Source organism: Corvus cornix, chromosome 3, assembly GCF_000738735.6.
Source record: "Corvus cornix cornix isolate S_Up_H32 chromosome 3, ASM73873v5, whole genome shotgun sequence".
In the NCBI taxonomy this organism is placed as follows: domain Eukaryota; kingdom Metazoa; phylum Chordata; class Aves; order Passeriformes; family Corvidae; genus Corvus; species Corvus cornix.
Genome location: NC_047056.1, coordinates 58,732,925 through 58,855,720, shown reverse-complemented (window position 1 = coordinate 58,855,720; position 122,796 = coordinate 58,732,925). Strand labels below are relative to the sequence as shown.

At 40.1% G+C, this 122,796-nt stretch overlaps 1 long non-coding RNA gene across 1 annotated transcript; it reads left to right on the top strand.

Annotated features, from left to right (window-relative positions):
• Positions 1–3,640: 3,640 nt before the first annotated feature.
• On the top strand, positions 3,641–60,667 carry LOC104690558. Its single transcript, XR_752010.4, has 5 exons — positions 3,641–6,282; positions 24,407–25,039; positions 26,362–26,508; positions 54,743–54,913; positions 60,078–60,667. It is a non-coding gene; the product is annotated as an uncharacterized LOC104690558 (long non-coding RNA).
• Positions 60,668–122,796: the final 62,129 nt, after the last annotated feature.

Below are 122,796 nucleotides of genomic sequence, written 5' to 3'. Positions count from 1 at the left end.
ATGCCAGTGGAATGGCAATGTTCCTCTGAATTACTATGAAGTATGACCAGTTAACTCCTAGGAACTTTTCAAGTAGGGTTCAAGTAGGGAGAGCTGTAGTTTGCAAGCAAGTTTGTTAGGCAGTGTTTCTTTTGCTGCAGTGGAATGATACCTCATTAAATGTGCAGTAAATGTTCAGGAATGTTTCTTGTGTTTAAATGTCACCTTACCATTTTACATAGCAATGAATATTAATACTAGGGAATGACATCTTTTCATGCAAAGTTATTTTCATTGGAATAGAATCAACACTTCCTAAACATTTTTTGTCAGAAGGAATTAGGTTGAAATCTAAATTTTCTTATCAAAATGCTTAAGTATCAAGTTAGGGCTTTTCCAGGAAATGAAACATTACAGGAAGTGACCGTGGAACCTCTGCAGGGTAAGCATTGGAGAACTGATTAAATTTGCATTAGGCTTTTTACTTAAGATTATCCCAAGTGTTTGATTTATTTTCAAAAACTTCCTGAGAACCAAATTCCACCCAAGCCTCGATTCACCTTGGTATTTGGTAAAAGTTTATTTTATTTTTAAATTGGCTGAGGCAAAGGAGTGATTGCTGGTGGTTCTTCATACTGCATCACTCAGCGAATGCTTCTCTGAGGCCTCTGATTTGTAGACTAAAGAGATCCAGTACCTCCATGCTTTCTTGATCAAGGATGTTTAACTGTAGAAGACTTACTGATTTTGATATGTCCTGCAGGATTTTAGATAAGATTTTGGAGATGTAGGCTTTGGGATTCTGCTTGAGGTTGCAGCCCCCCTGCCTAAAAGATACATTACTGATCTCCTGAGTTGGTGTGGTTAGACAGCATTAACATGGGAATGGAAATTAGAGACTTTGGAGTTAGTGGTGCAGGACTGACCCTGACTTTTCCTCTGCTGTTGATCATATTTAATGTCACTTGCATGTTTTCCTTTTGAAAGTGGGATAATACAGAATGGTTTGCTCAATGATGTATGTTTTGTGGCTTTTGGTTGGCAGAAGCATCAGAATTAGGGGTTTTTTTGAACTAAAATAGCGGGCTTGGGTGGTTTTGTATGGAAGGGTAGTTGTTTTCAGACCTAAATTATGTTTCACCATGAAGTAGAATGCAAATGAAGGCTTTTGAAGAAATTCTGGGAAGTCAATTGTGAAGGTGTCAAGTAGAGACTTCCAGAGAGCATTGGAGAACATCCTATGTGATAATTTAAAAAAGTCTTGAAAACATTTAAGCTCATTTTGTTTTAGAACCACCTGTGTGTCACCTGGGCCACTGCTGGTTTTCTGTCTGTTACGGATTTTGCTGTGGGTCACAAAGCTTGAGTATCTGAACAGCAGCAGCACCACCACATTTGCACAGCTCCTACTTTGATGGAGTCATGGGCCTGACTGTGGCTCCTGTAGGGGAGTTGGTTATACCTGACCCCCCCTCTTTCCCATGACAGTGCATATTTTACTGTGTCAGCCCCTTGGAGTCTGCTCTGTGCTGGTTCTGGTTAAAAGAGGGTGTGTTTCTGATGTGTGAGCCTGAGAGCTCACTTGAAGGTCATTTCATTTTAGGACAGCTCGCTCACAGTGGGGTCCTGTTGTAACATGCTGGTGTGTTTTGCAGTAGCACAAGTGTTGGGCGATCAGGGCTTGTCAGCAGCAAATCTCCACGCTGCACAAGCACTCTTGTGGGCTTCAGCCATTAATTTGGAGACCATTGTTTACTTTGCCTGCTTTGCTAAGAGAAGAGTGTATCTTCCTGTTTTATTCAATGCATTAAGTACTTTATGAAGGGTGAGAACTAATCCCACATATAGAAAAAATACATTTAATATTAAACCACACAATATCCTGTAAAAAGTTAGGCATAGGCCCCAATATTTTCTGTTTAATAATGTTTCTGGTTTAGGATTGCCTCTACCTGTCTGGTTTTGTTCCTTGTTTGTTTTGGAAAACCTGGCTATGTCAGCTGCACCCCAGTGTTCCTCATGTGTCTGTGTTCCTGAAGCTGGTGCAAGCATTATCCCTGAAACCTGCTCCCTTTCCTGGAGACTTTGAAAAGGTCTCTCATCCAGTGATGTGAAGGAACTGAACATACATCAGTTTGTCAGCCTTGAAGACCTCTTTTGGAGATGATGTGTTTGGAATGTGAAGCCTTAGTAGGATTTGTAATTTCTGTTAGACTGTTGTCTGGAAAATAGAACTGATCTTTCTAAACGGTGTTAGAGTGATAATATAAAAGTGAACTTTTACTTGAAAGCTTTCATGTACACAGTATGGTGAAAACCGCACATAGAACAGTAATTCTACAATTTTTATAAGGTTAGTTGATTAGTATACCTATCATATTATCCAATTAAAAGGTTAGTTGGTTGGGTAATAATTCCTGGGGTCCTGCCCCACTGGAAGCAGCCGGGGGGCTTCTTTTTCCCACTTTTGTTATGTCTAGTGCAGATTCTGGTTGGAAAACAGAACATCCTTGTAGTTGGTTCTCTTCTTGGAGTAAGACTAAACAATATTTTAGGAATGTGTTTAGAAGGTTAGCTTACTGTTCCTAAATGTAGGGAAAGAAGATAGGAAAAGTACTAGGAGCTACAGCCATGCATTAGTAATCTACAAAGTTATAAATATATGAAAAATATAAAAAGCTAAAAATCTTAGGCATCAAGACCATTGAACCAGATAGCGGATGTTAGGTGAGCACAGATGTGGTTTGTTTTTTTTAACCTTAAGGAAAGCAGAAGTAATGGCAAATTATTTTTTCAATGGTGTAGACATTTAAGTAAATAGAAATGTTTTTAGCCATTGGTCAGCAAGCAAATGTTTGTTTTGAGATTCTCTTTAATAAATTGAGCAGATGGAGTGGTTAGTATGTGTTGTATGTAATGATCCCACATACCTTCATAATTTTTTGGTGCACTGGCATTATTTTTGTATGAAAGTCCACTACAAAAATCTCTAAGTGCACATCAACTGCTTCATGTACCTGATCTAATCTAAATTATGATACAATCTTTTATGGATGTAAATCACTATACAAATATCTGATACACCTATCAGCCATTGGTTACCATGCTTCCTCTTTTTCATTCTGAAAGTGTCCAAGTTGTGTTATATTATATGAACTAATGGAAACTAATCTGAAAATCACTTTGTCTTGAGGAGCTTTTCCCCTCTTCCAATTCAGAAGCAATTGGGGGTACTTTTTATAGTACCTAAGCAGAAGTATTTAAAATATTTTCACTGAGACCTCTGAGCAACACAATTTCCCTCCTACAAGGGGGAAAATGTTTAGGTACAAATCAACCTAGCTTGTCCTCTAGCTCAGTCAGTGTCAGGAATCTGTCTTTGCTGTAGTCTGACTAAGGCTAGTGTCTAAGATAAGCTAAGTTTTACTCTTTAAAGCAGAACGGTAGAGTTTGTATGTTGATGTTCTAAAATATACTAATGTGTAAGCAGACAGATACTATTTTTCAAAAGTGCTGAAATAGGCATTTATGTCACTGCCTGGCATGCCAGGTTCCTGCCCTATAAAATTTTACAATCAAGTTGTGAAACTGAAAAAATGTATTTTATGTAGATGCGCAGAAAAATGTTTATTAAATTACCTTTTTTCATACTAAAAAAAAAAAATCGTAATTCCAGTATGCTTTTTTTTTCTTCTCACCTGAGTGGTTTGAAGACATTTTCTTCAGTGAAAAAGTTCAAATCCCTGTTAAAATAAGCTTTGTATTTCAAGGACAGAAAAAAAGCTGTGACCCCTAAATAACCTTTTGTATTGATTGTATTGTTAGCAGCCAGAGTGTTGGATAACATAATACAGATGCTTAGGACAGGTTTAGGAAGGCAAATGGGGTGGAGGGGGGGTACAAAACGGTTTCTAGTTTTAAGACTATGTGTTTAAGGGAATTGAGGTCATGTTTTGTAGAACCTCTCCACAAAAAAATGAAACACCCTCAGATACCCATATATATAGAAGTGTACATATGTCACTAGAGCTATGGTATATATTCTTTTTCATCCATTTATTTGAATGGACAAAATTCAAGTAACACCCTTTATCTTTGCTGTTTTCAGAGCAGCAAAATAGAATGTTTGTCAGCACGTGTACAAGAACTGCCTTTACATGCATGGAACTTAGCAAGCTACTGTACTTGAAAAAAACATGTAAATTCAAATCCTGTTTCTGCAGAGACTGACTTCCACTGCTCTAAATAAAAATCTCAGCTGGTTCTGACTCTTCCCTCATGGTTATCTACCCCCTTGTTTTAAACTTGGCATGACAGCTTTTAACATTTTCTGTTAAAAACAGCATGTCTTGATCCTTTTTTGATCATTGTGAACAGCACTATCATTCTATCTGACCCTCAAGCCCATATACATGTCCTTTTCAGATAAAAGCTATTGGCAATATGTGTGCCTCATCTACCTGTAATTGTGTGGAAACACCCTTAAAACTATTGTTTGGACATGAACTTTGAGTGATTTTTCCTCTATTAAGAAGAGAAGAAAAACTTTTAGTCAAACTAGCCTACAACCAAGGAACAGGGCTGAAATTGCAATGCCCTCTGGATGTCATTATGATGAATCCCATCATGCCATTGATGACTGAGCTGGTATGGTTGTGAGTGTAGATACTGTTAGCCAGCCCTTCCCATAAGATCCCAATTACATTGTTGAGAAGTTTGCTAAGCTTTTTTTCCATGTCCTGAAATTGTTCCTTGTAGAGTGTCCATCTCAATTTTTTTTAAACTTTAGCTAAAGCAACGTAATTATTTCTGAGACTTGTTGAGGTGTTTGATGGGGGTTTATTTACTACTTTTCTTTTTTTTAAACCTTAGCCAACTTCTTATAGTATTTTCATTGGGATGTTTGTGTGTTTCCATTCATGGACTTGTGATATAATAGGAAAGTGTTGGAAGAGAAAAAGGAGCACTTCCAGATGAGGGTGAAAGGAGAGGATTGGTTGTGTGGGAAAGTAGAGGCAGACTGGTCACCATGGTTAATAGCAGGTAGAGGGAGAGAAACAATTGCAAGAGGCTGAGTCAGTGACACAGAGACAATCTGGTAGTGAGCCTCGAGATGACCCTCTCTCACCCTTGATTTCTTGCCAATAATAATCCATAAAATGAGTGGCAAAGTACAGGTACAACAACTGTCAAGGGACAAGAGTGGAAGAAAGAAGATACATGCACTCATACACATCCACGTGCCATTTTAAAGGTAGATTACAAAGCTCAAGATAGTATTAGGGGGAAAAGAAAGTTGTGTAGGCCATCCTATTCAAGTCTCTTGGCAAGTGTGTTTGATTTTAAGCATGCAGTCATGTGCTGTTGTTTCTACAGTTGTCTGAGGAAATTCAAAGGCAAACCAGCAGAACCTAAGAATATCTACAGAATGTTCTACTGGGCTGAAGCTTGCTGTGTATAAAACAAACCAAACAACCAACCCACCCTCCCCCTCAAAACAAACCCCAATAAACCAAGAGGAAGACTGTGGCTTTATAGTTAAAAATGGTGACGAAGATTTGTCTGTGCCACCAAGTTCCTGTGTGGAGGTTGGTAAGTTCCTTGGAAATGTTCACTGATGATTTGTTTTCAGTCCCTGGATGCACCACCTTGCTAGTGCTTTGTTCTTTGGGAATGATTAATGCTCTCACACATACCGACGTTTTGGTTTAGGTGTACAAAGCTACCAAGCGTGCTGTCGTCCTGAAAAATACAGTTTAGAAGGGTCTCAGATTGGCAGGACTTCATGGGTGCCTGTAGTTTATGAGCTGTAATTTCCAGAAGTGTAGAATGGGGAAATAGTCCCGTTTGGGAGTTCGGGGACCCCAAACTCCCTTCTGCTTGTCTCGGGTACCGTGCTGGGGCTGGCTGGCGTGCCGGTGTCGGGCGCATTCCCAGGGAGCCGGCGGCGCTTCCCCGGCGAGGCAGGAGGTGGCAGCCGAGCCCCAGCCGGGAGCCCACGCCGGCGGCAGCAGGTGCCGCGCTGATCCCGGCGGGCTCGCAGCGCCGGAAGCAAATGTGGAATTGACTCTTTAATGCCTTTGAATGCTTTCGGTTTCTATGCCCACTTTCCAGCGTTGCAGCCTTGTAAAACCCCAGCACGTCAGATGTTGGGGCTTTTACGGCGTGTAGAAATGTGTTTGCTAAACCCATGGACTTTGTTGTACAGCTGCGACACCTTTAATCTGTTTTTTTCTGGGAGCTGTATCGCACAGGGCAAGCACTCTCGTCTGCTTTCCTTCACGGAGATACTTAATGAACAAGGTAACGGGTTTGGGGATGTGGTCAAGGATCCAGTTGTTTGGAAGTTCACTTTATATGTTGTAAGTAGCGCCATCCATCAGACCAAAGAACATCGTTGTCAAACATATAAAGGATAGCACAGACTTGAGATAAGAGCTAAGATAGGTGAAGGCTTTTTTTTTTTCCCTCGCTGACTCAAGTGTCTGATGTATTACAGCGTTCAAAGCATTTCAGTATGCTTGTATTGTATTCACACATATGCAATGTATTTGAAACATTCCTACCAAGGAGATTGTGGTAAAAACTGTAATGTGCAGCTTGCTGGGTTTCATTGTAAAGTAATATAATCTCCACATGTGTGAAGGCCAATGCAATATTTTATTTTTTGCTTACCCCAGGGAATGTGATATTAAATTTATCAGCTGAAGTATTTGAATGAGAACTCATAAATATTTTCTGGGGTACATCAGTGGCATACACAGGGAGGGAGAAGACGTGTGGCACTGGGCGAAGAGGAAGTAGTTCATACTTTCCATCCTCTGCTGTCACATAACAGCTATGCCTTCCCCTTCAGACAGGACACTGGTAAATTTTCTTGGTGACTGAAAACAAGTCTTAAATTGTGGAGAATTTGTTAGTCACTTATTTTTTCTGGTAATTATTAGCTCTGTAGTACATGGGCTGCAGATGTTGTTCACATCGGATACAGAGCTTGGGGAGAGAGGACAGGGCTCCCAAAAAGAGAGGTGCTGTTCTGAAGACATTTCAAATGCACAGGAAGGCTGTTGGCCTGCCTTCTTTATCTGATGCACCATGATTGTAGGCATCCTAGATAGACAAGCTGCTGCCAAATCTAGGAGGAGTTTGCACACTGCCTTCATGTAGTTATAAATCCTCCAGGGCTTAAGCAAGCATCTCTGCATGGCATTATCCTGTGTTGTTGTGTGATCTAGCTTCTTGTTTGGAGTTAATTTAAGCATCTCCAAAACCATTCTGTGGTGCTTTAGAATAGCCCAATCCATGCTGAGTTACCAGTTCTTTATCAGCACCGATTCCATGTGTACCTGCAGCTAAAATTGCCCATATGAGGAACCAAAGATGATATTTTGCCACTGTAGAAAAATCTTTGTGCCTCCACACCTTGAGTATCACATACAATTGGTCTCCGCATCTCAGGAAGAGCATATTTTTTTCTAAAAAAACCCATAAAATTATGGAAAAGGACATGTAAATTTGCTAAAAGAAGGTAAGAGTAGGCTTATGGTTTCACTTCAGTTTGGAGAGAAAGCTGAAGAGGGATGAAGCTGATTTATGGCATCAAGAAGGCAGTGCAGAAGATGAGTGCTAAACTTGTTTACCAAATCCTACAGTACTAGATCAGAGAACATGTATTGAAACTGATCAGATGTAATTTAAAACAGGTTTTTAAAAGTGCCTTTCTTCAAAGCCTGTAATAAACTCCTACAACTGGCTGTTGCAAGAAAGTGTGAAGTCAGAACACATCAAGAGTTTCAAAATGGATTAGACAAATTAATGGGTAAAAGGTGCGAACCAGATCCTATTGGGAAAGCAGTTGTATTCCCTCCAACATCTGAAATCTAACAGCAGGATGCAGGAGGAGCATGAGGATTAGATTTCAGATAGTGGCTTGTTTCATGTGTTCTCCCTAAGCCACTTCTGCAACAGCCACTGTGGGAGACAGAAGCTTGGGGGATGGACATTGGTCTCGCCACATGGGGCATTTCTGATAGACAAAGATTAGATGGGCATGCTCTCAGGAGTGCTAAACGAGCTCAAATTGCTGCCTAAAACCTCTTGCTCAAGGTCACAGACTTAAAAAGGTATGAAAGAAATCAGCACTTCAAGAGAAAGCAAGTCAAGAGAAGGTAGCTGCTTCAATCCTTTGGAAGTCAGGAAGTTAGACTTTTTTAGGAATCTGGTTGATTAGCAGCCAGCTCAAAGGTGAAGACTAGCAGAGACTGAAGATGGCTCAGAAGTGAAAGAAGCAAAAAAGCTTTTTTTATTATCATTTGAGTTTAGAATATGAGAACCATGAAGATACTTATCCAGTTAGCTTTCTGGGTACTTGTAGGAAATTGTATTAAAATGTTCTTGAGGCTCTTTCTTTCTGAGGTTGCTCTGTTTTTGCAGTGGACGTACCTTCTGTGCCATTGTCGTCCTGGGAATTACGTTGCTCTTCACTTGGATCTACCTATCTACTACTGGCTGAAGTCGGTCCAGGGCTGAAGCTGGCACATGAAGCTATTGCCCTGCAAGTATATCACCTTTGTGTGCCAGGATGGGCTATTTCCAAAGGGAGCTGAAAGTTGTGTTTGTCCAGTCCATAATGTCTTTAATCACCCAGCTCTGCCCTTATTAGACACACCCTCTCTCCATAATATTTAATCCATCTGAAAAGATGAGCTGGCACTTTTTTGATATAGGAGTGAGGAAGCTCTTGGCACTTCAGAAGGCATTTCTCCTTTTGATCTAAAATAGCCTGTGTGCACTGACTTCTCTGGCACACTGCAGTGTTCACCAGTTCTCTCAAGTTTTTCTGAGAGGAACAGAATTTTGAAGGTGGTGAAAGGGTGAATGGGGCAAGGATTTATTTGTTTGTTTTTTTTTTTTCTTTTAGATGTTGTTGGCTTGAGATCTGAGGAGTGAAGCTAAATTTGTAAGGACCGTATTTTAAAATATTTGCCAGTTGTCCCAGATAATAAAATAGGGATTTTTCTCCAGAGGAGAAGAAATGAAAATAAATAAACATGGATCTTTTTCACCTAATTTATGACCTGCAAATAGGGTTCCTCCTCAACCTGCATGATTAAATCTCTCCAGTCAAAAGGGACCATTTTGTTTACATCTTCTATCAATAAAAAGTCATGAAAACTCACTTTCTTTTATAAGAGAAAAGAAATCCAACAATATCAGGTGACTGTGGTTTAGATTGTTTTGCCATTTCTTCCAGGCATTTGCCCATATTACAGGTAATGTATAAATTATAGTTCCTCACCTTTAACATAGCTGTCAAATTTAGTTTAATGGACATTGCCTTTACTCATACCAACTTTAAACATGGTCGAGCTGGAAAGCTTTTTTGTATGGGCTGGATGTTACTTGTTCCAACAGATGCTGGTTATGGCACAGCCTTGGTTTTTGACCATTTAGATGTGTCAAGAGGGGTTAGAAAGATTTGTTTAGAAGTTTGTATTTGATTAACATTTTTGAAGTCCAATCTTCTTTTCAAAATAGTTTGTGACATAAGTGCTTTTGGAGGATAGTTGATTCCCAAAGGAAAAGGTGCAGCAGTTCTGTGTTAAGATCTCTGTTCAAACTTATTGTCCCAGCCTCAGAAATGTGTTTTCACTAACCTAAGAGCGTGATAAGCTGAAGGAGAAGGTGCACAGCTTAGGCATTTGGCAGTGCTTCCACTGTAGGTGCTGTGTAGGGGTAGTAATGGAGGATCGTGCAGTGAGGTGATCTTTCAAGTCTTATCATGTCTCAGCTACTTCACAATCCCTGGAGGGTCCCAGGCAGAGTTTCTACAAGCTGCGCCTTAGTGTTCACCAAATAGTACATGTACTGCAGATGTTTTAGGCTACCACCTGAAGTTTGTGATAACTACAACACATGCTGTTTTGGATGATCTCAACAGGGCATCTAGTATCTTATTTCTGAAGCATTTTTACTGCAAGAAGCAATAAATTCAGTTCTGTCATCATTAGGCAGGTGTTTATAAGTACTGCAAGATTTTAATCTCTCTCCAGGGAGAAAAATACTTCAGGGGCCCATTCTACAGCTTGGCATTTGCTTTGCATCTCTGGCATGTTCCCATTTCTCTCTATGTCAGGAGAGCAAGCATGGTTTTATGGCTAGGACACAGGTCTTGAATAGTTTCCCAGCTTTGCCAGTGACTGCTGCGAAGTGTAGAGCAAATCTGTTCCTCAAATTGCCAGCTACAAAGAGTGAGGGTAGTGTGGCTTTTTATTTCTCTGGTGTGTTTCTTCTACACAACTTAAGGACGCAGACTACATTGTGTTAGATTTATCTATCATGGATCCAAAATTTGTACACAAACTCACCATCTACTGGTAATAATAGAGCAGAAGTTTAATCTATTTTAATCAGAATATTTGATAAAGCAACCTCCAAATGACTTTGCCATCATCCTCTACTTTGAGAGTCATATGATTTACCAACAGAGATTCATGGTTTTGATGTGACTACTGCAATTTTTGGGTTTGGGAGTGTCAGTGTGTACCAACTCTGGTTTCCTAAAACGGGTTTATGTAGAAGGTGAGCTAATTTATAACTGGATCATGAATTAATTTTCTTCAGACCTACCAAGGTTTATCCATGCAATGTCTCCCTGCTCCCTGTAGGAAGCCTTGTGGTCTTGCACATTCTCCATCTCCAAGGAGCCAGCTTTTTCTTGCTGCAGTGGTTGCTGGATCTGAAGGCAGTTTGCAGCATCTGAGAGGCCTGGAAAACCTGGAGTCCACTCACTGATAGTTGTTGAGCAACCACTAGTGAAACTTTGTGCTGAAACTTGTTGAAAATTATTTGGGTGGCTATGAAAAAACTCATAAAGAACACAGTGAAAGAAAATGCCTTGAAGAAGCTTTGCGTAGATTGCATAGAAGCCCAGTAGCTCTCATTGCTGGAAAATTACCTCAGGGAAGAAAAGAACAGCATTTTTAAAGTTTTGGGTCCTGGGAGAAAAGTCACCAAAAAATTCAGCAGGTTCTCTCAAGATAATTTTGATGTGCCACGTTGACTTGGAACAGCCCACCCACAAAGACAATGTTAAAACAATTATCTCAAGGAATTGTGCTAAACTGAAAAAAATAAATAGAAGTTCCCAAGTAAACTTCCCATATTTAGAAGACAATATGGTAGGATAACATTAGGGCAAACAGGAAGACTATGAGAAATATGAACAAATCCTCAAAGCTTTAAATATGAGCTAATTTGCTGCATGCGTAAAGTCAAGACAACAGCTGCCATTTTCATCTAGCAATTAATGTTTGCTTTTAGCTGTATTTAAAAAGAAATTGCATTAGATTAAGATAATATTCTTTGTTTTAGTCATGAAAACATTTACAAATTCATCATATTATAAAATATATTATAGCCTATCACTTCAGAAATCTGCGCTGATACAAAGAAGAAATTTCTACATTGTTATTTTGCAACTTTTAATTTGTTTATTTCAGGAAAAATACGCCATGACCTATTTTTCTTTTTTCCTGGTGAGTTTAAGAAAATAAAATTATTTCCTTTTCCAATTCCTCCACTGCATGTTTTTGCACACATATAAGTGCACATGTGTATACACAAGAAGGTAATGTACTTGCAAACATTCAGGTTATCTCTACCCATTTGTTTTTTGACTTTAATAATAATGATGTCAGAGTTTCTCACTCCCTTGTGCTTAAAAATCTGAAGTCCTTAAGAACTTTTAAATGTGGAGTGCCTTAATTTGGTATATTTTTATTCTGGCAAAGAAATATCCATACTATTAGTTTTTTCCTGTGTTAGGAAGTTTCTGTAATAGTGATTTTAACCTGATTTATCTTCTGAACTAATCCAGCCTTTTCTGTTCATCTGTGTAGGCAGTGTCTCCCCAGTCCTACTGAAATTGGACCAGTGCAGCGTAAATATTGAAATCTTGAAGCAAGAAGGAGGGGAGGCAAGAAGATCTGTAGTTCAGTGTGTACAATCCTGAACTGGCAATGGGGAGAAAGAAATTTGGTCCTTTATGTCCAAGTAATTTCTTGAGACTTTGTTTGCATTTTTTTTCAATGACTCTCTAAAGTAAAATGCAGAAGCAGTCCATGGGACAAAATACTAGGAAGGCTGTTGAGTTTTTTCTGATAAGGACCCTCATCTCTCCCTTGCTGTCTCTGTTTATGACTTCAGGACTGATTTATCAAATCTATTTGTCTACAAGGTACAGTAAGCACTCCTGACTCTCCTTATGGTCAATAGAAAACACAAATGGGATCACTTAATCTCATCATAAAGCAGATATTTAAATGATGAGTGAAATGAAGCACCTATTCCTCCAGAACTGGAAGGGGAGCCTTTGATGACTGGTCCAGGGGCCAGCATAGACCCTCATGGTACTGTGAACAAAGACACCTCAGGCCAGTGCTAAGTCAGGGTACCCCAGTTAAGTAGGCCTGACTTAACATTTTACAGGAAAAGCCTGAGTTGAACAACCTTTTGTTTCCTTGCTCCGTGGTTTTGTCTGCTGGAATCTAACTAGAAGCCACTAGTATTTGTCTGTTCTCCAAATTTGGTAAGAATAGGGAGAATCTCCCTTCCAAAAAACCTCCAAAAATCCAACAAACCAACAACAAAACCTCTGGAACTGCCACATAGAAAGAAGTGGATTGTGCTTGGTTTGTGAGCTGTATGTGGGGGAAGGCATTGGAAGGAAATCAAAGGCAAGGTCAGTGCTTAAAAATAGTGTGTACGCAGTACCAAATGGCTGCTTTAGCCTTAGCACAGACACCTAAAAACTGTCCAAAGCTGCAGTTTTGCTCTCAGTGTGCAAGCTGAATATATCCCAAAGCTCACATTGCAATCCATGAGACTGCTGTTCCACATGGCCAGTAGGTAATGCTGAAAGTCAGTTAAATAAATGTCATTAAGAGTGAGCACACTGTAGCTGCCCCTACTTTTAAAGAAAGAACTAGCAAGTAGATGTACACAGTTGGGCCCTTCATTCTTATTGGCTTCAGTGGAAGGTGATATGGAAACTCTTAAATCAGGCCTGGACATTATTTAGTCCTAGAAATAAAATTATTTGGAATGAAAGCATCTAATACAACAAAATATCCTTGCCATCTCTTCCACAGCATGTCTATTCAGAATAGTACATTTTAAAAAAGTTATTGTTTAGGTGTTTCCTTCCCTCTGAATAACTCTGAAAGACATAGAGACACACTTCTTCCCTCCTTCATAAAAAGGAATCAGAATCATATAACCAGCATTTGTAAAAACTAGCTGCTAGGAATTGGCATTGTATCCAGCCATAGCAATCTATAATATGGGCAAACACACCAATGTGTCTAACCCAAAGAAAGATGCACAATTTTGTTTTCACTAAATGTAGGTAACAAAGCGATTCTATAAAATGTCTAACAGATAAGGCCTAAACTCTTTTCACTCCAGATCAGTGCCAAGATCAGCACGGTATGGGGAAGATGCAGCTCTGATCATGAGGGAAAGGAGGAAGGAGCTAAAGGGGGTTTGCTGTACCTCTTCCAGAACACCACCTTCTAGTTGTTCTTGGCAGCTCCAGCTGCAAATTGCTCAGCAGTTCTGGTAGATGTGCTGTACTGTGCCTGCCCTGCCATCTGAATTACCCAGTCTTAACTTTCTGCCTCCTGATTAATTTTTTCTGAATTATTTAATTTGTGACTCCTGAAGTAAAGAAATTATTAGTAGCTTCATTACCCATAGTGATGCTACCAATAAAGTTTGGAGCATTCCTGGTTCAGCTATTGTAAAAATGCTTAGGCTTCCTCATCCTAGGATAAAACTAAGCTTCAAAAACAAATACCAAAACTCTTCTCTATGGCCTTTTCTCTAAACCCACTGAAATTAACTGCAGGGCTGTGTTTCCCCTTAGAGCAGGAAATCACTCAGCTGGCAGTATTATGAAACATTACATAGTTATTAAGTGTTTTTCCAGGAACTTTTCAGTACTCATCAGAAAATAGTGTAATAACTTATATACACTAATTTTCACTATTTTATGTGTGTATGTAGTGTAACTTCCATTAATGTGTGTCGTGGTTTAACCCCAGCTGGCAACTAAGTGCCCCAATGCCACTTGCTGCTCTCTGACTTAGAGTGAGCACTGCTCAGCAACAACTAAAACATCAGTGTGTTACCAACATTTTTCTCATCCTAAATCCAAAACACAGCACTGCATCAGCCACCGAGAAGAAAATTAACTCTATCCCATCCTAACCCAAGGCAAAGTGCCATTACATTTACAAAAGGGATTCTGTGAAAATGACCTGGTGGTCTCCCAAATTTCTTCTTTCAATGGCTTCAGATCAAATTTGCCTACTTTAAACATTATTTTAAAAAATTGATGGTGTTGTCCACTGATTCCACCTTGAATCACATTGTGTTCTTTCTCTGTTGCATTTATAATGAGGATGACTTCATTATTTCACTGACAGTGTTATTAATGATGTGCAAGAGGGAAGAGAGATTGGCCCTTCAAGCCTTCTTCCCTTTCTGTCTTGCCCTCACAGGAATTGTTGTAATTGTAGAGTGTTAACAGAGGAAAAACCTGTATTGTTTAGTCAAATGAGAAGGTATACATGGATGAGAAAGACAGAATCTGGTGGGAAGGTACCATATACTGAAGCTTTTTTGATCATTAAAGTGTTTTAAGGCTAATGAGAATTTAGTACACATGTTGAGTGAAAGGATTTAGGCATCTTAAATCACTGCAAAACTAGATTCATTAGTGACTGTCTTCTGTTTCCTTCCACCTTGGCTCCAGAGAACTTCTGTAGGAGCAACCTGCAACCCTAAATCCCACCCCAGATACTTGTATGTTGCTGTTGGATGTTGCCCAGGATCCATGAGAATGGATCAGCATGTCATGGCTGTATTGCTTCAGCCCCCTCCACTCCCCCATCAATGCTGCAACCATTTGCTGGCCATTGTGTGGCTTCCCGAGAAGTAGTAGATTTGTCTGCATTCAGACATTTTGCATGTGCAGCTTTGTCAGCTACGAGCACCAGAAGAGAAGAAAGGAAATGTGCCACTAATTAAACCATCAGTTCTGGTCAATGTCCTCATAGCAGCAAAAAGCTGTGTTGAGAGGTATAACTTCTATAATGTGGGTAGCTGGTATAAACACTGCTAGCAAACACCTCTTGCCAGTATGCACCACATCTCCACTTGGAGAGTTTGTTGTGAATGCTGTGCCTGCAAAGATTTTGTACTACGGAGAAGGTCCTAGCCACAGGGTGGGAGTGCCATTATGTTGAATGCGAAATTTCAGTTTTCCTAGTCTATAGTGGAGTCTGAAACTGCATGAAATGGGGATAAGCAGGCAAATGCACCCCAGTATCTCCTAATACTTTAAATGGTAGCTTGGCCTTTAGAGCAGTTGCTTTGTGAATATTGCCTCTGCTTGGAAGCTTCTCATCACCTGTGGAGCCTCCAGACAATGATCCAGTGTGTAGGCTTCAGCAGAATAACTTCCACTGACTCTTTGGGCAGCTTTATCCTCTAGTTTCTTTCCCTAATTTTGCTGCCTGGAGATGGTGTGAGTGCCCCTGCTCTCTCACAGTGTTCAAGAGTTCCTGTGTGTGAACAGAGCAAACACCTGGGAGCAGCAGAGAGGCACCTGAGACTGATGTTTGGGTGCTGGGTGAGCAGCAGCTCTCTAAAGCCAGCAGTGGGAAGGGAAAGAATTATAGAATAGTTTGTGTTGGAAGGGACTTTTAAAGTTCCCCATGTCCAATAAATGTAGCTGCATTGCATCCGATGAGCCCTGTGCCTGTGGGTTACTGTGATCCATTGTACTAGTTTGAAAGCAAACCAGTGGGAGGCACCAAGTCAGAAAAACGATTTAATAGGGAAATTAAAAAAAAGGTAGAAAACACTGGTTTAAACTGGTGGAGTCAGGATACAACCTGACACCCCAATAAAATGGTGGCTGCAGTCCTCCTGAAGTGGTGGATGTGGTTCTGTTGAAGCACTGATCCTGTAGAAAGGGTCTGCTCTTCCTTGGAAGGTCCAGTGGTGGCTATGTACCTCCTGCCCTCTGGGAATCCAGTGGAAAGGGCATTGGTGGTGTTTGGAATCTCAGATTATATCCAGGATGGAATGCTTGGTTCCTCCTTCTGGGTGGAGCATCTCACAATGGGATGATGAGTCATGAGGCCAGGCGCTGATCAGGCTCATTAACAGAAGATAGTCTGGAGGGAAGAGGCAAGGAAACACTGCCCCACCTGGTTCCAATAGCTCATGAGGATGGCAATAGAATACAGTGCAACCCAGGACACCCATCTCTGTGATTTTCCTGCTGCTGGTGCTTGGTGTAAAAAGCAAAATCTGAAAATCCAGTACAGCAGGTGTTACACATGCTGTTACACATTTCCACAGAGAACAGTGGGCAGAGCCACACAGCAGGACATCAGATGTAACAGTGCCTCCAGTTATCTGTCAGGCAGTGTTGCCCATTCCAGTGGTTTGTGTAAGTGGAAGAGTTCATATCAGAAATATTTCCCTTCCATCCAACCTAGAACATCTGGGCTTTGCTGAATTCATTAAGTGCAGTTATTATAACTAAATGCAATTAGCAGAGTGCTGAATTCATTAAGTGCAGTTATTATAACTAAATGCAATTAGCAGAGTGAAGCCATGCTAGAAACAGGCTGCATGACTGAAATTTTTAAAACCCATGGTGATCTAGACAAACTGGGAGTAAAGTGCAGAAGAATGAAAGCTCTTGTTCACACAGGTTTCACACATTTAGTTGTGGACAAGAGGGAAATGTGTCTTAACATAAGCTTCATTTTCAGGCAAATGCATACATGGATTGGCCGATCTATTAATTATAATCGAATTGGAGGAAAATGTTACTACAGATTTTAAACCACCCTTAGCACTGCCACTGCTATCACTGCTAGTGACTGAAAAATGTAGAAAAAAGTAATCCTGCAGTTTTCTCTATTTGTATCTGTTTGACTCGGTTTAAACTATGAAATTACTAGACTTGTCTGGTTCACTTTTCTTCATGGGCAGTGCAGTGTTCTGGCTTTCATATCCTAAGAAACTAGTGATGCCACAGAATTGCAAGGGAAATGCTTTGGTCCCGCAGCATAGATATAATTAAATCCAAATAAAGTATTTTCATTGCCTGAGATGAAGAATCTTAGAAAAAAAAAACTAAACCAGCCACTCAGGTAATAACATGAATATAATTTTTAATGCCATATTATCAGACCATTGATGGGAATTTTCAATTGCATTTTTAAATTCTTTCTTTAATAAAACATATAATCATTATCATATGGTATAATGCCTATAACCAGCTATATCTAACAGGATTGTAATCCTGTTGAGCTGCTGTAATGGCATGAACCACAAAAGCAAAACCCAAGTGGTTTATCAATGTCAACAAACTCCCAGATGGAATTACAGTCTTATACGCACCATTTAGCTGTATGCTATTCATTACAACATATGACAAAAATTATGCTTCTATTAAAAATGCACAGATGAGAATATGTGTTGTTGAAGAGGGATTGTTTAAAGAGCAGAAGGCATCTTTTGCTGAAAAGCAGTCTCATTTTCCGTGCACTGCCTTTTCAGGCATATTTGCAGAATGATGGGGAATTAGGTTCAAATCCTGAAAGAAATACAGTGCCTTGGGGTCAGCAGAATATTTCTGGTTTTGTCTTTTCATATGCACTTTTCTTGTGCTGTCCACATTTGGGGAAATGTGGCCACCTTCAGAGAAAGCATGAGCTGGATGGAGCATGGCAATGAGAATCTTTGAGAAATAAACCACGAGGTTCTGGCCTTGGAAGTCCTTTGGAACCCACTGGGACTTTGTAACAGAGAGGGGGCAGTCCCTGGACGTTATTTTGTAAAAGTTCAAAACTAGTCAAACAGTACAGATTCCAAAGTTCAATGTGCGGTTTTGTGCAGTGATGTTTGTCATTTTTTTAGAAAAGCCTCAGTATAAAAAAAAAATTCCCATCTTAAAATGAAATTGCAACTGGAAAGCAGTGCAATGAGACAAAAATGAAGCTAAATTATACCAAGTAAAAGTGTTTTCTGACTTGGAGCTAGCTTGGAAACCCCCAAAGTATTTGAAGAGATCCTCAGTGCTTCAAGCAACACAAGGTTCTCTCATCTACAATTGAAGTAGATGGACTCTCCAGTATTTACCACTATAATGGCTGTGTGGGCAAAGAGGAGAGGTAAAAGCAGAAAAGGCTGAACTGAAGCAGTGGTTTGCTATGTCCCAGGACCCTCCAGAGAGATGCTAACACTGTGGTTGACCAATCCCCCAAGAGAGATGGCAGCTCTGGGGCTGACCAGGAGAGTTCAGTGGGTCACTCCTGGGAAGCAAGAAGGCAGGCTCTGTGAGAACAATGGGCTCTTGTGGGTTTAATTCCCTGCTGCAATACCAGAAGTAGGATGATAGCATTGTAGGATGGTGCCTTCTGTAGCTCTGAGTTATTTAATTCCCCCATCCTAGGGAACTGAGACACTTATGCCTGCATGGAGCTGGCTTCTCCAGGTGTGCTTTGTGCAGGAACAACAATGGTGAAAAAACAGGATACATGTGTAGGCTGGAGAAGGAGAACACATCTGCTAGCTGAGGCATGGAAAAAATTCCATGCCTCAGCTAGCAGATGCTCAGTGCAGATTTCTGCAGCATGCTTAGTGTGGAAGACGTGTGTCTGGGGACATAAATCCTGTCCCCATGGCCCATGTGACACATGCATGGTGTGGTTTAAACCCAGATGGCAACTAGACACCACCCAGCTTCTCACTCGATCCCCTGCCAGTGGAATAGGGGAAAGTAAAAGTGAGAAAACTTGTGGGTTGAGATAAAGACAGTTTAAGAAGAGAAAAAAGGAAGAATGTAATAACAATAACAGTAGTAAAAAATACAAAGCAAGTGATGCACAATGCAATAGATGCTCAGCCAGTTCCTAAGCAGCAGCCCCTGCCCAGTTTCCCCCCAGTTTATGTACCAAGCTTGATGCCATATGGTATGGAATATCCCTTTGTCCAGTTGGGGTCAGCTGTCCTGTTTGTATCCCCTCACACCTTCTTGTGCCCCTCCAGCATTATTGCTGGCAGAGCATAGGAAGCTGGAAAGTCCTTGATTTAGCATAAACAGTACTTAGAAACAAGTAAAAATATTAGTTTATTATCAACATTATTCTCATGCTAAATCCAAAACACATCTCTGTACCAGCTACTAGGAAAAGAATAACTCCATCCCAGCCCAAACCAGGATAATGCACATTTCCAGCTTGCCATGAATGTATGTCCACAAATGCAAGGAGTTGCCGTCATTGGCCAGGGCAGCTTCTCTGAATTGTTGACAGAGCATCAGCCTCATAATTTACTTTTCTTCTGAGCTGGGCATGCATGGAGGTTTCTTTCAAACATACTGAACCTGGCTTAGCAGAGGGAAAGCAGTGAATGCCTTGGGTTGCCACTTACGGGTGACAGCAGCTGGGTAGCATCAGCCACATCAAGGACAAGCTCCAGATGCCTACAAATCGACAGGGTGGAAATTAAGTTTGTTTGCAAGATAGCAAGAGATTTTAAGGGCAAAGACTAGGAAATTAGCTTGAGCTGGGCAGAAATATTTTCTTTAGTTTAATCTTGGGTTTTCTTTGTTTTAGTAAAGCAGATTTCATCCCAGTGTCTCCTCAGGGCTACACCCCTGCATCATTCATGTTTTCCTCATGTACAAATCCAAATTTAAAGCTTTGTTTTCAGAAAAAAAAATTAGAAATGGGAAAGTTTTCCTGTAAGGTTTATATTTTGTATTTTTCATTGTTGTTTGTATTCTGTAATTCCATGAGGTGTCAGTAGAAACATGTTTCAAGATAGTTGAAATACCACCATAACATGTAATCGTTGAAATATTTCACATTCTGTTTTCATAATAGAAAGAGCCTGCTTTGTACTGACTGTCGTATCAAATCTGCTTTTCCATAACAAAATGCCTCTTCATCTTCTAATGAAACCATTCTATACCCTTTCATAACAGGCATGCTTATGGCTAAGAGGAACAAGCACAAAAATATAAAACCACAAATGAAATTTAGAATGAAATCTCAATTTGCTGAACAACATTACCTGTTTTTCAAGACAAATGCCAGAAAAGCTGAGAATTTTTAGAGAATTGTTGTTACTAAATTCGGAAACCAATTGGTGGAAAAGAGAGAACTTTAAAATCTTTGTGCAGACTTCATTTTGCTGTCCTTAACAATTTTCACAAGGGGACTAAAAGCAAGAAAAAACAGGCATGACACAACCCCTGACGCCTTCCCAAATCTCTTGATGCTGCAACTCCTGCAATCTCCTCTCTGTCTGCAATGGGGTGGTGGGGATTCCTGAGTGAGCTAGAAGTAGCAGGTGAGAGGGTTAAATAAGCTCCTTAAACAACTTCCATCCTGCCAATGCCCTGTCTTAAAATCCCTGAATTACTCACCAGCACAACTGTTTATTTCATTATTAAAATGAGGCTACAGGGCTCTCCCTTCTCCCACCCACACATGATGTTCACGGAAGGAGAACTACTCCCACACGATTACAAGGTCTACTATTAAGTGTGAACTTCATATTTAATTGTAATTGCTAGCAAAATATAATTTAACAGCAAAATATGCTGAATTTGTAACAAAGTAACCCTTTTATTTGAGCAGGAATATGGATGCTGCCCAAATGTGTCCGCATGGTTCCAATTAAGTTGGGGAATGTTTAATGTAAAACTCAACTTGATGAAAATAACCAAAGTTTCTGACAAACCAATAAATTTGAGTCTAGAAAGCCCTGTATATACAGTACAGTCAGGGAGGGGCAACACCCACTGGGTCATCAATTTTGGTGCAGTCTTCCTGTTCGTTTATGCTAAAATAATACTATGTAGTTAATTCAATTTCTTCCCAGCTGTAAACATAGAGAGGAATGCTGGATGCAGATCTAGCTGAGGATGGAGGGGGGCCTGGGCTGATTCATCAGCCTCTGTGCAATTTCCAGGCTGAAATGTTAAGAAACTTTAAACCCAGCATTGCTTTTCCTTCTTTTCCTTCTTTTTTTCCCTTCCCTTGTTTTCCTTCCTTTTTTCTCTTCTCCTCCTCCTCCTCCTCCTCCTCCTCCTCTTTGGTGGCTACCTCACCAACAATTCAGAAAATCTAAGTGTTTGTTGATGGAAATCTGAGCACATGGTTACCTGCAGGGACATTTTCAGCAGATCTCTCAGTGAGTTCTGTTCTTCTCAGCCCTCTTGTTACTGGCAGGTCCCACCTCAAGGTTTTTTGAAGCTCATGTGTTGAAATCACAGTTTGATATTGGACACAGCTATGTAAAACCATCTGAGTTCAGAGTCTGACCTACATTACACAGGTTTTGTGTTGGGTTGTTTGTTTTTTTTCTTTTCAGCAGAATTTCTGAATTATAAAAATAAAGCTGCTGTGGTTAATGAGTTTGCAAACATGCAGGAGGAAATTGCTGGTGGACTGCTTTATCAGTGTTGATGCTGGGTATAAGACATGCAGTTCTTGGGAGTCCTGCCTTCTGAAAGAGGAGAGCTTCAGGGCTCTGAAGCAGCACAAATCCCCAGAGAACTGGAGTCAAGGGATGCTGGTTATATCCCTGCAATGAGAGCTGCTGTGTGTGGTGAACAAAATAATCATAAGTTATTTAGCTATCACATATAAATCTTCCTCAAGAACCAGGGAAGGTCGTTTAGCTGGGGTGAGTTCAAAAATAAGGCAATAGATAAGAAATGTTTACCTTTTCACTGCTGCTGTCACTAGGCTGTACCTCATTTTCTTCACAGCTGCATCTGCAGACAGCACAGGCTCAGGTTTCCAGAGGTGGCTGCATGCCCAGAGGGTTTCACCAGTGACTAGAACAGGGTCTGATACCCCAGGTGACCCCATTGTGCCCAAACAATGCGAGAGGAAAATGTGCTGGGAAACCACCTGTACCTGTGTCTCATCATCCTCTGAACCACCCATCTCTGTTCTGCCTAATCCTCTATTTTTCATTGCAAAATTCATCTTATATACTCACTTCCTTCCTCGTTCTCTGTCTTTCTACTGAAACTCTAACCTCCTCAGCAGTGTTTTCAATGCCTACCAGGATAATGCCTGTTCCATGTTATAAACCAGGCCATGACATGCTCCTCTGAAATGCTTTAAAAATTATCTCAGTTAACATGAATTGCTCTCTAATTCTGCTCAGTGTTTGTGTGCAGACTACTTCTCTGAATTCATCTGGCATCTTTTCTTACTCAGGTGTGTTTCTAAAGGATCTTATGCAAGGGAAGTTTTGTTTCTCCATCCCCTTCCTCCTCCCCACCAACTTTGTAGGACAAAAGAAAAGCTGGCTAATTAATTTGCCCTTTCCTCTCTAGCTACTGAGAAATCTGTTTACACTTTAAATGGGGTGGGCCAAGTTGCTCTTGCCCTCCCAAGGCCAAAATAAGAGCACACTTCAAAAGAAGACTTTGTAAGTACCTGTGTTTGCTAGAAATATTTACCTTCTGAGTCTTGTGACCAAAGCAAATCATTCATTTGAACAGAATACAATGGACTTTTATTTCCTGTTATGGGAAATACATTCACTGAGATCCTGAGAGCATCATTTGGTAGCTGAGGCTTGAGGGTCAGTTCAAAGTTATCACTAGCTGTCTCCTGCTCCTGCTTTCCCTTTTCTGCCTGCTCTCCTGATGAGAGACTGCTTCAGTCAGCATTTAGCTATCTTTTTAAAGGCTAAGAAAGTTATTTTTGTCATTTTTTCTCCTAACTTTACAAATTCAGAATGCTCCCTCTAAGGTAATTTTGAAGTACAGAGACAGAAATATGGGCTAAATAATCAGCAGTGACTCAGAGGATCTAATATGTATTTAAAATTATCAAGATATATTGTTCTATTTTCCCAGAAGTGTAATAATGAATAACCATAAGCCTGGCATGCTTATATTAATCTCTCTAGGATATTACAGTTTGCATTCAAGACCTGAAGTATTTTTTCAGTGACAGCACCAGTTGGTTTGCATCTTCTCCATTTCTTCTATGCTAGACAGGTCCATGCATAAGCCATGTGCTATTTTCTTATTGTACAAAGACAACAACTAGAGGATAATGCAGAGGGAGAATAAACCACATTTTTATTTTCTACTTTTCAAAAAAAATTCTGTTTGCATAAGATATTCCTACACTTTGGAAGATACTTTTTGTTGATATAGAAGAACTTTAAATTGGTACTTAAGAAATAGCTTGATCTTTTTATGTGTTTGTCTTTATCTCAGAATATAAACTTCCTCATGACACTGGGCAAAAGGAATTTGATAACCAGGAGCAACTTCAGACTTCAACATCTGTGCTTAGACACATCAGTAAAGATACTGAAGGGGAATGGTTGTGTTTGGGTCTTGTGGGTCTTTAACTTGTGGGACAGGGATTTTAACTCCCTGTGGGTGTCCTTCATGGTGGGTACCTGATCCAGGTTATGACATTATCATTTATGTTTCTGCAACAAGCAGGCAGTGCTTTGTTCTCTTCAGGATTTCCAAATGTCTGGAATATTGGAGCAGGAGACACCATATCTTTCTAGAGCTTATTTTTATGGAATGCATTATGAAAAGGGATCCTTAGGAAATAACAAGTCACCAGTATTCTTATTAAAATGACCTTAAGGTCAGATTCTGCCACTGTTAATCAGAAGAGTTGTACCTTATTCCTTGAGCTTTCCTATTGGATTCAGTGGGATTACATAAGGAATTCAGGTACTACCTGATGGGACCAAAGTGACAGTGAGGCTGGCTCCAAATAAGCAAGCAGCTGTAATGCAACAGGTCTTCATTTTTACCTTCTATTTTAGCTAGGTAAAAATATTTCATACGCAAGTTATTTTCTTTTGAAAATCCGCTCTTCACAGAGATGAAATTTTATGTAGCAAGTATTAATATATTTTTATTAATATTTTAATATATTTATTGTTGTAATGTGAAGTCATCTTTGTTGAGAATGTAATTCTAGATTAGAAGCTCTCTAGTTTTTTATTTTCAAAAAATATACAATAGAAAGAAAATAATTTTGTTGTGAAGTTTCCTTGAAATTCTGCAAGTTTCACAGAGATATTTTCCAGGGTTTGTTTGTATTTCTTTTTTATTTTACTTTTACCAGGCAAAATAGTTTGATTTTAGAACTGGGCAGTATTTCCTGGTCTTTCTGAAATGACGTTTAGTGAACCATGACTTGATTCAGTATTGTAACAGTGGCATGAAACAGAATGGAGCTGTGTTGTGGTTTAGGAATGGTACTCCCCAATTTAGTGCTCCCACTGATTCTCCCACTGATTCTCCATGTGTGCCCTCCTTCCCTTGCAGCTGGATGGAGAGAAGAATTGGAGGTACAAAACCTGAAGATCACTGGCTGAGATAAGAACAATTTACTGGAAACAGCAATAAGATAAGAAAACGATGAGTAACAGCAACAATACTAATGACAGAGGGTACAAGAGAGAGAAGAATGATTCACACAGGAAACCCCCAACAATACCTGACTGCTCCCTCATCACGCTATGCCAACTCGGAAGAGAGCCCTTCTCTCATCCTCAGAAAATGATATGAAGTAGTGAAGAATAACTTTTGGGTCCTGGCCATGTCCCCTCCTGCCTAATGCAAAAATTGCCCCTGTTCTGGCCAGAACCCGGACAGGCTTCTATGCAATGCTGAACATAAATGAACTCACCTATGAAGAATTATTTGTACTTCTGCAAAATTAAGTGATGAGAACTTATTTGCACACTTTTATATACTGGGAGAAAGGAATGCCAGAATTATTTTTTTCTTCTCCTTTATGGAGAAGAAAACAAATCTGGCTTAGGTTTCACTCTAATAAATAGGTTCTTTTCAGCCAGACACAAACCACTTCTTTGGGTACTTGCAAGAACATTCTTAGCTTTGAGTGTTAGTTCAGGTTGTTGGACTTGAACTCCAGGACTCGAGCACTGCAAGAAGGTATTTTACTAATAAAAGCTTTCATTTTTCAAAGTAATAAAGGGTTGTTGTTTGTGGGGCTTTGGGGTTTTTTGTTGTGGTTTTTTTTTGCATTTTTTTAATAAGCCATCAAATTTAAAAATGCTTGGATACAAAGAAATTCTGTGATACACAGCTTGCTGTGCAGACATGCAGCCCTTTCTGAGTATTTCAGAGCCTGGAAAGGATTTATGCTCTGTGCTAGTCCTGTGCTCAGAGGCAAGCTTAATGCTCTCTAATCTAATGGTGAAATTGTTCACACGGATCACCAAAACTAGATTTTAAAAGGAGCTGAATAATGATTTAACTGCATTGAGGTGTGCACTATGTAAATTTAATTCAGAAGAATCAAATGTCAGTATTCAAGTCAGAAAATGCATGATTTAATGTATTTTCTGGTGTCCTGTTTTCCTGTGTTCTGCTGGTGTGACTGCAGATATTGAGATGCTTCTTTTTAACTTCTCTGTGATGAAAGCAATCATGATGATATAAACTAAAACTTAGAACTTAAAATAAATGTAGGTCTGAATGATTCATAAGAAAAGACAGGACTTTTTGCTTCTTTCCTTGAGCCAAACTGTGCCTTAAAAGTATGAATGTAAATGTCAGTGATTCTTGCAAATTTCCTGGATATAAGGGTAAAAAAACTGGTGGACTGTTTAGGTAACCAAGAATAATTTTCTCATGTTAAAGAATAAATATTATTCGTTTTTTTTTCCTAAGTGCAAAATATTCCCCTCAAATAGAATTAGAGGCAAAGAAATTTCTTGTTATGTTTTTGAGCATAGTCAATGCGAGCCGTTAACAGGTAACTTTAATGCTGAAAATATATCTGGACTCTTTAGACAATATTTCTGAATAATTAGTAGCTTCAAAGGAGGGTGAGATTCATATCATGTTATACATAAAAGGAAAAAAGACATAGCTGTTTACATTCATCAAATCCCGAGGAGGAAAATTCTGCATCGTCTATTATTTTTTTTTGACAATATAAAATTGTTTGGTTTTGTGTATCTAGAAATGGTTTTATCCAATAAAATTTGAACATAGTACTGAAGGCAATATTATTTCCCTAGAAAATAATTTTTTACAGTACTACCTCAACCTCTTGAGATGTATTTTTTCTCCAATTTTAACTCTTGGTGTTTCTGATCCACTGGTATAATGTTGTGTATCATTTTGTATAATTTCTCTCTGTTGGAGACATGGCAGATCTTTTAAATGCTTGTAATTTATGTTTTCCTCTGAAGTAGCCAGTATTCAAGTTATACTGATGTTGTTCCTTATGTTCCTTGCATACACAGGGCAGCAGTACTACACTTGCAGACTTCACTTTCCAATCTTATGGCAGCATCTGGAGAGCGGGCTCATAGGTTGTGGTCCCGAAGCGCCAGTGCGATGCCAGCATAAACCAAGGTGCCGTGGAGACTTTGCAGACAGAGCACAAAATGGTGAGACAGACACTAATGGGGGGAATATCAGAAGAGCAGGGGAAATACTGAGGTCAGGCCTCAGGGGTTACAAACTAAGTGCTTAGGAACGGCTCCTCCTGGGCCAAGCGTTGAGTGGAAGTTTTCTGCATTGTCTGAGGGTGTGCTTTCCTTCACTTGGGTTGTCTGTGATGGGCTTCAGAACAAGAATGATTGCTTTGAACCCATTGCAGAAAGCTTTTCCTGGTGTAAGGGGTTAAGCCTCAAAACATTCCCCAGGATGGAGAAATCTCTTGCCTTCCATTTTGTCTAAGTGTATATAATCTTTTTTTCCTCAGGCAGACTGTCCCTGAGTTTCTCATTTCATAGTTTGTGTTGGCTGGAAGCAAGAGGAGTCTGTTATATTTAAATTTATTTATGTTATACTTGTGACTATTATATTTCTTAATATTTTAAAATGTCATAAACATTTCCAGTGCTGAGGGCACATGAGCACATAAGCCCACATTAGCCTACTGTCCTGGTGAGACATGGTCACAGTTTGGGACTGTCTTCTGCTCCCTATCCCCTTGTACCTTCTGCTTTGGTGGCTTCATCTGCTCTTTTAATTTACTTTTTTAATCGCCATGTTATACTTCACCCCCATATTCACTCCTTTTGCTATAAAATCAGCCTGAGGGCTCATGCTGTGTCTCCAAGGACCACACGGAGTTGTGTTCAGAGTTGTCAATTGCGCTGGAAAGAATCACATCTTTTTAAAATACAGAAGGAATTTTTTTTTTTGCTTTTTCAGCATTTTTTTTGCATACTCTAAGCTCTGCCATCTCATTCTACATTATGTTTGCTTTTGTGCTTATTATGATTCTTTAAAAAAAATTTTTATTGCTAGTCCAGTCAGGTGAACATCTTACGTTTTCTCTATCAATTTTCCATGCTTTGTAGTGTGTATTGCTTCTTGTATCTCTGTCTTGGATTTGCTACATGTGACTCTGTTTCTGTGATTTTCCTCTTCTCTTTTCTATGGAGTGAAAAAAGCATTTGCAGTCTTGTTGTTGTCATCCTTGGTTGTACAATAGTGTTCTTGAGCCTTTCTCTTATAGTATAATAGAACATTTTAAGAAGCACTTGTGAAAACTATTCTTTTCTGGTTGATCAACCCTATTTGTGAAATGTAAACTTATTCTGAGACAACTTCTCATTTTTAGTTTGGTAACCAATTTAATTTTATTCACCAGAACAAAACTTAAAATTGAGGTTTACACTATTGCTGAACTTTAAGGCTGTAGAAAAACTTTAAAATAACCCTAATGCTTCAATGAAAAAATTTCTTACATGGGAAAGAAAGAAAAATTTTGCACCTTGGGATTCCAGTAAAATTTAGATAGATAATGATTTTCCTTTTTAGGTAGCACTGTTAGCAGGTGTAATGGTTCTTTCTCCTCACCAACCAAGAGAGTGATGCTTCTGGAGAGGAATTCAAACCCCTAATTCATTGACATTAAACAGGCTTTGGTGTGGGTTTGGATGAGTCCATGTTTCAAGGAATGTGTATGAAGTTTGATGAGCACATCATCTGTCACTGAAATCCATTGTTTTGCTTGCATTTCTTCTACCCAGTGCTAAAAGAATGAATACAACCAGGAATTAATAAACCAGAAACAGAAGAGGTCATGAATTTGTTTTTCTGTCTGGTAACTGGGTGCCGAAACTCAAATTCAGGAAAGCATTTCTATGGAAAAGCAAGCTTACAGTGTGCTTAATGTCAGTCACAGGTCTGCACTAGATTAAGGCACATTTCAAAGAAAAAAAATTACACATGGGCATAGGTGTTTTTGAAAATGGGGACTTCAAACATAAATATGGGAAGGGGATTTTGCAACAAATCAGGAAAAGATCTGTGTGCTGGTACCCAGGATGTCTTTGGTGAAGGGCAGTTCCCTTGTTTTCCTGGGATTTTCACTGTGCAGTCCCACAGATACCACTCAGGCAGCACTGTCATGAGAGAGTCAATTAGGAATATGGCAAGCAAAAGGGAAGAAACATAAAGCAAAAAGTTTTCTTACCAATCAGCTAGGGTATGCTTCACAGAATGTAACACAGTTGTTCGTCTAACTGGGCAGACAAGCTAGAGATACAGTCTGTGATACCTTAATTTCTAACAAGGGGTTTTTCTTTTTCTTTTTTTTTTTTTCAGTTGAGTTGCCCTTGAGAAGATTTTGATTAGTTAGTCATCAAACTTATTTACAGTATTCTATGTCTGTAGTTAATTTATGAGTAGTTCTTGGCACACTTCAAACAGCTGTAATGGCTGTGCAGTGTATATGGTGTATTTCTGTTTCCTGACTGATTGAGAGGAATGAGATTTCCCCTGCAAATATTTTTTTGTAGGGCTTCAAAATTTGCTTTTCCTGAGTATTTAAAAATATTTTTAATACTGTTTCCATGAACATGCCTGTTTCTGTGAGCACAAAGTCAACATGGTTGAAATGAAGAGTTTAAAATTTTAAAAGAAAAATAAAGCACTTCTTTTTTAGCACAATCATCCGGCTTGACCTGAAAGTCACTTTAATCCTAGTTCTAAGGTTTCATAGGGAAGTACACAGCCACAGGCACGTTCACACATTACTTGTGTTCATGGAAGCATTAATTGAATTTCCAAAGTTCTGTCTCAGCACATGCTACATGCAGTGGGAAGAATTCTTTAAAAGTCTCTCTCACTGTTGGATCCCCAGTCCTTGTGGTTTCATGTCAAGAGTCATGAAGGAAGAAGGGAGTACCTAAAGTTAAGGTGGATAAGCAGTTATGGCAATGACACTGTAATGCAAGAATAATTTCATCAGACCTGAGGAAACAAACCAGGGTTGGGGCTGACTACAAAATTACAGTTTTTCAAATTGTGGGAAGTTGAAATGCAGTGGTTGTCAAATTTCTGAAAGTGGAAACACCTATACCATAAATAATGGTACCAGCAAGAGATAGCCCCTAAACATTTCTGAATGACACAAAACCAGGACCAACAACTTCACCTTTGGCACAGGAATCTCTTAAAAATACACACGAAGACACCACCCTACAGCTCTTTCATTACAGATAGTTTTTCTAAAATGCCTCTGACACAGATATCCCTACCCAGCTAAACACAAACTGCCCCTGAGGCAGAGCGGGGTGGATACGCTGGATGGAGGTCAGATTAGATCAACTATGTCATGCTCCCGTCAGTCACTGTGTGTCCTGAAACTGAAAGAAAGCTGCATCATTTCAGTGAAGTAAACCAGTGTCTCCCCTGGCTGCTTGCTAGCAGTGGTCAAGATTGCCTTTCTCTCAGGCCAGTTTATTTGGGTCTTGGCATTTGTCCGACTCTGTAAGTGATGAACTAGACCAAAAGGATCTAAAGTTCAGGCCCAGCTTGGCTAGATTTTTAGGGATTTTACAACTGAATTTTTTTATTTTACTTGTGCAACATTTCCAAGAAATACTTTACTATACATATATATATATATATATATATATATATAAAATATATATTTAGCATAGCTGTCTGTCAATTTTCATGGCAAAGAAGTATTTGGAAACTGGAGAACAGTAATAGTAGAGTTGTTTTTAAAGGAATCACCCTACACCATTCTAGGCCAAACCCTTTTATTAAAGTTTTATGAAAATCCTCCCTGTTTTTTACATTCCAGTTGAGTCTATTAGCTTTTCAGGTTTTGATGATCTAGCAGGTATAAGCACTTCTCACATTAAATGCAGTGTTGACAAAGGAAATTCACTAGCAAAGGTTTCATTAACTGGGGATTATACTGAAACCTTTTCCCAGAATTGCCAATAAATGGAGCCCTAATCAAAATTTGGCTTTAAGTTGAAGTGCAACTAATATAATTTTGTGATTGGTTTGAAACTACCTGTGGTTATTTTCTCATTTTTTGAATATTCAGCATTATGCCATCTGAACTCTCAAACAGCATTGTTTCTATGGTGAAAAAGCAAACTTAAATCTCGTGTATGAATGAAACTTGAGTTTAACTTCTGCTTCCAATGTGTGCTGTGGAAAGAGAGCCCATTCCTGAAAAATAGGAGAATTAACAAGTTCCCTCAAGTGATGCTGTAGGTATTGGACACACTGCTCAGCCAGGGCTTGTTCCTGGGGTGAAGGTCCTGAGTTGGCACATCTACAGTGTGTCAGCACAGCTCAGCAGTGAGGAGCTGTCTCCCCTGAGTTGGTCAGAGTTTATGGTGGGTCACAGCCTTGAGGTGCTTCTGGTGCCTGGGGGTTTGCAGTTCCCTGCAACACTCAGACACGCTGGCCTGGGACAATCCAGCACCATGGAAGGCAATAGGAGTTTTGCCATTGATGCAAGCAGTTTGGCAGTCTTGCTGACCTCAGTATAAAATAGTGTAATACCCTCTCCTGGGTCTCTTTTCCAGCATTGAAGTTATCTGGCAAAATCTCCTTATTCTCTCTCTCCAGGTATGTGAAGAGGCTACAGCATCTGCTGGCTTCATCATTCAAGAAAATCTGCAAATTTACAGACCCTTTAGGTAGCTGCTGGAGTCTTTCCAAGCTTGCTTGTGCACTACAGTGGCCTTTTTCACTCTGTTTCTAGGAAGAAAAAGTTCCAATGACTGATTAGGGGATTGAAGGGAGGCATCTGGGGCCCTGTCACTGTGCTGCAGACCCTGATGCCTGCCCAAGAAGGAGAACCATGTTCTGGAAAGGCAATAGGAGCATGATCTAACTCTCCTAAACTCAGTGGGAATCTCTCCAAGGATCTAATAGGTTTAGGGTTTATAACACAGTCTGTTAAGATGAAGTTTTTGAAACTACCTGAGGGAGCTGAGTATAGTTTTCTACTAAAATTATTAGAAATTGGATATTTAAATTCCTTAGATGTCTTTGAAAGCCTTACCTCTAAGTAGCATATAAAGACCTACTGTAACTTCCATTGCACCTAATTTACAATTTATAGTTAAGATGATGTAAACTCTGCAGTTTGTTTCAAAATGCAGTTCATTTATTTACAGCTCCCTAAGCTAAGCCACTGTTTAGTGTTCTATGAGAAGAAACCAAATATTTTGTAGTAGTCACAATTGGTGTTTAATCCTAGTTAAGAAGAATATCGTATCTCATGAGGAGAACTGAGACAGGATCATAAATCTGAAGTTGTTTTGCTTTTGTTTTTGAAAAAGAGTTTGAACTCGTATCACCCCCAGCCTCCCTAATGGTTTTGCATAAATAATGAAGTGCCTCAGGAAAATCACCAGTGGCTCCTCTGTCAACAGAGAGCTTCATTTTCTCTCCCAGATTAGGGTGGTCTGGAGCTATCAGCAGCTGATCTGACAGAGTAAATCTGAAACAAATTGCTGTTGCTATAATCTTTCCTTGACATGAGGTGCTGCAGAGGAGAGAAACCAAGTATTGTTGCATAACTAAACTGGCTTGGCTGGTGGTTCATTAGTGTATTGAAAAGTGTTAGGTTCTCTGAAAATCCTAACTTATCTATCTATCTATCTGTAAAAATTTGGTTGGTGTATACTTTTTCACCCCAGAATAATGTGAGAGAAACCATCTCTCAGTGCTTTCTGATTTTAAAGTTGATCCATAGGTGTAAAATTAAGTCATCTGAAGATTACGTTTTTATTTAGGTTTGAGAAATGTGACAAACTTTGTGGGGTTGGTTGGTTGGTTGGGTTTTTTTCCTAGGGCTACTATTTTGATTGAGCTTAAAATACTGTTGGAAAATGTTGTTAGTCATACTGCAGTTTAGTAGCATGGTAAAGGTGATACCCAAATGTTTCAATTCCTGGAAAGGCTGTAGCTGAGGTGACTGGCTGAGAATTGCTGATTTCCTTGGTATTGGTGGAGACTCTTGGTTTGGTAAGCAGAAAGCAGCTCTACATTACTCCCAGACTTCACTGGAGAGTTGTGGTTCAGATGCTGTGGCTGTTGCCCTAACTGGGACTGGACATTGAAGATTGATTGGCTCCATCTCAGGAAATCCCCAAACACTGCTGGGTTTCATTTTTCTTTTCTTAAGGAAAGAGTGTTGTTTCTCTGTTTGAAGAAAGCATCACTTTGTCCTAAATTTAAGCTGCCAAGGGAAGTGCCAGCAAGGCAGATCCCAGCACCCCAAGGCAGCACTGTGCTCTGGCTGGGGGTAGAAGAGGGAGTGGTGGGAGGGGTGGTGGGTTTCTGCCCTCTCCACAAAAATACCCTGCAGAGGGTGTCATCCTTGAGGGTCCTTTTCTCCTCTTCTTGGTATCTGTCCTCTTCTCTTTCCCCTCTGTGTGCACACTTACCTACATGGCTGACAAACTAGTTGAATTGGTTTGGATTTTTTCATTCTGTTGGAGGAAATGCCACCAGTGGGAGAGAGGGTTCACCTCTTACACCTTGTGTGATATCAAAAGGAGCTGTGGGAATTAGATTGGTGTTTTTCTTCTAGCGAAAAAAAGAGTTGAAATATTTTAAAACCTAATTGCATCAAAGGATGAAAATTAAAATATCCTTTCAGGAATTCAGATTGCTGAAAAAGTCAGGTCCAGCTCAGACACAAGTATGTTTTCTATTAAAACCTAAGCAACCAGCCAGTATAATATTTCCTGAAGTTTCACCCATCATGCTACTGGTTTCTGCGGGGAGAGAAACATAACCTTCCCATGCTATGTCTCAGGAAAAGTAAATAGTATTGTTAAGAAGCTTGTCATGTCACAGGTTCCTAATTAGAGAGGCTTGAGGAGCTGGCAAGTTTGCAGACTTCATTAAACATGTTGCAAAGCCCCAAGGAAGAAGAATGTTGAGGGACATCCACAAATTATATGGATGCAGACTGTCCTGTGTTCTTGGACTACTGGACTGCAGAATGGTATCTCAAGGGGGGCAGAGAAAGTAGCACACAGCTGCATGGACTGAGACCCAGAGCTGTCAGGAGTGTGGCTGAAGGAGCTGCAGCATGACTAGGTTCACTCTCCTGCTTGCTGAAGGTGGTGAAAACCAGGAGAATTGTTTATCAGTAGATAACCTGCTGGATCTGGGAAAATGGAGTGGTGGCGTGTGGTGAGAGCAGCCTCACCACACAGTGAGTGAGGCTGGGGCTCCACCAGGAGGGAACGTGGTCTTTCTGAAGATACTTCCTCTCTCAAGGGCTTTTGTCCTCTCTGCTGTGTGTGGATTGTATATCTGCCTCTGCTCCTTGCTTGAGAGTATCAGCTGGTCGCTGGGAAGTAATGACAACAAAAGGAAGGAGAATCCCCTCCATCCTAGCCCTCAGCTGGCAGAGGAGTACATATAAACACGAATTTCCCTCCACCTTAACAAACTCTCCAAATGCTAAACCCCAATGGCATTTTGATTGGGATCTCTTGTAATTGCTCCCGTTGAAGCTGTTGTGTTTGTAATGCAATAATTACAGCACCTAATGGTGGTGATCATCAGTCAGGTCAAGTCCCTAGAGGTCTCCCTTTCCCAACTCTTTGTCCCAACAACTGATCTTGAAGCTAGGGCTTTGATGGTTCCTTTCTTCAATGGCCAGTTAATTACTTCATGCAATGAAAATGTCAAGTGCAGCCTGGGGAGGACAGACAGGAGGACCATAACCCTGGATAATGTAGAGCCTGGTAGAAACACCTAGAACAACTTTCCCATACCATACACTTTTAAACCAGAAGCGATGAGTGGTGAGGCAGCAGCTGCACCAGGTTATCTGTGCTGTGCAGGTACTAACCTGAGATGTGCTCTGAGACCTAGCTGGTCAGATCCTGCAGAGTGGTCCAGCTGGGGATGGGTCATGTTCAGGAGTGAAACTACCCAGATTTAGATTAAGAGCTGAATGTAATTTTGACTATAACAAGAGAATTCAGAAGTTTGGCTATTAGTTAGACAAACTATTGCTTTATATTAATTTTATTTTGTTAAAATACTGGAAAGGACTACATTTTCAGTTGAAAAACATGACCTGAAACTGAGCTAATCCAGTTAACACCTATTTCACAGAACTGCCACCCACCAAGAGTTTTACTGAACAAGATCAAGAATTAATTTTTCAGTGAACACATTAACTGTAATTGCAGGTTCTTAGCAATTTTACTCTCTTTCAATGATTACTTAACTTTGATTGCATACTGAATGCCCTGAAAACCTCAGATGTGGCTCAACCATCTGGCATTATATTATAAGTTTTAAAAGGTGTATTTAAGACCTTCTGTGGCTGGAATAACACTTCTGTGGAGCTAGTACTCTCATCTGTGTTCCAAATCCATCACATTATTTTCTTATGAGGCCAGAGCTACCATCACTAATTAGGCCTTTTATTTTGTTTTACTAGATTATCTGGTTTTTAACTTTAAGATCTCCTTGGCCAAAAAACAACTTGGATGAAGTTATCTGAGTAAATCCATGCCAGCTCTCAGACAAACTAGCAGAGTTGATTTAAAATTACCCCCTTTCCAAAATGTCAAAAGCAAAGTTTTCCTTCTTTCCCAAGAGCCATGAACACCAGTTTGAATGCTGAAAACCAGACCTTACCATAGCTGTGTTTTGCTCTTTTGCCAGTTTTTTTTGTGTTACTGTAAAAGGAAACTATTACACTATGAATGTTTGATTACATGCAATTTCCAGACTTTGACATTGTGTTAGGATGGTGTGATCTTGCAGGGAGCACAAGGAGAACATGATGTTCAGTTTCCTCCTTTTGTATATGAGTGAAAAGGTAGATATTCATCTGAATCAATGCCTTTGTATTCTCATATCCTTACATTTTAGGGAAATATATATGTTTCTTGGTGTACTCTGTGAAGGAGGCAAGTGAAAATACAAATGTAAATATGAAAATAATGAGTTAGAAAAGCACATACACAGGAGGAAGATAATAGGGTGAAAACAAGTTACTGTAAATAATGAGTTACAAGACTTTTTTTTCTATCCTGGATGTTAATAAGAGCAGCAGGTAAAGTTCGACAGGTTTGAGAATTGCATTTGGTTCAGCTTGTTCTGACTTCCCTGCAATCTACTTAAAACAATGAAGAGAATCTTTATGTCAAGTCTCTTGTAAAATTTCTTCATCACTATCTGCTTAGGCCTGAATTGATGGTCAACCCATGCTCCCTCCTGGGTTTAGAATCTCTCCACCAGAATTTCATTTATACTTTCACACCAAAGGGTATGAAAGTTTGTTTGAAGAGATATCTCAAATACTAGAATATGAACATTAGAATTTTTGTATCACAGCTGCATATTTGCTAATATTCTCACCACTGGAGGTGCCTGCTGGAGGTCACTTCCATCCTTCTGGTGGAATGTCCACCATACATATGGTAGGGAAGATGGGGCACCCACTGAGCTTGCCCGTTGCTCTGTCCTGGATCCTTTTTACTTTGGAACACTTCTGGAGGCAACAGAGAAGGTAGAGATCTAGTTCTTCTCTCTGAGTGTCCTGGTTTTGAGAATCCTTTTTTTGCTAGTGTTTATCTTGGCCTGACATTCCCTGCTGATGCTGAACACTGACTGGATCCTAAGGTTGCTTTGAAATGACAACTTCTACAATATTTTAAAATTCTAGGCATGGATTAGCACTGTTAACATTTTTCTTTTGTGATTTTGAACAAAAGTAACAATGCCTGCTTTGCTTTGTACTGTGCTTCTTGCTGTTCAAGTGCATGAGTTTTGCCGCCTACCAAGTAGTCAGGACAAGGCTGGGTTGAGACCCCAACTCAGACTCAAGCAGTGATGTTGCTTGCACAGAGGCCAAGCTTTCCATGTCATCCATTGAAAAGTGCTTTTGTGTGTGCCTGGGACCTTGATTGCAGGCACCAGGAACTGTGGGTTCCAAAATGAGCTGAATTTTCTGAGTGTTGGTACCACCTGTCCTGGAGGGTTGTTGGAGACTATTGAACCATTACCTCAGATTTTGGAAGGATTAAAATTTTTTGGTCCTGATTTGCACACTGTAGGAAACAGCCTGAATCCTCTTCACTCTTTCAACAAACTCTAGTTTGTGAATTTACAGATTTGTGCATGGCAGAGAAATAAAAATAAATTATTTGAAAGATTTTTTTCCATGCGCAGTGTAGCTGAACAGTATTATGAACCACAGCTCAACCACCACATCTCCAAAACAATGGTGTAGCTCACATTCCTTTGCAGCAGTGGTTTGGCCTTCAAATTTTGGATGACTTTTGAGATATATTGAAATCTCCCATTTTTACTACGGAAGCAAACAGGAGAGAATGCAGGTCTGTGAACATCACTATCTCTGTGCTGAGATAAAAATACTACTCTGACAATATGTTAAGTGTATTTTTTTCTTTCATCAGATGCATGATATCAGTTTTGTTTTGCTTGACGCAGCAGGGGGTCTTATGCTGCATTTTTATAGAAAGAAAATTCTCTCTTTTTACAGTATAAGGTACCTCCTAGCAAATAATACATTTGCCATTCCAGCTCAGCATTATGTAATTATCCTCTTAAATAAAAACCTGTCTTTGGTTGAACTTGTAAATATCCTTAAAAAAAAGAAAAAGTTGCTTTTCAGAATTCCATTTGCTTCAGCATCCAAATGTACCCTAGAGAAAGACCATTGTTCTTAAAAAAAATAAAAAGAAAGAAAGCAGACCTCTGCCAAATACTTCTTTACCATGCAAAAAGCCTCCAAGAGAAAGAAAGAGAGAGGTCAGGATGTTACACTTGCCCCAGTAAGAAAGCTGAAAACAAACAAACAAACAAACAAACAAACCTGCAATTATAGCACAGTTTTCAGCAACAAAGATTCCTTGTATGAAGTATGGGCAAGATTTCTTTTCCGTATAAACCTGTCCAGGTCTGAAGCAGCTCTATTGATTTCAGTAGTTTCCACAGAACTGTATCAGTTCTTTGTCCCATGGGACCTACAGGTATTGGACAAGTTACTAGTACATGTCAATGAAAAAGTTCAGAAAAGGAGTAAATAGTAATGGCTAAATGCGCTCCCTTTAAAGTGAAACTGGTGACTGCAAAAAGATTTGTGCTGTGAGAAAGGTCTGCTTTTACGTTGCCATGCATTCAATAATTTTGTTCATCTTGGTTCTTGATTTTAAGGTCTTTGGAGCCCAACAGTCTAGGCCTGAAAAGCTCTTAGAAGAAGAATGTGAGAAAGGGCCCATCCCACACAGGGACTTTGAGCTCCCTTCCAGGCATGGAGGCTGAGTTACCTGGGAGCTGAGGCCACGAGGGACTGAGCCGGCCGTGCTTCTCCATTAAGGGCATGTCTGGCAGAAACTGGTAGTGGGAAGGAGTCATCGTGCCATAAGATACCACTCTAAATTGCCTCTGAAGCTGATGGGCTCTTTGGATGCAAATCTCAAGGAAAATCTGTTTGGAACTATATAGAAGGATTTATGTTTTTCTGTCATAGGTAATTTATACATCATCTTTAACATTTGCACAATATGTTTGTAATTTTCTTAGCTAACGGTCTGACAAACATTTTAAACAAGTCTCTAGAACTTCCCTAATCTTTTTGTTTTGTTTTGTTTCCAAGTTCTATCAGAGATCAATAAATAAGCAGAGTAGCTTAAAAATTAAATAAAACCCATACCCATACCTTAAGTACTACAACACACAGAATTAAAACCACATAGCAAATTATAAACATAAAGCTGTGTCAAATGCAAAGTAAAAACCTCTTTAAAAATGCCCATGTCACAGAAGACTGCATTGTTTTAGAGAAAGTTCCTTTCCTGTCCATTTTTGCAATTTTAATATTCTTGAGGCTTTATGTTAAGCTTCGTTTGATTCTGTATCTTTAATTAGTTGAAACATCTATTAAAGATATGCATACAAAACCTTTCAGCTGAGAAATTTGAATCACCATATCTTGTTGCTTAGGCTTTTTGTTATTTTAATATACAGTTAAGAAAACATAGCAAGTCTTTGTTTCTAGAGAATATTATATTGCGTTGCAGCAGGCATAGTTTCACCTATTTTGAGAGTAAAATGACCATGAATATATTAGTTCTTCAAAGAAAAACCTATCAAATATGCTTTCTTTACCCTCTTAAGCATGTGTGCCTATACATATGGGGTCCTACTGAATATTTTGGGGGAATGTCCTCAGCTGCTTTGAGCTGCCATAATTCCCTGACATATTTTTGTCAAAAGAAGTCAAATTATTTCACTGAAAAAATTAATCACTACAAAATATTTACTTTTCTTAAATGTAAATGTGATAGCAAAGGGGACATGCCAGCCAGCTACTCCTCTAACTAGTCTTAATAAGCAGTTAGGAAAAAGGAAGCAGGAGTTGTATGAGGACTGAGCTAGTAGTGGCACTGATTACTAAATCTGATGGACTGAATAAAAGATCTTTTTTACTTTTTTGAATCATGTTGTCCCAACACCTGACAATATTGGAGCTGATGGTTATTTTTTTCCACTGATTCTTACCTTAGAGAGTACAAATGTACTTACTAGAGTAAGTACACGAAAGACTTTTGAAGCACTGTGGTCAGGCTTATTATCCTGACTATACAGTCTCAGCTTCATACTTTTACATTTCTAACACAGATTTCAACAACAAAGGCGGAAAATATTTAATGTGGTTTGGGAGAGCCATTAAATGTGGAATTATGGAAATGGCATCCACTGACTACAGAAAGTTTGGAAAGCAGAATAAGGAGAGATCACACTTCAGTAAAACATCACTGAGGAAAGAGGCTCCTAGGTAAGACAAGCTCAGCAGGCCTAAATTGGAAAGTATCATGAAGCTTATGACCTGCATTTGTTAGCTTCTATCTGGAAATTTTGGAGGCCTGTTTTCCTGTTGTTAGCTCTATTATGGTTTCGGGTTTTTTTGTTTTTTTCCATGCAAAGAACATTCTGAAAAGTCTAGAAAGAGGCAACTGCAGCATTATGGAAACCATCTCATGGAACAAGATTGATCTTTGTCTTCTGCCCTTTTTTTCCCACCTCCTTTTTCTTCCTCAGATGAGGAACTGTAATGGAGCTATTGCCTGACTGGCATGGAAGTGGGTAGATTTGAGATTAATGAATAAAACCCCTCATCTTTAAATAGGGTTATTATGTGCTAACTCTGAGATTTAGTCATTGAATAATCAGTCTTCACCAACACACACCACTTCATGCTCATGGCAAAGCAATCTAAGAGCCTTGCCTCAGCAAAGAGAGAGAGAACTAAACTCATAGCTGCCTTTGCAGCTAAAAATACTGTGCTGCCACATGACATTTTCTGGCAGGGAGCTGGAAAATTTTCATTTTGCAAGGCAAGCTGGTGGCACTGTATCTGTCTGGCCCAAAACCACTTTGCAGAGACCACCCTCTCTTTCTCTCCACAGACTCCCTCTCTGCACCAGCCTTTGCCAAGGCATCTGGATTTCTTCCCCAGAGAGTCTTTGAGCAGAGATTTCTTCTAGTGGGACCACTGGCCCTTCCCATAAGGATAAGCTAGCTGAAATTTTCCTCCGAGAGTGGCTTCCAATGGAGGAAGCCTTTCTAAGAACAGTAAACACACCAAGTTCTTGCCCATTGCATCAAGAATCCTGTTTCAGAAAGCACTGTGACAGTGAGGCTGATTTCAGTGTGTCACATGTGATTGCACAGCATAACACAGTGCAAAGATGTGAGACAAGCAAACAACAAAATGCTGGCTCTGAATCAAACATGTAAAGCACTTTTTTTCAGCTGCACCATCTGCTATTGGTTTGTGCACTGTCTTTCCCAGCTGAAAACACAAGGCAGATTGGCACAAAAGGAGAATTCCTCTGGCTGGTCACATGCTGCAAGATACAATTTTTTTTCTTCTTGTGACTAGCACATCTCTCTTTTTATTTTTTTTCATGATGAAATAGGCTGGTTTGTTCAAGTAAATCATGATCAGCTAAAAAACAATCCTCTAGGAAAAATAATCTCTAGCATCCTATCAGGAAAATAATGGTATTGCACTCCCTCCTTCAAAATAGGCATGCAAAAATTAACAACTGAATTACATAGATTGACTGAAACTTTGAAACTTTCCTGCTGAAAGTTTTTCAGTGGTGACCCTTTTTCAATTGCTGAATAACCTCTGAGACCATTAACTCTACTGTCGTTAAGTCATAAACAGCGAAATGTCAGAATAAGTAAGAAATTCTTTTAGTTAGAAAATAACTATGAAAAAAGTAGTCACTTTGGGGGATTTAATGTGGAAAACAGCAAAGGAAAACAAACCAGACCAAACCAAATAACCTCTAAGTTTTTCTGTGGAGGCAATGTGCCCCCCAATGTGGAGGCATTTGCTAGTTGAGGTTCATATCACTCTTTAGAATAAACTGATTATTCCTTTAGAGCCCTGATTTGGAGAGAGGAAACTGATCTGAAATTCTTTCCTTTTCAATAAAGATGAAAACCACTTGGACATTTGCTGCTTTCTTCCCTGAATAAGATGTTTTTGAGTTAAAACCCTGTCTCTGTTGAGTTCACTGGGACCATGATTTCACCCCAGCAATTATTCTAAAAGCATTACTCATTTAATAAGCATACCACACTAATTCTCTACTGTTTCCGTATGAGCATCTCCCAATGCCAATGTAAACCCACTGCACAAAGCTACATTAAAGCAATATTTATGGTTGAGATCTTAACACAAAAGTCAGGAAACTCAGAGTTATGGTTCTGCCAGCCAACTATAACCAGAGGTAGCTTTAGTGTTTTGCATTACTATGTCTATACTCCACAATGTATGTCCAAATACCGTGACTGAGTTATAGCTGCTGTGGGAGTTATAGCTTTGGATTTCAGTATATTTTTGCACTTAAATTCTCAACCCAGGTTATGAACAATTGTGAAAATTATGGTTGCAGCACAGTTTAGTGCCTCCAGTTGGCTGTTCTTGGTTACTGCTGATACTGCCACAGGAGAAGGTCAGCTCTCCCTGTGGTGTGGATGATGGGAAGTCTGAAGGTCTCTTTTACTTTGACAAACAAAATACTTTGGCTGCACTCATAAGGTATATAAGGATTAGGTTTTCTGCAAGCTTTGTATCATTCAGCAGATACTCTGGAAGAGAGCAAGGGAGCTAATAGGATTTGACAGAGATTACTTAACATGATTCTAATGCTAATATCCAATTAACTTGGTCATAGGGAATAATAACCTGCTTTTCTGTACATTTTATACTGTGTTAGGAAAATGCTGTATCATCACTTCAAGGGAAATGGGACAGTTTTCACCAAGTGTCCTCAGCAACAAACAGCCTGAGATGTGGAAAAGAGAAAGTTTGTACAGCAGGCAGCCCTAACCAAAATTACTCACAGTGGTGTGAGATATTCTGCCCTGTGTAACAAAACCTCTCTAGCTCACATCTGCTGCTGTTCTAGGGCAACTTTCCCTGTAAACTACTGCGTAGTTAGTGCGCAGATTATTTAAATAATTCCTTTAGACATAAATATTCTGCAGTGAGGACTAAAAATAGGTTTAATAGGTTGACAATAATTGGAATTTGATGGAGAGGTTTACAGTAAATTGCAGATAATTTTTATAATGTTTCTCAAGGATCATGGAATTGAACTCAGTTTACTAAGCTAGCTGACTCAGGAGGGGTCATGGCTTGAATGCCAAAGAGGAGCAGCAGAGGCCAAACCCCTCTCCCCTCAGACTGTGCCAGTGATGGGCTGGAACTGACTAGTCCAGACACACGGAGAACCGAATAGCCGAAGGGTGCTGGCATTTGTCTATCATAAACCCAGGAGGAACAGGAATTACTTAGGCATGTATTTCCTCAAGTTAGAAGTCCACAAACAGAACTATGCTAAGCTGTATTTCTTGGGGTGTTGTAGCCTCATCTACACTTGGACTGTGATCACAATTTGCAATTCTTAGTGGACATGACCACTTTTCTAAGGCAAGTTATAATCTTGTCTGTTGGGAAACATCCAAGCAAAGCAGAGCAGGATAAGTGGAAAGAGAACTGCATGCCTACTAGCAGCCACTCCAAATCATCACCTTTGTTTGCTTTCAGATGCTATCAGCATCCAACTGCAAGGATGAATGAAGTGATACATCTGGCTCACTGACCAAAACATGAGGAGTGTTTTCCCGTGCTCTTAACAGATGCCAGCAGCAGCATACAGCTGTACTGGCCCTTCCATAACCTAATCCCTTTTGAACATGGCTGCTGATATGTTCATACCTCATGCTTATATGTCTTGGCTTTTCATTTTATGTATTGAATTGTTTGGATAAGGTCAATATATACAGCAACAACATTCCTTCTGACTACACAAGCCCAGCTGCTTCTGGCCCATATTTCAACCAGCTTCCCACTCCATCTGAATTACACAGGAGGAAAACTGACCATTTTGAGGTCAGACAGTAGAAATCATTTGCTTTGTGAACATATACTTCTTCAGTGTATTTTGCAGCAATTCTAAACAGGTCTCAGGCCAAGTCTCTTTGCAGAGGGCTTTTGCACAACCAGAAGAGCAGTACCTTACTGCAGATGAGTTTACCATTGTTGTTCCCTTGTACACCTCAGTGCGGTGTGTGTGGTGCAATGTCTCAATGAGCATTCATGGAGACAAATCTTTTGTTTCCATGTAATCAATAGCTTGGAAAAAAAGCAAAACTAAGCAAAGCTTACCAAAAACCTGGAGACAGGAAAAAACCCAAAGAAAGCTTTTTTTTAGCTCTGTATAAGCAACATTTCAATTGTTCTAAAAACATGTTTATTGGAAAGAGCTTGAAATATAAACACATGGACATTATAGTACTTTGCAAAAGGTCTGCCTGTGCTTGGTTGAACTGTTGTATAAGCTGAGAAACAGTAATTTTATACTTTTGAGAATGATGAAAATGAATTAAAATTGCCTACCAAGCTATAAATTAATTCAGGGGTACTGTATAGCTCTTGCAAACTGCTTGGTATCCCATTCTTACCACTTCACAGGTATGCTACTTTGCAAAGCCAAAATACTAGTATGTATCACAACTTTTAGAGCAAGTTGGAATCAGGCGTAAACACATTTTCAGTGTTAGTTCTGTTGTTGAAAAGAGATGTTTTTTGTTGCTATGGGAGCATGTTATTGGGCTTTGGGGTAAAACTGATTTATCTAACAGACTGCTTATTTAGATTACAGTATTTAAGTAATTTCCTACAGGTTCTTTGAATTCTGGATATCTCCTGATGCTAGTTTATGTGGACCACTGATTCTGGGTTTGGAATTTTAAGAAAAAGGAACTGTTTTTGGTCATATCTGTCATGAAGTGGGGTTAGGTAATGAGGACTAAAATCAGGATTAAGAAAGGCATGGATCAGCTAGTACATAAAGATTAGCTTGACGTAACCAAGAGCAAGATTCAAGTCTCTGCCCCATCATTTTCCATGATTTTCATTTACATGTATGGAGTGTTTTACATATTGTGACCTCTCAATTAACATTATTTATGTCTCAGTAAACTACCATGCTACTTTTCCAGATGTCCTAATCCTTTATGTAAATGCACTTATTAAACCCAGCCACCAGGCTCAGTGAAACCTGCCAAATCCACTGTGTCTGGACTCACACTCTCCATAGACTAAGCTTTATTTGCATAAACTTGTTCTGTAAGTGTAATCTTACTTATCATCTGAAGAGTTAAAGTTTCACTAATGTAAATCCCTGACAAATCAAGCACAGATGTAACTGTTTGCCCCCAGGCTCAGCTTGCCGATTCACTGCCACCCTTGTATCTTTTCCCTGCTCTTTCCTCCAACCTCTCCACCACCCTTCCCACCTTGCAAGTGGTTTTTTTTAGTACTAGTAATTGTTTAGAACTGTTTATGTAGATACATTGCAGGTACTAAACAGGACACTGGAAATTAGTCATTTGGGCTTTTCCCTTTAGATGAAACTGTGTCACAAAATAGTGTTGGCCTGTAATTCTGGGTGTCTGTTTGTACCACCTGGAAAAATTTGCCCTGTCAATCCCCAGGTGCCAGACAGATTGTTGCAGTTTGCCAGGTGATGTTGGAGATAAGGAGCTGAGCTCAAGAAATGCTTAATGTAAGCTGGCAAATTCCACAAAGCAGCCAAGGAAAATTCGATCAGACAGCAGCAGGGAGGTGGTGGTGGTGTAGTAACTCCCAAAACACACCAGAAGGAAGTAGACAATGGGGTGAGGAGATGATTCTTCATATTCCACTGTCTGTGAGAAATGAAAGTTCCCTTCCAGTCATAAAAACAGTAGATTGAAAAAGAAAATAAAATCTACCAGCCCTTGAACCTTTTATGAAAAGGAGGAAAATGTTACTTTTGGATTCAGGGGGTGTTGGCATACACTGGGTTTGTTTCTGATTACTTTAAGTTCTAAATATGTGTCCTTTGCTGGTACCCAGTTGCTATTTATTTGGCTTTAGTCTTTGATCTCCCTTATGCTGGCACATCATAAAAAACATATTCCTGTTTGAATTTTGTATTATGCAGTTAGTCTTTGCTCGTTATGTACGCCTGGCTGGTTGTACGTATAGAATAAGACTCTCTTTGTTTTTGATAGACTCCAGGTGTTTATCACTCTAACTTACTAATGGATTTGACCACAGAATATGCATGCAAGAAGCAAACTGAAAAACTAATGGCAAAATTACTGGTTTGATAATTCAATGGCCTCCTATACCATAACCACAGGAACCACACACATGCATGTGTGCGTGCATGCACACAGAGTGTGTTTTGTAAAAGCAAGGATCTTTCTCTTATGTGGTTTTCTTGAGGTGAACTTTTTGTTCTGGAAATTAAGTTTTGTTTCAGATTTATTTGCCACTCTGAGTTTTCTTTGAAAGTGTTCCAAATTTAGGCCCTGCTTATTCAATTCCACATGATAGTGCATTTGAGGAATGTCCTGTATCTAGCTGAGGTGCTGCAGTTCCTACAACTTTCCTACTCCTCCCTTGCAATTCCAAGGAAAGGGAGCATTCCCACAAGCCTGTCAGGCACTGACAGCTCCAGCTAACATGTTTAATCTGCATTGCAATAGCTTGGGAACTGCCAATATTAACTTAGTATCTCAGGTGAGGAACCAAAACTTTCTATCCCTTATTAATGCACTGTTTTATAGTAACCAAAGATTACTCTTTTTTTTTTTTTCCCATTTCTAGTTAAACCAAACTTTTGTAGCGGGAAATTATAAAAATTCCACTTATTTCTGTACATACTACCAAATGATAATTACCTGTTTAAGGGCAAAGCTCTGTGAAGGAACTTGGCTTTAACTCTTACCTGAGGTCTGTTACAACTGCAGCAAAATACACTACAGAGAAAGCTGATTTGAATTTATCTTTGGAAAAGGTTGCACAAAAGTCATATTCCTTTAGTGCTCAGAATCTTTCCCCTTGTATGCGTTATTTGATTATTTGATATTTTAAAAGTAAATCTCAGATTAGCTCATCATTAAGTTTAATGTCTTTATTTAAGACATGTAAAATTTATCTTGGTTTCACTTAAACACAGATAGTTTGAAAAAATGAATGTGCATAGATATATTCTGTATGTGCCTATACACACAGGTGAAACCACATACATGTGAACCTTGTTTTAGTTAGAATTACAGGTAGATCGTGTCAATAAAAAGTGATATCACTGTGACAGCAGAGGTAACCCAAGCACTCCTCACAGCTGAATTTTCATATTTTGTTATATTGTTTGCTGATTTCGGTACTGTAAATTTTTTCATTCTAAATGTGATGCTGTAGTTACGCATAATTAAATAATTATTATAAAAAAAATTAAACTTTTAATTCCAGTATGTACCTAAATACTTTGAATTTTGCATTGAGCTTAGCATAGTTTTCTAAGAACCATCGCAGTGCTGAAGTTTAAAAGCATATAGAAAATAATCTGAGGACAGATTTATTGCACTGAGGTTCAGAATTACCCCATTTACACCTGCTAAATATTAAACACTGGTGTTTTGTTAATTTTATCTTTGGCTGCAGGAGAGGTTTCTCTCAGAGGTCAAACATGCTTGCTGTGTTGGTTACTTGCTCTGTCACCATGCTAATGCAGGGGTTTAGCTAACATCCATGGGCTTGTCAAGCTTTGTCCATTGGGAGAAGGAAGTGATGTGGCAATTCAGCATATTAACAAGGAATGCATGCAAACCTTGCTTTGAGGAGTGCAAGGAAAGTAAACGGCAGCGGTTTTCTTGCAAATAGTTTGTAGGACTCTCTCCACTGGATCCCAAGTATTTGACTGTCACAAATGCTCCTCTGCCTACCAAAACAGCCATTTTGCTGAAAGTAGACTCTTGGTTCCCAAATTATGATCTGATTCCAAGTCTGAGCCCAAGTTTGAGTCCAAGTCCCAGGCCCCTCCTGGGGTATTGCTTTGCTTTTGGACAGGTCCTGGTGATCTTGTCTCAAACAGTGACTGCCATTATTTCTAGCAACTCATATAGAAAATGAGTTTAATTCCCCAGACACAAAAGAACTCAGATTACCCTCTGGCTCTTCTGCTCTCTGTAGATCAAGTACAGCTGAAGGCAGCTACTGTCATTTGCAAAAGAGCGGAAAAGGGAGAGGCAAGAACCAGGTCAGTGAAAGAAAAGGGAACAAGAAGATATAGCAGCTTGAGGGAATGGAGCAGTGACAACAGTTCTTAGGTCCATGTGATCCAAAACCAAATAATGCATAGAAGAAGGCAGAGCTATGAGACACAAAAGGAAAATAAAAAGGAATACTTACTTGTCTGCTTTTATATTGCTTTAAAATACTTTTTTTTGTTGCTCTTGGGAAGGTAAAGTTCTACCCAGAAATGAAAAAACAACAATAGCAGTTGCTTTTATACAATATACTGCAGAGCACTATCAATTCCTGTTTATGTTCCTTCCTACCATGACAGTTTAATTTAAAGGGGAAAATCTAATTTCCTGTGACGATTATATATCCAGTTAATTCCAAATTCTCATGTAACGGTTAAAATTCCTGACAATTAATAGTGGAGGCACAGCTCTGCTGATATAACTTAGATGTATTCTCACTGAATCGCTGATTAATTTAGGTTGGAAGGGACCTCCAGGGATCTCCTGGTCCAGATCCCCATCTTAAAGCAAGGCCAACCTAGACTGTGTTGCTCAGAACTTTATCCAGCCAAGCTTTGGTATCACCAGGATCAGAAATCCCATACCTTCTCTGGGCCCCTGTTTCAGTGTTTAATCACCCTCCTGGAAAAACTATTTTCCAACTATCTAATTAGATTTTTTTTCGTATTATAACAAGTGCTGTTTGTCCCCTGCCTTACTGATGAGCTCGTCTGGGGATAGCCTAGCTCTGTCCTCTCTACACCTGGTCCCATTAGGCATCTGAAGCCAGCAGTAAATGTCCCATGGCCATCTCCAGGCTGAAAAAGCCCAGCTCCCTGCGCTTCCTCTCACTGCAGGGTCTCCAGCCCTGGCCATCCCAGGGGTCATCCCAGCTCTTCACTGGCCTTACTGCAGTATGTCACTGTCTTTCTCATATGTGGGAGGCCGGGGCTGAACACAGGACTTTGTTGTAGGCTATAATGATGTGAATTTTTCAGTGGAAGGACTACTGCTGATATATAAATTTCCTTGCTCAGAGATCGGGTGTGAACACTCTGCTGTGTCCCTACAGAGGACATAATGTATTACACTGTGCACCAGTTTCCCCAGGAAGGAAACTCAGGTCTTATAGGTTTTATAGATTTGTGGATCATTCCTGTAGATATATCATCTGCTGGTGTTTAACCTGGACAGTTCTTCCTCACATCAGAGTGTGCCAGCAAAGAGGTCAGTCTCTGCTAATCAGTGGTGTACACACCTTATCCTCTCAAATTATAAAACAAATCCCCCCAAAATTCTGAAGTTTAAGCTAGGCTCCAGAAAATTTTATTTTTTTGAGGGGCGGCATCATAAGTGACAGAGAAACCTAAGTAAATAACTTCCCCTTCATTTAACAGCCCAGAACAAATATCTTGTTCCTATACAGACAGTATTGTCTGGGAAAATCAACAAAATGTGTCTCCCAAGCTCATTATCATTAGCATCATACCTGTATTTAAAGGATATCATCAACTGAGTGGGATATGAAGACATTATTTCATTGCATTAATTGGTGCCAAGTTTTGTAAGCCTACCCAAAATGCCCTATCCAAAGGGATCTTCTCCAATATTATAGGTTAAATTTACTGAAAATGTGCTATTTATTTGCCAAATATATGTCTTCTTTTTGAACCTCTAGTTGAACTGCAGATGCAAATGAATGCTGCTGAAAATTTGGAATACTTGTGACTAAATTTTCCTTATGGGTATGCATTTTATAAATACCAATGGGGACAGTTTTTGAAAATGCACTGCTAAGTTTGATTAAGGTAGACATCAGCTAGTCTGTTAAAGACTTAATAGGTATTTCCCTGAACCAATTCTCATTTTTAAGTTCCTTTTTAGTTGCTGGGTTCTCTTCACTATGAGGGTGGTGCATCATTGGAACAGGTTGCCCAAAGAAGTGGTGGTTCCCCATTATCAGAGGCATTCAAGGCCAGGCTGGAGGGCTTTGAACAACCTGGTGTAGTGGAAGCTGTCCCTCCCCATGGCAGGGAACTTGGAACTAGATGGTCCTTAGGCCCTTTCCAACCCCAACCATTCTGTGACTATTTAGAGGTAGACCAGAGAAATCATCAGCTCTAAGTATTATTGCAGTAACTATTTAAATGAGGAAAAAGCCTTCTGCTTTGTTTGCAAGGAAGAGAAAAATGCCATATATATCAAGTTTTACATATAACAGGCATCATTTACAAGGGAGTATTTACTGCTAGCTATCACATACACTTAGTTCCTTCTCCAAAGCTGCGTGACCCTGGGTAATGGCTGTATTTACACTGTTAAGTGGTGTGTGCCCTGCATGATCTGATACGTTCCAGGGTTTCCAACAGTGTCAGGTGCTCACCATTCTTGCTCCTCCTGTCATTTGGAGAGGTGGTTCTGGGGAACCTGGGGGCAAATTAGGAAATAACAGATTAACACTTGCATCAGTGATACAATCAAAGTGAATGATTTATGTGTCCCGAACAAGTAGAACCCACCCAACTCCCTATGCAGCACTGATAGAAAAATGTATTTTAGTTATGAACTTTAAGACAAAAAATTTTTGGATAGTCTTTTCAAGAGCAAAGTCTCAGCAGCTCAAGAAGTCTCAGGAGCTCAAAACTGTGTCAAAAGCCATAAAACCAAACATGTATTGTTGTTTTTTAAATTCCAATAGTTATGCAGGTTTGCCCCTTGCCTATCTTCAGAGTCAACTCTTTTAGATGTTGTTGAAGATGGGACTTCAGAGAAGAAAGTCCATATGATAAAATTTTAGCTGCAAGACCTCAAAGAGTAGAAATGCCAACCTTGGAATAAAAGTATGGCCTTTATAAACTCTGGTGGTCTATTTTGGCTAAACATTGATTTTTGGGTGCCCTTTTAACTTGTGACTCTAGGAACGCATCTCTTGTACCCCCGCTGCTGGTGGGCAGCTCAGGAGCTGAACCTGGATTGACAACGGGCAGACTTTGCTCACATCTCATGGAGAGGTCACCCACAGTTTGGTTTAATGTTTACTGTTTCTGTAATTAGCCTTTAAACCTCAAAGCACTTCTAAGACTGATAATTGAATGGACACGTGAGCAATTCAGTTCTTGGGCTGAAAATGGAGTCTTGGTATGGATGGCAATTGTGACATGCAAACCTGAAATACCTCAAGAAGTATAAAAGCCAAGGGAATAGTTTTCATGAGCGTAACTAGTGGACTGAGCTTGTTGAGCTAGACAAAAGGGTGTGAGGTCCTTATTTCACAGAACTAGAAGCTTGTGTGGTCATGGAAAATAAACAGCAGAAAACCAAGATACTTTTAAGGGGAGCAGGAAGCTCATTAGCTAGTTGTGAGCCTAACCATGGTGACCTAGACTGCCTATCCACAGCCTGGTGGCTGTCAGTCCTGCCTGTCTCACCCCTTCCCAGCAGAAACTGTTACTGGCTGCAGCATCAAAGTACCCTTGGAATTGCTGTCCTTCCCTGCTGCCCACTGCTCCCCTTATGGCTGGTCTGAAGAGTGCTCAAGAGAGCTCTGGGATCTCTGGTCCCAGGTTAACCTCCACCCAAGAGTGGCCCTTGGGACTGGTGGGAGCCCCATCCTGCCAGGTACTCTAGTGCCAAGCACATTTCAGGCTTCTGTAGGTTCTCCTCTGAAAAAACCATGCCTCTGCTGTGCTGGCTGTCAAATATCTGCAAAGTATCCTGGTCTCTTCTGTAGGGTCTTCTGAGCGGCAAGCAGGGAGCAGTGAGAGGATGTTTGTTTTGAAAAGGGAAGGGGAAGCAATATTTGGCTGTAAGCGTACCTGGGGGTGGTCAGACTGGTAAAGCATGCAGGTTGTATTTCTCAGGGTTGAATGGTAACAAGACAGCAGTGGAAACAAAGCATTCTTTAAGGAACTAGAGAAGTAAAACTGAAAGAGTCCTTAGTGTAGCATTTTGAGTTTATGAGGCATTTCCTCTTGCTGATGAATATGGATAGCTTAAATTTTCTGCACATTGTTGTTAAAAATGGCTAGAGTAGAACTACAAATAGATGTCTGTTCTCCTGTCTGCAAATTCTAAACACAAAAATGCAAAATTTAGCATTGGGTTCAGTGTCACATCCCCTGTGATGCCAATGGAAATGGTATAGTTTACACGGACATAAAATGTTACCCACAGTCTGGATTGCTAAACCGCTAGGGTAAGCAGTGAGAAAACCTATTTATAGACATTTCAATGACATCTAGAAACCTTTTCCCATGGCTTCATTTCCGAGCATCTTCATTTGCTTAATGTGCACTTCTCTGCAAATGTATATTGTGGTTGCACAAATCTTTCAGAGGGTCAGTTCTAGCAGAGTTGCAAACCTGCTTCTTTTGCATAGCAACATGTATTTGTCAACTGAATGAAAATATTTCATGGAAAAAAAAGATTAAGGATGGTTAAGTCACCTAATCCAAGAACTGGGGCAGCACAGTGGAACTGGAGTGACCAGTTGTTCTCCTGAAACCACAAGTTCATGATCATTGAATAAACCTTTGAATGCGTGCCAAGAATAAATCTTAATTAATTTGTTTGCCATCTTAATTAATTTGTTTGTTCAATACCAACCACCCAAATAAGCTTGGAAATAGTAATGTCTCATTGACACAAAGTCAGGATTAATTTGAGAGGCAATTTGATTCAGGAGAAGTATCAGAGAAAAGTCACAGAATATTCTGAGTTGGAAGGGACCCACAAGGATCACTGAGTCTAAGGCCTAAGTGAATGGCCCATATTGGGGGTTAAACCCACAACCTTGGCATTATTTGCACCAAGCCATCACCAGCTGAGCTAATCTTAGGGCTGCCAGGCAAGGTCATCTAAAAATCTATTCTGTCTTCAACCCTCACATCAGTGCCTCATCTTACAAGAGTCACCCTTAATATTCTTTTTGATGACAACAGAATCTGTTCTCTGTGTATCTTATTTTAAAGCATATTTTTTAGCCCTTCTGCTGTTTATATGACTCCTTTCCTAAATTGCTTAGGAGAGGCAGATCTTAGGATGAGGTGCAGGGGCTGCTTCAGTGCTGCCTCAGAGGATCTGGGCAGCCAAGCTCCTAGGATGGGCTCTTCCCTCCTCTGTTAGGCCCTAGTGGGTCTATGCAGATATTGCAGAGGAAAAAGCCCATGAGCATCTCATGCTTGGAGGGCTCCCCGGGCAGACTTGCCTACTTTTAGAACAGGCCCCAGTTTAGGAGCAGCCATTCAGATCTTCTTCAGCTTAGGGGAAAATATTTTTCAAACTTAAAATTGATTTTAAAATATGATCATGTGTTCATAAGGCCAAGGGAGTGGAGGCAAGACCAGGCTAACACAAGCTGGAAATATCAAACAAAGTGTGCATTGGACTGCACTGTTGGATCGCTTGCCTATTTAATCCCCAGTTATGGGGCAAGAAATCCCAACGCAACATGCAGGAGGTTTTGACAGGAAGTGAGACAGGAGAAAATGAATTGTTGTGTCTTGTGATATGCTGTATGCAAAAGTGAGCCAGGGGTGAAAGGGTATGATGACAAAGCTGTTGGCAATTTAAATCTTGGCTCAGGCATAAAATAAATACATTATTCCTGATGGTGAAATTGGATGGTGCTGTCATGGATTCATTCTGTCTTCCTGGTGTTTTTCTAGCCCCTTCTCTTTCGTCTAACCGATGGCATTCATATCTGCACACCAATGTGTCAAAATATTCTTTGAATGTGTCAGGTTTGAGTGCACTTTAATTGCAACCCAGGCTGCTTGTGTTTTATCTGAACTCCATATCCAGATACCATTAAAATATCTGCATTTTGGAGGGTTGTACCAGGCCTTCTAAAGATGGCATTGACTGGGGTAGCTCTGCTTTGGGGCACAGTACCACTCTTGCCCCAGCTTTTATACTGCCTTTGAGTGTGCAGGGCTGACCAGCGTTGCCAGGAGGGTGGTACAGGATTTCATACAGCTAGGAACAGGGTCCTTAAACTTCACAAGAGGTAACATGAGATCATAGAGTTAAAACTAAACCAAACCAAAGCAAAGCAGAAATATTGTGGCAGTAAGTGGGTGTATTGGGAACATTACCTTTCCATTTGTGTCACCTATATTTTTTCACTTTCATGATTTTCTTTTTCATGTGGTTTGCTTTCTCTTCTTTAAAAACCCTTATGGCTTTTAATCTTCTAAAAATGACAACTTTTGCCATGCTGTAGATATTAGTGCAGGGGGTCTCTGACTGCTGGCCTGGCTGCTACTGCAGTGATGAAGGTGGGGATTTCCTCTGGATGAAGGAGGGTAACCTCTTTGCATGTGACTGACTCTGCTTGCTCCTAGCAACCTCCCTGCTTTTTCCAATACATTTCCTTTTCAGTTTGCACCAGTGGATGGGGATAGAATAAAAGGAGCAGGTTGATACTTGTGTTTGGATATCTTCCTCCTGCCTCCCCCATTTACTTATCTAAGGCTTATCTGAAACTTTATGGGCTGGAAAGTCACAAAATCAGTTGTTCTTGGGAGTGCTTTATTGCTTTCTAGGCTTGGTGTGGCTGGACATACCACAGGCATAGCTTGTCAGTGTTTTGGTAGCTCTAGCTCCTTACAGCTGCCTAGAGCTTGGCTACATATGAAAAATTAAGCAAATGAAATATTGGTGGAATTTGGTAAGCACTCTGGAGCACAACCTGCAGCTTTGTTCTTGGCTTACTGCTGCTTTTACAGGGGAAGGTGAGCCACCCGTTGCCAGCCACCTGGGCCCTCACGGCTGCTCCCAGGACCTGTGCCCTGAACCCACCATTTTGAAGCCCAAGTGTAAAACAATTTCAACCCCACGCCTTATTTGTATTTAAATTCCTTATAGGATGTTTGGTGCCAAGATTGTGGCTGTGTCTTGGTTTTCTGTGGAACTTAATGGAGAGAAAAAAAACCCTTTCAGCCATTTAACTAAAAATATGTGAAATAGGATTAGGCTGTACCTTGTAAAATTTTATTTTAAGAAACTAAGGCCCTGATCCAATCACAATGAGGTCAGTGGGACACTTTCCACTGATTCAGTGGGGCTTGGATATGGTCCTAAGACATTATTTTCAGAAACAAGGACTGTGAGAAATGTATCTAATATTAGAAATTTATTGTTTATATTCTTTCTATAATTAAAATGGCCAGCTGCTGTTAAAAGGCTTCCTCTGAGCTGAATGTCGGCATATTAAATTTGAGTCTGAAGCAAAATGAGAGATGTTGGCTCTTGACAACAAAGGCTTTCTGCACAGGGATCCAAGTGGGCTGGTGTCTCAGCTATCCTGTTCCACAAGGCACTGCTGCAAGACATTTGTCCAAGTTCTCCACGGCCTCCTCCACAAACATGACAGAAGACTGCAGTCAATGAGTAGATTTGAACAAGCTGTTTACATATGACACCATCATGACAGGAATGTATGTAGCTGATCGGATCCACGCCTCATTTGTGTTGTTCTTGGACAGACAAAACTGAGCCTGCCCTGAAAGTAGTTTCTATTTCTTTGGAGTCCTTAATGGCCTGAAACCTTGAAAGACTGAGACACTTGCTGTCAGCACTAGGTGTGAGGACAGCCCAGACCTCCAGATGGATGGAGACTTGCTGGGTGGGGAAGCGGCTCTTTGCCAATATCTTTAGTAAATAAAAGGAGCTGCGTGGGTAAGCTGGGGCCATTTGTATGCAGGCAATTGGCTGAGGTAATTTTTCCTTTTACAGCTGCTAAATAATGGGGTGAAATTACCATCTGTGTCCACCATCTGTTTCACCCATGCATGGGATGGATGGTGCCTCCAGGCAGGAAGTGCAGCTTTTGGGACTGAAGTACAAGATCCAAACTGGAAGACATAGAAGAAATGGAAAAACACAGAAAAAAGGAAAAAGGAACTGGTGAGGGATGACCTTCATTTTGGAATATGAATACTGTCTGTGAGTGCTCAGGGTCACCCACTCCTCTGCAGGGAGCCAAAGCACACCCAGGGCAGTTCTCAAGAGAAGCTCAACATGGTTGAGCATCCAAACCCACCCAAATGCTGAGCCCTGGTGATAAGGAGTGATGGCTGGGCCACCTCAGATCTGCTTGGGCAGGGCATGGCCCCATCTTTCATGCAGGCTCACCCGAGAAGCCGGGTGAGGTTTCCTATCCCAGCCATGGCCACCCAACACTGGCTTTGTCTAGGACATCAGCAGGGGCAAGAAAAGGCTCTGCTGGTGACCTCATCAGCCAGCCAGGGGAGCACTGAGCTGAGAGCTGCCCCAGGAGGTGGTGATCTCCTCTCCTACTGAGCGTTCACCCCTTCCAAACTGCTACTTAACTGTGTCCCCCATCTCCCCTTTCCCTCCCGTAGAATCATGTCTGTGTAGACCCCTTTGTTTAAATCCTGGAACTTTCCTGGTGAGGTTACTCATTTTTGGGTGCTCCTGGAGAGTTATGTACCTTCCTGAGCTCCTTCATGGGAGGCCCCAACAAGTGTCATTTAAGCAATTTTCACAAGAATGCTGGGAAGATGAATCAGTCGTTCTTGCTGCCCAAGAGAGACAAAACACTTCAAACACCAACCTTTTTAAAAAGTTACATTTCCTCCCATCTCAGAACAGTCTGGCTGATGTTGGGCAGGAATCAGATCCTCCACTTGTCAGATCCACAGCAAAAACTCCAATAGCCACAGCTATTGCCTTTCCAGCCAACATAATAGAACATCTCACAGAATGCCAGCATCCTTTATTGCATTTGTTCCTTGCACCCAGCTGCACGCTACAGTCAATACTTCTGTTACCACTCCTGCTAACATACTGGCTGAAGCCAAATTTTTGATCTCACTCCAGCTTCACACCTGAATGACTGCATCTGCTGCAGTTTTATTGAAAGATATGGGACCTGTTGGACACACATTGGTATTGGTGAGCAGTCACTCACACATAACCAGCCCTGCTGGACTTAGTAATGGCTCACAGATTTGAATGAACTTCAACATTTGGCCATTAAGCATGGCTTTATTCTCTTTACCTTTTGAACTTATGTCGGTTAAGTAATGCTTTGGATATTCAGAGAGCTGGCTTCAGTTTTAATAGATTTTCGTATAAAATGGGCCATCTTTTATATTTGCTTGCTTTGGATAATATTTTATAGCAAATAATTGATATTTAGAGGTTTTTTAAAACTGAATTATTCTTATTCTGGTGACATCCAATGCTTTCTCAGTGCTCCACCATGACATCAAAACCCACAATCATAGTGAAGTAGACTGCCTGATAACTATGTATATTTTACTCATATAAAATTAACAAATGTAAAAATTTACACTAAAAAAAGAGAAAATTTAATTTGATATCACCAAATTGGTCTTTCCCAATAGATATGCTAAGCCATGTTGCACATAACTGATCCAACACCATGTACACCAATAAATAGGAATATATTTCCACTTAAGTTTCCCCTTATTGATTGTGCATCAGTGTGTGTTGTTGACACTTCAGACATAGAAATAGAATATTTAAATATAATTTTTTTTAATAAGGACCTTGTTTATATTCAAGGAAAACCTGCAGAGTGTTTAAACACCACTCGTCTTAGAACAGTTCTTGAGCGAGACTGGTACTAACCTACTATCCTTAGATTTAGGCCAAAGTTGTATGATTGCTTCAGCCAGTGTTGTGTAGAGGGGCTGTGAGGAAAATGCCAGCTCCTTTTTCCTGTTAATCTGGTCACATATCCACATCTTTTCCTTGTGCTCACATTGCTGCTCATCCAGAAGTGCTGGAGGAGCAAGGCACAGTGGAGGGCTGGGTGAGGGAAAGCAGACTTTTAGCTGGATCTATTCCGTGGTCCAGCTCCCTGCAGAACCAAAAAAATTACTCACATCTGCAAGGGCACAAGTAGCTTTGGGTAGATGAAAAAGGGGGAAGGGACCACCCCACCCACCTTCTTTCAACATGGCTCAGACTGGAATAAAATAATCATAGAACTTCAGCCACAGGCAAGAAAGCAGAATTACCTGCTGAGGCTTGGTTTGTGGGGGAACAGAAACAATAAATGTTGAAAGGAAGCTATAGGGTTTGATGAGGTTTGTCTCTGTTTGGCAAAGACTTTTTCCTTTCTAAGGGGTTCTTGGAAATGCCTTCAAAACATTCCAGGCTTGGTTTTGCTCCTTAAATACTCTTCAGTGTTTTATTTTAACTGTGAAGAGCCAAATTCTTCCCTCAGATATGCATGCAAATACTCCCACATTAATCAGAAGAATTGTCTGCACATACCCTAAGTGCGGGAGGTTTCTCATTTGATATGTGCTTTGCTTCCTAAGGAGAAGTCAATAATGAGCACAAACTTCCTCCTATTCACACAAATTCATGCAAATGTTGTGCTTTTCCAGCATGGATTGAGGACCAGTTGCTCTCACCCTACAGGGAGCACTAACATACTTCACGAGAAGCCCCAGTGGCTGCAGAAAGATTGCCCACAAAGCACAGGGTGTATCAGGACAGTTAAAATGGGGAATCTTATCCTCTGATTTATGAGAAAGGATGAAGAGGTAGGAAGAACTGCACGTAAGAATGGGATAAGACATTAATTCATGGAAAAGAAATTGGTACATCATATTTGATTTAAAATACGAGGACTGAAACAGTAATGTAGGTCTTTATACTCCTTGATAAAACACTAGTGGACTTAAAAATAGGTTTTAAAAACTGAGCTGCTGTTTTGATTTGTAAAACAAGTTAAACCAAACTTGACAATAAGGCATGTGCTTTAGATTTCCCTGGTTTGAGGCACTGTTTACTCTGGCAGATGTATCCTTAAGTGAAGCTTTTTTTTCCCCCCTCAAAGCTGTTACATGGTAGACTGATGTTGGCTGACCCTGAAGCAAAAATTTGAAAACAGCACATTTATTTTCCTGCTAATGCTAAACACACATGCCATGCAGCATTTTTTTGGTCTAGATGGAAAATCTTCAAATCTGGACTATTTGTCCCTTTTACCCTGACTTTAATGTTTTCATGAACATAAAAATAACATAACAAGCTTGGGGGATGGGAGCATGTGTGTTTTGCAGTGGGAGAGCAGCCTGTAATTTGCAGGCTGCAGGCTGGAAGGGGCAGATGGGAAGAGCCAAAGGGTCAGCCTGGTCCCAAGCTGTGCCAGTGACAATGGGCTTTCCCATGTGCCTCAGCACCCAGCAAAGCTCACAGAGTGCTGCTGCCCAACCAGGCAAAACATTAGCAGACCTATAAATTCCCTTCTCTTTCTTTCCTTATAACACAGGCAAAACACCAGGGTGACAGTCATCTTTTCTACTATTTGAGCAATTGATTGGGAAAAAACCCGCAATAAAATCCTGCAATATTGGTGATATTTATGGACAGCTCTGAAGGAAGATGACTTTTTGGAATGGTGGTGTTGCTGTGCTGTGCAGACCCTATGCTACAGAGATTTTGTGGAGGCCACTTGTGATTGCCTCTGTTTTAACAGCTTTCATGTAGGTATAAGTAAAGGCGGCATACCTGTAGAGCCACAGTCAACCTCTGAGACACTGAGTTTTCTCTCACTGTAAACCAACTTAAAAGACCCCCTAAGTCATCCCAGAGTCAGCTGAGGGTGTCAGGGTGTGTTAGCAGCAAAAGGAGCAACCTGAGCTCGTTGACTGAAGTTGCTAGTGGAGCAGTGGTTTGGGTAAAACACTGAGGGTCTGTTCCATGCAATTCTTGAAAGGATTTGACTGGATTGGACTTCAGCTAAATGGATTAAATTGTTAAACCAATTTAAGGAAGCCCATGTTCAGAGATGAAAGAAGTTGCTTAAATTGGTGCCAATCCTCACATCAGTAAAGAGGGAAAAAAGATTTAAGTAAGAAGGACTTATAAGAGATCATTCCTCTTGATGAAATTTCTAAATCTTTGCCAATGCTAACTGAAAGGAATGAAAAAAAATCCTCTGGAGAGCTTTTAGCAATTAGTTCCTGTTTGCAAAGAATCTGGGTCTGTGTTGCTCTAGGGCGCACAGCCCAACAATTTTTAGGTTTTTTTAATAAACTGGACTGCACCTCATTAGAGATGCCCAGCTGTATTTTTCTCTCTCTTTCACAACCATACACATCACTTTTCATCCTGCCCTTTTCATCACCTACTGCTTCTATAGCAAGTAAAGCAAGTGAAAATAGAGCACGAAGAAATCTCACCCACATTTATCAGTTTTCTCCTGCTGTCTAGCAGCTGGGGACACAGACGTAAAGCAGCACCTTGTGACGCAATGCTGTGGCCATCACCCTTGCAGATACTCTGCAGCCATCAGTTGTGTGTGGACCACAGAGCTAGCAGAAGTTACAAGGTACCCAGGGACTGTGGATCTGGTACACACAATCTATTATTGTATCTTTGAGGGCCGGACTGACCATTCCTCCCTTCGAGCTGGCAAATAAGCTTCCTCTAGCCTACAAATTAAATGTCTGTTTCATTGCAAGCAGCTAAGTTACAGTGAATCACATACTACCATGCTGCTACAGCTTCTAGATTGAGTTGTGCTACTGTGTCAGAGTGAGATCCACTAATCCTCATCTATGCATATTATTCCCAGTAAATTAGGGGTGAAATCTGGAAGAACCCTATACATTGTTGTGGCTCTCTGTGATGCAGACACTAAAACCTATAGGGCTGTTCACATAATCATTCTGCAAGGACTGTAGCTGAGATTTACTTTTAAAACCACAGGTATGTCATGTTTTTCTTCTGTGGGGCTGGCTAATAGTGATGCTAATAGGCTAGAAGTGCACTTCTGGTTCCCCTCAGAAGAGGTAGCAGGAGTCAAAGCTACAGTTCAGTGGGTCAGCCATTCCCTAGGTGTGAACCACTGCAGAAATGCTCTAGGGAAATGAAAAGAGCAGGACCAGTGTGACAGAACCAGGGTGCCAGCCTGTGTAGAAAAAGAAATAAAACAACTGCAAAAGACACTTTTGTTTTTCTACTGTTGCATTTTGGAATGATAGAATTAGGTTATAGCCAGTATACAATATAGATCGTGAATAAAATATTTTTTCTTTTTTTTTTTTTTATTTTTTAATAGCAAAATTCCCCCTGCTTGAATAGGATTTCAAGATCTCCAGTAAACGACTGGCTCTCAAAGGTAAAAACTAAACCAATATTTGCTGGTGTCCTTGGATAAGAGGTGTGGCCTCTGAAAACAAGATGTGCATAACAGTACCCTTCTGTTCTGTAACTTAGCAACTTGGGGTGTAAATGGATACTCTTCAAAAGAAGATTTCTCATTTTAATTGGCAAGAAGAGAGATCCATGTTAGAAAGTAGATTTTGTATTCAAAGCTGTCCAGTGTAGATGCAATTATATTTGTATTAAAGTGCATTTGTTAAGGTTCAGTAAGAATTCCCTGTCTTCTCAATATTTTATATATTTCTGCAGTCATGTGTATGTATGTATGTATGTATATATATATCTATATATCTATATATATCTATATATCTATATCTATATCTATATATGCATATATGCATCCTTTGGATATGTTTGTGCATATATGCTTATGCACATAAAAGATATGTTGCTATATAAAACTCCTTTTATATTTTACTGTATTATGGGAAGTATTTCCACACTGAATTTAACTCCTGTCCAAATAAAATAACTTGATTAATTTTAGTATTGAGCTTACTTTGTGTTTTCATTCACTACATTTAAAAATCAAATGTGCCATACTGAAGATATTTCACATCCATATAATCAGAATGGAGCCACCGCTTCATTTGGGGCCAATGTAAAATGAGCTATTTCTACTGTCTAGTTGACTGATGTCTACACAGCACAAGCAATAATTCTACTGACTTGTGCTCTTAATAAGTCTTCCAGTGAGAACTAATAAAAAAAAATTTAGGTTGCTTTCCCGCTGTATTATAGTCATGATTCCTTGAAACAAGAAACAAAATAAAATCTCACACTCTGTGCCAGCTTTTTAAAACACTTTTCTCATGTCACACTAACACTGTGAGAGGGGCAGAGGAGATGGAAAAGAGGGGAAGCCTGGACAGCATAGGCTGTTGGAAAAAGGACAGAGGAGAGTGTGGATCCACCAACCTACTGCCAGGTGAGTCACACTGTGCTTGCCTCAGCAGCTGCCTCCAAAAACAACTCCTTGGCCCTTCCAGGATGCACTAAACACACTGGAGTTAGTATCACTTGCAACAGATGTGTAACAAATACAGCTCAGATAGTGGCTCATACTTGATGGTACCCACCTGAAGAGACCATCTCACAACACCTTTGGACATGCTGCTGTCTCGGGCAGGGTCTCCTTTTGCTAGCAATAAACCAGAAAAGGGTGTTTGTCACTCTGCTGCTATTAATCTGAGTTTGCTAAACTGCCTTATTTGAACAAGTTCATTGGTATCCAGCTTCATGGTACCGATGTTTGGAAAAGTGGTGATTTTTGGAGCAGTCTCCCTTGGTTATGGCGAGTTCCACCACACTGTGCCTATACACATCAGGGAAACGATGATGTTCCCATTCCTTCAGCAAAGGGCAGGAATCGAGTCTGAGATGCTCAGAGTGAGGGCACCCATATTTTTCCCTTGGGATGACAACTTCACCAAAATAATTTTTCCTAATATACTTCAGTATGGAAGATGCTCCCTTAATTTCTACGGAACTAAACAAAAAAGAAAAAGGCATGTTTATACATGGTGCCAAAACATTGCCTTTTATTTCAAATGCCCTGTTTCTGTTCAAAAGAACTAAACTGTAATGGAAATATTTTCAGTTTTTCAATTTCGCAGGAATCTCCTAAAAATCAATTTCATTTGGAGGAAAATATTGTCCTTTCTCACTCTCCTCCCCTTTTCGGCAGTGCTTTAATTAGGAGTTCAGACAAACAAAAATTCAGTTATTCACTCAGCTCTGTTGAGTAGCAGAAAAACTCTTCTACCAAGCAGCACAGCTCTGTCAGTCCTTTCTTTGGCTGGTTATCTAAGGTAAGTGTCACCATATTACCAATACTTCATATATAGTGCTGGCATTGTTTATGTTATTCCAAAGGATTTTCTTTTCCAAAGTAAATGACCAAATTTAGTTATATTAAAAATGTTACATTAAAAAATTTTAGTTATCCTAAAAATCAGTGCTCAGGCTGGCTCTGAGGTGGAGCCTGGCAGCCCCCTAAGGATGAAGACCAGCATGGCAGCTTAGGGGGACACACAGGTTGTACCCGGAGCTGCTGGCAGCCCTGAGTACTGATCACTGTTTAGCATCCCGACTGGGAGAGTGGCTTCTTCCCTCCTGAGGGAGGGGAAGGCAGAGCGTGCATGAATGTGTGCATGTGCGTGTGTGCATGTACATGTGTGTGTGCAAGTGCCCGTGTGTGTAAGGAGATAACATCAGCTTTGTCCCTACCCATCTGTTTTGATAGGATTGTGTTTGACAGTGATGATTCCCCCTTAGCTGCTTCACTTTTTCATGCAGCTTATGGATTTGGGAGGATTTTGGTCACATCTTTCCTGTCTCTGTTATTAACAGTGGAACAACTTGAAACAGCCACTTTCATGCTCCCTTTCTACTCAGGGAGGAGTGATCCTGCCTTGTTTACTAAGGAGTGTGTTTGCAAGGGACCAGACCATTTCTTTTCCTCTCCTGCTTAAGAGTGGTTCACTTATTTATTGTGGTTTTTATAACATGTTCCTGGCTTCTACCTTCCTCCTTCTGTAAGAATACCCTCAAAACACTGTGCTAAAACCTTGCACATCATACATCTTAGTGAGACATAATCACATCTGGTTTAGAGCCATGGCTGGAGTCAGCTATTCTTCTTACTCACTTTAGAAGCTAAACATTCATCAGGGATTAAGACACTGTGAAGGGGGAACCATCAGCTCTCTAGCACCTGGAAATTTCTAGGTAGCCTCCTGACACAGGTGCAGTAAGGTTTGGGACACAGCAGTATCTTGGCTGCTTTACACTGCAAAGCTCTAACAGGAGTCATTGCATCTCCTTGAAGTGTAAAGTCGGGAACATTTAAGGACACAACTTTATGAGGACTGACTTCATCTTCTCAAAGATAGAAAAAACCTTGGTAATAAGAAGTGCAACCTAAAATTAGAGAACAATATTCTTATTTTTCAGGAGAGTTATGGACTCATCCAAAGGTATTAGAATGTACACATCTGTTGTAAACTAAAACAATGTTGTTGATGATATTCCCTGATATTCCCTGATATTGTTTATAGGAGTAAGCCTTTCATCAATGTGTAGTTATGAAACATTAGTTTTGATTGTTAAAGTGTATTTTGATGGAATGGATAAGAGAAAAAGGAGATTTGTGCACAATTACTTAGCACTCAGTTTTCTGGGGAAAGAGCCTGAGCCACAATCTTCATCCATATCCAAGAACTTTCCATGTGGTTGTTGTTCAGTGGCTTTGATTCAGTCAAGGGAACAGATTCTAAGTTCAGACTTTAATTTCCCTAATAGTCAAGAAAAGGAGAAATAGGTCAGCTCTTGAATCCAGCCTCACTTCTAATATTAATCTGCAGAAGAAAAATGTTTACAAAGTGGAAATTTTGCATGCAACTTCTGTGGCAGTGAAGCTAAGTTTGAAGATTATCATTTGGAGGCTGTCAGAGGTTATGAGAGACAGCAGATCAGCCTTTCCTTGGCCTGCTAACGAAACTTTTGTGAAACCATACTGGAATTAAGATTGTCTCTCTGAGCTAGGTTAACACAATGAAAAACTATGAAAAAAAACCCATATGAGAGAGTTACTTGCTATTATCTCTTGTCCCGAGTTTTTACATGTGTGGTCAAGTCACTTTTGTGCAGCAAGAACTCACAGGGAATCATTTGCCATTTCCAGCTATGTTTTGTGCTATAACAATAAAACTACCTTGGATCATATGCCCTCTCAGTATCTTCAGTCTCAGCAGGTTAAGATCCTATCAGAAGTCCATTTGCAGTAGATAAATCTTTGGTCTCCTTCATGCAAAATAAAATCCATCTAAGTGGAAAATTAACTGGATTCTGTTAGCATAAATTAATAGGACAATATTTCTCTTTTGTTTGTCTACAGTTTCTGTTAGTCTCTTCTGAAAATAAAAAAGCAGTTTGATACTTCCTGTCAGAGAATTTCAGTGCTAGAGATTTCCTTTGTCTATTCCACAGGTTGTGTCAGATAAAAATCAAGTGAAAAGTGTCATACTGACAGTGAGACCAACAGAGATAATTCTGGCAGAGCCTTTAGTTACACTTGACTTTCTCTAAGCCTGTCATAAATTGTGACAGCTGGACGAGGTTAATAAAAGAGAAATAAAATAAGAAAAAACAACAAATAAGAACCTCAGAGAATTAAAGCTTCTCAGTTCTGATTTCATCAGGAAAGGAGAGCTGCTAACAGTGTCTTACTTTTATCAGCATGATAATTTACCTTTTGCTTTTACTACAGAATAAAGACTACAAAAGCGCTATTTATAGGTTCTTGGTGTGAATACTTGATTATTGGTATTGATTTTACCGTGCTTTACATAAGATATTTTACCTAAGATACATAAGATCATAATGATCAATCTTCTTACTGTGGTGCTGGCTACTGTAACACCAATCTTAAACATATTTATGACTGAAAATAGTTAAGTGCAGTGTACTTAAACACATGTGGCCAGCTCCTTGAGAGCACATGATTTGCAGCATTGGCTATGGTGAGCAAGATTTTCAAAAGCACTTCTGAAAGTCTGACTTTTCCCATGTTGAACCCATCAGCCTTCTGCCATTCAAGCCCTCCCAAATCCTCTCTTTCTGTGTTGTCTCTATTGCTTTGGTTATGATCCTGAGGCTGCTGTAGGAGAAACAGAGACAGAATAAGCATATTAACAGTAATCCTATACCAGTGAGCTGCATGAGAGATGCCTGTAGCAGCATGGCACTTGGCTCTTCAGCAGTGTGCCCTAGACAAAGCTTGCCAACTATTCCCCCTGCAAACCACCCTGCCTGGATGTGGCTGTGCCACTGAGAGACGAAGGCCCCCGTGGAATGAGTTTGAAAGGCGTGCGGTTGCGTTTTGTTTGACATGCTGACAAATCCCAGCTGCGCAGCCCGCTGTAGGCTTACACCGAAGGTAGAGACTTTCCTTGTCTCTGGCATTGCAAGGCTGCTGGGGAGGGCTACAGTAACATAACTCTACTTTGCTCCATATTTTTCCCATATTTAAAAGAAAATAAACCATATGAAAAAGTGCCCTTCCCACATGCATAAGGACTTCTGAACTCCTCCTGTGCTCTGGATAATTGTTCTCAACTTACATTTAATTTTATAGCTTGCTGCTTCTATTTCAGACCAAAGAGGGGCTTGTCAGCCATTTCCGATTACAGTAGTTTGCCTAAGGAAAGACACATTTCAACTTACAAACCTCGTACTGCCTGTGTGTCTGTACCCATCCAAGCACACCTATAGCTGAGAACAAGCAGATAATGGCACTGTAGGATTATAAAAAATAACCTTAGCCGAGCCTGCTGTGATAGGATAAGAGACAATGGTTTTAAAGTAAAAGAAGGTAGGAACAAGAGGAGATTTTTAAGGAAGGTGGGGATTGACCACTGAAAGAAGCTATTAAGGGAAGAAAGAGTTTGTTTCTTGCCAACTTCAGATTAGGCATGGATCTTTATTTTCTGGAAAATGTATAATAGTCATATTCATTTTACTGAGTTCAAGCCAGATGTAGGCAGTAAAATTTTCAGGTCTTCTATAGTCAAGAAGTCAAGTAGACATCTAATGACCCCTTTTAGTCTTAAGTTCAAGAGATCAGTGAGGAAACATAGTTCTTGGACAGAAACTGCAAAAGTTGCACAGTGTGAGAGAACTGAGACAAGAAAGAGGCCCTGATCCTACACCAGTTTGTGAGCATGAATATCCATCTCCAGAACTGATGCTCATCTCTGCAATGGACTTAAAATCTCTGCTTAACTCAGGGAGTCATAAAAAGAAGTGATCAGAGGAACAGGTGTTTTGCTATAAAGAACCAGTTTTGATAAAGCCCTGCTCTTTTTCATGGGATCTTTGAAAAATTGACAATATGTTTCCGTACATAAGACTCTTTAAACCTTATAATCTTTCTGGCCGCTACTGGGACATGTTTTTTCCCTCAGTGAGCTTCAGTTTTGCATTTGCCACTAACTCATGGTTCCAAGATGTGAGGGACTACCACTGGGGAAGTTTAGAGTAGTTTTCCTTTGTAAAACAAAGCTCCTGGGTAGTCACTTTGTGCCTGAGCCAATTCCTTGTCCAACTGTTCATCCCTGAGAGTAACAGAATGATACAGCCTCTTTCTCCTCATCCTGGCCTTCTTCAGAAGTCGTCTCATAGATGAAAGAGCCAAGACACCTTGGTAGGCTGTGAAATAACCTCCAGCACCATGCGCCCATTCCTGTTCCAGATACCCTTTGGTGCTGGCACTGCCTGTGCTGCCCCAGCTGGGCACTGGGAGCTGGCTGGGCACACTCCAGCACGCAGTGCCACGGCATGGTGACACGGATGGGCATGTCACCCTTCAGCCACATTGCATCACAAGAGAGCTGGGCTTGGCTTTAGAAAACCATGACTAAATACTCCCAAGTAGTTGATCATTTTCCAGATCTGCCCATGGGTGTCTGGATTGAAAGTGCTGCTTTTTGGACTGCTGTAGTGGCCAGCAGCGGGGACCTGCCCTACAAAGCAAACATTTGTTTAAGCAGTGCATTTAGTGGTAGATTACATCTCAGCAGAGCCATGAGTACTGATTCTGGCTGCATGAAGGCCTCCCTTGTAGCAATATATCTATTCTGAGTGTAGACGTTTCAGTAACATTAATAAATTGGCAGTGAGGGGTTTCTATAATATCTCAGTTTCCCACAGCCAGTTCAGCTTCAGACGGGGCTCTCTGAGTTTTTAAAGGGGCAGACTGGATAAAAATCAAAAGGAGGCAGAAGAGGAGCAGGGCTCAATGTAGGCATGACAGGGAAAGGAAGGATGTCTTTTTGCTGTCTCAGCCTCATTTTCCACTTTTTAGATAAACATGTGACTCTTTCTGAGTGCCTGGGGGACATTATCCTGCCTCTCGCTAGCTATGTGTGTAGCAGGTGGAAAGGGGAAGGATGTGCAGGTGCTGCTCATTGCTGTTTGTATTCCCACAGTTTCCTCTCATCTAACCTAGAGCTGCCCCTGCCCATAGCACATCTGGCTCTCACACTGGGTAACTCTCTGCTCCTGGTCCTCATCTCCATTGCATGCAGCTCCCTTCACTCCCTGAGTTTGCTCTGGTTCCTCTTTTAAGGGCTCACATGCTCTTTCCCACTCCTCTACAGTTCCGTTTGTTTACCCAGTAACAGAGAACCTTTCATTTTTCCACAGTGTGGCTGTGATCTTAAATTGTCCCTCCCTTCCTTCTTTCTTTCACCATGCAAACAACTCTTGACCTTTCCCTTAAGTGCCCAAGATTCTAAACTCCTGCGACTCACTCTTCTCAATACACAATATGGTTATCCCTCCCAAGTTCTGTAGTAGGGATTTGAAAAGCCTGTCTGTGTTTACGCAGCAACAAGACAGCCTTATGCTTTTGGTCACACTAGCATGGAATGGCATATCTCTGACAGCCATTTCTTAACAGGGAAACCTGTGAAAATCAGATGGGTGGTGCACCCTTTCCCAAGTTAGAAAATATGAGATGCATTAGTTGTATCCATATCAGCACTTCTGTCTCTCATTGTTTGGAGTTGCATCTGATCCCTAATACAGTACTCATCCTGGGTGGGAAAAGGAAAAATAAAACCCTGCAATTTCTCATTTTCTCTGGCTACTGATATCATACCTTATACTTCTGCTAGTAATAATTTTTAAACTTACCCAGTTGCAGGACAGTGTTCTGGCAAGTTCCTGTTGTTGTTCTTCACAGCGTCATTCAAGCACCTTGGCAATAGCCAGCCTAACAAATTTCTCTTTGGAGCTCAAAGATTAGCAGCCCAGATTAGCACAGAGGCAGAGTAATACAATAAAGAATAAACCACACCAAGATCTGTATTTGGAGTGGAAAACCAGTTAGGTTAACAAGCTGGAAGTGTCAAGCAGGGAACTCTCAGGAGCTAAGTGCATTTCTCCACTCAGTTTGCATGGAAAGCAACCTTGTGTAAATAACACCAAAACACCTCATCTTTTACAGAAAGAATGGAGGTACAATGGGAAACCCTTTCACAAAAGAACATTACATGGAAGGTGAATGGGATCTTGACATCTGGAGATGGGATTTGAATCCAGGCACTTCCTATGTCAGGAGAGCAGTTCAGCCCCTGGCTTTGACATTCATGATGTTGGGTGGATGTCCTTGTGGTTTGGTTAAGCCACTGTATTAGCCAGTTGGGCTGCAGAGAACATCAAGACAACACTGGGCACTAAGGATGAAGGGCAGAGTATTTGTCTGCCAGTAGCAGTGCAGGCATCAAAGGGTTTAAAATTTGAGACTCAGCCTTCCAGAATGAGAAGGCAGCTGAATGTGACTTAAAGACACTCCGCCATGAATTTAGTTACTTTAAAATTCATGGGGACTTTGAAACATAACGTAAACAGTTTAGAAGGATTAAAAAAAAAGGAAATCAGATTTCTAGAGTTAATGGGAACATTCAGTTTGAATAGGAAATATTAATGCAGGAACTTTGGAAGCTTTATATATGCTTTGAAGTTTCATCTGTGCAGCCAACTCCTGGAACTGGAAGCAATTTCTCCATTAGGTGGGTCACCCCACAGATGCCCACCCAAGCTGGTACTGGTCAGTACCATGGGAAAGACAGGAGACAGGATTTGTAACAATTTGAATAACACCAAAAAGTTAATATATTTTCTGCCAATTCTTTTCCTCTATCCAAAGTAGAAACCAACTAGGAAAATATGTTTAACATCAGACATACTTTTTCCCCTTCATATGAAGAAATCCAGAAGATGAGTGTTTCATTATAAAAATATTTCGTGCTTAAGAGATACTGTCGCTGTGTCCTTGGTTGGGTAGCAGAGTAAACAGTTGCATGAATGTGAAAGGATTTAAGATGTGTTAAAAGGGAGTTCATTTTAGCTGCACTGTAACTACAATAACATACCTATTTTTTTCAGAGCCATGCCAATCTTGTATGAACACTCTCCATTCCTGTTACTCTTTCACATTGCCTGGATAGGAAATCAAATGCAATGGAGATGGGTGAGACCAGAAAAGTTTCAGATTTTATTGAACTTTGAGGGTTTTTGGAGCTAGTGGTTTGCAGAGGTAGCACTCTGTGGAGGGTTCCATCTGTAGCTCGGTGATTGGCAATTGAAGGATGAACCATGTAAACAGACATGAATGAAAAAGAACATCTACACTTGACCCCAGTTTTGTCTGTTGCAATGCAGGAATATGCAGCTTGAACCATATTTGTTTGATTTGTGTGTAGAGAAAATGGCATTTTTTGAAAGAAACTCAGCTTTGCTGACTCCTGTGTTTGGAAATTACCTTTTCAGTTACTCAAACAGGAAAGGATAAACGCTGGAAATGTTATTAATAAAACATTAAGCCCCCTCCCTCTCTCCCTCCCCAAAACCCCAGCTCCTAATTCAGCAGAGGTCAAACAATAAAATTTACAATCACGCACTCCACACTGCTCAGCACTCCGAGCCAGCACACCAGTGACTGGCCAGATTAGTTAATCTTCCCCAGCTTCGTCTTGGGCCCTATAACTACTGCGGCAGGTCATTAACCAGCTGGTGAAGCCCCGGCACATTGTACATTTATTCCCGAACCTTAGCAGCCGTTGTTGAGTCTAGGAGCCTTAAAGAGGTACTTCTGATGTTAGCTGACAGAATGTTAATTTATGCTCGCTGTAATTCAAAGGGATTCCAAGGCAACTGTAAACTAATGAAACCTGAATAACTTTCCTGGAGAAGGTTCCTTATTTAATCAGTTGAACTAAAATGGAAATATGTAAAATGAGCAGTCATTCTTTCTTTTAAAATATAAGGCCTTTTTGTGAAAAGGGAGATAAACGAGAACATGCTGTGTTAGAGGAATGAGATGTAGAAAAATGTTTGATTAATGCAAAATATTTATTCTCCCCAAGTTCCTCAATTTTTTTTAAACTCTGCTGTTCATCACTGCCAAAAGTAAAAAGCAAAGAACGCAATGTCTACTAAGTTTGGTAACCCAGCAGTGGTATTGCTTTCAGCCAGGATTTTCTTTTTCTTTCATTTTCCTTTTTTTTTTCCTTTCTTTTTTTTTTTCTTCTTTTCTTTTTAATCTCAAATGAAAGGCTCTCTTTAATCAGATAATTGACCGGCTGGTAATTTTAGCCGTTTGTGACACACCAGTTGGCAGGTACAGTGGTACATAACCATGAGTCTTTTCCTATTAGCCTTCCCTCCCTCTGGGACACTTACAGACGTGTCTCTGTCTTATCAGTCCCAGGGGACCATTCCCAAACATTTTGCAATGAAAATGCAAAGAAGGGGCCTTTTCCCTCCCGAAAAGGAGGGCCAGCTGTCAGAGGTAATAATTGCCGGTGGATGTGCAGATGGCACTGGAGGTGTTCCCTCAGCCCACTGACCACCTGGAGAAAGGGGGTGTCCTGCAGGGGCCACGCTCCGCCCAGGTCCTGGGGCGCAGGGCCCTTGCCTGTTTGGTGGGGAGCTTGGTAGCAGCAGATACAGATGTCCCCAGAACGTGCCACACTGGCAAGGAAGGCATAGTCCTGAGGGATCACCCTTTTCATTTACTGTGGGCTTCTTGCTCTTATCCCTTCTCTGCTCTTCACTTTCAGTGGTGGCTGGAAGTGAAACGCAGCTTGCTGCATGACTGAGAGACCTTCAAGCTCCTCGGCAAACCTTGGGCCTTATTTTGAAAGGCCCCTGAAAGAAAAAGGATTGTGCGCTCTCTGAATGCAGGGCTGCTGAACCGCTGCCAACTCCAGGCTGCTCCATTCAAAGGGCTGAGTGAATAAATGAGAATAACATCCTTGGGGACCTCAGGGATCGGTTTACTCTGAAAATCCTCAGCCTTACAAAGGGTCAGAGTCACAAGGTAAATGAAAATGGCTGGGAGGGGACTTTGATGGCCAAAACACTGTAACTGTAGAGGACTTGAAAGAAAACTATATTTTTTAAAAAGTGAGAGAAGAGAGGAAGCAAACAGAGGAGAATGTGGCTAGCAGGGGGACTTCAGCCTGCAGCCTCACCAGAAGGGAGAGGGGGGAATGAGAACAGGAGAAGAGAAAGAAATATCTCCTCTGTCTTAATCCATGGCGATCTTTGAAATACTACTGTGGGCAGTGGCTGTAGCAAGGGAGAGCCTCTCCCCTGCCTGATGCCTCAGTGCAATGAAGGTATTTCCTTTGGGTAATGATAAGCACAGTAAAACAGAGCAGTGTTTCACTCTCTTGGTAAGTAACCAACAGATCTCAGGGCATGGAGAGCTGAGCAAATGGCTTTAGGGACACGACTGCATCCTGTCCTGAAAGAAACTGAAGAAAATTGCACACAAGTATTCAAGTATTTTTGGTGCTTCAGTTAAAAAATTACCATATAAGCTAATGCAGAGACATTTAGAAAGGACATTTTAGAAACGACTTTGCACTGGTATGGAAGACAAGGATGTGAATGTGTGCACTGACTTTGAGTCTGTTTAGATTTGTTAATGTCAGTAAGTCATATAAGGCCAGATGCACATTAACATCTTGAGACCATTGGGAATTAGACACCTAAACACTTCAGTCTCTAAATCTCTGGCTCTTGTTGGTCTCTTCTCTTTACCTTTAGTTCTCGGAGCAACTCCATTAATACTGACAGTAGTAAAGTTACACACAGTCCTAAACATTTGCAGGATCAGGATGTATGTGACTTAGAGCAGCCGCAATTTCTTATTAGGTGTTTGTATAGTGCCTGGCCTCTGGGACCCATCTCAGCTGGGGTTACTGCAATTCAAGTCATAGTAATTTAAAAAATAGGTTAAATACTGAATTATAACAACCTTCTGACACATTATCTTCTGCTGGTAAAATATTTTTTCAAGTCCTTAAGGTCAAGCTGACAAGTGCACAGCTTTGGTCAGACTGCTGCTTTCTAAATGATCATTGCACCTTAACTAAGGGGGAAGTTTTATGTGCAGCTGAACACATCTATGCTCTCACATGTCAAATGGGATACCTGTTGGCTACTAAGAGAGTTACAGGCATTTCTCCCTCCTCAGCTTTTAGTAACGACTCTGCTATCTATAGATAGTTTCCTTTTGCAAACAGTTATTAATTTCTGTAACAGAAGAGGGAAAATACAATATCCTACTGCAAACAGAGAAATTCAAGCGTGTTGCATTTAGACACCCAGATCAAGGTCCAAACCCCATGAAAAAGAGTCTTACCATGCTTCATGTTGTAGTATAAGTTCCATGACTTGTGACTGCTGTTTATGACACGCCTTTGTTGATAGGAGTATTAGTACCCCATACTAGTCCACAAAACAACAGTGGGAAGAGAAAATGCAGGATCCTATTTTGTGTTTCCTACACACCAGCTCCAATATTGTTCCTCTGATCAAATCTCCCCTGCCTTGAGATCCAGGTGGGGAAGGACCTGTCAGCCCCAGAGAGCATCTTAAACTGTAGTGTTTTTTAGGGTTAAAACAAGAGGGTTTAGCTCACCAGTAGTGTAGACCGGTGAGTAGCTAGACCCTTCATCTGAAATTATACATAAAACCTACTTCAAACTGTTCAATTTTGTGTAGTGGGTTGCTATCAGAGCTGATGGGACTAGAGAGGAAGTAAAATTACATCCACATGGGCAAAAGTTAATAGGAGATTTTTTTCAAACCAGAAACATTTGCGGTTTTCTAAAGCATTACTTTTTCCCCATCAGGTTCAGAAGACAGCATTTAGGCTTAAATCCTTGTACTAGGCAGAAGAGACATCACTGGCTTGGGATCCAGCTTCTAATGTTGTTTTTAATGGTGTCAACCATTAGAAACTTCAAGGGGGCACATTTAATCTCTCTGCACCTTAGTATCATCTACATAGTGCAGAAACAGAAGCACTAGTTTAATCCTACATGCTGTGCAAAGGAGGTGCAAGTAAACTGTAGAAATCTTATTTTGGCAGATAAATTAATAGAGAGAAAAAAAGGCTTTGTCACAGAGAACACCAGAAGATAGTTGATAATTTATTTTGAAACAAAAGCAGGTAGTTCGCAAAACTCAGGGTGGGTTTTCCAATAGACTGGGTGCCTAACCCAGGATCTGGGCTCCCTCGTGGATGCTCTGAAGTCTAATATGCAGCAAGGTCATGCTTCAGCATACCCAGGATGAGGGTATTAATAGGTTTTCCTTTTAGCCTGCTACCTGTTATCCCACACCAGTGGGAACTTTGCTACCTTTGAGATCTCTATCACCTTTGTCAAATTTCGCTGAAGTAGGCTGAAGGGTTCAGAAGTTACTGAAGTATCTCATGTTGATATAAGACTCATTTCCTTAGGAAATCAGGCTGAGAAAGCAGTTGGGTTCAGAGTACACTCGAGGCTGCAATATGCTATAATTCACTGTAGCTGTGAGCATCACTGCATAAATGAACACACATGCACACACCTTTCCTAATGTCTACTGGAAGCAATAAGCAGAACCAATAATGTATATGTAATTGTGTTTATTTTTCACAAATGTCTTTTAAGAAAGGATTCTCTTAAACCAAAAATTTGAGAAATGGCCCAAACTGGGATTTATCTCAATTATGTTGTGTACGATTATATGATAGACATTTTCTTCTAGGAAAAAAAACCTCAAGTTGCACATGGAGTTCATTAAAATTGGACTAATGGTTTCAGTCATGTTTCTAATAGCGTAGAATAGCTGGTCAGCAATGTGGGCTGAGGATAAGCCCGTGTGATATCTACTGAAACACATGTGCTTTTGTTTTCATGATGAGCAGACTGTTGCTGAAATGGTTTATTTTTACAAATGTGAATAAGGAGAAACATGAATGGAAAAAAGGATGAATGAACACAGTAAGTGTATACAAAGCCTTCCTATAGATGAGTTCAGGTAGGTAGGGACAAAGAGGCCTGCACCTGCTGTAGGGTGGACAGTTGATGTTCCTCTGCAGTGCAGTCATAGGCAAGGACAGCGTCAGGGCAATACAGGTCAGATTTTCTTATAAAGTGCCAGCTTGTCTTAGCCTCAAGCAGACAAAAAACAGAATGGCACACTTTAGCTTACTAATAAAGTGCCAACATTTTCTATAAAGTAACCCTTGTTTTCACAATCTCTACAATCACTTTTTAAAAAGTGTATGTCAGACAAACAGTTTTTGATATTTCAGTTTTCTTTGGAGTCACAGAGTTTTGTTAATGTAGGGGCAGAGAGCAGCTGTCCCACATACAGTCCCCCCCAGGCTATCTTTTTTTTTCTTGAAAACCTTTGCAAATGACACTCTCTTTGTTTTGTTTGTCCAGTGTTCCCCAGCAGCAAAACTTTGGAGTTTCATTCCAAGTAATGTGCTCAGGGCCAGACCAAAGCTTTTCATCCAGGGCTGTGGATTCAACTTCAGCCTTCAGAGGGCAGCCCAGGGCAGCAGACAGCACACTCAAACCTCCTCTTGGGTGAGGTTTGGACCTCGTAATATTTTATTCTGAGCTCTTTCCTGGATGGCATTATTGATTAATGGCATTATTCCCCACCTGGTGTGCCTCTGCAAGGCGATACCTGAGTGTGGCTCTCCCTCTGTGGGCACAACAGAACGACCAAAATGCAAGGTGATGGCTGTGGCTGTGCTGGACAGGCTGTAGTGGGAGATCTGTAGAAGAGAAAAAGGAAGCACCTTTGCTGCATTGTGTTTCTGTGCAACAGAAATTTATCTATAGACGTGAGTATGACACTTCCATTTTCAGAAGGGAAAACTGCGTGCCATTTCTCCAAGAATTAATATGAGACCATATCTCATGTTTAAGTTTTAATTATGATTAATTCTGCTGGTATGATGGAGACAGTGAGTTCAGTGTGCCTTCCCCAAAACAAAACATGGCTTGTTTAATTTCATTCAAAAATCCAATAAAAATGGTTTAGATAAATGTTGAAAGACCCATTGGCTTCCACCGGGCATGCCACATAAACAGTTGGCATCCTATCTACTTCCCTCATCTTGCTTTTAATTTTCTCTTTTCCCTTGCTTTCTAATATCAACTTTCACATAACTCTGCATTGCCCCAGGCCTACATGTTCTATAGATCAAGTCACTTCTAATAAGAAAAAATAGTTGATTTATAAAAACATTTCCCTGATGGGCACTGGAGGAGGGAGGGTGGGGGTGGGTGAAAATCCTTTAGAATTTTCTCAGAATAGCATAGAATCATAGACACTTTAAGGCTGGAAAGGACCTCCAAGATCACTGAGCACAACCTTTGACTAAGAACCACCATCTCAACTAAACTACGTCGCATCCAGTCTTTCTTGAACACTTCCAGCGATGGTGACTCCACCACCTCTCTGGACAGCCTGTTCCAATGCTTAATCACCCTTTTAGTGAAGCAATTGTTCCTGACGTCCAACCTGAACCTCCCCTGGTGCAGCTCGAGACCATTTTCTCTCATCCCATCACTTCTTACCCGGGAGAAGAGGCCAACTCCCATCTGGCTACAGCCTCCTTTCAGGCAGTTGTAGAGAGCAATAAGGCCTCCCCTGAGCCTCCTTTTCTCCAGGCTAAACAACCCCAGCTCCCTCAGATTTTCCTTTTAAGACCTTATAAGATCTCTAGATCCTTCACCAGGCTTCACTGTCATTCTCTGGGCATGCTCCAGCACCTCAGTGTCTTCCTTGTAGTGAGGGGCCCAAAGCTGGATGCAGCACTTGAGGATTGGCCTCAGCAGTGCCAAGCACAGAAGGACAATCATTGCCCAGATCCTGCTGGCCACAGTATTACTGATACAAACCAGGATGCCTTTGGCCTTCTTGGCCTCCCAGGCCCACAGCAGGCTCATGTTCAGCCACTGTCAACCAGCACCCCCAGGTCTTTTTGTACTTGACCACCCTCCAGCCATTCTGCTCCAGTCTATAGCTCTGCCTAGGATTGTTGGGATCCAAGTGCAGACACTTTGCCACCTTATTCTTTATGATCTGTTTAATTTTCTTGTCATTATGCCTACAAGATAACCTTCACCAAAATTCCTGAAGAAAATGCCCCTCTAACCTAACTGAGGGATTTCACCTCCAGTTGAAATGTTGGCTTTCTTCCTGCTCAGTCCCTCTCTGCAATTTAGAGTGATCTTGGAGCCTGCCTCTGGTGGAAAAACTCAAAATTCTGGATTTTTTTCTGGCTGGTCATGGCATGCCGTGCAGAGAAAATGCTGGAATGAAAAGATGCTTTTATATCACTGTTTTCCTTATGTATTGTGAAATCATGGCAGAGCCAGGAGGGAAAAGGAAGGTTTTATAATTGCAAGAGTGCAGTTCGGGGAAGAAAAACAAGTGTCCTTGAAAATATCTCCTGGGTTTTATTACATGTGTTCATAGATGCCAGCAACCGGGAATGGAACAGCACCAGGGAAACAGGATAGATTTCAAAATATAAAAATGCAGAAGTTCTGTAATACAGTGCTAGGGAAAAATGATAAAAATGCCTGACTGCACACCTAGCTGTAGCACAGAAGAATGTGGACAATTCTCTGAGGAACAGGGAGACTGCCTTTTCAGAACAGCCTTGCACTACTCTCTGGGCTGAAATCTGGCTGCAGGGCTGACCTCCTCCAGATGCTCCGCAAGAAGGAAAAAAAGGCCCTCCAAAAAACAAAAGCCTCAAGGAAGACATTAAGGGAAGAGTTTGCCAATAAAAGAGAATTCTTCATAATTGCCTTCAGTTTGTTACTGTCTTAACACTCAAAGCAGGAAAGCTTAGCTCATTTCTAAACCACTTTTAATAGGCAAGACACACAAGAATGCATGGATTTTTAAGTTAACTGCTCAATGCATGCATGTAAAGAGCATATATTGCACTTAAAAGCACACATATGCAGAAACAAGTTACATACCTTTAAAAGCTGCTGCAGCTCTGTGTTAGAAAAGCAAAAATGAGCAAGTATGTATTGCCCTCATATTTTACACTGATTCCCATTCCCATCTTGCTGCATTATGTTCCCTTTGACATCCTTTACCACTTTTTAACCTGCAGAAGTGTGCCTGCAGAGGCAAGTATCTGTGTCAGACTTGCCCAGCAGTAGGCCAATTATTGGTAGACTAAGATTACAGTGTTAAACTACTCTGCATGACAGTCCAACACTCGACCTTGGCATGCAATGATGATTCCTCTGTGCTTGCCCACTCCAGGAGCAGCCAATCTGCTGGGATGCTCCAGGAGCCATCCCCACACATGATCAGCAAGCATCAGCAAAATGAAGAAAACTGTTTTTCTACCTACATGTCTGCAATACAGTTTGTCTACTTTGCTGGCAGGGAAGCCAAATGATACCTTTCCTTTTTGGACAGAAAAATGAATCATACTTTCTGTCCTAAGAGTAACGTTTTTGTGTCTCTGGGAATGTGATCCTTATTCTCTCTGCTATAGACATGACCCAGATGCTTTCCTGACATTCAGATATATGCAAGATACCCTTCATTTCGCTTTTTCTTTCTTTACCTCGTTCCCTCTCTCCCACCTTCTTCCTTTCTTCTTTCCTTTTCCTTTCTTCTTCTCACTCTTTTTCTTTTGGAGCATGCATGTATGCAGTCTTTCCCAAGCAAAACGAGTTTGCTTCTTTTTGTAGAACAGTGGAGAAAATTGTTGCATGAGTGGAAAGTTCCACAGTTCATTTCAAAGCTTTCCATTCTACAATATGGAGTGCGGATTGTTTCCATGCCAGTGTCTCAAAATGTTGTCTAAATGCCACTGCTCTCTCAAGGGAATGCATCATGCTTTGGGACCTACAGATAGGGCTACCTGAAAGAGATCTGGCTTGTAGGGGGTTGTAGGCTCCTACTGCCTGGGAAGCTACTACAAGTGGGAAACTACATTGTTTGACTGATCTGGAGCTCATTCCTGCTTAAGTCTGGGGTAAAGCAGGAGCACCCTTGGTTGGCTTTGTCACCAATGTTAAGACTGTTTTATCAAGTCTAAGAACCACAGAATAAAGACACTGCAGAGGGAGCACAAGTGGAGGCAGGGTCTGCCAGACAGATGAGCAGAGGTCTCAGACCGTCAGAAGTCTCACTGGTTTCTGCCATAAGCACAAGGGCAAAGGAGTTTTACGAAAAAGTCTGGAAAACAGCTGACTTTGTGGATGTTTACAGCAAACTCTTCCCAATGTCAGGTGTCACAGAGATGTGGTTGGTTACAAATGAAAAAATTCAAAACCGAGGAATTAGGGGAGAGTTGAGCTCTCACTGCTGACTCCACGACAAGAGTGGGCTGTGAAATGAAGCCTGCTAACTTATGTTTGGTGAGGCAGAGAGGAAAAGAGAGGCAACTGTAACATGATCAAAACACTGAGGTTGGCAAATGATCTTTGGAGCAGCATTCTCATTCACTGTGAGCAGGGAAAACTGTCAGGAAGAGCGGAAAGGCTGTGGCTTCCATGGTCTGCTGTGCTTCTTCCAGACCAGGACTGAACAAGCTTTTTAATCTATGAGGTACTTGCTTTACTGGAGAGAATTATATACTGTATATGTGTTAGAGAAAGGTTCCTGAGCCAGTATTTGTTGTAAATCCTTTTCTTTTCATATTGTCTTTACTGTGCCCACAAATGCCCATTAAAATCAGGATCTCACAGATCTAATAGATATACAAATATTACTGCCACCTTGTTTCCACTACAGAGGATGTGAGAAAGCAGCAGACTCCTCATTCAGTTGGGTTCCCATTAGCTCATTCCTGTTGCTGCTGAGCACCAAGGACACCCTGGCAGGGAAAGGTGTCCCCATGAATGGTTCCTTTGGCTGCTTGTGTAGGTGCTCCCTTCATGCTGTCCTCAGAGACTGGGTGGTCTTTGTGTGAGCCAGGGTAGGCTGCTGGTCTGCCTAAATCCTTTGTAAGCAGCCATTCATGGAGCGGTAACATGGGCACAAGGAATGAGGTGGGAAGAGATGATGGGATGATGGAGTTATCCCTTTATCCCTTTAGCTGGGTCTGTGTTGTGTGACCTTTCTTCACCCTGATGTTTATCTGCTTTAAATATTTCTGATAGTTTTGAATAGTAATGTTGAGATCCCAGAAAACTTTTTGGGATGAATTACAGTGACATTCAAAATAAAATAAAATAATTAAAAAATGAACAGTTTCCTAAGTTAAACCTTACAGTAACCATACCTGAGACTTTGTGTGGATGTGATTTTTGTAACCATGTGAATTATAGGTTCTTGGTTTGTTTTGAAATTTTACACTATGTTATACCATAAGCTGTTGCCTAATTTTCTCTCCACCAGTACTGCATGAGCATCACTGCTTTTCAAGACTGCTTTCTCCTGTTGTTAAATAGCCATGCCTACTGACAGTCCTACTTCTGCAGATGGGTTAGAAATCTTTACAGAAATGCACTATTTCTACAACACCAATATGTCTAAGAATAAATTAATATACCATTCAGCCATTCAACCTAAGAAAGATAGTAATGATCTTGTTGAAAGACAAATAGGTACAAAGACATGTCCAGAGATCAACACTGTGCCTGATCTATGCAATATTTTTATTAATGTTACGAAATGAGTTATACAGAAGAGGGGTTAATAGTACTCAATAACTCATAGGTGAAAGACATAGTATAAAAGACTTAGGCAGGTTGCAAAGAAACACTGGGCTGGGCAGTAATAATTTAATATGTAAGACAGAAAAAAGGGGAGTCTGGTTGTTGTACAGGAGAGGATATTGATTTAAGATCATCATCACTTTGGCTGAGTAACTCAGTCCTTCTAAAGAAAAACTATATTTTTTTCATAGGGGAGCTAATTAATTTTTGCCTCTTGTGCCTGTCTGAACCAGACATGACTGGTTGGAAGCTTGATTTGAGAACTCAGGTTGAGTTTCACTAGATCTTCTCAGGTCTAGAAGAGCCTGTCTGATCTGTGCTGCATGTGACTCAAAGCCAAATTAAGATAGTGAAACAAATATGCAAGACAAAGGAACAAAGAGAATGCATTTATTCTATGGGGCTATGTGCATTTTTGAGAAATAGTTCCTCATTTGTTACATTTTAGATGAGAAAGAGAAGTATTTTTAAAATTTTATGTGCCTTCAGATAGAGCTGGTAAACACACATTTTGTGGAGTGTTCCTGTTGTTTGGAGCTCATGGGCCTCTTATTGCACTCATTTGTTCTGCATGGTGAAGGCTGAGTTCCACAGTTTGCTCTTGGCAGCTGAGAGCTATTATTGGGCTGCAACATCTGTTTCAACAACAGTGGGTCCCTGGTCAGCAAAACTAATTAAAAAAGAAGTGCAAAGTCAAATACCATGACCTATCTGCTGTGTCTACATGTAAACATGGAAACTACTGGAATAATGAAAACCTAGGATAATTTACAAAAATCGGACAAGTGATGAAATGTCTCAGAACTGTTCTTCCTATCAGACACTTACAAACAGCACAGGCAAAGATTAGGATTCTTACAAGCGCTTAAGCACGTAGGGAACTTTTAATGCACATGGGTATTGGCAGTAAACTCACTGAGGCCACTCTGCTGTGCAACCCTTCCCACGTGGGTGAGTATTTACAGAATTGGATCGCAAGTTTCCTCAGTACTCTGCCAGGATTTTGTTAATTGGTAATAGTAGATATGAAGGTGCCTGGGTGTACATTTAATGACTCCAAACATTCACAAGATTCCTCCATTTCTCTCTGCTGTCAAAATTATTGTTTTCATGAATAAAGTAATTAGTGCTGGTAAGTTCCAGCAAGTTAAATACTTCCCTCTGACCTAAGAAGGAGGAGAGGAGTCATGTTTATATTGGACTAATGAAATGAGATGACTTTTTTGAGGAAAATGCAGTAGATAAAGTATTTAGGACAGAAGGCATAGGAAGCTGTCAGAGCAGGCACTAATTCATTGTCAAAGTGATGACTGAGTTAGCTCCAAAGCATCCTAATTTTGCTTTTCCCCAGGTTTGCTGATTAATTCCGAACTTTAAAAAACTGAACAGGAACTGAAAAGCGGCCAAAAACTCCCTACTGCATATACTCTGATAAAAAAAAAAAAAAAATTAACTATGGGCAGATTACATGCTAAAATTGGGCTGAAAAGGAGTCCCTTCATACTCCCTGCATGAGCTATATGAGATGTGGATGCTGATGAGTGAGTAGAGACAGGAGTGCAGTAGATAATTCATTATGAAGCTGCTGCTTTTGCTTTAACACAGCAAATGGGCAGGAGGTGACAGGCAGTCCTTCTCCATCCCATTTTCAAAATATGGACCACAAGCAAGTAACTGTGAGGTTCTTTTTTTGCAGCAAATGAAAAGCACACAGAAAAAACTGTAACTCTCGAGGTGACAATTTTTCATCCATATAGCTCCTAATGCTGCACAACATCTCTCCAGGTATAAAGTGCAGCTGCAGTCCAACCCATCATGAAGATATCAGTGATTAATAGTGTCTCAGAGTGTGTTTGTCTATTCACAGTTCTTTTCTCCGTCGAATTTGTTCTGAACATTTTCAGCCAACATGAAAACTTCTAATGTATTTTTGTGTCTGGTTTTAAAATACAAAATTTTAGTTGTATTTTTCTCTTTCCTGACCAAACCTACGCTTGTCTATGACTTCCCTTATTGTGGAACAACAAACTTCATTCTTTTCAGGGGCAACAGTGAAATAGTGTACTGAAGATGGTACACCTGTGTAACCAGTTGTTCTCTGTAAACCCTTGTTTCTTTAAAAATGATGGGAAATCAATGTTTCTCTAGAGATTTTTATTGCCACTCTGTTTATCTGCTAGAACCTTTTCAGTATGCATCTTAGATGGCTGAGAATTATCTTTACAGGGTGTCAAGATGAATGGTTTGTCAAACCTTCTGTTGGATGATTTTTACATTCCTTTCTAATCTCTCCATTGAATTGTAGGTTAACAAAAAAGTAAAATATATGTAATATAATGTTCTGGACTGTCAAACTTGCTGCAAAACCAAATTCAGTCATGATAGTATATCCTTACAAGCAGTTAGAAAACTGCTCGTAATTATTAATGCCACCCATGTGCCATTAATATTAACGTCATAAATATCCAAAATAATGTATAGATTATATTTTGGTTGCATTCAGATTATTTGTCAAGAAGTATATCTTCCCCACAGGCAAACACTGGTTTTGGTGAGAAAAAAAATACTGTATTGTTGGTTTTCTTAACGTCAATGGCAAAATTTGGATTATCCACTGCTAATTCTGTTTATTTAAACTACAAATCCTGGTCTTACCTTTCTAACTAATTTAACTTGACATCATGCCATGTAGTGGGTTAGATGGCAAGGAGATCCACACTTCCATATGTCTTTGAGCTTTTCTAGATTTCTTCATTGGTCCATGCACTTATCTTGATGTTTCTTAGTTGTGCTTCAGATACAGCACCATTATCTGAAAAACAAGTAAATGCATTCTTTATCTTTCTAACATTCTGCCAGAAAATGCATCCACCAAATGCATTTGCATGGATTCTTCAGAAAACTGAAAGAGCTCAGAAAGGAGACAAAGGAGTAGAGAAATCATCAGCATTTATTTTGCTAGAAAAAATTAGCAAAATTGATGCCTTGCATGTAACACCAGGAGCCTGCTTCACCATTTTGTCTCAGTTATAAAGACAGCCCAGAAAACCCAGCATGGGGCAAAGGCACCTCTATGATGTTAATGTGCTCATCCAGTTGGTGCTGGTCTACAGATAATGGGAGTGATGTTTTGGAGAGACTGCCTGGGCTCACACCCTTTATTCCTTCAGTTGCTGCAAGGGCAGCAGGAAGCCCAGCTCCCACATCTCTCCATCTTAAACATGCCATTCTTCTCCTAATGCCTCCATTGGCAGAAGGAGCCTGTTCCTAGACCCTTGTCCACAGGAGAGTGACATCCAGTTTCTGATACGCTGCTGAAAAACTTGGAGCCAGCCGTGACCATGTTGATCTACTTAGTTTTACTGGATGAAAACAGTTATTATAATAGCACTGATGCAGTGCAGAGCAAGACTTTCAGCTGTTGCAATCATCACAGCTCTGCCAACTTTGAAGGAAATAATCTGTTCATGCCAGTTCAGAACCTGGCCTTCTTCTAAAGAAATCAAATAACACTGAATTAACACCACCCCTCCTGAACAATATTGTATGCACATAGTCACCTTTTCTTGCAAGAACAACTTGAATCTCTTTGCCCACATTTTAATCAAATTCTAACTGAAAATATATTTGATCTTTCTCTTTGCAATCAGTTGTATAAAGGAACATAATTTTCTTTCCACTGCTTTATTCCCATTGCTTGGATTATGCTATTCAGAATTCTGAGTAGCCGCCAATTTCAAATTCTTTCACGCACTGATTGCAGAGCTAATCAGCTAGGTGAAACGGGACTAGAATACTGTTATTTTCTCTGATTTCTAGGAATACAAATAGTGACTGCAGCTTTAGGTCTTGAGCTAACTATTCTCAGGACACCTGTTTACATTCACCTGAGAGCCAGTGGGCATCTGGCTGCAAGACTTCATGGACTTGCTGCTAAAAATTGGAAACAAAGCAAAGAGGAAAAGAACAAGGCAGCCCTACAGGATCTCTCCTAAATTAGAGTTTTCACCATGGGAGACTGAGCAGCTCAGGGGAATTGGTAATGGGAAATTGGAGCCATGCACCTCAAGGCCGCCAAAATGTATCTGATCCAGGCTAGTATTGGCTGGAAGCCTTTAGCATCCAACAGCTCTTTAGCTTTTTTCTTGTCTTTGTGAAGCTGTTAGCAGCCTCGCACCAATTCCTGGGGGAAATATATCCATAGCCCAAGGCTACCTGCACAGCTGGCATAAAGCTGCACCCTTGTTCATATTTGCAGCAGAGAGGTGAGGTGAGGACAAGGTGGAGACATAGCTCCTTCCTGCCCTTTGAAGGGTCCCCATGGTCAGGGAGCACGTGTGTAGCCAAAGAGTCATGGGCAATATTACTGCTGTTCCAGGTACACTCAGGAAAGGAGTTTAGGTCAGAAGGACCTTGGGCTAGAGGGGTGCATGGGGAGGCATGGCAAAGGGTTGATCAGGAATCACTGGATGGGGCAGGAAAAGAATAAAAGGTGCAAAAGTGTTGCCTGAGCAAGGAAGCCATCAGCATACAGTGCATGCCAATGTCAGTCATCCTCTGTCTCTATCCAATATTTCCTGTGTGAGAACTAAATGTGTTTCTGACACACGACTGCTGAATTTCTGTGAAATCAGTGGGAAGACAGGAGATGTGCAGTTTGTGTATCTTTAAAAAGCCTAGCATCCACCTGAAAAGTGCACACCCAGCTGCTTGTGCCCAGAGTTTCTCAGGGTGAAAAACTGCTCAGCCCTAAAAATGCACACTGCTCCTTCCCAGATCTCCAAATAAATGGAGGAACAAAAAAAGCAGCGTCAGAAGTAACAACAGCTCCAAGGTCATTACAACATAGACAATGCTCTTGGGCTAAAAGTGCCAAAAAGGCTGAACTGCAAAAGGGAGATTGCATGCAGCAGCATGAGGAAAAATAAGTCATTGCGGCAGAGTCAAATTTCCCAGAACAAACTGATACATTCAATTAAACCCTCACTTGCTACTGGTGATGAGTTTTACCTGCACCTTGGGGCTGGCCATCCACATGCAGGCAGGTAATCAGGTAATGTGAGCAACTTGATACCTACCTGAAAAAAAAAGTATGGGCTGGGTGTGCAGTACCTAAACTAATTACTCCAAAATGATTGCCTGGATTTGGGCCAAGTATTATCTCACTTGTCCTCAGCACTACTGCAATGGCATGAGGGGAACAGAAAATGCAGTAACCTGAGAGGGAGATAAGAACAAGAGAGAGGGAGAATTGAGAATGGTCTTTAGCTGTGAAGGAGCTGTTCTGTCTCTGTACTGCTCTTTTGTCCAACCTCAACAACAGTAAAGCAGACTTTCTATCTTGTCTCCTCCTTTTAAAATGTATTGGCAGCCAGAAGCATTATCCACACATGCATAGTCTAAACACTGTGAATTAACCTGGCCTTTTTACCATGATCTCCATAGAGCTAGACTCATCCTACTGAAGAATAAAATGTCAAGATTTGAGAGTAATTTTATATAGAAAACCACAAATCCCTGATTATAAAATCCTGTCATCTTAATTTTCTAAGTAGATCATTGCTTATACCGTGAATATAATTTTAAATCACGCTGAGTAAAACAGCAAAGTTCTGATCCAATCTAATCCAGGATTATTTGGTTTATTGAAAATAGTTCCCTTTCCTTTAGTAGGTTTAAAGCCGAGAATATTGTTTTATTATCACTGGATAAAATTAGTAATATATTTTCTGATACAGTGAACTAATATACAGGACCTGCTTAGGAATTCAGTACAAAAAATTAAGGTAAAAGTCAAACTTAGAGAACAAAGAAAAATACAGCAGCACAACATGCTTTGTCTTTTGTATCTGTCACCTGGAGAAAATAATATTATTTATGTCAGAGTTGGGAAATCCTGCATTGTTTTTCCTGCAATGTGACAGAAAAGTGTGGGCTTGGGAACTACCACAGGCATATTTATGGGGAAGGATGGTGTCTTAGACTTACCCTGCTAAGGACTGCGCTTCAGGTTGTTCAGCTGATGCAGAGCTTACTGTGTTAAACGCATGACAGACATCAAGCAGGAGGTGAAACAATACTGAAATGCTATAGCTTTTCTTTCTGATTGCTGTTCTCTTTACAGGGTCATTTACTGCATATATGAACATATAATAAATGAGTGGTTTAGTATGAATGAAACATCAGAAATGAATAGGCAAAAATGTAAAATCGGTAAGTTTGCTAGCCTTTACAAAAAAGGACAAGTCAGATTCTCGTTAGTGGATCTAACAATCCATCCCTAATTCACTTAGTCAGTGCTCAGAAAGTCAGTAAATGCTCATTTTCAGCACTTGCTCCATACGGATGTACTCATTCAATATGATGTAGATTTGTTTAAACTTGCTGATGAGTACAGACCTGGGGCATAGTGCTTCTTCCTCCATCAGAACCTGCAAGCCACATGTATCCAAAGAACAGATTAATGCCATGAAGATTTTTTGCCTTTTCTTTTGTGCCCCTTTTATATCTTTTTTTACAACTTCTGTATTCTTCGTGCTTTTTGCCTACGTTTTTGGACTTGTTTGTTCAGCTAGGAGACTAAACATCATAGAAGCTTCGTAGGTAGAGGAGAGTGTGCCCCAGACCCCAAGGTCCTCTCCAGAACACATTCTGTAAACTAAGATAGAACCATCCAGGGGAAGGCTCCTTGGGGAGGGGGGCTCATTGGAGTCTCTCATTGGGGAATTTTTGATAGATATGCTAATTAGTAAAACCTATAATGTTATACCTGATCTTTTGGGGGTGTGCATTGTGGTGTGCATTGAGGTGCATTTGACCTGGACGTGTGCACCTAAGGATCCTTAAAATAAATACCAAGGTAAAATCCCTTTTCCCCTTCTAACTGTGTTTGACTCTTGATTTTAAGACCAGGAAAAGGCATCAAGATAAACCGTGACCATTTACGTGTAGCTGCCTGGCCTTCTGCATTGTGTTGGGTGTGAGCTGGGCACAGTGTTCACCATGGTTCCATGCCCGGGGAAGAAAGGGGAGGTTCAACTTTGACCAGAAAAACACCAGAAAAGCTAAGGGTTAGAGGACAGGGCAGTTTCTATCTTTGAAATTCAATTTAGCACTACCTAGGAGCTATAACTGACATTTGTGCTAAAATAGAAGATCATGTAGTTCCTTGATCAATTTCATCATTCATTTTCCATTTCCTTTTTAATTTTTTCCTTTTTGTTTTTTCCTTTTTCCCTTTTTGTTTTTTCCTTTGCCCCTTCTTCCTTTTCCTTTTCCTTTTTTCCTTTTTCCTCTTTCTTTTTTCTTTTTCCTTTTCTTCCATTTTTTCTCATCTATTCCTTCTTTTCCTTGTTTTTTCTTTCTTCATTTTTTCCCATTTCCTTTCCTTTTCCTCCTCTTAATTAATTTTATTCTTACTCCTCTCCTCTCCTCTCCTCTCCTCTCCTCTCCTCTCCTCTCCTCTCCTCTCCTCTCCTCTCCTCTCCTCTCCTCTCCTCTCCTCTCCTCTCCTCTCCTCTCCTCTGACAATTTATAGTCAGTATTTTGGCTTTGTGATTCCCAGTCTCCTTTGGTGGCCAGCTGTGTTTGTAGACAAAGGGCCCCAATGTGCTGTACATGCTTGCTTCTTTCAAGGGAACCTGCAACAAAAATTGCCTCTGACCTTTCCCATGAGTATGGGTAGAAGCCTCTTCTTGACTGAGATAAAGAAATTAGAACTTCATTCTTCCATGGTTTACTCCTAGGAATGCATTTTGGCAAGATGCTAAGAATAAACCAGTTATTGAAAGGGGGATCTGGGAAGCTGACAAGCATGGCTAAGCTCAGCAGAGAAATTTGACAAGGAAATAAGATGCTTTGTAGATCAGTGTGTAGTGATTAGTCTTTTGAATGCTAGGATTATTATATAAGAAAAAAAGGAGGGGGGCACTTATTGTATATCTGACAGCTACCACTTACCCAGGTATTCCTCAAACTAATGAGGAACATAATGGTGTATTTGTTTATAAATCTTGAGCGGGACTCCTGCAGTTTACACAAGCCAATTAACTGTGATGGAAAAGTAAAGACAACTTTTCTTTTTCTCCTCTCACAAATTAGAATTACTACAGAAAGAACAGGTAAAAAAATCTAGTGCCCTATCACTGAAATGCTGCCTTTGGTCTTGGAGTCTATGCTCATCTTCAAACGAATAGTGTATTATATATTTAAAACACCATGTTTTGCACACTGTACACACACACTGAGGGTAACCAAAGGTCCAGAAATCAGTGCCTACTGCTATGACAGATATTACTTGTCATCATACTGTACAAAAGCAGACAGGTTAGAAAGGTAAGTAGCAGGAAAATCAATGAAATAAACTTCTGAAACCATAAAAAATAAATTAAAAATTCTAAAACGTCTTATTAAAAATAAAGGAATAGAAAATTAACAGTTTTATTAATTTCTTTCTTCTTCATAAGTAATAACTTCTTGTTTTGAAAATCATGATCACCATATTATTAAAAAATAGGGCAATCACCCATAGATATTATTTCCTCCAGTTGTATCTTCCTCTCCCATCACCATATACATACACAAAAGTGAAGTTTACCCTGAATTTTGCACACAGATTCTACTAATAAGGATTATTAGTGGAATCTGTGTGTACATGTGTAAAAAGAGGAAAATGTGAGGCAGATTCAACTTCAGATAAAACTTTGCAGTATTTTACAAAAGTTTGTCTTCCCACATGACGCATAACACATGACATTATTCACACAGGATATGCTCAGAGAAACAGACAGAGAAATTTACAAACTTATCTGAAAGCCTTGGAGGTTTGATTCAAAATAACCTGTTTGCATCATTATTTGGTTATCCTGGACATTGTTACATGTTTTTGTTTAGTCTTCTGCAAGGTAGCTACTAAGTTGGCTGAGACCACCCGGGCCTAGCTAGAGTTCAGAGTGTTTCCAGTCCTGTCTGCAATGCCCTTTCCTTTCCATACAGACCAATTTGTGTGTAAGCAAGATTTATCATCAGCCTATGCCTCTGCCTCTCACTGGGACATTATCTTTGGAAGTGTTATTCCAAGTAGCAATTCCCCAGTTTAAGTGAAAACACTTAGAGAGTCAGCTTATTGAAGGGAAGACTGAAGGATATTTATGAATGTTTACACCTAACATATGCACATAGTTCTACATGCTATGGGATATAACACCACCTGGACCGAGGCCAGATCTCACTGTTTATGTGCACGGAATGTATGGTCTCATTTTGTTCCACTTTTTCTGAATTGCAGGGATAATCTAAGTGTAAATGAGTGCCTGCCTGAGAGAGAGATTTACTGAATTAGTTCCAGGAGCAAGTACTTAGTTATGATAACATTTTATAGGTGGAAGTTCCAACCAGAAAAGAAAGGGGACCTTTTTGCAAAAATGTTGCTGTTGCATTCATTCATATATTAAGTAAACTGTTCTAGTGAACCCCATTTTGAAGAGTATTCTCAATACTAGATGTCCCCAGTGACCTACTACTGCTCCTTAAACTGCAGTGGACTGACTGCTACTAAGGAAGTCCCTGAGTTTTGGAGTCTCACAAGAATCCTTGTCATAGGCCTAGCTTAGTCCTGCTAGCAGAACTTCACATATTTTTACTTTGCATGATGACAAATGACTCTAGATAAATTTTAGGAGCATGGAGAACGTGTTGATCACCTATGTGAAATCTTCATGGAAGCCCTGTCTTTCCATTTCTTCTGCAATTTCTCTTCACCTCTAGTCTACTCTAAGCTTATTAGAAACAGTCTTGTATAAAGATTCACATGTACTCTGTTTTCCTCAAACAAATACCTGTACATTATTAGAGGATTCCTGGAAACTTTTAGAGTTCTTGCCATAATCTATTTTCCCACAGGGTGATTTTAGGTAAACATAAATCCAGTTACAGAGGTATTCTACAGATTGCTGTCATCTTGAACAGATGACTTCTTGTCCCTATCTGCACAGCAATTTTTCGATCATTTTGATTCTGACTGAGAAGTCATATCTGTGAAAGATTTTAGGTGGAATCCACAATTTATAGTCAGTATTTTGGCTTTGTGATTCCCAGTGCAGACTGCAAAGAGCGTCTTTGGATTTGGTTCTGTCATCATTTCAATTCTATTGTTTTTTTTTTCTTACAGTGACTGCTGGAAAACCTGGAGGTTGCCTAGATCCAAGACTTTTTATAAACATCTTTGATATGAATCTTTTACAAATCTTCTCCACTTGTCTGTGTTATGCTTAGCAGTGAATGCAAAGACTATCTCTTCAGATAGTGACTCACAGGAATGCAACATGCAATCCACACAAAGGAAATATAATACCCTAGCAGCTAATTAAAAAAGCATTACCTTCCACCAGTGCTGACCTCCAGCCATGCAGAGGATAAAGATGGGTGTCTGTCAATCAAGTTTACCTAAGAAACCTTTGCACAATATTATGATGAATGGACAAACCCAAAAAAGGGTGATATTGCTCAGACTTCTAAGGTACTTTTAACACCACATTTAAAGAAGCAGAACGCCTCATCAGTAATTTGAAACCTCAGCCTGCATACTGGGAATATACCAGTGCTAAATCTGCCAAGTACTACAGATACTAGACATGGACTGTGTAGAACCATTATAGAGGTCCATGGGATTTTGATACACTTAGCACCAGGGTGTTCAAATCACAACAGTACCTACAGACATCCTAAATTCTGCATGTTTGTATTTCACAGTCTTTCATCATTCGAAAAGCAGAACAAGCACCGAATTTTAAGTGGGTTTTTTGTTAAAAAAAAAAAAAAATTATTGTATGCTTAGGAACTTCGCAACTGATGTTGGCTCAATCCTCAGTTCTAATTTATCATTAATTAAGGCAAATTCACCTGCTACATTTTCTGTAGAAATAGCATTTATCCACATTGTTCTTGCAATGCATTTGATTCCTCTATCCTGCTGCCCATACATTTTTTCATCTAGATTTGTATCATGCAGTGTGTTACTCCAGAGTTCTGTGACGACCAGGCACAGAGCCCTTTCAGTGAGAAATGGCTTTTAAAAAATATGGGGTTTTTTTGCCCTTGAACTAGTTAAGAGGTGAGAGGGTAAGATCCTAGTCATTTAAAACATGGTACTTATCTGAATAGACATATAAGAGTCTGGGCTGTTATAAAATGTGATTTAACTAGGCTTTAGTGAAGATATAAGGAGCAATCACCTGAATTCTGTTCCCAAGAAATTTCTTTTCTCTGCACAAGTATATTCACTCCACATGCAGGATGGCATAAAGGGATCCTACTGTAACTGAGAGCAGGGCATTTTGCATTTGGCGATGGCTCATCATCTTTTTATGGATCCCCTTTCCTGAGTTTCCTTTTGCGTTACTCCATTCAGACTGGAAGAAAAAAATGGCATCAAAACAATTGTCTTTATACTATTAGGACACCAAAATATTTGAATCACACAAGTCTAGCAGTGTGTTTTGAGGAAAGAACTACAGTAAGAAGGGAGAGAGTAGTTGGGGAGCAGAGTCCCTCTCCCTGCCTTGGTCCTACCATGCCTTCTAGGTCAGCCATGGCCAATATCTGTTAAAATCCTGAAAAAGTGCCAAATTCCTCTTTCCTTCCCTTGAGCTGTGAGTCCAGTTCAGTGTTTCTTCACTTAAAGGGTTGTCAAGCATTGATACAGGCTGTCCAGGGAGGTGGTTGAGTCATCATCCCTGGAGGGACGTAAAAGACTTGCATTTGTGGCACTTGGTGACACGGCTTGTTCATGGACTTGGTGCTGTTAGGTTTGCAGTTGGACTCAGTGACCTTAAAGGATTTTTCCCAACCTAAACATTCTATGGTTCTATGATTCCATCACTATGGATCTACATGGTCACAATCAAATAATATTAGACTGGTGCCTTAGAAGATGATGAGCTGAGAAGAAAGATGAGGAAAAATGGAATTGCCATAAATGTAAAGCCTGACAAAAGCTGATTTTCTGTGAGTCTTGGTTCATTGTCTAAAGGGGAAGGGAAGGACTTGTCAGGGTAGCATGCTATTCCCATTGAGGTTCTTGGCCTCCAGGAGCTCGAGAATCCTGAGTCAGTGGTAACCAGAAACCACAGCAGATGGGGCAGGTGGCATCTGAAACCTGGAAGCAGGTAGACAAGCCACCACTTCTCTCTCTACAGCCTTCTGTTGCCTAAACTGAATTGTGCCAGATAAAATTTTCAATGTAAGAGATAACATCATGATGAGAATTCCTAGGAAGCTACAGTGAAAAAAATCAGTTTTATTTCAGCTATTCTTTAGGCAAAATATCTATTTCTTTTTGACCAATATATTGTCCCATGCTTTGGAAGAAGAGTTTGAAACATGATAGAGAGAAAGTTGTTTGCCTTAGTGGTTTGCTTAATTTTGGCTTCCTCAGGAAATCCTCCCAAAGTGTTACCAATTTTCAGACCTTTGACTCACTTCACTTTGCACATGCTCAGCTGTGAACTCCTGAATTTTCCCTGTTACATTTCCAGAATATTCCAGTTGCTCTGCGCATGCTCCAGGACTCTCTCTGCAATTGCAGCTGTGGGTTCCTGTCTAAGGATACAGTTTCATGATCAGCATAATTTGATCTAACTATGGGCTGCTACCCAAAAGGAATGGCCCCACTTTTTCTGGGATCCCCAGCTGCATTTTCCAAAATTCCCCTTTGCATCTGATCTAGCAACTGCACAACTATGGAACAGTTTCTGGGAGTGAGAAAAGAAATCTTCCTATTTTTTCCTTTCCTCTGTTTTCCAAGGTCAGTGCCAGTTCGAAGTACATGGACCAAGGGCAATATGCCTGACCCTTGTTCCCTCTCACTGACTGCACTGCTTGGGTATGCACTGCATGGGAGGAAAGAGCATGGGCCAGAGCTGTGCATAAGGCAGTTGTATAAAATGAATTTATGAAATAATACATGAAAAAACTTGGGCCAACTAAATGAGAGTAGTAAACAATGTCCAGGGTATTGGATCTGCAGATATTTATTTAATATGTAAACCATCAGGTACACAGTATCATACCTGTCTGTATGGAAGCATTTGGTTGCCAGAAGTAAGGAGAAGGAAATCAAAATGACTACTGTTAATTCACCAGCATGTACTGGAAGAAAATCAGATACTTTACAGATATCTCAGAAAAACAAGCCTTCCATGATGAGCTTGCTTATTCAGTGTAAGAAGTATGGGCAACATGTCTGCTGTGCTATGACGGCTAAGAGGAACACAGCTCAAGGTGCTGAAGGACACAATCTTTCCCTGGGATAGTTTTACCTTTAATACTCATCAGCTAGGCAAGACAAAAAAAGTCAGATATCTTTCTCTGAAGCTAAAGCAAGTTGTATCTGTAGTCTCCTGTGCATTTGGAGAGGTGCAATGTTTCCCGTGCTGCCCTCTCCTCAGCAGCTCAGAGCAGCGTGAGGGCTGGTGGCTGTCCGTAGTGTCTTCCCACTGGGAGAGAAGAGTTATCACAAAGCTTTCATTTAACGTGGAGCCATGCTCCGCCTGCTGACTGCTTACTTAGTGCTGTCTGTTGCATCAAAATAAAATGGTAACATATCTCTTCCAGAATACTCCTAGATTTTTACACATAAATTTGTCTTTTCATCACAAACCTTTACAGTAAATGACTCTCAGGGGATGACCTTGCTTTCTAGCAAAGTGACTGGGAGAAACATAGTTTAATTGTTTTCTGCATGTACAAAAACACAATCACAGGGGAATATTGTACACACACACACACAAAACCCAAAGGCAGTTCAAGGAATACAGCTTTCAATATATTACCTAATACAATTCAGAGGAACTCTGAGTACAAAGGCTGGGCTGGTGTGATATGATTCAAGCATATGGATATAAAGAAATGCTAAAACAAATGGAATTAAGTAGCTTATTCATGTTTTCCTCTTCCCAGTGCACAGCATCGTTATCATTTTATCAGGATCCCCTGACACTCCTGATGAAGTGTGAGCAGATTGGTTCACCAAAGCCACAGCTCAAATGAGCCTTTACTCTCTGATGTTCATGGACAGCTTGTGGAACTTTCCAGTTGATGCTGAGGTGTTCTCTGGGAATATTATGAGGAGTTCAGGAAACCTTTTTTTCTTTCTTTCTTTTCCTCTTTCTTTACCATGGTATCTTATTTTGTAGTGGAAGGACTAAATCTCACCATGGGAAATATGAACTTGTGATAAATGCAAAGGCAAAAAACAAAACAAAAATCTTTCAGAGTTTTTCCAAACCTAGCTTGTCATTGATAGCAGTGAATTTGGGTTCATTTAAATTTCATGCTTGTCTTTGGGAAGGGGGAGATGAGACACTTCAAAGGGTTAAATCCTTTTTCACAACAGAGCTTGCCTCTGATCCACACTTCTGTTAGAAATGACCTGTTTCAGTGCTATTTGATGGCTCAACTGCACACTTGTCAGCCTCGCCAGATGATTGTATCCTTTGTAACAGTTCTTAATATCTGCTAATAAGGAGTCATTTATTGAATTTCAGCAGTAGTGAGGAAAAGAAAAAGAAGTATATATATATATGGTATTAGTTTACCTTCAGGCTGAGTTCAGTGTCTCACTATTGCTCCTCTGTGTTCCTTCAAAAACTAACTCCCACTGAAAACAACTGCAAATATATACCACCAGCATCAAATATTGTCATTTATTTGAATATATATTTTATATAAATATATATCTATCTGACACAAGCTGTAGGCTTGTGTTACCAAAAATTGCATTTCATCTAGCACATGAATCGAACCTGTTTGGTCTTTAAACAACAACACCCACATACGTTAATGCAGCTGCTATTTCCATAGTATGAATAGTTCAGTATTTTACTGTAGAAAAGATCTTCAATTATAGCCTCAAAGCTGCAACCAGGTTAGCTCTAGTCCATGCTGTGGTGCAAAGCCATGTTTAAACAGTTACGAAAAAAAATGTTGTAACCAGATCACTCAATATTTTTGGCTTTTCTGTCACTCCTTTTTTCAATGCAGATGAGTCCTAAAGTACAAATGCAGATGATGAACAGTGAACCAAGGTTGGTATACAACAGTAGAGAGAAACCACTCCCTTTGTAAAGACCTGCAAACAGATCTTGAACTTGAAGTTGAAGGCTTATTTTTTACCCCCAACTACCAGGGTGACTTAATTTGTTAGCTGTTCATTTCCATCAGTAATTCATGAACAAAATGAAAGAAAACACTCTTCAGGGGTACTTTGCTGCCCAGATAATGAGCCATTATTTTAACTCAGAAGGCTCTCAGGAAGGACAGGGGAAAATAAGTCCCTAAATCTGTAAAATGCTGCAAAACATTTGAATAACGAATGTTGTTTCTCACATCCAAGATGTGCTGAGGTTGTGATGAAAGATTTTTGTGTGTGTGTGCACTATTTCCCTATGATTGAAACCACAAGAATGGGCTTTTTTCTTCTGAAGACCAAACCCTTCTTTCTGGATTTCTGCTGTAGTTATGGATATTATTCCTAGCTAGAAAATATAGGCATTTTCCTTCCTTTTCTGCTTCTGGTGCAAGTGATTTTTAAGAAGAAAACTCAATTAATCTTCAGTATCTTCCCCTCTTTACAAAAAAAATCCTTGGTTTTAAGTCTTTGTTAAAAAAGCAAGTGACAAAATAGTCATCAACACTTTGTGCATATTTTTTTAAAGTCACAACTCCAGCAACTAACAGAAACTGAGGAACAGATAAAGCATCCATTAAACCATCCACACAGCCTATTGAGGAGTGCTATTATCTGTCCTTACACAGCCTTGTCCCTTTTATCTCAACCTTTTGTAAAGCTGAACTATGAAGCATTTCCATGTACCATTACCTAAGCCTGCTCTCCACAGTCTGACTTAGCTGCCCCTCAGAGACCAGAACAATTTCTGTCTCTCTCTCTCGGGAGCTGGTGAGGGGCAGAGGAGTGAGGGTCCTGCAGGCTGGTGCTGGCTCCCTGCCACCCCTCAGACCAGAGCTGTGACTCCCACTGTCCCGGCCAACTTGACTCAGCAGCCCCTTTGCCTCCTCCCATGAGAGATACAATTTGAGCCGGAGCTAATCCTTCCCCCCTATTTGAATCAATGAGGTCACTGCAGGATTTGGGGCACATAAATGACTCCAGAGATGCAAGAGATTTCCAGTCCCAGCTGTAGCATTTTGCCTGGAAATTCAGGGTGGTTCTCAGCGCAGAGGACAGCGTGGGGTTCATGTGTCAGGACAGACGGAGACTGGGAAGTTCATGCTTTTCCTGTTCCTGGTCCCATGCTGGCAGTAAATCAGAGCACTCAGCACTTCCCTCTGCAGAAGAGGAGGTCCCTGCTGCTCATTCACAAGAATGCCACGAGTCCTGTGAGTATGAGCAAAGCCACCTTCCTCCATCATCTGGCATCCTGGACTGGTGGTGGGTTGGTCTCATGCTCGCAAGGAAGGCTGTAAGAGAAGTTCATCTGCTGCACCTGTCAGAAAAAGGTCCTGAAGGCAAGCAAAGATGTTGGAATGATCCCTCATGTCACAGGCAGTGGCACTTCAGGAATGATTTCATATGCCAGCCAGACTCCAGCTTCCCTGATTCCTCAGAGTCTTGTCATGGCTTGCATACACCATGTGGCACCAAACATGAAAAACTGGAGATCACTGATCAACCTGCTCAAGAGAGCAGATTTAGGGCATTGCATGTTAACTTGTTTTTACTTTGGTAGGCTTAATGGCTTGTTTATCTTTTTGTTTATTTAGGGCTTGTTCCATTCGCTCCCATATCCTTCTCCACACCTTCCCTATATTTACAGGCAACTTGATGGAGACTGGGGCACACTGAAAATCCTAATTAATTTTTGGTTGGACTGCAGCCTTGATTTAGGTAGCTTGTGAAGGTAGGGAACTCTGGGGACCCTTATTCCATCTCAACATTGTGAATAAATCGTGTTTTCCACAGTTATTCCACAGTTTTCCACTGTTTTTCATAAAGAACTGGCCTACAATCTAGCTTACATGCATATCTTTTGTAACAGTGGAATTCAGCTCTCCCTCTCTCTAACACCTTTTCATGAACTGCACTTTAACTTATGTGTATTGGCATAGAGGACATAATTTCATCTTGGGGTGAATCCTTCTGTCCATATCTATTTTACTCCTTCTTACTCTTTTAACCTGAAATTCACTCAAAATTTCTCCCTCATGTTTTTGCTTCTGTTTTAAAGGGGGCTTGAATGAGCCACAGAATCGTGCTGTGTAAGAAAAGCAGAATTCCCTGTGGTGGTGGCGTGAGAGGTGTAGAGGACAAGGAGGTATCTGAATCCAGCCTTCCTCCATTGTTCTGCTCTTCCTCACAGGCTTTCTTGAGAGGCATCTTTTAATGTCCTACCCCCAGGTAGCTTTTCAGCACATCAGCTCTCCTGTGCTGGGAGTGCTTCCTAACATCTGTTTCAGATTTGTTGTTCCTTTGTTTCCATTTATGTCCCTTCTCAACCCTTATTTTTTTTAGGCTGAAAATATTCAATTGTATAGAAAATATCCGAATAGGCTATGACTGGGATATGTGTGAGTTAAATTTTATTTTAATTGTTGTTTTCTGTCATATTAAGTACAGGCAGTTCAGCTGCTTTGTGGAAAGGGGAGAAAATATTTTTATCTGTCTTCATTTAACAAAGCAAAGTCTGTAGAGAGTATCTGTCTTTTTACAGACCAGTTATTGCAGCCAGAAAAACACCACAAGGCTTTGAGCTCAGAGTCCTCATCCCATCACACTTTTACCATCAAATCAGCTCTACTACAACAAAATGAACTGATTTAGAAATGTAGCAATTTCTTGTTCTGATGAGTCTCTTGATGTTTACAATCCTCACAGGATGACAGTGCCTTGGGAGCTGCACCTTAAGGAGGTCCTGGTATGCATCTTGGGCTCTGGTTTTTAGATTATTGGGACTCCCATTAGTGCTGGGGTGATCAATGGGTACCCATGTGCTGAATGAAAACACTGGAATTTTTTGCAGATCCTCATGATTACCAGACAGCAGAACTATTCTGGTGTTAAGAAAATGAGAAAATAAGATGGGAATACAAGTGCTTACTCGTTACAGTTTATGGAAGCAATCCAGTCAGTGCAAAATGAGAGCTTAATCTTGAGCAAGTATGACAAACAATTAAAAAGTAAGGATTTGCATTCTGAACATAAGAGGTAAACGTTGTACTAAATAGCCAATATAATGCACAGCAGGACAACAAAGTAAAGGTATGTGTACAAACAACAGATATCTTCAATTTCTATTCATTTTCACACTTTATTGTTGATGATAATTTCTTTTTGTCTTTTCCCATTCTCTAACCTTCATGCATTTATTTCTAGCTCAGTCACCTATACCTGCCCAAGATGAGAGGGAGGCAGCAGAAGTTAGAAGTGGACTGGCTCTCTTGCCATTTCCCAGTCTAAAATATTTAATATACACTAGGATGGTGCATGAAAGTTAAGAATGTGGCTTATGCTTTGGGGACCAGAAGTCATCTGGCAACCAAGCAGAGTAAGCACCTCGCTGTTTGCCAGACTGTACTGTCTTTTTCCAGTATAGCATGTCTAGTATTAAAGCTTTACCCCGATTCCATGCATTGGTCCAAGCCACATCCTGTCCAATGGAGTTAGCAGAACCTCTGCATAACTTCTCTGTGGGGCCATTTTTAAGTTCCACGCTGGTAGGACATCAATAGCTCTGTACCACAAACATGGTTTTGGCTGGGGTGTGGAGGCAGCCTCCAAAGCAACTTGCTGCATTCTTTGGCAGTCAAACTACAGAAGCATATGGCACTGACTTACTTACTGGATAATATTAAAAATAGTATAAGGCTCTGCATTTAAACTGAGGAACTATATTGCTGCTCATTAAACACTTCAGAAATGTCGATCTTCATAAATATAAAATACAAAATTACATATGCCAAAGAAAGGCATTATTACAGTTCCTTAAAATGAAATCTTCCAGGTTTTAAAATGCTTAGTAATACTGGCTCACTGACATCCTTCTTGTGACCTTAAAACAATTTTTTGTTGTTTCCTTTAAATAATTTAGTGAGTGATTGGTCAGTGATGATGTTTAAATAAAAACACAATGTGATAGTTAATCTGCGAGACAGATGCTATTAATATTGGATGGATGTAGTTTCAGAAGCATTCTGCCTGAATCCAAAGTACTAAGCTGGATATAAATAGTGGTGGATTTCCCTTATGTGGAAAATATAATAGCGCCATTAAGCATGTCTTCGCTGCAGAGTCAGGCTGTATATTGACCCTCAGCTTTGAGTACCAGCTTTTACTGAGATGAGGTGCAAGGAGCCAGACTGCCAAGCTATTTTGGGCTAATGAATCCTCATTAGCTTGGTGCTCCCTTGGGTGTTTCTGTTGGCCTTCACAGGGTATCTCACTTAGTCCTTTCTCTCTGCAGTGCATGGAGCTGTCTCAAATCTAAGTCATTTTGTCTCAGACCCTGAGCACCTTTCGAGTAGCTGAATTACATAGCCCAACCATAATCATTTCAAGGAAATTATCAGTTAAATAATAATGAAATAATCAGTGACATTATCTGGATCTGTAGCAACAAAGAGTGGGTAGTAATGACCATGGCATAGCATTGGAGAGGGCTCCTATAGCTTAAGGTCACTTGCCAACAACCAAGGAACAAATGTGACGCCTCTACGAGGTCTAGCTGTTTCTGAAAAACCTCTGTTCCTTTGAGCTAGGTCCTCATCAGTAAACAGGGAAAAGGAGAACACTGAATGAATGTGAAAAGCTGTCTCTAACTTCTCTTTCCAATTTCATCATCCTTCAGAGACTGACAGCATCAGAGTTTGTGTGTGGGCATGAGAAATGAAGTAAAACGCAGAGCTGAAATAAGAGTCAAAAAATAACTCCACTCCAAAGACATACTGTTACAGGAGGCTGTTATATGGCCAAGTCACTCTTCCCAAATGCCCACAGTTTCAGGATAAGATGGAAAAGATGCTTCTGTATATGTATGTGCCAACAAAATGCTGGCAGGTACATACTGCCTTCACTCCAGCCCACCCTTCTATCTTCCCTAGAGGGAAGAAATATTATAACTGCTGCTACTTTACATTGTAGGCTATACTCACAGCTACACGTTCAATTATTTTTAAACTGTTCCAGTGACAATTCCTATAATGAGCTCTATTTTCCCCTTTGTCCTTTGGGTTTTTGCGTTTTTTTATTATTTTTACAAACAAAAGATGGATCAGCTAAAGGTACTTTTTAAAATATTATTGGCATAGAGTAAATTCAGTAATACAAGAGTTAGCCCTGGAAGGATGTTAATAAGATTACTCATATTACCTATGCACTTAATAAATTTTTGCTGGCTACTGCTGCATGCTTTGTAGCTCTAGAAACTTATACTTTATGTTAGGGTAATTCCCAGCTCAGCACTGAAGGGAAGGCTAATGCAGCCATTAGTTACTGCCTGAAGTTTGGGACCTGCAGCTGCAGCTTCCTTGCTTTACCAGAGTCATCTTTGCACAAAGCACACTGGAGTCTCACCCAGGATTTAACACAGGATTTTCTTTTTCTGTGCTAAGGAGGTCCAGAGCTGCCACCAAAAGCAGCAATTCAGTCAGCAGAGGTGCTACACCAGGACACAAGGCAGGGGATGCAAGTGCTAGGTCTCTTTCAGCTGTCTCCCCCACTACAAAAGAAGAAAAAAATTCATTTTTAACACAGGAACATCTCCATTTCAGGATTTGATTGATGGTGGCTTCTGGTGGCACACAGAGAAGGGCAACAATGGTGTGGGATGAGAGGAAGGAAGGACTGATGCTTTTCCATCACTGGCAGAGTTTGTGAACCAGGAGCCACTGTGTTCTCTGCCCCACCATCCCTTCTGTAAAAAGGGGCAGTAATACTCCTCTTCCTCACAGGAACTTTGAAGATCAACACATTCCTGCTTCTGAGGCATTCAGATGCAAGAGATATACACATAGACACTAGATCAGGTCTCCTTTGGGAACTTAGGGACTGTAACTCAGCTATTTAGATAAGAAACCTTAAAAGTTTTCTTCAGCTCACCGCTGTATCATTACCAGGATAATGCATTTTTTTTTCTTCTTCTTCCTTGATGGTTGTTATAAATATTGGTGGAATTCAGAAAAAAAAAATACCGTGCATAGAGCTTTTCAGTGCTTTAACACGCTGTATTTTTCCCAATATTTTGGCCAAAAGCAGTCTCATAATTGGACACTAAACTTCTCACTGTACAAAAAAACCTCACTGAATTTATTTATTTATTTATATAAATGAAATTTATTTCACTGAATTTATTGTCTGCTGAAATATATTGTCAGAGGCATGTAATTTGGAGGCCAGTCTGAAACATCTCTGTTTCAAGACTTCAATCTTTTATCATTATGAACAATGATGGTGGTATTTACAATCGGTATTTGCGCTACTGAAATACTGACATATTTACAGTAGGTATTTGCACTTCTGAAAGCTGTGACAAGGCAAGAGGATTTGGAAGCCAAACCCAGAGTTAACGCCTGAAGTTTTTTTCTTGGTGAACGGAGCTGGGAGTATTCCTACAGTGAGAAATTTTGGACACTCCTAAAATACTACCAGCATTTTACGTCTAGGTAATGATTAACCAGGGGACACGATAATATATTGCAAATGCTGAAAAAGAGATGACACTGAAGAAAGTGGAGATACTGTGATAATGGAAGAGAGAACCAAGAGAAACAATAAGATGAAAATAAGAAAAGTATAGTCCAGTTTGTGAGGAAAGTGTGTTTGAAAGTACTTGGAAAAAAATCACCACTGTTCTGTGGTGAAACTATCCATCTTGAGTTTCTCAAATCAATCTTACTTTTTCATGATAAACAGCACTATGATCTGGATATGTTTTCTGTCTTACTGATACAGTAATAGCAATCATTGTTTTCTGATATTTGGATCTTTTCTCAAAATCTTCTAATACAGAATTTCTGCACAGTAAAATTAGTTCATCTGCCATTACATTTACTTTTCTTAGGTACTTTTTACAGTCTCACAAATCTGGTTGGAATATCACTACTGTTGGGAAATGGGCTGAAATAATCCAAATATTTCTAGCAAAGAGTTGGAGCTTAAAATGAGTGAATCACATTTAGTAATTTGACAAAGAAAACGGAACAGCAAATGTTCTATAAAACTTCATTTTCCCCAGAGTACACCTCATTGCTACATGTACACATTAGTGATACATGCTAACATTGAATATGTACAGGGTACAGCTGGTTGAATGATCCTTTGAATAGAATACCCACAAATGAAGCCCATCTTTCCTCCAGTAAGACAGTCTAATTTCTACAAATATATTTCTTGTTTATAGTCTTTACCAAAGAGCTTCCAGCAATTGATTCTACATGGTATTTACAAGGTACTTGGTATGACTAATGCCTTATGTTTTATTATCATTCATTCATTCAAATGGAGGACCTGAAACTTCTAACATGTTGATATTGGTAAAGTACTTGGCATTTCTCTTTCCTGTAGCAGGAAATCATTAGTGGGGTAACAGTGTTCATTTATTGATTTATGCAGCTTCTAAACTGAATACTCTGATAAAGATGCACATTTTTCTTATTAAAAATTTAGTTCATCATATACACCTCTACCTCCACACAGTCTTCTATCTCCATTTTGTAGCAGAAATATTTTTCCCAAAAAATACGTACTTTTTGTAGAGGTTTGTATTTTGTCATTCATGCAACAAAAATTCAGATTCGTGGTTGGTTTTTTCATAACTTGTTTGCCAACAATACCAGACTAACATAAGAAACAAGTCAGTCTCTTGAAATGCTCTTTTTTTTTTTCACTCTTATGATACATTTCAAAGCCATTAGAAGCTAATCTGACAACATTTTTATGTGACATGGTTGTCAGTAGGGAAAAAAAAGAAAGGCATGGGAAAGCAGTTGGAAAAACCTGAAAATAAGAGACTTCAATATAGTTGGGAACAGCTGCTAGTGAGATACATGTGTGTGTACAGAAAATGCACTGCCCTAAAGGATCAGGATTTTAATAGAGGTTGCATAACACTTTAAGGTATGCTGTTCAGTCTCTTTACTGTATTTGCAAGAAGAAACTAAGAAAACAACAGCTTGGTGAAGCAGATTGCAAATTGAGAAATTCAAGCCCCATTTCAAATGGGTGATTTAGGGCATAAGTAACAGCACCCATTCTGAAACAATGGTTAATGTATAGCAAAAATTAAATTGCAATGTCTTACACAGAACTCTGAAAAGTCGTCTTGGAGTTCCAGCACCCACATGGAGTACTTCCCTCAGTGAAGATGAATGGCTGACATGATTGTATGATTGGCCAGTGGCAAGACCCTAAAAACTTTTCTGGTTCTGGCCTAATTAATGCATTTACTATCTATTTACACACCTAATTTTCACTGAACTCTCCACTCTGCTATAATTATTATGGCTATTACTACACTGAATCGTTAAGTATTAAGGAGGAATTTTCTTAATTTGGTTGCACGGGGTTTGTATGTTCGATCAAAATAGTTTGCAAATGCATCACAAATTGTCACGCACTTTGGGTAAACTAGCAGAGAGATGTTGGCTGAGCGTGTTACAGTATGAAAGTGGCAGAAGTAGTACAGAATTCTGAATAGTTTGGAGACAGTGCTTAGTATGACCTGAAAAGCACAGAGAATTTGTATACCAAGGCTCAGTTACTTACCAAGCTGAAAGTATCAAAAACTTCCTACAAAAGTTGCCATTCTTAAATGAAGAGACTTAACTAAGAATGTTGTGTGTGTCTTGCTGCTGCAAGGTATGTTTTCAAAAGCCGCTGAAGGAATTTAGTTGCTTCGCTCTCCGACGTCGATGACAGCACAGACCTCTTTGAAAAATCACTCTCTGTGCTCTGCTGATGTTAGAGCTCTCCAGCTCCATAATCTCCCAGAGAGTACTCTTATTGCATTTTTGACAGCTGGTTCACATACCAAAAGTGATGTAACCCAGATGACCTTATATCCTTTGCAGGTCATGCATGATTCTTGTATTCACAGTTTAATAAAACTAGGAAACAAGACTTGCAGAGAAATACATCCTTCCCTGGGCAAAGGGGGTTGCAGCAGCTCTAAATTGATTTAATGATATAATGGAAACAACAAAGTATCTGTCTGTGTCAATTTTTTTTTTTTTTTTCCATGGTAAACCACCCTGTGGATCTTGATTCCTTCTCAGAAGAGCATATCTAGGAAATTACTGTGGACATGGCAGGTAGAAAGTGTCTTTCTCTTTTCAAGACTTGCTCACTTATTTTTACATAATTTTAAGCACATGATTTTGTCATTTCTTCTGCTTCCTATCTCCCAAAGCACAGTAACTCTCCAAGTCTAAAAATTACCAAACAGAATTGTTTTTTCTGCTGTTAAATGACTCCAGAGTGACCGAAAATTCCTTTAGTTAAGATTCCTCCTAATTTTTTTTTTTTAAATCTTGGCGCTCTATTTTTTGTTGGCTTTTTCTCAAAATTTTCTGTGTTAATTTTAATTAGCTCCTTAGAATTCTCTACAAGGGAATTAGGTAAAGTCACGTGCAAATGTGTTGTTTTTCTTTGCTCCAAATAAAAAAAAAATTAAGATTGTGTTGGTAGAGATAGTAGATCTGTGCCTTTGTGCATTACAAAATACCATAGGAGGCTATGCCTGCTCTAGACCAAGTCCTGACTAAATGAGAATTATGGACAGAATGCAAGTTCTTTGTCCCTGTCAGATGCACAAACCTTCCAAGAGGTTTTCCCTTTCTTCTCTTTGCTGTATGATCATGTTTTTATTCATCCAGTTCAATGTCTGGGATGATGGAAGATGGTAAACCTCTCAGTAGCACAGCTGGAGTCTCTGAAACAGCCTTTACCTTGAGTTGCCCTGATCATCAGAGTGGAAAGGAAACTGGAGAACATGAAGGAACAGTGACAAAGGAAACAGAGAGGAGCAAGAGACAGCAGACAGCATTTTGACAGCTTAGTGCATTGCACTGACACAAGACTGATGACTTCATTACTGACTAACTTTCTTCAGAGTGGAACTGATATGCCTGCAGTGCCAGTGCTGGAAAGTAGCTTAAATGCCAAAATAATTCAGCAGGCTTTGCCTGTTTCAGTTTTCCTTAGCTATCTAGTTGTGAAGGTGTAAATATTGCAACCCCAGGGGGATTTTAGGGATCTTTAGTGGCGTAGAAGGCTGAAGATGTGAGCGACACTTGGCCTAAAGCCTGTGACTGATTGGTAGTCACAAATGTGGTTTTCAGCTACAGAAAAGGAGTGAAATCATCATCATCAGAAAGGAAAAGAAAGATGGAAACAAGATGTCCTTCTTCAGAGTGAATTCAAAGTTCTGTTCATGTGCCTTCAGCTTGTGTTGCTGTAAGATTTAAATATAAGGTAAAGAAAATCACAATACCCACAATGAAATTAGAGGAAACCCAAAGACTAGAAAGATTGACAGAACCATGGGTAACACAGTGAAACTTCACTGACCTTCAGTTAATTTGTTCTTATGTTCCTATTAATGAAGCCAAAAATATGTTATTTCTACAGTATTAATTTCACTAAACTTATAAAGAAAATATAAATGAGAGCAGGAGGAAGAAATTACCTAGTAGTTGACTTCTAGAAATAATTTCCGGTCACAATGCAGTCATTTTATGAACTGTTTCAAAAAAATAACCTCCCACCAAAGTCACAGTATATAAAATACTTGTCTGTGTACTGAAAAGATCCTCACATTTCATTCTGCAGGGTAAGCTGCTTAAGTCCAACTGCAACCTTCAAAGTGTGACAAACAGGACAAACAGCTGTCCTTTAAAAAAGATAATCAAAAGCACTCCAAAGTAGGAACAAGGAAGAAAGAAATAAATTCTTTTATTTGACAAAACAAGAAAAAATGTGGAGTGGGGGAGAAAATGAAGCTTTGTGGGGTCATGTAAGAGTTTCCGTTATCAGTTTGCTCAATCTACATCTTCATTCACTCTGTTTTCACATATTTCATTGGTGAAACTTTAGAGGAAATACAAAAGAGCAACTCCTTTTTCCTAAAATAATAAGATGGAGATCCACTACAGCCTCTAACAAAATTAAAAGGATCCAAACAAAACAGATGAGGTCCATAGGTCACCTATCAAGCCCCCCAAAGGCAAGCTGCTGCAGTTTGCCCTGCCCTGCTTAGCTGGTCCAGGTACAGGGAGGACAGTGAAACCAGCGATAGAGGCAGTGAGGGGCTTATAGGGACATGAGGAGGGGAAAGAATGTTTTCTACACCTAAGATCTTAATTTTTTTTTGAGGGGAAATTATGGGATCTTTTGATGTGCAATTGGAAGCTGAGATGAGGGTCTATTCAGATGAGAAAATGGCTTTTGTATTTGACTTTCAATATTTTTTATATTTGACTTTCGATATTGTCCAGAACTTCAAATGAAAGCACAGAATTCTAAACCATTCTAAAACTTACTAATGAAATTCATAACTGCTCTGAATTAGGGAAGGATGTGTCCCCTTTATGTCTTTGTCTTGTAATTTAATTAAATTAGCCTCCTTTGGAAGCACTAATTAGGGCATGACATAAGTAATTTACTGTGTTCGTTCACCATAACACATGAAGACAATATCACAATTCCAGAGACATGGGATAATAAGGAAAGTAGCAATACCGGCTGACCTTTTTGACTTCTTTCTTTTCCAGTTTGAGTCAATGAACTCATTGGGAATCACCATCACAAGCCCAAGATCTTCCTCCTGTTCATCCCTACCTGGATGTTGCTGCAGGCTCTCTTGTCTCATTTGCCCTCTGCGTCACGCTGGAGTGACACTGGTGACATGACTGCTCCCCTGAACTGTACACAGAGTTGTTTCACTTGCAAGCACTGGGCAGGAATTCAGAGCAATTTAAGAAACCTCTAGTATAGATGAGATTGAAGCCGATGATAGCTAAATTGTTTCATCCCTCTAACTGATGCGTTTTGTGGTTTGCCTGAAAACCCAACCTCTAAAAATGAGACACAAAGAGATGTCCATACAGTTCCCACACCTTTGCATAACCTTCCTGCCAAAACTTCATGACTCAGGCAAGACAAAGACATTCATCCTGGCAAAATGGGTTGTCAGAATGGGCTAAACTTTAGTTCTTTGTGCCCTGCTGAAAGAAAACCTCCTAGGAATAATTTGCATCATTGCCTCGGATGACCGTAGGCACAGAACTTCCCCAAAGCCATTCTCAAACATAACACAGAATATAGATTCTATAGAATTTGATTCTATGAAATCATAGACTGGTTTGGGCTCTAAGGGCCTTAGAGATCATCCTGTTCCAGCCCCGCTCAGCCACATGCAGGGACACCTTCCACTAAATCAGGTTGGTCAAAGCCCCATCCAACCCTGCCTTGGACTCAAGGTCTCATTGTAGTAAAATAGCAGGGTTACATGCTTCATTGTCAGCTAACAAATTTGTAACCTCTCTGGCCAGTAATGAAAAAAAGGACTAAAAGTCTTTTAAACCTGACTGTGATTTTGTCTAATGTAGAAGGAAAGTTAATGACAGGCAAAGCAGCAGGAATTAATAGAGTGAGGGCTAAAGGAAAAGGCTGTATAATAAGGGGAAGGCCACACTGAGATGGCAGAAAGTTAACATTTTTGGGAGATGTCTTGGTCAAAAACTCAAACATACAAATAATAAATGAAGACTGCAGGTGGGAGTGCTGATGCTCTGATATCATAAAATTTTATCATGTCCAGAGCTGCCATTGTCAGCACATCGAGTGAAGAGATTGATTTACATCCAGTGAATGCACTGGCAACCTAATAATAATGTATGTTTTCCAAAGAGGCCACTCTGGAAAACCTGGCTTTATTATAATTATGTGTGCTTGTTGGATCTACCAGCATCTCGGATCACAAGCTGTACTCATAAATCATGTTGTATTGCTGATTTTATACATATATTGTGATTGTAATTTATGTGTCAGTTTATATTTATTCCCCTGCTTGACATTATTCTTCATTATGAGAAAGATTTATATTTTTTCCAGGGCTATTTTGACCTTAATAAAAATTGTCTTACTACAAAGAAAATTATTAGTATATGGACCTCTTGGGCAAAGGTTGTGTTCAGAGAAATATGACCCAAATTTTTCAGGTGTCCCCATCTTTTGGATTCTTTGCTTTCTGAGTTCAACACATAGGGAAAACCATACAGCTCAGATCTCATGGCCAAAGCAGTGTCAAAAAAGACACCTTTGAGTAACTTAAGTGTTTGTGGAATTGCCATCCCCAGAGGTTCAGGACATAGCCCTTTCTGGATTTGTCCTCTAGACCAAAGCAATGCCCACCCCAGCCTTGCTTCCACAAACCCATGTACCTCCAATTTGTTTCTGACGGTGTTTCCAGCAAGAAGGTCTACAGCTCCTTACAGAAATCCTCCTCTCTCTGGTATCCTAGGATTTCAGGACCTCGTTTACTGTTACTGGCACTTAAGGGAATTGAGAAACTTGGTCACTGATGATGATACTTCTCATTAACTTAATCCATTGAAAAGCCTCTGTTTTCATGTGAGGGAGTTTTCATGTCTGACTGTTGAAGATGACTTAATTCAGGCAAGACCCTCAGAGCCTGCATTTTGGAGGTGTTGAGTGCTACAATCTGAAGCCAGTGGAAAATTCCGCAAGGTCAATTAACTTAAACAAGGTCTATGAAAATTAGCTTTAAGTGTGACACAACAGTCTGAAACTAAAGAAAAAAACAGATCTGAAAAAAAGGGAAAAGTATATTTTGTTAGGGTATTTTTAAATTTAATTCCAGCAGGGACATAATACATAGAGAAATAAATTCCACAGATAGTCAAGTCTACTTAGCTACTTAAGTTACAAGTCTACTACGTTACTTAAGAATTTCTAATTTCTCTCTTGTCCTAGCGAGCAAATACACATTCAGCCGTGCACAGTAGGAAACCCTGCTGTTATCCTAAAGCGTTAAATGAAAACCACAAAAATTATTGCATAAAATATTTTTGTCTATTTTGTTTTTAAAATGGATTTTTGTATTTTTGTTTTGAATTATGTTTACTACATAACTCACAGTAAATAAATCAGTTTATTTATACACATATTTAAGGAAACCTTAAAAAGGCAGAAAATATCTAAAAGTATTACAGTAGGCCTTCCAATGACATAACATGGTCCAGCTATGCGGTGATTTTTTAATATACATCTTCACTGTGTTAACCCTTTCTCAGCTTTCTCTCAACTTGGTCATTCCTTTCTGGATGATTGTAGATTGCAAATGTTCTGCATCGTGTCTTGCTGGTTGCCTGTGTAATGTGGGAAACAACTTTTTCAGTACAGCAAAGAATATGACAAAAGAATTTGAAAATATGTTATACTATTCTCTATGCAATCTTCAGGAACAATATGAAACTTTGGGTATTGGCAATAAATTTCTTGATATTATTCTAGAATCCAAATGTGATATCTGAGCTGGAAGTTTGAACCTATAAATCTTCTCATGTATTAATCATTATAAGAGATTGCATCTAATGTCTCAGACCTTTCTTTCGTCTTAAAATTGCCTAGATAGATGTTTATGAACCTTGTTTTTTCAGTGGGTAAATTTTTTCCACAGTTGTGCCAATAAAGCAAGTCCATTAATTTCAAAGACTTTAATCCAGATTTATACAATAATTATTGAAAGCATTGGAATTTGACCTCATAGGTCTTCGTGTTGAGAGATTTCCATCTTTACAATGTGAGGGTTTTTTAGCTTTCATTAAGACTCAAGGTTTTTCTAAAGTTCAAGTTATTTAATATTTCTTCATCGAAACACCACACTGCAAATCTTCATTCCATACAGGTTTAATTCCTCATACTATGCATAGCCTGCCTAAAACCTCTGCTAAGATTTGGTTTTTTTCTATCAGATTCACACCTTTCAATTTGACATGACTACCTATATGAGATTAAGGCCAAAACCTGCTGATCCAGAATAAAGAATAGCAAGCTACCAAATTGTTGGAAGCAGAAGTTGAGGCTAAGCCTCTTGCAAACAAGAACCTAAATTCATCTTGTTCTTGATTTTGGACTTTATATGCAACACTGATCTGCAGAGTCATAAAGCAGGAGCTTTATGTGGGGGGTTCATCTCCACTCCAGAAGTGTGAGAGGACTCAGGATACATAATACTACTTCCATTTTGGTAGACTGCAGCTGTAGGCAAGGGAACGGCTGCAAGGTGAGAAATGTGGTGCAGTTTCGCACCAGGAAATGTCAACTCCTCAGTACAAGCCTAAGGGCTGTTCTGACTTTCACATCAGCTTTTTAGCTTTGATCAGATAAGCACAGATTCCCTGTTCAAAGCACTGTCGAGGATGGTTCAGTTTTAGACTGGGAAAGTGGTACCAAAGAAATAAACCTAAGCAGTCAATATGAAATCTTTTCCTGATATAGGGCCTACAGTCTTACTCTTTGCATAAATCCAATATTTACCATTTTATGGATATTTTATGATGTTAACTTTAATTCTGCTGATTCTTTTATAAGTTGTAGCATCTGTAGCAATCCCAGTACAACTAAAGGGCAAGAGTTTTCCTACCTGTAGTAGAAAGTAGCTTTCAGAGATACATATACAAGTTTAAGTATTTCAAAGAGTTAGACACATAGCTTCCATGTTCCTGGTCCTAGGTTTTGTACTTGGATCTAGGTGTCTGGATGAAGTTGAGGAAAAATATAAGTCAATACATTAATGAAAAAATCTGTATTGGAAGTACTTGTGGGAACTGCAACAACTTCCCAGAGTAAATTTGGTCTCAAAAGTGTCCATACATATTTAGGAAGAAGGAGTGATTTCTTTCTGATGGGTACTTCAGCATTAATACCCATTAAGCTTTCTGATGTAAGTATGCTCACAAGTGAGAATGAAGCAAGTCAGAGTTTTTCTAGACTTTGGAAATACTAGAAACTGCATATGAATCTGAAAACGTGCATTTTTTATTGGGACAACATCATCCAGTGAAATCCTTATCCGTAAGCACTAAGTACTTGAACATTTAAGTATCACTTCTAATTAGTGTTAGTTGTATAAAATTGAAGCAATATTCTTCAGAAAACTAGCTTACTTCTCAGCTAATGTCTTCTCCAGCATCTTTCCTACTTTGTGAGACTATCTGTCCAATTACCTAAACAGCATCAGAAAAGTCACATTAAAACATACTAAAATGAGTGGGAAAAAAAACCCCAAACATTTTGACACAAAATAAAACTGTTCAATTATCCCTTCCTACCCTGAAAAAAGAAAAAGTTGCCTGAACCTAGTTGCTACCTGAGTAAAACTCAGCAGGGGACAAGTGTTATAGAAGCATAATATGGTCACTGTGAGCAGCAACACAGTCTGCTTATCACTCTCTGTCCCTCTGTGGGATTCAAAACAAGGTGGATGTTGGCTGAAAAAACCATTTAAAAATCCTTATTCTTGTTAAAAATAAAAGTGTCATGAGGGAAAGAGGAAAGATGACATTGCCATAGTTTGGTTGCTGCAGCTCAGTGGTTTCCTGTGTGAGACATTGAATTTGCCACTCCAAACAGCTGCACGCAAAAGTTAGTGGGCAACCTGATTTTGCACTTTTGGGAATAGCCATGTGTTGTACCATTACCTTTTGCCCTGTCCTGTGGCAAAATATGCCAGGAAGAAAGCTCAAACTTGATTTACTGCTTGGTATCTTAAAACCTATCTGTTTCAGGGCATCCTTCCCTGACCCTGAGTGTGAGCTCTTCCAGCATGAGCTCACCCAAGCTATGATGGACTAACATCCACAGACCTGGGTCTTGTAAGTGAAATTCAGAGTAGGAGGAGACTGGTCCAAGGCATCATCAACCTCTCTGGATTCTTGAAATTCTGTGGTTTCTGTGTGAGATTTGACTGTAGACACTTATGATGACGTAAGCGTGGAAGTGGCATATTAAATTCTACTTATGGTCCAGCCTACCGATTGTCTTTAGCTGGGAGTTACATCTTATTTTGTGGTAAATTGTCAGTGCTTATCTTAAAATGTTAGACCTGATAGCCATCTCAGGGCTTACCAAAGATTCTTTGTCTGAGCATATAACCTATTTTCTGTGAATACCACAAAGAAGGCAAGGTGATTGCTTTGTTCCCTCATCCAGAGTAGGCCACAATCTTAGGAAAGTATTGTGGATATACAGCTAAGCAGATGAGAAGAAGCACAGTCAAGAAAGTTAAATAACTGGACAAAAAATTGGATTCTAAGTTTTTTGCAGCTGAAAGATGTAGGAGAGCTATTTGGCAGCAAGGTTTTCCTTGGCTCTATTAGCTATTAAGTGCACTTTTCGTTGAGGTTTTGCACTAATATCTCATTGGTTTGAGCAGTTACTAGGATGTATAGGGCCGATAAGGATGCAGCAAAGATCTGGGGATATTTAATGTTTTCCAGGGAGAAGGGGGAGAGAGAGGACCTGTTCACACACTGGCTGTAACCAATCAAGTTTTGCATGATGCCAAAAAATTAAACACAGTAAAACCAGACCCTGTTAGCAACGAGTTGATTGCTTTAAATAAGGGAGATTTCCTGAATGTTTAAATTGAAACTTCTACTATGATTAAAGCAAAGAGAAGTACCAGGATGCTTCCTAACCATTTAGTTCCTAAAATTCTTGTGAGGTCTGGAGATGACAAATTCAATTCTGATGTGCTGTGTTTTACACTCTGCAGGCTATACTAAAAGGTAAAACTAATCAAGCTTGGGTTTCCCATGGGCTGTGCTTTAAGATGTTTTCTTATTTAAAGTCATGGAAATACGTTAAAACCCATGTAGACTGGGTGAAGTTTATACAAGGCAAAATGTATTTGACCATGCTTTGGCAGAATGTGTATATTTTCACTTTTCATTATTTTTTTGTTTGTTTAATCCTTCATCCTGCTCAAAACTATATTCCAACCACATTTGCAGATGGAAGATGGGGAAGGACAGCTTATAGTTCTCTCAAAGTGTTACTTAAGACTATTTTGGTAGTGAATTGAATTTCTCTTGTAAGATTTTAAATGCAGTAGGAGAGAGAATAGGATCATACTCAACTGCAAGCTTTTAATTGCAGGGGACGAAATATTCATTCTGCTTGTACTCTTTTTTAGGTAAAAACCCAGAATTTTATCCCCAACTCTGTATTCTAAGGGAAAGTTTAAGTCCACCCACAACAATCCTTCCTCACTATTTCAAGCTCCACAAAATGAATAGTCAGATGGAATGTAGCTAATTAATTGTCATATGTAGATACTGAACTCTTTACATAGCAGAAAAATGATTGAAATGGGTCTTTTCAGAAGATCTGTCTCCATCAGAAATTACTTCTGAACTGATTATGAATGTATTCCTCAAACATATATTTGAAATGATAACTTTTAAATTTTCTAACTGAAAATGACGTTTCCCATTGTGAATAAATGAAGCAATATTTCTGTGCAATCACATACTTGACCATATAAAATGGTCTCATCAAGACTTCTGTATCCCACCAAAAGAAATATTCGTTTTTAAACCTTCTGCATCTCAGAAATTTTAAGGCTGGTTTGAATTGCTATATTGTTTACTTTTCTGAAGTTTAGCACTTGTCATTATGCTGATTAATTGGAGATATTCTTTTCTGTTCATAATTAAAATCTCTCAATGCAACATATCTTATATGGTTTCCAAGTTTAGGTTGGAGAGAAAGAAAGCAGAAATGTGTTATGAAGATTTATTATACCATAAGTTCTGTAGTGCTCATTTACCTAATGAATGACAGATGGTTTATGAGTATTATTTAACTGCCTGTGTCATCATTTTGCATTTGTCTTGAAAGCATGAAGTATGTTCATAGCAAATTGAAAATACAGACACAGAAAATTCATGCTTAGACAGTCTTTTGGGTTGTATTTCAGTACACATTTGGGTTTGGTCGTCCTGCAGGAACCTCTACTGCTATTAGTAGACATCTCTATGGAAACTAGAAGAATATTTTAAAGGCAGAAAATGCTAATCTAAGTGCAATGCTTTTCTAAAATGCATTTTCTAATTGCAATGGTTTGAACACAAGTACTCATGCAGTTGGAGTCGAGGTTTATATTTTCTCATTCTTGCTAGCTTTCACTGAGTGATTTTGCAATTGCTGAAAAACTGTGCCATTATTATTGCAGCCTACATGTTGGTTTTAAATAACATTTTACATAAACAGGGTTGTTTTGATTGGTACACCCTAAAGAACACCTGTTGACAAGTGAGCATTGGAAACCCTTTAAATTACACTCCAATTAGTCTATATAATAAGTGACAGTGGGGTGCTGCTGCAAGCTCCTCCCTCATGGGCCTGCCTTACACAGCCAAGTGCAGGAGCTGGGATCGCACAACTTGATGGTCTTTATGTATGGATGCATTTAAGATTAGGATGTCGGGTTTAATCCCACGTAATCAGATTGTGCTCCTGTGGAAGCAAATGATGAAAACCTCTTCTGTCCAAACCAAACAGATACGTGTGATTAGTGAAGTAGAAAATGGGTTTAAGACTCTTTCATGTGAGCCTGCTTGCTCACAAGGAAATTAAATTTTTCATAACCCAGTAAAAACAGCCATCAGTATCTATGGTGAAATACAAACTGGTATCAAAGGAACATTTGAAAGAGGAAGGGTTGAAGCCTGCTGTGCTCTGTGGCCTGGACATGATGGTAAGAGGACCCCAGTGAAGTGGCTGGCTAGAAATCTCCTTGTGCCTCTCTGCGCATGGTCAGGGCACTGCAAGGTTAAAGCCCAGCAGACCTTTTTGCCCAACGATAAGACAGAGGTTGACGGAGGTCTGTAGGGTGAAGGAGCCTTCCCCGCAGCCTTGCATATGCAGGGTACCTGCACTCAAAGCAGTAGCAAACTGGGCTTGCCAGTGGCAGCCCTAGCCACTCAGGCTGGCTGTCCACTGCTGGACTCTATCAGCATCCTGGTGAGCATCAGCGAGCTAAGAAACTCCAGGATGCCTCCGTGGACCCACTGCGGCTCTACCTCCGGAGCTATCCAAGGCAAGCGAGGAAGCAGGAGCTGCAGCTGCAGACAATTACTGCCTCCACCCAGACTAAACAAAGGGCAGCCGAGCAGCCAGATCCCAGAGATAGAGACAGGAGACACTTATCCCTTCAGCCTGGACCACTCACACAGGCGGGTGTTGCGCACGGCCAAGTGTGCGAAGCCGGCAAGTCTTGGATAATTGTTAATGACAGGGAAAGGCAAGGAAGGGGGAAAGAGCAAGTTTAGCTTTGTAAAGGCATGAAAGCATCTCTCCCTTGTGCAGTATTGTTTTATTCCCCACTCAGAGGAAGGTCTGACTCTACCCACATAGATTTTAGGCACTCCTTTTGGGGAGAAGAAAGAGGTTTCTGTGCTCTTTGAAGCCTGTGTATGCTGGTCAGACAGGAAGCCAGAGCTTCTGTCAGTCAACAGCACATGCAAAATTTATCAAGTATATTATTTGACAGAGGTTACTCTGTCATTACTAGCTAACAGGGCTCTGCCAGAGAATTTTTTTTATGGAGGCATGTGCTGTCAAAGGCAAAGTGTCCATTGATTGATTGCCACAGCTGACCTAAACATACAGGGATCACTGTGTAATAACCCCTTTATCATATATAAACTGCCATATGCTAAGTTCAATAACACTAATGGTCTCACTTAAAGCCCCAAAGAGAGGAAAATGCAAAGGAGGAGAGAAAAATGCTATCTTTTCTGTACCCAGTGCAGCGAGGTTGCCACTCAGGATGGAGAGGGGGGACTGTGGAGTAGGAACACCAAATCCTGCTGCCTGCAGTGGGCTTGAGGGAAAACACCATCCAGTCCACGAGATGAGCTTTGCACACCAAAAAATGTACTTATACATATGTATTGTTCAGATCTATGTTTTCTACTAAACAGCATGCTATGTTTATCACAGAAATACTGCGCAACAGTCAAGTCTGGTAGATCCTAGACCTGAAAACTGCTTGAACTTCCTCAAAGAACGGTAGGCCACTTCTTGAAGGGGTTTCCTGGCTCCTTATTAAAAGGATTATTATTATTATTTCGAAAATAATCCAAACCAAACAACAAAAGAAGCACAAAACCAAACCATGATCAACAAAACACAACCCCCCAACCACGAAAACAACAACAAAACAAAACAAAAAGCCACACCAAAACCCCAGAAATAAAGTAGCATTTACAAAAGCTGAAGAAGTAGGCTTTCTGAAGCTACAGACTACACTTGAAGATCTCTATCAGCTGTTTAAATGTATCATTGCAATTGTCTTCAGAGACATAAATGTAGGTAGTGAAAACAAGGCATGAATATTCCTTGTGTTGTGGTTTTCTTAGGGAAGGCAAAAAAGTCCTGAATGAGGGAGGGGAAGAGAACTGAATATAATGTTTGTATTGCAGACTATTATGATACTAAGAGTTTGAGAAATACACGCTCTGAGGGGGAGGCTGAACTTTTACCTGTTGCTGTTCTCAAAAACAGAAATGACAGTTTTTCTTTAAATGCTACTATGAGTTCTCCCTTCAGTTGTTCCACGGCTGGTGATATCTTCTGCCTAGCTGTAAATGCTGCATCTATTTAGACAGAGATCAGTGGTAATTTCAATAGCCAGGATCCAAACCCTTGTCCCCCTGGGGTCAATGACATAACTTACTATAATAAACACATGGCATCGGCCTGAAAGTCATTTCTGGTGGGGAGGTCTAAGCTCTTGCGGGTCCCTCCGTCACAGTGTGTCCTGGAAGACTATGATAGGACTGCAGCTGGGGATGCACAGGAGGATTCCACATGAAGAAGAAGCCCTGCAAACAATTTCAGACAGAAACTACTTGGCACTGGGATTAGGTTTATGCACAGTATATAATACTTTTTTTTTTTTTTTTTTTTTTGGTTAAGCAGTCCAACTTTGGTTCTGCTTAAGCAAAGTATTTGTGTAAGCTGAAACAAAGAGCCCTTGCCCCTCTCAATACATGCACAAGGCTAGATCACACTCACCATATTACAAATCATCTTTTGGAAATCAAATGAAAGGAAACAACAACAGCTCAATGTTATTAATAAGTATTTTATAATAACCAAAAAACCCAGCAGAAAATATCCAGGGCAGATGCCCTCTGGATGCTGCACCTGTCACTCTCTTGCCTGTTTAAGGGCAGTGCAGAGTAAGCGCTGCTGTGAGCAGAGCCAAGGAGCGGAGCAGCATGCACTCTAGGGATACTCTAGACTGGAGTGAGTTGAAAGTGAAATTGGCAGGGCACTTTACTTCAGAGCCACCTTATACCTGTATAATGTAAGCAAAGAACATCCCAGCTCTGTAGGAGAGCCCTTATGGTAACGCTGTACTACAGTGGGATTTGTAGGGCATGAATGAGGTGCCCTGGAGAGCCAAGCCAATCTTTCCAGCAGGGCCAGGCATGCAGAAATGTCACAGCTGTAAATCTGGGTTAACGTCACCTGGGCAAAATGTCCAGTGAACTGGAAAGCATTTGCTCCTTCTGGTTGAAACCACATACAAATAGATTTCCATGAAAGTGGTTTCCTAGAGTTTCAAGTTGAAAACAAAATTTAGTCAATGTATTTGGGTAAAATTTTTTTGGCGTGTGAGATTCATTTAAACCTGAAGTGAAATGCAGTAGTCAGAGATCCATATGCAGTTTCCCCAAACCCTTCCTAGTCAGTCAATAACCCATCAACTCCACAGGTTGTCCTGCTACTTAGTACCAAGAGCAGATATTACCTGCTTTACCCTGCCTTGTGGATAATGTCTCTGCCAGTTGATGTTGGTAGTCACAAAAGAGGGATTCAAATATCTAAGGTTTCTTTTAAAAGCCTAGACCTAGATCTAGCTACATAGATCTGCCAGATTTTACCTGATTCTCTTGCCATTAAAAGGCAATGCCAACTTTCTCACATGTAGAGTTCAAAGTATAAACCAGCAAAATACTTTACTAGGGGGTACAGTGACAAAGCATCAGTAACTCAACGATCAGGGGAACATAGTACAAATAATAAGGCTCTCATAGAACAGGGACTTCAGCTGCAATGAATCACAACCACTGCAAAGCAATAACATTAATTTACAATATTTGTATGAGGAAATGCTTCAGTGGGACCTGAATTAAAGGCCAATGTGCACTGGGAAAATGTTGAAACATTGGAGGACATTATTCCTTATGACAATAAGAAACCTGCAGTCCTCTTGGTCAGATCTATGGGGTTTTTTCATTTGCTTTCCATGTCCCATATCCTGTTTTAAGTGTAGTACTTAATATACTTCATCACACAGGCTTGTTTGTTTTTATTCACCAGTTCCTTACAGGATGATTTATCCTACAGCCTTAAAAGAAGAGCTCAAGTTGAAATCACTTCCCTTCTCAACAAAGCCAGCCATTTCACTCCTGCTGGAAGTCTTGCAGCACCTGGAAGGTTGGGCAGGAGTGGCCTGTGATAACTAGCTCTCACCTGTCACCTTTCTTAAAAGAGTCAGCCTTTCTCATGACTTCCCACTGGTGTTCGGTAACATTGTAAGTAAGCAGTGAGTGATTCTGATGATGACCTGCAAATTCTGGCAATGTCCAAGGAGAAACCCATCCGTCCGGTCATAGTGATTGATGCTCTCCATCTCATCTTTTATATTCAAACAACACATTGTTGATAGGCTGTAGTCCTACATGCATGCATGGTCCCAGTTCCTTCATAGGAGTGTTACCCACAGATAACACATATGGGAGACTCCTGACTTGGGTATTTGCCCAAAATTCCACAGGGAAGCAGATGAATGTATTATACAGCATGACTGAGAAATGGTGAGATATGGACCTGTATTAAATGACTCAGCCTGTCACTTTCTTCCTCTCTCATGCCCCTTTTTGTGAGAGTGCACATTGAAAAAGATTCAGTCTCTTGTGATCGACCTCTTAAACCCAAAAAAGAGACAATGAAGACCTTCCCACATGGCTTTTGCCACTGGATCCTTCATTGCATTGAGCAACATCTCAGCCCCAGTGGTGTCAAATGCTGACTAGAGGAGTTAGAAACCAGGCATAAGCAGCCTTCCAGGTGTGGGGAGAGAGCCTCGGTGGGAAAGGATGCATAACACACACTTGGAGAAGAGTCAGCCACTCTGAGTCAGTGAGCAGCCGAGGGAAACAAAATGATGAAGGAGGCCTACATTTGGAAGCAGAATGGTGTTTCAGGATCCAAAGTGCTGTGTATCAACATCATCACCATAAAGCAAAAGAAAAAGGGAGGCCACAGAGACCTAATAAGCAGATGAAAAGCTGGCTCACAGAGGTACCTGGCTCTGCTGCAGGTATTACAGTCAATTTGCACATCTCTCTGAAGAGAGTTTTCAAAAATATCTTTCTAAGAGGTGAGCTTGCCAAAAATAACATTTTAGCAGCAGCACAGCTTGTCAAACCCAGCATTTTAGCTAGGGCAAGTACTCAGTGTGCAAATAATGTTTTTCCAGGAGCAAAGCTTCCCATATTGGAAGGTAGAAGCTGTTAGCACACCACTTTCACTAAATCCATCCCTCCCCGCTTCTTTTTGATAAAACATTATTTTCATCCATCACCTCCCCCTAAAAAAACCATTATTTCTTGAAAGTTCCTACCCGTCATGCAACACTATTTTCCTCAAGCAAAACTCCTGATAAAACTCCACTTTCAGCAAGCCTTTCTCCTTAAATTGCCATGGTCCTCATGCCTGATAAAAAGGCATTTTCTGTTAAGGCTCCAATTCTGATAAAATGTTACTTTTTCCAAACTTCTGCTCCTGATAAAACATTCGTTTTGCCAAGATTGGCTCCTGAGAAAATGTTATGTTTGGCAAGGGCTATTCCTGATAAAACATTTATTTTTGCCAAACCTCCACTTCTATTAATTTTTTTCCCCTCAAAATTATTATTATTTCCCTTAAAGCCTCCTTAATGTAAGATATTGGATATGACACAACAGTGGGTGACTGAGTATTACTTGCCAACAAGTCTTTTATCCACAGCCGTGATCATTACCAGTGAACCTCCTGGAACATTGATGTTAAATGTCTCTTGTACAGTGTGGAGGCCTTGGAAAGAACAATGAGAAAGATATTTGCACTCTTGTGCTGAAAACAGGTTTAGTTATCAAATTAGCTCCTCGTACAAGACAAACCTGGCCTTATTTGAAAATTAATCAAATCAGACTCACCAACAGGTTAAAGGCAAAAAACTTATGAGGATGTTCAGGATTTTCCAATTCTATAATATTTAATGTCCCATTGGGGTTAAAAGAGGTTATTGACAGGGGATCAGGAGATCACTGCTTGTTCACAGCAAAACCTTTAGACTGCCAGCAGTTCTGTGTCTATTCTGTCTCATTCTGCCCAAATTCACATCAGTATCTGCCACACTGAGCCCCATATTTCTCAAAAAATGCTTCTTCCATGATCACATGCACAAATCTGTTCCTGCCATTGTGAGCTGCTGTGGGGAGAGGTGACAACAGCAAAGGGCACAGGCATCGTGTTGGCAGAAGACAAGAGAACTGGGGTAAAATATTCTGGAGCACACTATCCCTTTGCATTATCACATGTCCCTCTGTCTGGCAGTGCTCAACCTGCATCCAAAGCTATTTGTCTACTTCCATGTCAACTGTCACTCAAGAGCTAGAAACAAACCATCTGGTATTTTTTCATGTGTTTGGAGGTGATCACAGGTGTGATTAGTGGATTTTGGCACACAATGTGTGAGGAGAGGGTGAAGACCTGAGGCAGTCTATCTTGGTGAAGGCGCAGGTCTCTAAATGATGCCTGAAGTTGCCTGAAGGGCAGTACAGAGATGGATCCAGACTGTTCTCAGAAGAGCACCACCACGAGGTCAAGAGGCAATGGGCACAAGCTGCAGCAAGGGGTATTAGATGAAAGGAAGAATAAATATCACCATGAGGGTGTCCAGACACTGGGACAGATGCCCAGAGAGGCTGTGGAGACTGTTTTTGGAAATACTCAGAACAGAGCTGGACACAGCCACAAGCGGGACAACTTTTAACACAGTTCTTCTTTTAGAAGAGGTTAGACCAGATTAGCAGAGGTCCCTTCTGACCTAAATATATGATTTTCAGCATGCAGAAATTTATGTGTTCAAGCTGGAACCCAGACAACAGAAAGCATTTTCTTCACAGTGAATAAAAACTTTACCTTGTGCTGAGTTGAATGTTAGACTGTAGCTGGTACCTTTTGTTTCTTCTAACTAGTTAATGTCTCTATAATGTTAATATTCTTCAGTGTATTAGCCGCCTGAATATTAGATGGAAGACAGTAGATAATTCATGGGATTAAGCATTAAAATTAGTAATTTTGATTAAATATATAATTTATGAATCTTCAAAGGCATGGTTAAGAATTAGAGACGTTAAATCTCAGTGCAGTCTCACATGGCAAAACTTGAAGAAAGACTTGCATGGAAGCTATGGAAGAATGTGGGCAGAGGCAGGAAAAATAGCAGTAACACCCTTTTCAGCAGCAAAACACACTTTGATCATTTTAAGCCAATTGAGAAACTGCATTTTCAGGAAGTGCCCACTGGTTCTGAGCTGAAGTTTCAGTAGCAATACTGGTTGCTCTTTCTTACCTCTGTACCTGTGTTTCTAGCCAAAAAACTGTTCTGGTCTGGGGTTTTTTTTGGCTTGTGATATATAAATTCATTCACCTCAGTGCTTGTACTGTGAGAGCTGATTTGGGGTGAGGCTGGCCAGCCAAAAGTATTGCAGTCACTTTCCAGTCTGTCCTTGCAGTACCTGTTCCCAGGCTTAGGGGTACCCAAACCTAGAGCCAGTGACAGGCAATTGTGTGATGATCTCTTTGTCTCATAGCTTAATTTAGACACTAATAACACAAGGCTGCAGATGGGAGTGTTATCTGCAATGCTGAGCTCAGACAGCCCATCTTCCACAAAGAGCAGAGCAGTGGGGGAATGCTGCATCCCAGGAGTGCCTTTGAATTGTAACCCTCTGCATCAGTAAAGTCTGGTGTTTGTTCTGGACAAGACAGCTGGCAGAGCAGCTAGAAGAGTAGCATATGAGCAAGCACTCATGAACCGGCCTTGATCTCATCTCAGTTTGCCAACTGCTGGGCTCAGTACCTGGCTAGTCCCAGTAGTAATGAGCATGTGACAGAGAGCTGGCTCAACACATTTCACTGCTTCCTTGCTCAGCAGGGAGAGAAGGACCCCTTTTCCTTACAATTAGCTTTATATTTATAAATAAAAAGTTAGAACCAAAGCCTTGTCTAATTACAAAGAATATGAAATAATGAGTCCTCTCTTGTTTTCTTGTACTGTCATATTAACAGAGTGTCAGAGGAAAAGATCTAGTGACATGCAAATCTTTAAATTGTTAAGCTGCCAAACATGACAGTACTACCTATATTTCATAAGAGAAACTGGAAAATCAGTGTTGATCCTTTCCCTCTCTCCATACCTCAGCAGTTGCAGATGTTCTTCTGAAAATGGAGCAAAATCCTGCATTTTTGAGAACTAGTTCAGAATTCAACATTAATCTCTCACTTCAGATTAGCAAATGTAATGATCCTTGACTGGTTTCATTTGTGTTATCTTTTCATCCCAGAACAGGAGTATTTTCTTGCCAAGAGAAGAAAAAAAGGTAAAATGTTTTCCAGGTTATGTCATACTAATAAACCTTAGACCCATTACAGAGAGAAATGTTAACAAGTCAGTAATAATGATGAACAGGACTACAATCTAGCAGCCCCTGTGTTGCAATGAATTTTGTGAACAAAGAATAAGAACAAGATTCAAATGCAGTTGCTGATTTCAGATGCCACACGCCACAATGCTAAACTTTGGGTACCAAGGGAATGCTCTGAATATACCCCAAACCAATATCCTCTTCTGAAAAGGTCAGCCATGGATTTTACTACACTGA